This window comes from Varanus komodoensis, unplaced genomic scaffold, assembly GCF_004798865.1.
Source record: "Varanus komodoensis strain SLA01 unplaced genomic scaffold, ASM479886v1 scaffold10, whole genome shotgun sequence".
NCBI classification, from domain to species: Eukaryota; Metazoa; Chordata; class Lepidosauria; order Squamata; family Varanidae; genus Varanus; species Varanus komodoensis.
Genome location: NW_025335269.1, coordinates 28,865,354 through 29,009,532, shown reverse-complemented (window position 1 = coordinate 29,009,532; position 144,179 = coordinate 28,865,354).

Genomic DNA, 144,179 nt, shown 5'->3' with positions numbered 1-144,179 from the left:
GAGTTTCCACCCACCCAATTATACAGATTCTTAACTTGATAACCAAACTCTATGTGGCAGCTACATCTATGCATTAGGGACCAGGTACACATGATCCATTATGGGGAGAAGATTTTAAGCTGCTGAAACATATGCTTCAGCTCTGATCTGTTGCCTAGAAGGTGCATTAAATGGTTCTTTCCCTGCTGATTAGGACAATAGAAATGGAGCCCCCCAATTCCAGGATATAAATAACATCTTGAACATCACAGCACAACGTCTCTTCAATTTGTCCTTTCTTGTTAATGGCTTGAACCATCCTGGACTCACACAGTTCCACAGCATGATCATCTTTCTAAGAGCGGAGGAAAAAATGCAATTCATCTGCCAAAGCACATTTCTATGTGTTGATAAATAATGTGAGAGTCATCAGTATAGTCATTTCCAAATAGGCTTAAGAAGCAAATTCATTATTAAGACACCATAAAGAGCTGATGAATGGCTGAACCCACAATTAATCACTTATACTCCAAAGCTAGGGGTATTAAAGCTACAAAGCAGGAGCAAAACTAATTAATTGCATAAATTATATTCACAGCAACAGTCACATTACCATTTCTGCAACTTCTTAAGATATGCTACGAGACACAATTGACTTGCTGGTTGATAGCCCTAGGCACCTGTGAATTCCTTGCTGCCAAGGGTGAAATGTTTTGGTGCAAACAACAACAGTCCTACACTGGACTTTAAATCATCACATCCAATATTGCATCCATCTCATATGAATAGGGAGCTTCAGCAGGGTTGCTATGGGAATGTCATCATTCCCTTAGCAACAGCGTTCTCCAGCTCCATCACACTCCAGGTTTGTCCAACATGATTGGATTTAGAGTTGCCTTTGCATGCACAACTATTTCTGTTCCGCGGAATAAAAGAGATGGCAAAGAGCAGCTTGTTAAATTTGGAGCCACATTGGAAAGCGAACCATGAACTGCTAATAATATTTAAACACAGAAAGGACATTCAAATAGCATTTCAAATGAGAGTTGTTTTGTTGCTGTGATATAAAAAGTGGCAGATAAAGAGAAGGTCTACAGATACATCAGTGTGATCAGGAAATAATCAGCAGGGTGCCTTCATTAGACTGATGTACAGAAGCGCCCATGAACTGCCCTATTGGCACATAATGAACACTATCCATGGGTACATACAGGCCAGACACCTTGATTGACCATAATTCAGCTCCTACCCAAGAATGCATAATAGGCAGGGATTAACTTTTTCATGCAAGCAGTCCACACAGCTTGTTTGCGCGCGCGCTCTCTCTCTCTCTCTCTCTCTCTCTCTCTCTCTCAATCTCAATCTCAATCTCAATCTCAATCTCAATCTCAATCTCAATCTCAATCTCAATCTCTCGCACTCTCAATCTCTTTCTCTCAATCTCAGGGCAAGTCAAGTTTTGGTGCAGTGCATTTAAGCAAAAGGATGCAGCACTCACATCTAGCAGAAGGGGATGCACACAAAGTCATGTTGACAGAGACAAGCAACAGCTCCACAGCCAGTCCTTAACCAACCACATAATTCCAGCACATACGGGCCAATAATAACACTTCAAGAACATGCAATCCCATAACAAGCAAAAGAGAACTGTGTCTTTTTGGAGCGTATCTTGGAACTTAGCAGGAAAACCACAAGGGAGATTCCTGGCTGGCATGGTTGGATATCCCTGAGAGATATCCATGATCCCAGATCGTTCTTTTTCTTTTTTTCCAGTATGTTCCAGTCCTTACTGAATGGTGGTAAGGACTGTAAGTGGTGGCATAGGACTGTCACTCTCATGAATGCTGGGATAGGAAACCAGTGTGGATGGTGCAGGTATATATGCAGATGGAGTGTCATACACCACAACAGATCTAGTCTTGAAATGAGACCTAATCTTTAAGCCAGTCTTGAATTGATCTAGACTCAAAGCTCATCAATGAATCCATGACAATGGGCCTAGCTGTCTTAAGATCCTCCTCATGGATCACATTGGATCTAATGCCAACTTCCCAACTTAAACCTCACAATTTCCACGGCACATGGTCCTTTTAAAGAGCCACTGTTTGTGCTCAATATGCCTCTTTGACCCCAGTGTCAGTGTGATGGAGTCCTAGACAGGAGTCTGGAGCAAGAATTGATACTCGCTGTCGCTGACCTCCTTTCTGCAGTGAGCACTCTTAACAATCCCAGTCAGGGGCACTCTGGAATGTCTCCCCAGCAGTTCCATGCCATTTCCAACCCCACCAAGGAGAAGGCTCTTCCTCTTTGCTTGCAGCCAACCACCGCATGCATTTCCCCCGACCTATCATATATGTGACATCACAAAGCGCATGACAGTGAGAAGCTGTCAAAGGGTGGCTTGGAGGCACTCCGCTACAGGATCGCATGGCGCTGCCGAGTTGTGCCTTCTGGGAGCCCTGGGAGCCAGGCCGCAGGAGTGTGCAACCCACTGATGGCGCAGTCCAATGACTGTGCAGAGACAGGCTGCGGCGTGCCAGAAGAGGGGAGCTCCCTGCCCAGGGACTGGCACGTGTGAATAGTTGCAGATCTCCTCAGCACATACCTAGACCATGGCAGCACTGTTGAAACACCTAGAAGTTGTAGGGAAAGCGTTCTAGTTGTACTTTTTGTTTCTCCCTCTCTCAGGATACTCAAGCTAATTCAATGAAGCAGATGGGCAGGATCCACAACAGAAAAAAAAAGAAAGAAAATACTTCTGCACAGAATGCAATATTAAGCTATGGATTCTCTACCACAAGATGTAGTGATGACCACCCATCGGAACAGTTTTTAGAAGGGATTGAGCAAATTCATGGACAAGCCCATTTGTGGGCTTTTAGTTGCGAAGGCGGCACACTCCCTCCGGGAACAGAGGTAGGACATTTCTTGTCACCCATTGCTGGCCCACGTGCATGGAAGAGCGCTGCTCTGCTTGCTTCTGCTTGTGGGGCCCTGTAGACCTTTGGCCCGTTGCAGCCGGGCCCTCCTTACATTCTTTACCGGCTACCTTAACCATGGTGAATGTTCAGCAGTGATAGGGATGAAAGGAAGATTTGAAACAAGGAAACGGGAAGAGTAAAAATGTAACATAGAACATTCCTTAGCTGTAGGAGGACCGGGCTGGGATCAGAGAGCAGGAGGGAATTGGCATGTAGACAAGATAGCAGGACCCTTGCTCAATGACCTCATGACTATTAAGGAACACACCCTGTTTGGAAATAAGCTCATTATAATTCATCTGGGAGGGACAAAGTGGGAGGGAAGAACAGATACTGGAGCATCACGGAACAGGCGGACGGAAAAGATTGTAACCCCCCAGTACCCTGGCCAATGAGGGGAAAAGAGGGAAGAATGGCCGGGGAAAGGACATAAATACAGGATGTGAACATGTGCTCGGTGAGTTGGCAAGGGGAAGGAAACCCTTCTGACTCCCTTTATCGCAATAAAGTTTAAAAAAGAACTCTCTGCTGCCTGGTGCATTTGCTCTTCCGGGGGAAAGGAAAGAGTGTTACTAACTGCAGGGAAAAGGTTGCCCTGCAAGGGGGGCCTTGCTGTGCTGGACAAGTGGGGCCTTGCTGTGCCCATAGAAGCAAGAACAGAGCTGTGCACATCTGTTGGCCAAAGGTGGGAGAGACAGAAATGACCTTGAAAAGAGGGGTGCACTCCAGTTTGTTATATGACTGAGTTGGGCCATGCTAAATTTATATAAGGTAGGGGCAGGTGGGAAAAAAATTAAAGGGCAGCATGGATGGGTGGATAAAGACCGAACCTCTCTCCCTGCACATCCTTTTCCCAGGCATGTTTTTCTCCTGGAGCAGATTTTGTTACAACAAAGCAAGTTTGGGGAATGAATATGTGGGGTGGCTCAGCTCCTCCCTCACTTGTGGAATATTTTGCCACACTTATCGGTGCACATGCACATACAGCCTGCTTTATAATATAGCATTTATATGCATTTCCAAGTCCTACAAAGCTTAATGTCACCGCAGATCCCTCCATTGTGATCTAGTGCAGCCTTACCCAACCTTGTGCCTCCTAGGCATGCTTGGACTGCAACACCCAGAATTCCCAGTCAATGGCCCTGCTGGTTAGGAATTCTGGGAGTTACCGTCCAAATGCCTCTGAAGGCCACCAGGTTGGGGAAGGCTGACCTAATGTGACTCCATTATGCAAGCTCTGGTGACTTGCCCCAGTCCACAAATAAGCATTTTCACTCATTTCCAGCTGCCCTGGAATCATTCACTCTGCCTTTCTCAGGTCATGGGTCCCACCTTTAGGCAGGAGCTGCTGGGCTGTAAGGGAATTGAAAGCAGCAGTGCAGCCTTACTGGATTCTGGAGAGGCCATTCATTCAAAATTTTAGCTGCAATCCAAGATAAAATGTTCTTAAACACAGTGATGCCAATTCAACAGAACAGAATGTGGTTACTTTAAGATTGGAATGTGGCCATTTTTTTCTTCATAGTCCTTTATAACCACCAGTACAATAACAGAAGCTGCTTTTCTAAGTAATGAAGAGCCATTACTGAACAACAACAAACCCCCTTCATATTTTTATGCACATCAGTTATCATTTCTGTATAGCATGAGCAAAAACCACAGAAACACCACACATTTACAGTTGGAGAAACTGGCCGAAGACCTTAGTGGCATTCTCTGACCATTGCAGAGTCTCCATCTGATTGGCCTGAAGTTCTGTCTTCCAAGTGCCATGGCCCATGCCGCCTTCTTGTTGTATTTCATGCCAGTTTTATGAGTTGGTATCCTTCCAAATAATCCATTGCATGCATCGTCCATAAATGCAATGAATCCATTGCATTCATCACTTCTTGACATAAACAGTCTCCTTAAAAAGAAATCATTGTGTATTTTAGAGCCAGGTTTTTAGCCACTTCAGGATATAATTTGGTGCTTTATAGAAGAAAAATCACACCTTAAAAACACAACTTCTGTTGTACTAAATGTGCTTTTAGAATTTGAAGACCTTCTTTCCCTAGCGAGTCTGCTTGGAGAGCTCCATTTCCTAATATTTCTCAGAAAAGCCATAATCTTGTCACTGCCTTGCTGAACCATTTCTTTCCCAGAGGCTTTTTGTAACCACTTTCTAAATGATTTGAATGCCATTTTTCACACATTAATATTAATACTTGCTGTGTGAACATCAAACTCCTTAATTGTTAACCACCCAGAGGGCTTCATCCATGGGCAGTATAGGAATGAAATAATAATAATTAATTGCTTTCAAAGTGCTTGCTTGATGTACCTGAGTAAACATTCCTTACTTAGACAGGTTATAGTTTCATTACTACCGATCATTACCGTACACTCCACCAATACAGTCTTCATTTAATAACAGTTATTTGGCTAGAGATGTGCACTAAAAAATTCTTGTGGAGACATAGGAAGAACAGCTAATCACAGGGGAAACTGGAAGATGCAAATGAAGCAAGTACAATATCAGACTTGGAAAAAGAAATTGTTTGTGTAATATAATCCAAATCCTCTGTGAAAAAGCTTTCTCCTCTCCTCTCCTCAACTTTCTTTTCTCACTCACATCTTCCTTGCTTACAGTCCTGGCAATGATATATCCGAAATGTCTCTACAGTTCTTTCTTTCTAGGAAGCTAGTGTGCAGTTCAGAAACTCACAGTAAGATACTGGCTTCCCCATTTTCTCTGGGCCACTGTGGCCAAAATGCTTTGTTAGAAATAATTCTGTAAGAAAATTTGCTCAACATGCAGCTAATCTCCTCAGTGTCCCATAGGAGAATCTCTGAATCGATATCCAGACATACAATTGTGCAAATATTCAGTGGCCAACATTCAGACCTTGCCAGGCCTGCAAATATCTCATTTGCTGAAATCTTCAATGCCGCTTTTTAAATCTCAGAACATATATGTGATGTCACATATCTCCCTTCCTTCAAGCACCTCCTCAGAAGCCAGGTTTCCTGTCTGCCTTTGGCTTGCCCTCCAGACAGCACCCAAGTGCCCTGTTTTACAACAGATTCTCCTCTATGTGTAGAACTTCCACAGGACTATTGCTTGAGGGCATCCCCTGCCTGAAGGCCTGCACAGTCCAAGTCCAGTTTAATGATAAAGAACACTCCGAAGGAAGAGCTGGGCCCTGCACTGCCTGCCAAAGGCTCACAGCTGGGCGACAGCCTGCACAAGGCACCCAGGTCACCTAGTCACAGTCTTCCACGCTATCGTGAGGTGAAATGTATTTCTAGTAAAATAATAATGTCTACATATATATACACACACACAATAGCACAAGCAAATCAGTGTCTTTCTTTGTCCTGTTTCTTGGTGGTACATGTCCCCTTTCTGGGGTGATTCAGAAAAGGCCACCCTCCCTCTTCACACTCAATCTCAGTGAAACTAAGCTCCAAGCGTACTCTAAGTAGTCTCCAGTTCCAGCATTTGCCTGCTTTCTGCCGTCCTTGTTGCTTGTGCAGAAGCATCTAGCCCCGACCTGCCCCGGGAGCCTGGGCAAGGGCTGGGGCCAGAGGTGCCTTTGCCACCTAATAATGCCACCTATTCCAGGGGTGACATTAGCTGCATCAAGTAATGCAGTGTGCACAACTTGCAACTGCCTTGAAAATTCTCATTGGTCCAGAAGGTTGCAAGGGACTGGCTTCTGGGGATCCTGCGGCTTCCATACGAGTGCACTGCTTTCTGATGTGTTTGTAAGCCTAATTCAAAAAGTATCATGATGACCTTTAAGGTTCTTTATGACTTGAGACCAGGACACCTGAAGGACTGCCTTCGCTAGAATAAATCTGTCAAGACTCAAAAGTCATAATCAAAGGCTCTGTTAGTCTTTCATCCATTCCTGCAGTCCTTCGAGCAAGAATAAGGAAAAATGCCTTTTCAGAAACCATTCCTGCGCTGTGCATCTACCTCCTAAACAGGCCATTTCATTCATGACTTGCCTTTGTACTGGAAAAGAAAACTGGCAAACTCTTTTGGGTAATGTTGATTTTTATTTTCAGATGGCCATTCTCAGTTGGCCTGAAGAACTGGCTGGCTTGCCCATCAGTGGCGCCCCCTGCAGCCAGGCTCCTCCAGAAGAGTGGGCTTCTATAGCAGCACAATTGGCTAGGGAAGGGGGCTGAGCTGGCAATGGGCCCCCACGGTTGCTAAGGGCCTGCCACTTCCCATGCTCGGCAATGCAATGGCCAACACCCAGCATTGCACCATGGGAAATGAACATGGTTCCAGTGGAGATGAGCTTCCAGTTTTCCAATTAAGCCACTGCAGATACAGCAGAAACCTATGTGGAGAAGGTGGAGGAAGAGGAGGACGTGGGTGGTCACATGACCATTGTGCTGGTATCGTCTCCAGCCATTGTCGGCCAAGGGCAGTGCCAAGACCACTAGGAAAGACCCACCAGCAATAACTTTCTACCCAAGCAGGGTGCCAGCCCTGCCCGTAAGCATTCCTCAGGCGCAGAGGTATCTCTAGCCATTAGCTGTAACAGTAACAGGGTCAGTGTCATAGCACCAGAACCAGAAAACCTGGGCAGCTGAAACATGACATGCATACCAAGGGGACCCTGGGAGTGTGCAGTTTGTGATTATTTTGTTATTTAAAAAGAATTGATTTTAGTTTACTGCAATGCATCCACAGGACTGCAGCCTGCTACCACATTTTCAGCCAGTCGGGACAGATTTCCCCGACCAGCTTTGCTATCCATATGGTTTGAAACCAAGGAAGATACATAGTTGAAGCCTCAGAGCCACATTCCTGGCCCTTCCTGCTGCCATGGGACAGTCCCCACTTGGAAATGGAATGGGCTGACCCTTCCCTCAGGGGCTATAGGGATGCACCATGGCACAGGCTATGCTTAGGGGGCGGCAGGTGCGTATACCTTCACTCAAACAGGACAGGCACAATGTGTCTGACTCAGGAGCGTTTTCTGTCCTTCTAAAACTCACATCTCTAGATCTCTCAGCACAGACTCTTTTAGTGATGGGTCTAGATCGGGCAATAGCAATTACTAAATGGAGTGTTAGATACCGAGCAGCAACATGACATCAGGAGAGGTCCAGATTTTCTGGCACCGGAGAACACCAGATACATTGCCTCCACAGCACCCTATGCATCGCTCTTGGAGTCTCCACTCTTCAAAGGGCCTTCTCTCTAGCAAGATGGCGAGTCCTCCACTCTGTGGTCTTGGAGGGCAAATACTGTAAGACGCCAATGGTGGAAAGGGCTTGCCCTTGTGGTGCTGGAGAGCCTGAAACAATTGAACGTGTTATTTCTTTACTGTCAGTTTGATCAAGAAATATGGGCCAAGTTTATTTCCCCTTTCTTTAGATGGTGGACAGGCATCTCTGACCCTGAGGTGGCCAGGAAGCATCTTATACACACCAATGCCCAGCTCACAGTTAGTTGTGCTAGGCTTTTCACAGCTGCCTGCAAGATCTGCGAAAATATTGTATGCAATGTTTTAAAATTTTAATTAGAATTTTTACAGGCAGTTTTAATCAATTTGATATCATTTGTTTACTGCTATTTTGCCTTTTAATACTTGGAATATTTTAACCTATGGTCTTACTTTGTAAATTGTTTTTTAATGGACAATCTGGTCACTGACCATCATAAACTCCTTCTGCTGCTTCTGCACGCTGCGTCTGCATGTGTCCAACTCTGACAGCTACATAAAGGTGCTTGGAAGCTTTCCTGCATCCACCTAAGAGCTATTCTCCCCCATGCCACCCTGGATCCCTAACCCTAAGGTATAAACACGTAACCCCAAGAGCTCTTAAAATACCTTGTGCTTGGACAAGCAGTTTGCTATGGACCTGCATGCCTGGTTATTACAAGAGATTATTTTTATTTTTTACATTTGAACCTTGAAAATCTCAATAGTAGAGTTTTCAACCTTTGCATCATGGACTTCCTGTGTTGACGCAAGACTGTTCGCCCTTTTGGCTGGGATGAGGCGGTGGGGGAGGGATCCTTAGCCCTACCGCAAGGATGGGAAACATGGAGCCCCTCCATAGATGTTATTGGACTGCAAGTCCCATCAACACCAATCAGCATAGCCATGGGCAATGGCAAGGGTGGACGGGAGTCACAGTGTAACGCAGGACGACCCTCCTGTGAGGTTGGGCAAACCTGGCCTGCCCCAGGCAACAGCGGGGCGAGTGGGAAACAGTGGCACCCCAGTCGGCCAGAGGGCCTGCAGCTGCCCCCGACATGCGCTCCAGGCACCTTCCCGCTCCGCCATGTGCCTTTCCCACGCTGGGTCTGAGGAATGCCTCCCTCGGAGCCAGGCATGTAGGCTCGGTGGGCCCTCTTGGAGCATGCCAGTCGCAGCCTTAGGCCACAGGGAGAAGGGAAAGCAGCTTGGGTACTGGGAAGGGAGTGCGATGTGAGAAGGGTCGGGGAAGCAGGGAGGGGCTGTCCTGTGGGAATGGAGCGGGGTGTCATGTGATGCAGGAAGGGGCCTGGTTATACGGGACCATGTGATGCAGGAAGGGGCCTGGTGTTGCGGTGGCACGTGCCCTGTCGCCCTGCAGGCAGCAGGGGAGCACGCTCTGGAGCCATCACAGCAACATCTGGAGGGCCGCACAGCCCCCCTCTCCTGCAGATGTTGGGCGCGATGAGCTGTGAGAGCAGTTATAACTTCTTTGTTCTTTGGAATGGGTAGAAAGCAGACTGGCGACCGTAAGTGACTTATTCACAGTTCTGAGCTGGCATCTGTCTCCCATCCAGGCTATTTGGAGGGCAACTCAGCAGCTCCTTGCATGTAACAAATCATTTACATGCCTGAACAACCCAGGGCTTAATTAGAATCCCAAAGTCTGTGAAAGGGAACAGAGCTGGGTCTCGTTTAACTCACGTCACGTCTAAATCAAAGCATGTGCTTTCGTTCCTAGTGACACCATTTGGCGATTTACGCTGCAACCAATGCCAGAACGGGACCATTTTAAGCAACAAAATATTATGGCTAAATGTAAGCAATGCAAAAATATTTCTGTGTATGCACTATGGGAAGATTAATTTCCATATTCAAAATTCTGAATATGGTACGAGGAAGCTGGAAAACCTGCCCTGAGATTACAACTTTGACTGATGTTCAAATTAAGTGGCTATTTGGTGTGCAGGCCCGTTATGAATTGGGAAGCTAACACTGGCTGTCATTGAGATATATGCTTTTTATTCAGGAAAATATCAATAAAATATAGTCTTCTGTCCCTTTAGCCCTTTTAAATGTTAGCATTTGTAAAAATGAGACTTTCCAGCTCATTAAATTGCAGCTTGCAGGGCAATCCACCAAACTAGTTAATCTCTATAAATGGGTGTTCTGTTTGAGCTTTGTCATCGGCTTTTATGGTATCAGCATCAAACACTGAGCTAGATTTTCCAATGCAAGCTGGCTGCGCAGTTTGCAGTGGCAAATGCCTTTGACAGCCTCAAAACAACAACAGCATCAACAACAACAACTAGAACCGAGTGTTATGAAATATGCAGTTGCTGAGAAACAGGCAAGGACTACAGTGCTGCTTTGTGTAGATGGAGAGGAACTCAGTACGGCAGCATTTAAATCTGGAGATTCCCTTTAAAAGCCCAAGTGCAAAAAATATTGCACAGACGACGTGCGTTTGCGTTCTGTTTCTTGTGATCGGCTAACACAGGGAGCTGCAGTACGGTATTGCAAAGGATCTCCTCCCACTGGAAGGCGTAGTCCTTTTCAGGGCTGCAGGTTCTTTGGAAGGTCCTTTTCAGAAGTTTTCAAAGGGAAGAGGTATGTTCCAGCATATGTATCCCCAACCCTGACTGCCAGGAGCAGCCCAAAGTGGTGCCCCCTCTCATTTCATTTACAAAACTGCCTGTCTTTCTAGTTTCATTAGAACTCCTCCCTGCCCAACAGGCTCAACTGCCATCTGCCCAGGTCACTTTCATCCGTTGTCACTCATAATTGCATCCCATCTCCTTTCTATTGTAATTGGAATACACACACACTCACATTTAAGTAGATATGGTAGAACTATATTCTCCAAATTTTTTAAACACATTTTTACACATGGCTTGGACTGAAAACTTTGCTCCAACACCAAAGAGCAAAATGTGAATGGATAATTAAATTCACGGATCCACACTTGAATCTGAGAGGTGTTGGTCATGTCAGTTGACATCTGGATTTGTGAAGACTGAATTTCGCCAGCCGCCTTGACAGAAGACATCATTCAGCATCTGTGTGGATGCTGAAGCCCCTTTAAGGAAGTGTCTGCACAAGCATTTGAACCAAAGACAGGGCAGCTTAAGTCACATGTGAGCTCTCCCCGTGCTGTCCATGCATAGAGTATGGATGCTTGCAAAAAGAAGGCTTGCAGAAATACAGGAGTGTGCACAGCTGCCAGGAGGCGGAGTCCTGTGTGTGGGAGGAGCCACAAATTCCCGAGGGGGGTATCCCATGCGATCATGTGATCGCTGCCTTGAATGCTGGGACAGGCCACAGTAGTGATGCCACATCGTGGGGTACAACGGTTATTGCAGCTTTAGCACTTAGGGCCAGTTCGCAGGTTATGCCAAAAGGCAGACCCAGCTTCATAACTGACCACGTGCTAAGCAGGTGTTGCAGCAGCTGATCTCCCCATTAAGTGAACTAGTATGATACACAGGTCTACACATACAGACCTGTTGTATGCAGACTGTATTGGCCAGTAAAAAAAAAAATCTTAGCCTCAAAAAATGCAATGGCAAGTTAAAGTGGCACTCATATTAGAAGTGTCATGGATACCATAGAGACCGCAGACGCTTACAGCACTTCAGGTCTCTGTGCGATCTCACCCAGTGCCTCAAACCACACATCAAAGAATTACAGAGCAGCAGCTCCTGTGTGTGTCCACTGGAAGGAAAGTCCCTTCAGGTGGTCATCAAAGCCCCCTAGCTCTGCAATGTCCCTATCCCTGGATTTCACTATTATTTTCTTTTTTATTATGCAAGCATTTGCTCAAGCAATTACAAATAGAAAACCACAGAGCCAGAAAGGCTGCAGTAAAATATAATACAAGCAAACTCAACAGTGTCCAATGTTTCTCTCTCAGAAAAACTGTATGCCAACCATTTGGGAAATGCCTTCCCAAACAAATATATCTCACTATCTCCATAAAAGCTTGGAAGGGTGTATGCACTCATTTTAACTTTTCTAAGAAGGTGTTTGGGGTCACTGTATCCAAGGCCCTGCTCCTTCGATCCCTACTCCTTAATGATGCAGTACGGGGGCCAGGAAGACATCACCAAAAAAGAGGACCAAAGAGGATCCTGATGTACGTAACATTTGCATACACTAGTTGATACAGAGGCAAATCTAAAAAAGAAACACTGTAACTTAAATGCACACTTTAATAGAGGAGAAGACAGTGGCTGTGTGATCTATGTGCCTGCCTGCCCAGTTCAGAGCCCTGCTTTCTTGATTGCTTAGGGCTCCTTGCCTTTCTACCAGGCTTTGACTGAACAGCCCTACAAACACAAGATAAGCAGCCCTTGAAACAAGGATTGTCTTTTGCAAAGGCCAGCAAAAGCACCCAACGCAGGGCCCTTGGCAATCTTAAAAGAATGGGAGGAATGCTATCGAGGGTCTCTGTTGACATGATGAGTCTGGATTAGTGACAGGAGAAACAGGGACATGAGCTTGCCTTAATTCTCCAAAAATGGCTTTGAAGCTCCTCTTAGCTCAATATAATTCCCATTATATTCTCAGCCTGTTTTCAGCTTACATGAATGGGAAAAGTGCACACTTTGAATGAGAAGGATGAACACTTCTGTATACATTTTTCAAGGTGTACAATTTACGCAAATGACTAAAGCACAAATCTGACTTTAAAAATGTGCGTTTCAAAGTGCACTTTTTGGAAAAAAAACAGTTTTCAAACGCAAGCACAAGTGAAGGAATGCATGAACATTCCTCAAGAAAAAGCACGCTTCCTCACATTCAGGATTGTAAAGAGGGTATGTTTGCTGGATCTGTGAACAGAAATGAAACATTCACACACCCCTGGTCAATATATTAAACTGAATTTGCACATTCCCATGGAAATCTGTTCAATGTACTAGAAGTTCAGCTCCCAGGACTTCTCTGCAGTGCTGCTAATGTCCTTGAAGAACTTTAAACAACAGCTGCCTACTGAACCATCCAGATGTCACACTCTTTGGTTCTGTAGCAAAAGCAGAACAGTTGGATGCGCATGGACTGTCCGAATGGATGCAAACATTAGCGGCACGGTCAGGCAAGCGGCAGGTAGACTCTGCCAGGCCTGGCTGGCTGGTCCAGCAGCAGAAGAGCGGCCTCTGAAGAAGCATCAGCTTGATCAGGATCACTCATCAGGCCACTGCCCTGAGATTCTCCACCGGATGAAAATGAGCACTGTAAGCAAATGCCTCCATGGTGAAGAAAATTACTGTGCAGAGGTGGCACTGGCATGCAAAATACAGGGTGTGTGGGGAGGTAATCACCACCTTGGAACAATCGATACAGAAATCTTTTGTGTCTCACTGCACAGATGCCTCTAGCCTCGAAGCTTTCCTTCCAGCAACCTGGGAAAGAGCAGCAGATGCCAGCGTGTGGTAGGAGTGAGGCTAATTGGCTCGAAGGAGCTAAGTGCGCCGTTCAAGGCTGTGATCACGCCATCCATGAGGTCATCACGCAGCTGCTAGAATTGGGTGGAGGAATAACACCACTGGACACATGGAATGGAAATTAAATCAGAAGTTTCCGTTCCAAGATCCACACCTTTTTGAAGTAGGAGTAAATTTGCAAAAATCTTCACTACCTTCAACTGAAGGATTTCTATTTCAATGTGTGTGTGTGATATTTATACTCCACATTTGTTTTCCTTCTAAGGAACTCAAGGCAGCTTACATACTTCTCCTGCTCTCAGTCTTATCCTCAGGACAACAACCGTGTGAGGTAGGTTGGGCTGAGTCTATGACTGCCCAAAGTCACTCAGGGAGCTGCATGGCTGAGCAGGGATTAGAACCCAGATGGCCTGAATCCCAGGCCCAGACTTTTAATCATTTCCCTATGATTGCTACCTCAGCTGACATTCCTACAGAAATTGCTTCCAACAAATAGTGAGAAGCAGCTGAATAAGGAAGATGATAGAATCATTGGAGCTTCAAATGTAAAACTGCACTAATTTAAAATAAGGACTCACCTGATCCAGATTTAATGTTCATGAAATTATATTCCACAGGATGCAGGGGTGACCTATGCAGTGCATGTCCTTTGTGTATCAATGACTAGAAATCACACTTGCTCATGAAGTAAATTATGTGATGCTAATGTCCAATTACTTTACGTTAAAAAGCAGTTATTAGGAGTAGAATGTTGTAAAATGGAACGTCTATGAGGAGGAATACAGCAGAAATCAGGCAGACAGTGTCAAGACTGGGTTGGCTGGAAGCACTAAAAGCCTTTACGTGGCAAAGCACAGTAGCTGCAACTGGGTGAAACCATGTGGGGCAGAAAGAGCCTAGCTTGGGATAGAAGAGCTGAGGATGTTCAGTTTGCCAAAAGTATCCCAATTTCCCTTTCAGACTTGCTTTGGCTCACTCCAGTTTTCATTTGCAATCCGAGTTTTAGCTCTTTTGAGCAGGGACCATGTGTCCTTAAACAGGAAAAGGACATGTTTTGGTGTGCTTTTTTCAAACACACACATTGACTAAAGCATGAAAATGAGGTGTTGGTATGTGCCTTTAAGTTGACATTTCCAAATGTGCATTTTCAAATTCCATTGAAAGTTCAGCAAAGTGTTTCCCTCGCCCCCAAAAGCATTCCCATTCATGTCCGGAATTGCAAATGGGGCAAGACAACTTCAGACGCTTTGTGAACTGAAACAAAATTCACCTACTCTCCCTCCTCATTGCTCAGGAACATTCTGTGTGCAGGAAGTGCTTGGTTCGGTCTCCAGCACCTCCAGCTGAAAAGGCATGGAGAGCAGTGATAGGAAGGATCTCCTGCCCGGGAACCTGGAGTGATTCTTCCAGACCACGCAGAAATACTCAGCTAGATGAATTCAAGGCAACCTGACAGAAAGAAACCTGATCTAAGTGAGCTGTGCAGCAATGGGGACGGCATAGAAAAACTTTAAATAAATAAATAAATAAATAAATCTAAGGTTGCTTCCTTGGGTCCTATTGAAAAGTGACGTATGAGTCAGTGAGACCATGAAACGTCCAGGCAGTGATTTGTGTGAGCGCCGAGAAACATTCTTTGTTCATTGCACTCATATGGATCCTTCAGCCCCGCACAAGGAAGTCTGGTGTGTATTAGCCACTCCATAATCTATGCCGATGAAGTAAAATGAGAACAACTCTGGTTCTGCAAACAGTTGTAGCAACAACACTGGGGCCCAGCTATAACTATAATAACTATACTGAAGGATCTAACAGTTACACAATTAATAGGAATAAGAGCATTGTCAGAATTCTAAAGAAACTTGTTCGCTTATTATTGATATTATATTGCATTCATATCCTGCCTGTTTTCCTCTTGTGAAGAACCCAAGGTGGCTTAGGTGGTTCCATTTTATCCTCACAACAACCCCCTGAGGTAGCGTAGGATGAGAGTTTGACCCAGGATGCTTCATGGCCCAGTGGGGACTAGAACTCAGGACCCCCTGGTCTCCAGGCCCACAATTTAACCATCACACTATAGTGGCTTGCATGCGGGTGGAAGGAGAAATATAACCCTTGGGAAAAGCCATAAACAGAAAAATAGCATGGCTCTAATTTTATGAGAAACTGAGCAGTCTTACAGTAGTCTTGAGAACATCAGCTTGGCAACCAAGTGCAGATTGGTCCAAGTGATCATTTTTCCTATAGCAAACTATGGTTGTGAAAGTTGGACAAGGAAAAAGTTAGATGAGAGGGAAATTGACTCATTTGAACTGTGGTGCTGGCAGAGGCTCCTGCACATTCCATGGACGGCGAGGTGGAGCATATTAAATCAGAGATGTCCCTGGTTGGCAAGCTAACGAAGCTGAGACTCACGTATTTTGACCACATTATGCAATCAAGCTCATTAGAAGACGATATAATGCTTGAAATGCTCAGAGGCAAGAGAAAACTGGGCCGACAAAGAGCGCGATGGTTAGACTCCATCAAAGAGGATGCGGGCCAGAGCATAGTTCAGCTGAAAGAGGTGGCACAGGATCGGAAGGTGTGGCGAGATTTGGCCCATGGGATCGCTTATAGTCAGACACGACTGAACAGCTGGACAACAATTGAGCGCTCTTATAATTTCTTTAACCAATTGTTTCTTGCTTTCCCCTGTTTTCACCTATTGCTTTGCTATCCACTATGTTCTGTACTAAAATGTTCAACGTCTCAGCAGAAAATTCTTCAGTGCACAAACCTGGGCATGTTTAGAAGAAAAAGGCCTAGAATTCTCAGAATTCCCCAGCCTGTAGCGGCTGCCTAGACATGCTTAGAATCTTGCAGCACTTTATGCAGCCTACTTCATACAATCTTTTTAAATTAAAAAAGTAACATAGTCAGTGTAATTTGTTCTTTCTGTCCCCCACCCCTCTATCTGTAATTTCACACAGCGGAGGTATTTCATGAAATCACCTTATGGCAAATAATGGTTTTACTGCGTGGGAGTGTATTTCCATGACCGCTTAGCCACAAGAAACTTATTGGAGAAAATAATTTCATGCTGCCTATACCATAGTTGTTATTTTTAAAGAATATGTCAGGTTCCACTCAAATAAACCAATTAATCCTATGCATGCCTACTCAGAAGTAAAACCTACTATATTTAATATTATTTATTCCAGGTAAGTGTGCATAATATCTGTAGCCTCAATGACATATGATACCGTTGTATTATTCAGAAAAATAGGATGCAATGAAAGCCCACTCAGTACCATCTGGGAGGCCATAGGGTGATTCTTCAGAGTTCCAGCTCTAAGATCCTACCATCTGCAGCCATGAAGGTCTGGGGGAGCTAAGTTACACCAGGTCCGATCAGTGCCCCAGCCTCCTTTCCTCCCCAGCACCAAGTCCCGATGGCTGAGAACAGCCGGTTCGAGAAAATGCAGTGTGCAAGATGCCGTGGCGGCTGAGATCTCCCCCTGCTCCCCCCACCAGATACTTAGAAGTCTTACAGACATCTGCCACAGATCTGCCAGAATGTGCACTTAATCACAAAATATTCTGAAGAATAAAAATGCCTATACCCTCAGTTCCAGAGGCTCCTTCAGCGAGCAAGGAGGAAATTGAATGTGCATTCAACTCCCAGATGTTTCGCAGAAGCAAGAACAATGCATGCTTTGGGTGCCGGAAGAATCTGACCTGGTGCAGGCTAAGCATTGCATCTGCAGAGCTCGTAAAGTGAGTCATGACATGTTTGAGAAGGACTATACCCCACCTTGCTGCTGGCTTGTGGGAGGGACCAGTGGCTCATCGTCTCGTTCCACCAGCAGTAGAAGAGCAAGGCTCCCATGTGGGAGCAGATGTCTCCCAGGGCAATGGCTTTGACCTGCCAGAAGGTCCTGCCAGGCTGGGCTTCATGGCAGTGCTGTGCTGTTGACCATAGCCTGCCATCCCTGGCGGGGAGCTTCAGGGAGGCCTGGTGGGCTCAAAGCTGAGCATGGCCTGGCTCCTGGCATTCTTCCTTGGCAAAGGCATGCTGCTGCAGGATCTGCCTGGAGGAGGTTCTCCTGAGCAGATCAGCTAAGAGGGATTTCACACAGGGACGCTTCTTCTCAGGAGGAGGCTGCGTTGGGATCTGTAAGGCTGTGGTGAGAGAACGCCTGCATCCCACTTCCCAGATGGGCCACTCACATGAACTGACACGAAGGGAAGTCAGCGGCCAGCGTCAACAATTGTTCCACGTATTCTACTGTGGCAAATCTTCATTTAAGGCCATCCCTAGTTTGCCCTTTCCTCTATGTCTCTTCTCTTTAATTCAGGTGTGTCAACACTAAAGATCTTTCTCATGATGTGATCACTCCCCAGCTGAAAATAAAATGCTTATGCACTGGATTCAGAGAAAAGCACACATAACAAGACTGGAGGAAGGTGACTCCAGGTAGCCCCAGCGCGTGTTTTGGCCTTGAGCAGGGTTCCTATCCCCAAATATTCAGAGTGAGAAATGATCAGATTGGTTCATTTACATACAAAGACCTCCTGTATCCCAATGTATCTGGCAGAAGACATAGTTTGGATATTAACTGCAGGGATAACATGCTTGCTTAGATTTAGATGATTTTATATTCAGTTATTCTTCAAGGGAAGTTTAGCATTAAAGTTGTTGTTTTTAATTAATCCGATTTGCAATTGTTCTAATCATCTATGTTTATTCATTGCTGCTTCCATCTCCTGCAAGAAGGAAGGAAAGAAGGAAACACCTCAGCTGAACATGGATAATAAGCTCATTTTTAAGGATAAGACTCCAGGCTAAAACTATTAACCAAAATTACATAATTGCATAATAATGCTTTTCCCATGCATACCCACACCCCAGCAGAAACTGGTTAAGCAGGAAATCAAATAGAAATCCAATCAGTGGGAAACACTGAAAAATACCATTGTGTGAGCACTTAAATCTGCTTCCTCAACACACCAGAAGGGATGGCAATGTGTCCTGACACACTCGCGGGGTTTTGTTGTTGGTGTTTTAATTTTATTAATCCTGTGATGAGCATTATCATGCCTTACAACCCGGCAAGAAAACAACAGCCTGAAGCAAACCGAGATGTTGCGCTTTGCGAACATGGCCTGATGTAGGTTTAGTCTGTGCAGTCGCAAAAGGGCTTCTGCTCTAGCAAACACATGCCAGGAACGGGGGTGAGTCTCCACACAGCACCCACCCCAGTCCGCAGGGACAGTGCTCACGCTGTGTGTGCCCATCGCACAGACTGAAAGCAGACCCAGGAGCTGCGGAACATGGCAGTCACCACGGCATGATTCTTACCTGCTTTGCACTATCGTAGCATTATTCCATTCTGTTGCCAAATGTCCTTTCTGGAGAAGTGCATGAGCATCATACACATTCAATGTTACTCACACCGAAGGGGCCTGTGAACTTGGGTCATGGCATGTCTTAAGCAGGGTGACCCAATACTACAGACAAAGATGTCTTTTGGGGTTTAACTAAACATGCAGGAATTGTATGTATGTATGTATGTATGTATGTATGTATGTGCCTAGTGGTAGTGATTGCCCTTTCGAATGAACTTGCTTTCCTTCTTTTCTGCTCAGAAGGAAGTACAGGTATGAGAGGTGATTCAGACTGGGAGCCCATCAGGGACAAACAACTCAGCTTCCAAACACCTTCGCTAGAGCCCCAAACTGGATTTGTCTCCAGCACATACTTTAGAGCAGGTGTGCAGAACTTCTATCAGTCTGAGGGTCAAATTGTTGGGAGCAAACCAGATGCCCACCACACCAGTTTTGCTGATTCAGATCCTGAATATTTTGATGGGATGCAAGAACAGGACTTTGCTCAAGGTGCTGGGATACTTCAGGCAGTGGAGACCCCAGAGATTAGTTCAAGGGTAGATGAGGGGGCAGAGGTGCCAACTGACTCTGGGAACACTATGCAGAGACTGGATGCAGGAGGGGCGGTTGAGACTGGGTGATCTTCAAACAGAGATCAGCTGCTCCCCTCAGAGCTAGCCCCTTGGCAAGGCATCAGCAGCCATGGAAGCCCAGTTGGTTGATAAGCATGTGGAAAAAAGACATGCAGGTTTTCACAGCACTCTCCCCCAAGGATTGACCCAGAGGTGCATTTATGCGGAGAGTTTTGGGGAATAATCACCAGGTTGGGGTCAACAAACTGCTCTGTGTATGCTCAGAGACTTTAGTGGAAGATATACGTGTAGAACCAATACGGAGAGTTTTGCTGACAACTCAAAGCTGGCGTTTGTCAGAGGGAGAAATACAGCTCACAAAATTTCAGAGGTTAAACCCCAGGGCCAGAGAGAAAAGCCATAGATACTCCGTACAAGCTCTTATGGCCAGCAGCTAGGCCTTAGGACAGAATTGCAGCCACTTAGAACATGGACTGTGCAAGCCCAGAAATTCACCCAAGAGCCAGTGACTGGGGGAAAGGGGTCGATCCGGGGGAAGAGGGAAAGGTTTCCTAGGGCCCCGGAAGGGTCAAATTTGTCTCCAAGACCTGAGGTTCTACACCCCTGTTTTAGCTTTAAGGTGGTGGTGATGTGGGGGGGAGGGGTAGTGTAGCTGCTAACTACATCCTTAAAGCAAAGTGCAAGTTTGGGCCCTTCGCATTCAGGATATTCTTCTTGTGTTCTATTTTCAGTCCAAGGGTTAACTCAAAATCCATTAGTGTTGTACATAACTGAAATGGTTCAGTCCGTATCATTGTCTGTATACTGCCTTGCCACAATAAAGAAATGGTTTTTAAAAGGAACATCTGGATTGTTCCTGTTATGAAAATCTTCACTGGGACAGAAATGAATGCTCTTCCTGTAATTTCAACCAAAGGAAACAGTATATAACGTATGAATAATAAACCCAGAAAGAGAGAGAGAGATGAACTAAGCCAAGCCGAGCCGAGCCAAGCCCAATGCTTAGTATTTGCTCCTGAACTAGTTTGTAGATCTTTTGAGAGAACATAGAATTTAATGCACAGTATAAAATCCCATCTTTGTTATTTTTTTCCTCAGTCACTGGCTGAATAAAAATGAATTCCTGTGAAATAAGCCTCATGATATTTCTTCTCAATACCAGAGATCAATTTGACTTGTTGATAACATAGAATCTGAGCAAAACAGATACAGCTCTTTGCATTTAAGATCAATAACTTTCAGGAACCTGCGAAATATTTAAAAAGACCACTGAATCCTGAAATACATTTATTTCTTTGAAATAAGATGACTTAATTCCCAGACAATGTGCACATGTATTCTCCTTCTCAAACAAACTAAACATACTATTGTCCTGGAAGGGCTGCTGCATTTCTTTAGCTTTCAGCAGACTCCCAAGATCTGCTTCCCACCAAGGTGTGAGAGAAAAGGAGCATAGGAATCTAAAATTTCATAGTCCTTGGTGCAGAGATGCACAACAGACACAACTAATTATTAAGAATTCCTATGAGAAATCTGGTGATCTGGTTCAGTATTCCAAATAGATCCATCATTTCAGCATGGCAGAAACAATACCAATATTTCTCCAAATTAAATGGTGATTGATTAACATGGCTTTTTTCATCCTCAAGAATGGAAATAAAAGATGACTTCTTTCTCTGAGCACTTTTAAGAGCACATAAAATCTGAGGCACACTGAAGCAGATGTGACATTTATGACATATGGAAGTGCTGCATGCCCATGTGCTGAATCCATATAGGCATGGGACATCAGGCAGTGTGCAATGTCTGTGCATGGCCAGGGAAGCTTAAGGGAGTACAAGTATGTACACAATTGCTCCCTGTGTCAGCATCAATATGCAGATGTCGAAGGTTAAGGCCAGTGTCACCACAGTGAGACCACATGGTCACGCCCTTGCCTTGCTTCAGATTGTGATTGGCGATGTCTGCTTGCTCACAAATGAGTGAGCGTGTCTGGTATGAAGCCCTGGTTGTCAGCACAAGCCTGCTGAAAATATTTGCAAATTGTTGAATGCATTTATCTCTTTCCCAGATCCTTGTTTAATTTGAGCAGATTCCTACATTGACCAAAGTGGTTCCCATACAAAATAGAGACTGTGCAAATTCGAGGAGTTTTGCAACATTGCTGGAAATGTGTGCAAATCTCCCCTTTGATCGCCATGCAAAGGATCAGTCAGTGTAAGCTTCCGATTGTGCAAAGTGAAAAGCGCATGTGAATGTGAATGGGAATGGAACAAGGGACAAACAGCACTGCAATATGCAAAGAATCCTAGTGGTCATAGAATAGAATCAGAGAATGGTAGAGTTGGAAGGGGCCAGAGGGCCACTGGGTCCAACCCCTGCTGCTGCAGGACGCCAAGTTCAACCATCCCTCTCAGATGGTGGCCCAGCCGCGTCTTGAATGCCTCCAGCATGGGAGAGCCCACCACCTCCCTGGGCAACTGGTTCCATTGTCTTGAACACTGATCTTGAACATTGCCCATCCCAATGCCTGCATAAATTTGGGCTCCCCTAACTGTGGACCCTGGAATTGTCTCTTTAGCATGCACCATGCACACAGCCCGCCCCTCCACCATGCCCCACAGGGACCATTATGGGAAGAATGTAGCAGGGGAACCCAAGGGCTGGGACCTGTGCCCACTGTTGGCCAATGCTGTGACCAGTCCCATGGAGGGGTCTGCCTGGGGGGAAATGGTTCCCCATCAAGAGTGCAATCAGTTGAGGGGGAGGGCTGCTTGTGCATACACGGGGGCGGCGGGGGGGGGGGGACTCAGTCAGTGGTCTCCCTCTGGTGGAAAAGCTGTACACGCATACATCCAGACATGCCTAAGAGTCCCTTCCTCATGCCAGCCGGATGAGCATACAGAGGGAAACCATTTCCAGGGACTGCTACTTGCTGGCGGTAGAGGAGATGCCCTGTAAGAAGGGCTTACGGGGCATTCTTTCGATATTCCTTTGTTATTCATGTGGAGGTCGGTCATTCGGACTTCCCTTGCAGCAGCTCTGCACTTAGGCAAGGTGATACAGGCCATGCCATTCTCAGCTCATGTGTAGTGTTTCCTTGGTCCAATGTGGTTTTGCTGCAGCGGCTGCCAAGCGCCAACAGAACTGCCACCTGGGCAGAATTGTCTTGGTCCGACACATATTTCATTCCCTTGCCTGGGACTTCTGAGTGAAAAGCTGATAGCGACTCACCTGTTTTTGTGTACTGGCACTTTAGATGTTAAGACATTTGCCAAAGCAGAAGAAAAAAGCCATCTACATATCCATCAAACACCAACTTTGCTCCTGGTAGAGATTTAAAAGCCCATTAAACATTTGCTCTTATTTTCTTTGTTCAGACATCAAATACATTCCCTAATGAACATTACGCTGGCAAAGAAAGATCTGTCAGCATCCAAAGTGGGGGTGATAATCATCAAAGGCACTGAACTTGTATTTTGAGGGCTCAAACGTGTTTTCCTTAATTCTGGAGCACAAACTACATAACCATGAATAATGGTCAACCATGTAGATGCCACAAGATCTCTCCTAGAGCGTCTAAGTCCTGGAGTCTGGAGCATTATCACCTCCCCATAAGGGATTCTAAAATCACCTGGGCAAATCTTGATTGAGCAAGAAATACTGTGTGTGCTTAGTTACACTTAATGCAAGCAACTCTTTTCCAAATTCAGTTTTGAAATTCTTTAGAAAAGAGAAATATGGTGACCCCTATAATATTTGTTTATATTGCTATACCTTTCAAAGAGCCTATACCTTTCAAAGATCCAGTGTGATGTAGTAAGAGAACAGGACTGAGACTCAGAAGATCTAAATTCTAGTCTGTGCTCAGCCATGAAGCCAACTGGGTAACTTGGGTGAGTCACAGACTCTCAGTCCAGTCTACCTCACAGGGTTGTTGTTGTGGGGATAAGATTGAGAGCAGCAGGAGCAGAATGATGTGGCCCCTCAGATGTCATGCCACCATCCATGACATTTGACTATATTGCCTAAAGCTGATGGGAGTTGTAGGCTATGAACTAACCGATCACATTGGAAGAAAGAGCCATGAAGATGTATATATCTTTGCTGTTCAGTGTCATCCAGTTGCCTCTGATTTATGGTGACCTCATGTATGAAGGCCTCCAAATAGCTCCACTCAGATCTCTAAGTTCAAGGCTGTGGCTTCCTTCATGGAATTTATCCATCTCATATTTCTTCTTTTTTCTGCCTTCAACTTTCCCTAGCATGATTGTCTTCTTTCTCATGTTGTGTCTGAAGTATGACAACCTCAGTTTTGTCATTTTTGCTTCTAGGGAAAGCTCTGGCTTGATTTGCTCTAGCACCCACTTGTTCGTCTTTCTTTAAGTCTGGGGTATATGCAAAGCTCTCCTCCAGCACCATGTTTCAAATGCGTCCATTTTCTTCCTGCCAGCTTTCTTCACTGCCCAGCTTCCACACCCATAAATTGTAATTGGGAAAACAATAGTGCGACTGATCCTGGCCTTGGTCTCCAGTGAATTGTCCTTGTACTTGATCATCTTTTCTAGTTCCTTCATTGTTGCCTTCCAAGTCTCAGCCATCTTCCGATTTCTTGGCCTTTGAATTGATGACTGAGCTGAGGTATATAAAATCTTTCACAATTTCAATTTCATTGTTAACAGTAAAGTCCTCTCACTCTTCTGTGGTCATAATGATATAATTGTTTACCTCTGATTAAACTGTGCTCCCTCACTTGTGGCTGGGCATTATTTCTTCTCCAGGTTGTAGATTTGTGTCTGATATTTCTCTTGATCAGTAAACATTAAAAAAACCCAAAAACCTAAAGGCCCCTTTTGGGTGCAAGTCAATGTTATGGTCTGGGTGCTGCATGACACTGGGAAAAATATAGAGCAATCCATGTTTTCTCCATGATCAGCTCCTTCCTGTACTTTTACATTGTACTCATACACATGGGCTTCCAATGATGTGCACTCTAGAGCAATGGTAAGAAAATGCTGCTGCATTAAACCAACAGCTTATCTACGCCAGCGTCCCATAGCATTCAAATAAATGCCTTTAATGAAAAGCTAAAGTGAAATTATCCCATATAGTTATTTACTGCAAACAGGACTTTGTAAAAATAAATTAAAAATCCCTTCGGCATTTAAGGGTCACAGCAACCAACATCTGAGCGTGTGCAAAGAGGGCAAAGTCTCGCAACTCAGATATGCCAATCTAGAGAATGCACAGGGGCAGTTTGTTTAATTCAGTCTGGATTTGTATTACAAAAAAAAAGTTTGTTGAATAGATGTTGGGGCTCATCACACATTCAAAAATTACAAATATACTAGATTCAACTTATGGACCAACTAATTACAGTGTTGGTGGCATTGCTAAAAAAAAATGGAATGAAGATAACATAGAAGTCACTAAGTGGATCGAGTCATTCCAGAGCTGTTTTCTGCTGCTAGCAGCATTTCAGCGAAGCAAATGTTCAGTATTTGACAGGATGCCACAGGAGAATGAAAGGATGGGTTTGCTGGACTCCAATGCGAGCTGTGAACAAAGAACGAATCAAAGTGAACCTGCAAAGCCCAATAACTGCCTAGCTTTTCCTCTCTGAGCAATGTCAACTTAATTTAAATGCATGCCAAGTGATTTTGAATGGCTTATGAGCCACAGGAAGAAGAGGAAGTAAACAGAATAATTTGCAAAGACTTAAGACCGACAAAAGCTGCTGTCGAGTAAATGAAACATGTTGATAACACCATTAAATGCAGTTTACACATTCATCTGTGTCATAAAACGAGTGTAGCTGGCAGCATCCCAGGAGTGAGCAGGGTGGGCAGCCTGCCAGAATGCCTCCCCACCCCCCAAGAAGGAAAACTTCTGGGCATACTGAAGTAACCCTTGTCATTTGTACTGTAAAGGTCACAACCTGGAAAATCATCTACTGACGTGGAGCTCATGTCAATGATGCGTCTAACAAGTAACCGTGACAGGCAGGCCTCCTCTGGCTTGATTTGTAACGGGTTCGTCTCTCAGAGTGCTCTCCATGTCTGGACTGCTGGTACCTGCACACAGGTGGCACCTCATGCAGGCAATGCTCTTTGTCCATAGAAAACAGTATTATTTCGGAAAGAAACAGTCTGTGGGAGTTTCAACAACTATGAGAATTTCATAGAGAGTAAAGGATTAACAAAACAGTTATGCTCATGAACAAATAGAATGTGGCTGCTTCTGGGTTCCAGATCTGCAGAACAGTACAGAGAACGTGCTACATAGCTAGACGTACGATTCTTTTATTTATCTGAAAGAATTTTAACTGGCTTAAAGAATGGGATTCTCCAAAGGTGATGGGATAAAAACCACACAAAGTGAGTGCTATGAAAATCAGTGAGCACATATTCAATTAAGAAAATAAACAGGTTTATCAATAAAAGTCAATAAAATGACTCACAAGGACCTCTCACTACACTTTTAAGAAACACAGATCTGTAACATGGCACCGTGCAGAGATGGAACGGTTGAACAGCTCCGTACCAGTGTGTGTTTAATGGCATGGCCCCATTCTGCCTGATGCAGAAGCCCCTTTCTGCTGAAAGATTGACTGGGCCATGTAGCCATTGCTGGACACGTGCATCTTGGATAAGGGTTTCTCTGCTGGTTCCAGACCACTTTTCCTTATGCTCAGGGACATCTTTCCACACATTGATCTTCAAATTATTTCGAGGGGCATTTCTTTTATAGCAGGGGTGGGCAGGCAGGTCTCTCTCTCTCTCTCTCTCTCTCTCTCATTCTCTCTCTCTCTCTCTCTCTCTCTCTCTCCAGATGTTGGTGGATGGTAGTTCCCAACAAGCCTTGCCTGCAGAACCAGTGCCAAGGGCTGGCAGCATCTGCAGTCCACCAACTTTTGGATGCCTTCAGCTTCCTTCCAGTCGGTGTACAGTCACGGATGTAAATGCAAATGAGGGGAAAGTCTGATAATCAGTGCTTTCTCCCCTTTATTCCTCATGTGCATTTTCCCAGGAAACATCTCCTAAGATAGTGATCTTAATTACACTGGTCTTTAAGTAATGCTATTAGGATATAATAATGATGAGGCAATGAATCATCATGAACAGAGAGCTTAAATTAAAGCTGACTGGTGCACTTTTAACAGACAGACTGGGCTCTCCAAAGTATTTGATCTATGGAAACTTTAGAAAGAGCATAATACCAACTTTCCAACCATTTCTCCTCCATACCCATTATTAATATGGCTCAGCGGATGTGTGTATCATATCAGTTAAATCAGGGGTGCACAATCTGCATTATCCCCAGTACCACCCCTCCTGGGTGCCTTGACACAGGCACCCCACTTCCGAGCTCCTTTCCCCCTGTGATCCGGACAGCGATCCCTCTTTCCTTGCTGGTCATGACAACAAGGAAAGAGATGGCAACATCACTGGGAAATGTGTTTGTAATGCACATGTGTGCAGGGGGTGGGAGAGAGAGAGAGAGAGAGAGAGAGAGCGAGCACACATATGGCCCTGACTTCCAAGGAGCACCTGTGGCCCTTGGATTGAAGGGGTGCTGTACCCCAAGTTAAACTAAGAGCAGTTTGCTGCTGGGGTGGGGGACTCACCACAAAGGCCCCACCTTCCTTGATTCTGTGTCATGCATAGCAAGCCAATCCTCTGCTTGACCTAAAGGGGACTTCTATTCGGTCTTGAGTCTCTTTCAACACAGGGCAGCAAAAATCCATTCAAAATGATATTTGGGGAAGGATAATCAGGTCACACGCCTTGGTCAGTAGGAGGGCTTGTGGTCTATGGGATGATGCAGTGCTGACCAGTGCAGGAGACTCCAGCTGGGTGGTGCGGCAGGAGCGTGAGAACTGGCCAGTGGTGGATCTGAGGGTCCCCGCTGTGACATTTGGGCTGTCCTCTTTCCCTCAGCCACCAAGACATGGACCCTTAATGCTGGGGCTATCTGCCCTGCCCTGCCGGAGTCCATGTCCGGAGCTGGGCTTGCATCAGCCGAAAGGCTCCAGTCTGCTCTTGACAGGGCAGATGCTTCTCCCAAAACTCCAGCTGAAGGCTCCTTAAGGGTTTATACCCTGCTGCATAACCAGCTGAGTTCCAGGAAAAGAACTGTGCTTCAAAGGTCTCATTTTGAGTTTGATCAAGAGAAGGAAAGATGGAAGTGAGCAGCTTGTGACAAGTTGCACGCATCTGGGGAAGGACGTTGTGTTTAGGTGTTCCAGGCAAATGGTAAAAGCCTCAGAGCCGCATTAAGAGAGCTGCAGTGCCTGCTTTTTAAGAGTCTAAACATAGTGAGCATGGAGGAAAAGGGAGAACATTGGATACAGTCATTTCTTGATCAAAACTGTATAGGATGGACAGAAAAGGAAGTACTGGAGAAGGTATATCAAAGAGGGCATGGAGTCAAGCAGGTTTGATGTTCTAAGGTGTGCAGTCTCTTCCATGGAAGCCCTCTGGGTGGCAGAATGAACTTAATCAAAGGAACATGCTATCATCTTCCAGATCAGATTGTTCTGGGAGATCTTGACCCAGAGAATGAAATCAGGCAGGGCTCAGACAAAGAAAGCGCTGTAATAATGGGGGATTTCAGCTGCCCACATTCAATGTATGTTCCAGCTCTGACCAAGAGGTAAGTAAAGCTCCTCTGTGAGTTCTTGGCCATGGAACCAGCCAGAGGGGAGGCAATACAAGGTCAATCCTAAATGGCTTTGCCCAGCTAGCACATTGTATAGGATATAATTGTTGTTGAACCAGTGGAAACAGTGACCACAGCACTATCAGCACAGTTAGGTAGAAGATTGCTGAAGAGGTCTAAAGCAGTCGCACTTGACTTCAGAAGAGGAAACTTCTTTAAAATGAGGGAACTGGTAAAAAAAAGCTGAAGAGGGGAGTTGCTTAAATCACTTCCAAATTCTTGGAGGTTTCTCAAAACCACAATAATGGAGACACAGATAATATGCACGCCACGAGTTAGAGAAGGTAGGATGAAATCCCAGAGGTCACCAGCATGGTTAACAAGTAGAGTCAAGAAACCTATTAGAGGGAAGAAGGGTGTCTTCAAGAAATCGACATCTTGTCCAAATCATGAAAACAAAAGAGAGTGCAAACTTATGCTGGTGAGATACAAGCTGAAATTAAAGAAGCAAGCAAACATTTTGAGAAGCATGTTGCTAACACCCTCAAGGCCAAATACAGCATTCTTTAACCAAATCAGAAGAAAGACACCAGCTAGGGAGGCAGTTGGAGCATTGAATAATAATGTGATTAAAGGAGTAATAAAGGAAAATAAGGAGATTCCAGAGAAGATGAATGAATTCTTTTCATCTGTCTTCACAGCTGAGGATACAGAACAGATTCCTGTTTCCAATATTCACATTCAGAAAGGAAGTCTGAGGAATTAAGGCAGATAGTGGTGACAAAAGCTGAAATTCTCAATATTACTGAACAAATGAATCTTAATAAATCACCAGATAGCATCCATCCCAGAATTCTTAAAGAACTCATTTATGAAGCTGCTGACCTTCTTATAAAAATATGCAATATATCCCTAAGATCAGCTCTGAACCAGAGGGCTGGAAAAGGGCCAGTGTAAAACCAACTCCTATGCAAGGAATGGTTACAGGTGGATTTGAACAGCTTAGAGAAACAGGTAAGTAATAGGAAACATGACAGAGGTGTTTAAAAAAATGCATGATTTTTTTTATTTTTTTTGGATTTATCTCCTGCCTTTTTCCCACAAAGGGCTCAAGGCAGCTTACATCATTCTCCTCCTCCATCTTATCCCCACAACAACCACCCTGTGAGGTAGGTTGGGCTGAGAGTCTGTGACTGGCCCAAAGTCACCCAGCTGGCTCCATGGCCAAGCGGGGAATAGAACCCAGATCGCCTGAGTCCCAGTCCCATGCTCTTAACCACTACACCACACTGGCTCTGTGTGCTGAAAAAGATTCTAGATTCCCATAAGGTTAGGAGCTGGGGTCATCACAAGCGGATTGGTAGGAAATCTGAGAGATGCAAAAGGAAGTACTTCTTCACACAGCACATTAAACTATGGAATTCTCTGCCACAGGAAATGGTGATGGTTGCCAATTTGGAAGGCTTTAAAGGGATATTGGACAAATGCATGCAGAAGGTGATCAATGGCTACTATTCTTGTTGGCCACGTGCATCCTCCTTTACCAGAGGTGACATGCCTGAACACACCAGTTGCTGAGGAGCTTGGGCAGGAGCACGTCTTGTACCCATCCTGCCTAAGGGATCCTTGGGCAGCTGGTTTGCCACCATGTAAATAAAATACTGGTCTGGATGAACCATTGCTCTGGTCCAGCATGACTTTTCCTTATGCTCTTATGTTCTTCTGGTGAACATTGGATATAAACCATAGTGCACAGTGGGCCTCTGTGGCTTGCTCCATCTGCTGTCCAGGTACCGTTTATGGGAACTGCAAGGTCCAGCTCTTCCTTCTGCTGGTTCCTTATCATTAAACCAGACTTGGACTGGACAGACCCTCAAACAGAAGATGCCTTCCAGAGGAGAGTGTTCTGGCAGCCCTTCCAACAGAGGCCTGCTCTCTGCCAAAGAGAGCACATGGTCACTGCAGGCCTCTTTAGAGAAGCTGAAAATAAGTAGAAAGTATTCTTTAGGTATGTGAAGGAAAAGGTGGGAATGGGGTCAGGCTGTCATTGCTCAAAATAAACCTCCAGCATGATTGATTTTGGCCCAGATATATGGAACTTAATCAAGCCACTCGGGCTGACATGTTAAGACAATAAACACACACACACACATTCCTTCCTGCTGCCTGACTTCCATTGCTAGATTCTCTCCACATGAACAAAACGCATTCTATACGCAAGTCGTGGTGGCATATTGTTCTCCCATGGGCTTCAACGTGCACTTTCTGTGAATTCGAGTCCTTTTTTCCTGATGAAGAGAAAAGCTGTTTCCCGAGGCCTGAAAGGTGGCAGGGGAGGAAGCTGGATAATCACGTGACAATTCTGACTGTGAGTTCTCCATCCTGAAGGTAAGCTCGTGGGTGAAGGCAGGGCTGGTTTCCAGTGACTGAGTGCCACCCGCTGGCTCTTGGATGAGATAAGAAGTGGCCACGCACTGCAGCCATTTCCCAGGGCCTTCTGGAGGGAACCTGGCCCTTCTTTCATTCCCTTCTTCATACCCTGGGAAAGTATCCACTGCTTTATCTGACAGAACAAGAAGAAAATCCATACATTATTAAAAATGTAATCACTTTGCAGAAAATACACGCAACAGTGTTCTTAATAAAAATGGGTAAATGAGAATACTTCTCCTGTAGTAAACCATGTTTTAGAAGATACGGTGATAAAATATTCATAATTTGAGCCTCCTTTTTCCAGCCGACTTTCTCGTACACACGCCATGTTTTTCCTGGCATGACAAACTTCATATTGCATTTGTGGTGGCGGGGAGAGAATGTGAAGTGGCAATAGGGAAAAACTCAAATTAAATATATAAAGGGCAAACAAGGAAATAGACAGAGAGAGAGAGAGAGAGAGGGAGAGAGATTTGGGCTAAAAATTAGGCTTCTGGGGATTTTTGAAAGGCATCACATTGTTTACACTTTTTAAGATCAAATTACAACATGAAGTAAAAGATGGGAGGGATCCAGAGCATGTTATTCTGGTACAGATGCTGGACTTTAGAGGAGGGATAAGTCCTGGGCTGGTTGAGGGCTTGGCTCTCAATCCAGGGTCTTTCCCAGAAAACAGATTCAGGGGTTCTCCACTGCTGGCATCGCTGTTGCCTCTGTGGCTTGACATTCAGCCCCTGTGACCCTCCTCTTGATCCTGCCACCAGCATTTTTAACAGAGCTCACCCTAGTACACAAGAGTAGATGTAAATAGATGTCCTATGGATTCTTTGAAAAATCTGCGAGATTGGACAAATATGGGAAAATGAAAAGCTCCTTATATCATTGCTCAAACCATTGGTGCACTGATGCCAGCCTTTAGGGTGACCCTGAGTTCTACTTCACAGAGGACTGTTTACTATTTGAAGGTGTGTTCTATTCAGAAAGCCATCAAAACAGCCCAGTTTTAAAAAGAAAGAATCGCAGGAACAGAGGATATAGAAAACATAAAGTTTCCATCAACAATTAGCACCTGGATACCAGAAGTTCACACTATGGTGATTTTTTTCCCCCAAATATCAATATTTAGGCATATAAATTAGCATATGAACATCTGTGCCCTCACTTGTCCCTCTTGAAGGTAGGCAAGTAAGCGTGTCACACAAAAATGTGTGTGGTGGCAGTTCTGGGTTAGGGTTAGGGTTCAGGAATGAGATCATGACCTAGTGCCAAGCTATGTTTTGGGTGGGGGTCAAAGACATGAAATGACACCCCCCCCCCCAACATCGCCTCTATTTCCCAGGAATAGGCCCCATTCCTGCCCCAGACAAATTCTTCTTCCTATTTCGTCCATACTACCTGTCAGATGTTTTACTACATGTGAGTGCGAGTTCCTGTTCTTCCCGTTTCTGTCCTTCCATCAGGCATCAAGAGGTTAAATACCTGATGACATACATCCCATTCTTACTGCACTTGCATAAACAAGGAGGAATCATATGAGGGCTGTAATCAGGGTCGCACTATAGGGTGCTGCTCTTTCAAATCCTGCAGCCATTGCTGAGGTTCATCCCGAACTACTGGTAGCATCTTCCAGGACAATTCACTTGTCCTAGTTACATTTTCAGAACCAGAACAAATGCCATTTAGATTTAATTCAGTGCAGGGCTGATCCTTGTGGAATCAATGAACAGACCATAACCCAATTGATGAAGGGTCATTAGTAGTATGTAGTACATTCTTCCTCACATTAGGTGGTCTCCAGATACCTAGGACTACAACTTCTAGAACCTGCAACAATCATGGCCATTGCTGGGCATTGTAGTACAAACATCTGGTTAGCACCAGGTTGGAGAAGGCTGGTGCAACAGATAAGGCAGGGCTTGCAGTGACAAATGTCACAAGTGTACACATGTGTCCACATTCGTTCATCTGTGTTATGGAGAATTTTATTTATTTATTTATTTTCTGATTTATATCCTGCCTTTTTCCTACAAAGGGCTGAAGGCAGCGTACATCATTCTCCTCCTCCATCTTATCCCCACAACAACAACCCTGTGAGGCAGGTTGGGCTGAGAGTCTGTGGCTGGCCCAAAGTCACCCAGTTGGCTCCATGGCTGAGCGGGGACTAGAACCCAGATTGTCTGAGTCCCAGTCCCAGGCTCTTAACCACTACACCACACTGGCTCTGAAGGGGATACCATTCTGAAGAAATGAAGGGGATACCATGTGCTCCTTGAGTCAACCTTATTTTGAGCTTCCAACTGCCTGCTATATATAGAGAGAGCTCTGTTTTTTCTGTGAATTGGTGGATGTTGATGTGTTTGCTACAAGGCCTTTCAAGCCTCAGTCTCAATGACTCTTTGTCTTCCTGCTAAAATTACACTAAAATTTGGGACTAAAATCTGACCTTCACATTTGAAATTCTTCATTCCGGCCTTAACCAAACATGTATTGAATTGCCTAATGTGATAAATTGTTTGCTTTCAAGTACTGTTAAATGACAAACATGTGTGCGTAAGCTATTGAGTGATTAAAAAAACCAGAGTTCTGAATCAAAATCAAAATCAATTCAAAGTTCAAATTCAAAGCAAATGTAAGATGATTTCCAAAAATTAAATGCTTCATACAAACATTTGTGAAGATTTTGAGGAGGAGCTAATGGAGGTGACCATCAATTCTACTTTATGCTTAAATGGAAGTCAGTATTTAAGCTGGTTCCTAACTGCCTATTTCCTATTTCCTACCTGCCTCCAGAAACAACAGGAAGAAGTTGCAGTGTTATCTAGGAATCTTGTGAGCATGCAGTATATCTCACACCTCTTACAGAGGTCACCTGGAGGGTCAGGTAGACCCCAATTCTATATGGACAAGCTCCAGACCACTGGTAAAACAGTGAGAAATCAGGAGAGAACATCTCCAACCCAAACCACTCAGGATAGAAAAGGTGCAAGGACTGACATCATTCAGGGCAGTCTTTGCTTCAAGGCAGATTGGGTGGCCCAGAGCTTCCAAGGCTTGAATTCCATAGTATCAAAGGGTAACCAAAGGAGTGACTCTCATGCATGCATGCATCCTTAGTCCGAGTGCAGTCAGGAAGGTCAACTTAAGGAAGGTCAGAATTCACAGGTCCCGGCAATGACTTTTCAGACACCACTGTGGCTAAAGTGACTAGATACAGATGTAGTGTAGTGACTAGATACAGATGTAAAGGAACCACTGTTTTCCAGGGCTAAAACAGTGGTTCCTTTACATCTGTATCTAGTCACTACATCTTTGTCATTTTTAGTCTAGAGCAGTTGCAGGGGGCCTAGCTGTTGTAAATTGCCCGGAGAACTTTGGCTGTGGGACCACATAGACATGGTGATGGTGATGATGGACCTACTGCAGGGTAGAGGGTTTATAAGACCCAGATCAGCTCCCCACTGTCCCTATTGCTTAGCAATCTTTTCCAACCTGGTGCCTTCCAGCCATTTTAGACAACTCCCATCAGCCCCAGCCAACATGGCAAAATATCAGACATACTGGGCATTGTAGTCCAAAGCATCAAGAGAATATCCTCAGCTGGGGAAAGAAGTCAAAATCCAAAGCATCCCCTGGGAAATGCTGCTGTAAAAAGGTTTTTTTTAATGATGCTACTGCTAGATAAGGATTTAAAGTGTTTCCCCTGCAAGTATTTATATCCAGTCATCTGGCATCAGCAGTAACTCTGTCTATGTCCTCACACGCAATGGCCAGGCCTGACCTTGCCTTTCGGTCAGCAACATGCCAAAGGGCTGAAGTCAAATTGCGAAGTCATGAGCCCATGACTTACATGCAGCCCATGTATATGGATTGCATAGTCCTCGCACCAAACGCTACAAACATTTACCACTGAGATGCAAATTAATTCTTTGATGACTGAATGACAAGGCTAGGGAAAGGAAATACGTTTGATTTGGCTTTTTGAAGTACACAAGCAGCTAAAGCATGCAAGAAAAATTCATTATCAGAACAGATTTCTAAAAAACTATTAAATCACTATAACACATTAACATTTAGGAGGTTCCACTGAAAATATAATTCCATCTAAAGTATCAGAAGGGATACAGAACTTGTTTGTATGCCATCCATGGCTCTTCCAAGTAGCTACCTAATGATACAATCACACTGTAGCTTAAAAGAGAAACATGCAAAATATTATACACACATTTGAATCTTTGCATTCTAACACAAAATAATATTTTTATGATTACCTATTTCATTTGCATTGCTAACATGTTGGCAAAATCTTGCCTAAAAAAGAGGCAACTTTTAATAATTGAATGACAATTTCATTTTGTAAGTAAGATATTATCTTTTTAAAAGAACAGCATGCATCCAAATACTTTTTTAAAGTACAAGAGAAATAAAGAATCCCCCCCCACACACACACACACACACCCTGCCAGTCTGTCTTTGGCAAAGCAGAATAAGACACAGTTGGAATCCTGAGTGCTGATTTTCAATACCTGCTATTTACCAAATGTTTAAAGTTCCATCTCTCTCTTGATCCATAATGGCATTTTAGTAGACCAAAGCTCTGCAAAACACATTCCCTTTCCAGCTCTCTGAAAAATAAGGCTGCAGTTTATGATAGATCAGTTACCACACACTATTAATTTCTGACAATTTATCACAGGGTATTAATTAATACAGTATTGTTATCCCTTGAATGCATACTGCTTAGGTCAGCAGCAGCATTTGCCAAGATTTCCTAAAGGATATGCTGAAACCTTCGAGCTTTATGAAGCAAGCAAAAGTTAAATAAGGGCCTGGCCCGTCATCAATCATAGAGTTGTGGGCCTGTAAAGGGCACTGGTGCGTCAGCCCCAGGTATGCAAAAGGAGGGGAGGCTTATACCTCATTTCCTGATGGGGACATTGTGTCATAATAGAGAAGGGCTCTGGCTTCCACCAAGGCAGGACGCAGCTTTTATGAAGGATATTCGAAATGTGTATTTTAGGATAAGCTTAAACTTTTGAGAACTCTCTGCAAGAACTTGGAAGGCCAGAATCTCTTCTCGGTCATCCCAGAGTGCAGGACACGGAATAATGGGCTCAAGCTACAGAAAGCCAGATACTGGCTGGACATCAGGAAGAACTTCTTGACAGTTTATTTGTTTATTTATTTAAAAAATGCCATCCCAATACTAAAAGCCTCTGGATGGCTTACAAAAAAGAGAAAAAAACAAAAACAAAGCAATCATAACTATGACAACAGACAGCATACTGCATCCAATAGATAATAATAAAAGCAAGGATAAAACTAACTGTTAAAATATTGGGAGAATAAAAAGGTCCTTACCAGATGCCGAAAAGAATAAAGCGACGGCACCAGGCGAACCTCCCTGGAGATCATGTTCCACAGTCAGGGTGCCACTGCTGAAAAGGCCCTTCTCTGAGTAGCTACCCTCCTGATTTCCTTCAAAGTGGGCTCCCAGAGAAGGACCTCTGCCTCAAATCTCAAGGGGTGAGCTGGCACATAGGGAAGAAGGTGCTCCTTCAAGTTTGCTGAGCAGTACGACAGTGGAAGCAATTGCCTAGGAAGGCGGTGGGGTCTCCCACGCTGGAGGCATCCAAGGTGCAGCTGAAAGCCATCTCAGGGGGATCATTTAACTTGAAGTCCTGCACTGAGCAGGGGGCTGGACCCGATGGCCTTCTTGGCCCCTTCCAGCACTACTGTCCTATGGTGCTATGGTTCCACTACACTCAGGCAAACAGCCATCTCAGCAGCATCAGCATCAAATGACAATCAGACACATCTTTCCACGCTGCCAGACAGACAGCCCGATTTCAAGTTCCCTGTTCACATATATAACTTCACCAGCTTGCTCTTGTTTTCTCTCTTGTCTCTACTTTAAACATCTCTGTATACAGAAAGGACTGGTGCAATCAGTCATAAATGTGTATTTTCCAAGCTATTTTATTCATGCATTTTTTTCAATAGCAGCTTTGAAGGTAAAGCCTTCTTCTGGAAGTTCACACAGCCAAGTCATGAAAGAGTTTGCTTAAATACGGATACACACACAGACAGCAAGCAAGTGCTCATCATCATACCCCTCTAGCCACACCCCCAGGGAGATTCCTAAAATTGTGGGCAGCTATATTGATCTACAGCAATAAATCACTTCTATCAGTTTTCGTCTGACAGGGTAGTTCTTTTGTAAAGTTAATGGGTCTTAATTGCCAATTTAAAACCAGACCGCCCCAAAAGAATGGCGTATCCTTGCTGGAAATACCTTCCTTAAGCTCAAGGGGAAGAGCGAAGTTGGGGGAGGGAAATGGAGGGGAGGGGAGAGAAGGGGGCTGACGATTCCAGAACCCCTCCTGATTAGAAAGGGGGTCACTGCTGTGTCCCTGAGAGCTCTGGCTCCAGTATTCTGCTAAAGAAAATGGTAAGTGAAGGCATGCGAGGAGGAGGAACAGCAGATGGGAGAGGGAGGAGAAGAGCCATCGCTCCACAGCAAAACCCCTGCTCGGCAAGCAAAGCATCCCAGGTTCAGTCCTTGGCCTCTCAAAGTAGGCCTGGGCAAGACTCCTGCCTAAAAATAGCCAGTGGCCATCCAGAGCTAAATAAATGAATGGACTGACTTGGCTTACTCCATTTCCTATGAGAGAACGGAATTGGAAACGCAAGCGCCGTAGACAGATGGGTCTGAAGCAGCAAATGCAGGCAGGAAGCTAGCCTTCCACTGGGCCGGCCATCCTGCTGAAGGGGTCCTCTGCTCAGTGGGGTGGCTGATGGGACTCGAGGAACCCAAAAGAAAGGGCAGCAGCAGAAGCCGGGAACCTTCCCTGTCGGGAGTTGGCACCACCTATCCATTACAATACAATCTTGTATTGCTTTAATTATTTTGAAAGTTGTATTTTAATTTGTGATTTTAATTAGTATTTTAAATATGGTTTAAATATTTATATGTAAACTAGTGATTTTATTATACATAACAGTATATAAATGCTACAAATAAATCGTGCAACAAATGCACATGGCAATAGCTTAGAATCTAAATGGTGTACTGATCTTGCAAATGTCGATTAGAGCACATAAGCACAGAATGAAGTGAAATTGTATGGGAATCTCTTGTTTTTGGTCTGAAGCTTATACAACGCAAGAAGAATTGTCATTTTGCTGTTCTGAGAACGTCATTGAACCTAACATTAATAAATGGTCTGAACTGTCAAAAAACCGAAGAGCACCAGGGCCACAGGCTGAACGGGCCGCAAGCAGGTCTCCTGGCCAAGCTTCCACTGTAGGTGCAAAGATGCATCACCCTTCCATTGAATGAGTTCTAGTCTCAGCATAAGCATTTATGATGTAAATTAGCATATGCAAATTGGCCTCCTCTTGTCTGCCAAAGGGGGAGCTGCTCACTTCTCAGACTTCCACCAGGTCCACCGATCAGCCTCCCCTGGCAGAGGCCAAGGCACCGTGGCACCGACACAGCTCACTGCCACCTTCCCCACTCTCCCGGCTCACTCACTCCATCACCCACCTCTTGCACAGGGAGCCTCTGCCTGAACCTGGCCGCCCTGCTGGAGAAGCCAGGTGGCCACGCAGGTGATGCCAGGGGCTGATGCTGCCGTGCGCTCAGCTGCTCACCCACCACCTTTGTTAGGGGACAAGGAGCAAGAGGAGATGGTGCATGAGGAGCGGTGCCCGCTGCTGAAGTCTTACCTGAGCCCTCCCCTGAGAGACACCCTGGGCACCTCATCTCTCCATGGCTCTGCGACAGCAGTGATACCCTCTTTGCCACTTCTTTGGTGCACCACTCCTTGGGCACGCCTGCTCTCCACCTGTGGCACACCACCACTGGTATCTGTCCCACTGGCAGGCAGGCAGGCAGGCAGCTTTGGATAGAACCCCGAAATACAAAAGCATGTGCATTTTGGAGCTGGGAACGGGAACTTTCAGATCCATCAATCCTTTGGTGGTTTCTGCATGTGCGTGCCTTTGCTTATTTCTGTTTCCATGCCTTTGTTATTAATTAGATCAAACCAAATCTCCACAGAGACTGTAAGAGTGGATCCGGTCTGTCAAGCCCCTGTGAAGACTACATTTGATTTCTGTAGGCTCAGTGCCTCTTCCCAAAGACCCTTGTTATGTAAAGTGTGTTGTTTTGATCAAAGTCTTCCTTGTGCTGGGTACAGATTTCAACAAATGCACTGCTGTGGCACACGAACACCATCGGTGGGCCCAGTTCCCGGTTGCAGAGCGCTAGCACGGCGCTATGGCACGGGTCCCTGCGTTCTAGCCAGCAATATGTGCTGCTCCTGGGAGCGGTGAGCGTTCCAGTTGGGTGTCCCTGGAACTGTACCAGCTGCTCACAGAGTTTGACTTTCCCTTGCAGACTATTCAGTAAATGATGCCCGATGAGGGTGGTGGGTGGGAATCACCGATGCAAATTTGAAGCACGGACTCTGCAAGGGGGTGTTTGCGCATTGGCGGTGGATGCCAGGCGCTTTCCCTCCTTTCTTGCTGCAGGCTGGTTGATGGTGTTTCCACCAGTTGCAGTGGGGCGTAGGGAGGAAGCATAGTTTACACATGAGAACAAGTGGACTCTCAAAGCATGGCCCTTCATGCTTCTTGGGGTGTAATGCCAAGGCCTGTATCGAGCATGGGAGGCATGGCTGGGCACCTGCCGAGGGCCTGGACTTGGCCCACAGACGGGAACCTCTGGACTTCTCGCCTTTGCAGCTTGCTCATTCCCCTGCCCTGTGCCTTGCCTGGTGATGAGGAGGAGCAGCATGGCCCAGCCTCCTTGCTCACTGGCTCTTTGCCTGTCGAGCAAGCCCACGGCAGTCATGATGAGAAAGCGAATGAGGAGCTGGAAAGCATGGCTGTGCGCAGGTGGACTCATGGGGGGACCAGGGAGCGCATGGAGAGCCTTGTGCTCAAGGGCCTCCAAGCCAGCACCGGGGCAGGTGCAGACATCTTGCCTAGGGAACTCCGAATTCTAATCAGTCTCAGAACATTTGTGTTTTCGTGCCCCTGCTTTTCTCAGAGCATGCCCAGGGCTCCCTTGGCTTCATCTTGGCCTGGCTCAGTGCATGCTGGGCAGGAGTCTCTACAGCAAACCTAGCCCCCTGTGTGGACTGACTGCTTCCAAGTTGGTATCACTAGTTTGGCCCAATTTCCCCTCCCATCTGGCACTGTCCCCAGGGACATGGTGCACATTCCTGCTGCTTTGCACTGCTTCCGGCTTTTCTCCTTGTTTCTCCCTCCTCAGTCTATCATGCATTGGATGTGACAGACCTTCCTTTGCCCTGTCAGGTGCGTATCTCCAGTCTCAAGGGACGGCGCTGATGTAAGTGGGGCACAGAGAGACTCTGGGCTGACGGAGATGGCAGGCATACCTGGAGCCACCTTGGTGCATGCCCAGTCCCCTGGGTGAAGAAAGCAAAACCAAAAGGGGACAAGGTATTTCCATGCACCACCACTGCTGGGGTGCCGTCTGGGAAACCTCTGTCTGCTTTTACTTGATTTGCATCGTGCTTTTCTGCCCAAAAGGACATGCAGGGGGACGGCAAATGTCAGGCCTGTGTTGCATGACCGGCCTGGCCCTAACTGCCAGACTGAAGCCTACCTGATCTTGCCTTTCCATATGGTGACATATAAAGCCCTAAGCGGCTTAGTCCCCGGTTATCTTAGGGAGCGCCTGCACCCGTATGGGCCTACCCTGCCTTGGAGATCTACACAGGGCCCTCCTGTGTGAGCCATCCCTTAAGGAGGTGAGAGGGATGGCCGCTAGGAGGAGGGCCTTTTCTGCAGCTGCTCCCCATATCTGGAATGCTCTCCCCATGGAGATTTGCCTGGTGCCTGCCTGCCTGCCTGCCTGCCTTCCTGCCTTCCTTCCTTCCTTCCTTCCTTCCTTCCTTCCTTCCTTTTGGTGCCAGGCAAAGACCTTCCTTTTAAAAATATTTTAATAACTAAAGCCATAAGACCTTTGTTTGGTATTTTCTGCTTGTTTTTTATTTTTATTTTATTTTCGTGTGTTATTATGTTTTTGTGTTTTTATCTTGTGGTTGTGAGCTGCCCAGAGGTGCTATAGCACAATTGGGCGGCATACAAATGTTTTATATAAATGAATACTTTGTCCAACCCCAAAGCCACAAGTGTCTGGAGGCCAGGCTGGCTGAAGGAGCCTTCCCTCCTTTATAAACCTACCTAGAACTGAAGGTCAACTTCTGACAGTGCTCGGTATGAGGATGGGGAGACAGGCCTTTTTTCAGCAGTGATCCCCTGGTGGTGGAGTGCCTGCCCCAGAGTGGCAGGCCTACCTCTGTTTGTCTTTCCAGCACCAGGCGAAAATCCTTTTACTCCCTCACGTCCAAAGATGCATTGATATTTTTAGATACCGCTGCTGGTTTTATTCTGCAGCCTTGTCCATTTTTGTTTTTATGTTGCTCTTGCATTTTATGGTTTTATCTCTATTTTTGTGAACAGTGTGTATGGAAAAGCAGTAAATAAAAATAAAACATTGAGGCGCTTGGCAGTTGTTCTGTGGATTCTGGTGCTCTGAATCTAGCCAGAGAACAGACTAAATGAGCACATTAATACTTCTTCCCTGCCTCCATTAACAAATAATGAGCTCTTGCAAAAGGGCAAGCACATGAGCCTTTCGTACCAAGCTTCCAAACACAGGCACACCTCCTTTCTGCTTAACAGATGGAATGTTACATCCCCATGCAATTTTATTTAATGCTTTCACACATCTGTATATTGTGATCACAGGCAAGTCACACATCTGTATATTGTGATCGCAGGCAAGTCACCTGCATTCATCAGAAATTCAGTGTCAGCCAAACAAGCGGATACGTATCCAGGAGAAATACATGGAAATGTTAAGGAAAATAACACACAGTCATTCACCACTAAGTACATTCTTAAGCAACATCTTCAGATGTGTTATTGGCTTAAACAAACCTTTTCCAAGCAGCAGATGTTTCATAATACAATGTTTAACCTTTGCCATGTGATATATTAGCAGAAAAACTGTAGCCCACGTTCTCGTCTCTGCCAATTTACAGCTGCTATTTTCATTGGCATGGGATCTGTTTTATTACCCCTCCAGTGTTCGTTTGTTCAGAAAAGAAGGAGGGCAAGATTCCACTGAATGAACCATCCACTGCGCATGGTAATTGGGATACCTTTTATTATGGAGAATGTATAGCCGATGTACACATAGGTGAATGTATACTTGGGAGATTCTGATGAACTACAGCATAAGCTGTAGTTGGTAATCCATCATGCTAGGACTGGAAAGAGTCAATAACACAGATACATGTATTCCAGGGCTTTTTAAAAGATCTAGTACATACTGGCAGGCTGGGGAAATCAATCCTGATCCACCAAGAAATTCAGGAAGACTATCCTGATGTAAATAGATAGACCTTTAAAGATGGCCACACATTTACCTCAAAGAGAGAGAGAAAGTGATGAGGGACATAAATATCTAATCTAAGAGCATTTACTTGTAACTAATCACAAGATCTCTGTTTGCATTTATGTTTTATGTTTCACTTTCTCTGTGTCTCAGTTCACCAGTCTTTAAATGAGGCCCACTGGGACTTGAGAGAATATTTTATGGGTGGAGAGACATTGAAGTAGCATGGGAAACAGAAATGATCACTGAGTGTGTGTACTATATTTGACCTTAGGATAATTTTTTCCCAATTAAGTGGCAACAAGCACCCAACTGGATCTGTGCACAGACCATCACCTTTCTCTTAAAACCTTTAACATGAGGGCATCGAAGAGTTCCCATTGCATGCTATAGGACTGTGTGACTGATCATACGTTCCCATCAGCCAATACTCCCATCCAAAAGCATTTGCAAACAAAGGATTCCCATTCTTCATCTGCACCCATCCTCTCAAACCCTCTTCCTGTCCTAGAGATAGCTTTGTGATCCTCTTGTGAGTCAAGCTATGCTGATTTTCAAAATTATCTAGCTAGTGCTGCTGCCATTTATTGCGACTGGAGCCACAATCCCAAACACACTCACTGGGGAATAAGTTCCACTGAACAGAGACTTGCATTGGATTGTACTAGAACCAATACGATTGGCTGATCTCCCGGTCGCAGAATCCAGAACCCAGAAAGAATTCTATAGTATAGCTCTCACTTAGTGAGGAATGTGTGGTCTGTTAGACTGCAACTCCCACAATCTCTGACCATTGGCCATGATGGCCGGGGCTGACAGGAGCTGGATTCCAACAATATCAGAAGGGGCATGTAGTTCTCACTCCTTAATTAGAGTGATGAAGCTAGAAAAGTTAGCATATGAATAGCAGCCTGGAGAGGCAGGAACCCAGAGGACTTGGTCTCGCTCTTCTGTGCCAACAGTCCTCTGACCATGCTACCATGGTAAGCTATATCTCTATGTAATTATAATAAAAATGTCAACATTTGCATCTATATATATAAAGTAGGAAAATCACATTTTATGCAAAACAGTGCCCTCTTTTGGTGATACATTTCCTGCTTTTGCCTAATTGATAAGTGACCACCCTACTCGCTTATCACTGAAGACCAGTTACACTGAGCTAAATCTCCCTGTGCTTTGTATGAGCAGAAAAAAGGAACAAATGTAAACACCATGCTATGTACTAAAGGCTCTGCTTACTTCAGTTCCTATTCTCAGGTCTTTGCAGCCACGGGTAAAGATCTTTTCATTTTCCCATGCCTTTTAAATGATTCAACAAACATAAAACCTGCTGTTTCACATGGACTTAAAGAGTAGGTTTTTTTTACTTTTTGGAACTGTACAAAAGTAAGTTGGATGATTTAGTTGGCCAACAATGGAATCAAAAAAACTGGAAATAACATGTAATATATAGGCCCTTTAAAAAAAGAAAATAAAATTTTTATTCATCTATTTCTTCATTCTCTACTGTGCAGCATTTTTGATGCACTCAGTTCATTGATTCAGCCCTGAGCCAAGAAAAAAGCCAAGAATGTTACATACTAAAGAAAACTCTATACAGGGGTGTGTGTGTGTGTGTGTGTGTGTGTTCTTTTCTGGAGGGAGGGAGGAATCTGAATCCATCAATGAGCAGAAAATGGAGCAAAACTCATCTGACAATCTGTGATACATATGAGCCTGGAATTGCGTTCGGTCCATAAAGTACCATGCTAAAATATGCGTGTGTGTGTGTGAATGACAACACGAAGCACAGGAGAAGGTCTCTAAAGTCTTTGTTGACTCAGCTAGGGAGAAGATCTCATGCTGGGCTTCCCATTACAGAAAGCAGCAAGCCTGCAAGTGTTTGCCCCAATCCATCAAAGGGCAATACGTACTCCAGGAGACCAGCAAGCGATGCTGACCTTTCGGTGTGCTGCATGCACACGGCCCGATCGTTCCATATTCCACTTGCTGGCCCCCTGTTCCAATCCTTAAATAGCAGCAGACATAGAGGCCAAAAGACCTAAGAAAAAACTCTTTCAGAAAACCATTTCCTTGATTTTAGTTTATTTTCTTTCTTTTCCTTTCTTTTCCTTTTTTTGACTTGGCTTTGCTGGTGATGGATCAGGCTGACTCTGGGGAGCAATGAGGCACCCCCATTTCAGTGGTTATGGGTGGGGGGGGTATGACTTTGAGGGATTAACCTGCCAGCGAAGGAGAAGGGGATCAGAAGCCTAACTGCTGCTCCCTCTCCTGGTTTTTTCCTCAGCCTGACGATAACAGGTCACTGTATCAACCTGCCTTCAGGCTTGGCGGTACAGCTTGTAATTGCCAGGTCAGTTCCAAACAACATCTCCATCTTCCACAGTGTGATTATGGATGAGAGGTCTGACCTGGCTTGTGCTATGGAGACCTGGGTTGGGGAGTCAGGAGACATCCTTCTCCCCCAGATGTGCCCACCTGGGTATTCAGTGTGGCAGCAACCCTGTCTTGGGGCTGGGAGGGGGAGCGGCTGTAATCTCTAGGAACAGTCTTTCTCTCTCCAGCCTCCCTACACACTTGGAGGCAGGCCTTGAATCTTTGTATTCAGCGCTGAGCAATCAAAACAGGCTGGGATTATTGCTAGTGTGCCAGCACCAGCACCACCCCTTCTGGCCTACAGGCTCCCTGCCTGTGCTGGTGGAGGTGGTCTCAGATCTGGAGCTGAGAACCCCCAGGATGATAGTCCCTGCCCTTGGCTGATCATCCAAGCCAGGGTGGGGTTGATTCCCTGGATCCAGGGGACTGTGAACACCTTCCTGAGAGAGAGACCCATCCCAGCTCCCTTAAAGAGGCTGTGGTTAGATCCTTACTGAAGAAGGCGAACCTGGAGCAATGGGTAGCAGCAACTATCGGCTGGTTGCCAGCACCCCCTTTTTGGACAAGCTGCTCAAGCAGGTGGCGGCTTCCACATGAAACCACCAGGTGAGGTCATCCAGAGGTTTGGCTTGAGACGTCCCCAGAACGCTCAGCTCTACCTATCCTTTCTATCTTATCCGGATGAGGCAGTGACAAGTGTGAATGAGTGCCTGACTGAGGTAGTGGCCTGGATCAGGGCCAATAAACTGAAGCTTAATCCAGACAGGTTGGAGGTGCTATTGAAAGATGGCTTCCCTGTCCAGATGGTTGAAGTCTAACCTGTCCTGAACGGGGTTGCGCTCCTTCTAAAAGGCAGGATTTGAAGTTTGGGGCTGCTTCTGGACCCAGAGATATCCCTGGAAGACCAGGTGGGCTCTGTAGCCGGAAGCAGCTTCCATCAGCTTCGGTTGATTTACCAATTTTGTTCCCATGTAGGCAGGCAGAATCCGGCAACAGTAATCCATGCCCTGGTCATCTCTCGGCTTAATTATTGTAACATGCAATTGGTACACAATAGAACAGCACATCTGCTTACACTCTTCACTGGTTACTAATTGCAGTCGAAAACTGCTCCAAGGTGCTTGTATTAATATATAAAGCTCTAAACAGCTTCAGACCTGATTATCTGAGGGACTGTCTCCATCCATAGGTGCCTACCCATAGCTTAAGAACATCTTCAGAGCTCCTTCTCGAGGAGCTGCCTTTAAAGGATGTGAAAAGGTGACTACTTGGAGAAGGGCCTTTTTGGTGCTGGCACCTCAGTTATGGAATTTGCTGTCCAGAGAAGTATGCACTGGCACTTGCGTTGTACATGTTCCGGCACCAGGCAAAAACTTTTTTTACTCACTTAGCATTTTAATGTTTAAGTGCTATGTTATTAATATGTACAGCCAGGTCTCATTTTATTTCCTCTTCTGCTTTTTGTTTTTATTTGTTTTAATTCAGATTTTGAACTTACTAATTTGTTTATGCTGTAATTTGTTTTGTTTAGTATTACTTATTGTTTAATTGGAATGTTTTATTGATTGTTAATCTGCTTTAACATATTGTATTATGGCTGCATTTTACTGCGTGTAAACCATTCAGACAGACAGCATGACTGAATGAACAGCATACATACATTTTTTAAACAAATAAATAAAAATAAATAAAATCTTAGAAGGGGCAGCTGAATCAAGCCCCACAAAGAGATCTTTCCAAGTTCTTGACCATCATGTATCTAGTCGCTTGCTCTCAAAAAACTCTAATTTAAATTGGAGTTTATTCTCTTCGATAACATACTTTGCCAGTTGATGTGTATGTAACACACCAAGATGCAGCCCAGTGAACTTAATAATGCTTGTGCTCCCCCGATTCTGGCGGCCCAAAAGGAAAGTGTGTCCACAATGCATCACTTGTTCAAAGCTGTTCTCTGAGCTTCTTGCACCGGTGTATGGGAAGAGCACAGCTTCACCCATCTGCAGAGAACCATGGGACTGCCTAACCCAAGCAGCCTGAGCATCGTAGCTTTTGCTGTTTATAAGTAAGGCAGGTTTCTAGCCCCTGTAGAGGTAAGGAGAGATGCTTGAAAGTACCTAGCAATGCTTTGTTTAAAACAGCAGCGCAAGCAGAGAAGGAGGCAAAGGAAGCTGAATTTTCCAAGAGCAGGGGGCAGAATGCCATGGCTATGAGTAGCCCTCTCGGTATGTGCAGAGGTCACACTTTCCCTTGCACAGGGTCTGGGTTAGCGCAACCCTGAGAGCAGGTCCTTCCTTCCTTGCTTCCTTGCTTCCTTCCTTGCTTCCTTCCTTCCTTCCTTCCTTCCTTCCTTCCTTCCTTCCTTCCTTTCCTCCCCTCCTTTCTTTCCTACATGGGACACTCAAGGTTCAGGCTATGGGCCCTCGCCATGCAGTGGGTAGGGCATCACTACAATCCCCCAGCGCCAACTGTTCCCCCATGTGCACGCAAAGGGCACACTGCTCTGCTTTCTCCTACACAATGAATAAGTGCGCACAGCTGGAGCACTGGAGGCACATACATGGATGCACTACAGAAGTAAAGGGATGCAGGAAAATAGGAAGTGGCTCTCCATCCTGTCAGACCATTGCTTCCTCTAGCTCAGTACTTCCTAGGGTGACCATGTGCCTTGCTCTAGAGCAGACATTCCTCTCCTTGAAGGCATCCGCTGTTGGAAGGGCTGTCCAGTCCAAGGCCAGTTCAAAGGTTTAAAAAAGGTAAATGAAAGGATACCAGAAGCCCCGGAGTTGCTCCTTCACTCTCAGCAACTCTGCCGCAGGCTGGCTAGGCACCCACGGCTGCTTGGTGCAGTCCTCCTGCTAGGTTGAGACGTGCTGCATTTCTACTTATATTATAGCGATGTGATGTAAGCCGCCCCGAGGCTTCGGTGAATGGGGCGGCATAAAAATGTTTTAATAAATAAATAAAATAAATAAATAGCAGATATTTCTAAATTCGGATCTCTATATCAAAATAATAATAGGCACATCTATGTACTCTTTTGACCTTCTTTTAGCACCATCCATACATGGTCACCCCTCCGCTGACAGGCGGCCCATTTCAAGGATTTCACACAGGGGATGCTCCCAGCTCTACGGCTTGGAGAGCCGGCGTGCAAAGCACGGGCTCTGTCACTGGGCGGTGGCCCTTGGTCTGATCTGGGGGAAACTCCAATCTACTCGCTAATGAGTACCCAGTACAGTTGCCTGATCTGTTACCATTCCATGCCACACGCAGAGAAACTATAACGAGAAGGCAGAGCTGCTTAATTAAGACCAACCAATAACATTTTCCAAAATATTCTCTCCCTCTCTCTCTCTTCCTCTCATTCATTTTTTGAAGTACCCCCTCCCCAAAAGAAAAGATAAGAAATGAGAAAATAAGGAATGCATTGAATGGCAGCAACTGCTAGATGAAAAGAAATTGAAAATGTGGCTTTGGCACAGCCTCGTCTGCAATAGCATGATGAATCTGGGCACCGCATTAACAGAGGAAATTGGTGTGTTAGAAGAAATTCAGAAAAATACAACAAATTATCCAAAAGGCCAGGCTGACTGACATAAAAAGCCAAGATGAATGCAAGATGAATATCACGGCCGTAAGACAGTCAAATCGAGGGCAGCGGGTACTCCAGGATGACAGCGATTCGGATCTCTTTCCCCCCAGATGCATTTGCACAGTAATATTATTTTTGAACCAAGTGTTGTGTTGCGGATGACTCCACTGCAGCCTTCCCCAACCCGGGGCTGGCCAGATGTGTTGGACAGTATCCTGGAAGGCTCCCGCTCAGGTGATGGGTGCTGTAGCACAATGCATTGGGAAGGCGTTGGATCAGGGAGGCTGTCCTAACCTGGCATCCTTTTCATGCTCAGGCACAAGTGATTGATCCTGAAGGCAGCATGCAACTCCTCTGGACTCCTTGTAACCCACAGGATCAGAGCTTTGTCTGTTGGACAGTGTGGAATGGAAATAAGCCTTCATGCGCAGATGCTCTTAACAACAGCAGGAGGGGCTTTTGCCCCCACCCCCCTGCACTTCCCATAGGCAGCTGGCTGGCCGCTCTGGGAAACAAGATGCTGGTCTCAGTGGGTCTTTGCTCGGACCCAGCACAGTACTTCTTGGGAGGTGGTGGAGGCTCCATCGGTGCGGGTGTTCAAAGATAGGCTGGACATGCACATGGTGGGCATGTCGTGAGTGGAGCCGGCTGCAGCCGGGGGTCGGACTAGATGGCCCAGGAGGCCCCTTCTGACTCGCTCTGTTTCTATGTTTCTTGTGTTCTTAATAAGATACTTTTACATGACTGAGAAGCATGTTTCCAAACCTCACTGGGTGCAGACAGACAGCCTCACAGCAGTATCCTCTAGAAAGCTGAAATCTGGCAATAGATAATGCAGAACATCCTGACTCCTAACATGGGGAGAATGCAACTTCTACACAACTCTCTAAAAACAGCACATTCAATTTGTATCTCACCCACCCCCAGTGATACTTGGACACCACACACACCAAACTTGAAAGCTGCTACACATGAAGCTCAAAACATGCTGATCGGTGGAAAACTAACTCTCTTTAATCTCTGGAACTCTTAAGAGCTAATACTGGGGGCAGGGGTAGAGCGGCATACACTTGCTCAGCCCCCCACGCCCCTGTGTCTGCCAGACACACTCCCCCGCCCCAGTGCCCACCCTCTCACAGGCTCTGGTGGGGCACTGTGCATGTGTTTGCTTGAGCTCAGGTAGAGCTCACCACTGCCATGAAGCCTTCTACTCACATGCAAATGAACCGAGGAACCCAGGCTCCGTTTGGATGCCAGGAAGCACTTCCTGACAGTCAGGACCCCGAGGGTGTGGAAAGGGCTTCTGCGGGAGGTCGTTGAGGCCCCATCGGTGCGGGTGTTCAAGGATAGGCTGGACTTGCACGTGGTGGGCATGTCGTAAGCGGAGCCGGCTGGAGCCGGGGGTCAAACTAGATGGCCCAGGAGGCCCCTTCTGACTCGCTCGGTTTCTATGTTTCTAATGTAAGCAGAACTCCTCTGCAGACTTTGCCATTTCCCAGGGGCTGAGTGGGCAGGTCCAACGGGGACATATGAGTGAGGCCAGTGCACACAGCAACATCCTTGTCCCCAGTGCTAACCTTCTGAAAATGGCAGATTTGTCCACTGTCCTTCCAAAGGGGAGTATGAAATATCACCGAATAGTTGAAGTCATTTCTTACTGCTCAGAAAGCTGAAATGTGCCCATGCAACCCAAGACATGCTGGTTACTAAGAAATAGTGGGAAAGGATTTGATGTCAGCTACTACCGAAAACTCAGCATAAGAAGATTGCCTCAGGACCGAAGGTGGCATAGCAATGGAAAGCAAGGATCGCTGTGCATTGTTCATTCCAGGTTGTCTGTGCTGCTGCACCTCGCAGACTCATGGACTGTGCTCTGCTGCTCACTGTAATAGGGAGACCCGTATCACATAAATAACCGCCAACCTCTTTGGAGCACCTGCTGCTCCCTGATGCAATCCCTCCACTGAGATTTTCTAAAATAGCAGACGCCAAAAGAGAAATTTCCCAATTATGGAACTACCAAAAATAAAAAGTGCCCCAGAAAACTTTCAGAGAAATACTTACTTAACCCGAAAAGCTTACAAAAGGTAAGAAAGATGCAGAGAAGCTGGAGAGGGTTCAGAGGAGGGCAACAAGGATGAACTGGAGACTGGAAACAAAACCCTGTGAGGAGGGGTGGAAGGAACTGGATGTGTTTAGCCTTGCGAAGAGACAGTGCTCTTCAAGTACTTGAAAGTTCTTGCAGAGAAGGCCAGGATCTCTTCTCAAGCATCCCAGAGTGCAGGACACAGAATAATGGGCTTAAGGTACAGAAAGCCAGATTCTGGCAGAACATCAGGAATAACTTCCTGATGCAGGAAATTTGAGCAGTACGACAGTGGAACCAATTGCCTAGGGAGGTGGTGGGGTCTCCCACACGGGAGGCATTCAAGATGTAGCCAGCCAGCCATCTGAGAAGGATACTTTAGCTTGAAGTCCTGAACTGAGCAGAAGACTGGACCTGATGGCCTTCTTGGGCCCTTCCAACTCTACTATTCCATAATTCTACTTAGGAGAAAGAGGGTAAACTGGCAAAAAGGATATTCACGCAGGTCTGGGAACCTGGGATTACTGGAGAAGGTTAAGTACTTCTTTGCCACTTGTGTCTCTGATCTCTCTCTTCTGCTATGCATAAACTGCTATGTTGATCCAGATGGGGGATCTGGGAACCTTGGAGTGTCAGAAGCTGACTCATATTGATTCAGACCACAGGGCTAAGATTGTCAACACTGACTGGCAGCAGGTGCTCTTGAAGGTGTCAGGCAGGAGTCTTCCAGCCTCACCTGAAGACAGAAGGAACTGTGCAATCTTCAGGAGTGGAGTGTGGAGGCCCAGTCATGACACATCTCTGTCCCAGCATCAAAATATCAGCACACAAGTGACTTAAGCCACCCTAACTGCATTGCACTGCTCCTCACCTCTCTTTCTCTCTCCCCCACTCCATATATATATATATATATATATATATATATATAATATGGAGTAAATTCATTGCTCCATATATAATCATCTAAAACTCATATATTATCAGCTGAAGCCCAAAAAAAGAGTACAGCAAAGAGATCACAATCCCAGAAGAAGAACCCTTTACAAACTAGTAGTTAGGAACCAAATCCAAGCAGAGAAATGCAGCGGGAATTGGAAGCTCCTGCAGACTCGCTCAAACACAGTCCTTATCCAAACTAAACCCAAACGGACAAAAGAAACGAAAAGCCATGCATGGCTCTCCTGACAGGAGCTGCTGTGCAGGCCTAGCTACTGGAAGTGCCTGCTTCTTAAAAGGTGATGGCAGGTTTCATAGAGGGGAAGACTGTATCCTGGCCACAGTGACAGAGGTGGTGCACCTATGCACACGCATTGCTGGGATTCTCAGGCATGAGGGTGATGTTGTCAAGAAACCAGCCATGGCCAAGAGCACAGCTTTCCTGGGGGAAGGGGAGGGTTCCAAAAGAAAGCCCCAAGCAGCAGGCAAGGACTGAATGCAGATAAGCAGAAAGATACAAAAGGCAGCTGGAAAGCAGAGCCAAGCATGGATTCAGGAACACAGAGGTGCAACTGCAAGGGGAGTCCAGGAGTGCAAGGCACTGAGTTTGGAGACTGACCCTGCCCCAGCAACCAGGAAGCTCTGGCTGGAAGCTGACATAGCCGGAGCTCAGCTGCAGCTCCTCTCAGCCTCTCCGGCAACAGTTGGAGAGTGCTTTCCTGTCAAGAAATCTCTGCCTCTTGAGGAGACTTCCTTTGTAGTTGAGCACTCTGCCTTGAAGATGTCCTAGTGGCCTTCCCTCTAAGGCAAGGGGCCTCCTGGGGACAATGGAGTCACTCCATCTCTTCCTCAGAGGTGACATCTACCACCTCTTGGAGGAAGGATAGACCTGCAGCCATCTCCCTGAGGCTCATCCTGGCCTTCTGAAATGGGCTGTTCTGTAATGTTCTTAACCTCTAGGAACCACAGTGGGCTTGTGACAATTTTTGGGTATCACAGTTTTCACTGGCAGCATCTGCCTGTCACTCTTAGCACTAAAGTATAACTTTTGAACACACATTCATGCTTTCCTCAGTGAGGCTGCAGATCCCAGAAACGGGTCCACTTAACCACACTGGACCGACCAAAGTATCTCCAATATGCTGGTGTCATCAGAGCAGCCACTAATGAGCAAAAAAGAAAACCAGAGCTCCAAATTCATTCTTTCTTCATTCAGTCTTTCTTTCATTCTTTATGATGAAAGAGATCTCTGCATTGTACAGCACCTGGCCATCACTTGCATAGCGATGCTAAAAGCAGCCTGCTTGCGTTACAAGCTTTCATAGATTTCTGAAAGCAAAACGCAGGTGTTCTGCTCTGTGTCCTATTAAATGTCAGTGTGAATCCAAGCAACAAGCCTCCAGTCTCTGCTCTGATAATTAAAGAGTGTGTGTGCTCACTGACTTTAACTGGGCAAACCATGTTATATAATGCAGTGATGCGCTCCACAATTGGTTTTGGCAGCCTTTGCTACACCGAGGGGCACTGAAAGGTTAAATAATTGGGTGTTAAATGATGGGCTTGACAAAATTTGAACACAGGTCAACAATTAAAAACAAGTGGCTTTATTCAGTTACAGAAACGGTTGCTGAACTTCTTGATGTCAGTGTCAAGTGCGGGCCATTAGAAGCAGGTGGACACTGTCTGTCATTTGACTCTGTGCTACCTGAATACCCTGAAGAATGCAGAATGAAGAAAATATATTGTTTAAAAGTCAAGTGCAGAACCGCTGCAGGCTTCTTGACTCCCTCCAGAAGCGGGTCATTAGGGTGGGTTAGCCAGAGGGTCAGAGCCCAGGACTGCTGCCGTTGAATTGAAGAGAAGGCCAAGAAGCAAGTGTTGGTATCACGTTACATTGGTACTCTGCCTTTTTGAAACTTACCAGAAACCCAAGGCAACTTACTCAGCCCTCTTCTCCATTTTATCCTCACAACAGCCCTGTGAGGTAGATTAGGCTGAAAGTCTGTGACTAGCCCAGTGAGCTTCATGGCCAAACGGGGATGAGAACCCAGATCCCACCAAGTCCCAGTCCAACACCTGAACCACCACATCGCACTGGCTCTCACACTGGTAGAGCAAAATACTGCTCGAATTAGGGAAGCCTGGGAACATCAGAAACCCTAATACAGAAGGACGGGTACCCACCTCTCACTCTTGCAACCCTTGGCCGACTCCTCTTAAGAGAATATGTCTTATTGTTGATTCACAGTTGCTGTTTCATCTCCAAACTTCCCATCCATCTGCACAGAATTCTTTAGCCTGTGCTAATCTAATGGAAAACAAGTGATTAACAAACTTGCTGGCAGCCTAACTGGAGCCTAAGCAGGACATGAGAAATAAGAGGAAGGTATCAGCATACTTAGGGAAACGTGGAGGTTTTTACAGAATTATCACAAATCCTTTTAAAAAAATAAGCTGAGGGAATTTTAAAAGCCGCCAATGTGCTGAGTATCACTAGGGAAAGATGAAATGGAAAAGTGTGGGGGCGGCAGAAACCCTTCTGGAGTTTCTTACTGTATCCTGCAGTAAGTCAGAGCCATCTGGTATCCTAAACAGGAGCACCACTACTGGGAGATTACACACTGCCCAATTTTATCACACATGCTCCTTGTGTTAGAATGAAAGCCAAATGCAATTGCTTTGGCTCACTAGCTCCCTCTGAGATCACACAGAGTCATATGGAAGCTTGTGTGTTTGCTGGCTGAGCTGAACCGTGGTGCACAATCAGGTGGCAAAAAGCCCTAATCCAGAGCCCTGGTTCAGAGTGGACTTGCAAGCTGTGCCCCATGCCGTGGAGGCTTGGCCTGCTGCCAGAACTGGCATTCGCTGCAGGTGATCCACCCGCTGCTGGAGGCATCATGGAGTCATAGCAGAACTGACGGAGCGGAGGATGGAAAGCAGCTCCAACCTGTGGCAGAGCTATTACATGTGCTTTAAAACATGTTTACCTCATCCTGAGATATAAAACCCCCAAGGTGGCTTACAGCATCATGTAAAAACAACTCACATATGCAACGGGCAATGAAAAGAGGCTGCACGGCAGCAATTCAAAGCAGCAGTAGAACATCAAAGGCCATTACAAACCATAAATGCATCGAATGCTCACAAAAACAAAGGAAAGTTTCCCCCCCCCCCCCCCCACTTCTTGGTGCCTTGAAGCCAGTAAGTTCAGCCTCAGGGGAACAGTTAAGAAAATGCTGCTGCTGTAACTGTGCAACCTCTGTGGGCCAGTCTGGGCCAGCGCTGGCCTCCAGAGATGCTCCTAATAGCCTGGTAGGCACACCTGGAAGCTGGCAATCCTTCTGGTAAGAACCAAAAAGACTAAGGGCTCATCCAGTCCAGCATTTTCTTCACACAGTAACCTTGGCAAACCCAGAAGTGAGTACAGTGGCTCCCTCCTGCTCCACATTCAAGATCGAGGCACCATAAGTATCTTTGCATTAAAAAGTAGCTTAGAACTTGCAAAAATATAAGGGCCCCGACCAAGCATTCTGTATCTGAATACAATTTATTTATTTATTTATTTATTTATTTATTTATTAAAACATTTTTATGCTGCCCCATTTGCCGAAGCCTCGGGGTGGCTTACAACAATAAAAAAACCCACATAAGTTAAAATATACATATAAAATACTCATAAATAGTCTTCCCATAAATAGTCTTCCCATAAATGTGGGAAGAAGACCCCATAGTCATGAGTAGTGTAGTGCTTACGAGCGCAGGACTGGGACTCGGGCAATCTGGATTCTAGTCTCTGCTCAGCCATGGAGCCAACGGGGTGGCTTTGGGCCAGTCACAGCCTCTCAGCCCAGCCTACCTCACAAGTCTGTTGTTACAGGATCAGACTGAGAAGAGTGATGTAAGCATTGAAGCTCTTTGTAAGGAAAAAGGTGGGATATACATCTAATTCATAAATAAATAAATAGATGCTAAATAAATACATAGCTTACATATATAGAAGCATAAAGGAGGTCCTCTTTGTGTCAAGAGGGTCCGCTTGCTCATTTGTTGGGGGAGCATCTTGTTGAACAGTGTCAGAACCTGCCCTGAACAAGCTTCCTTCTTGCTCAAAGGTGAGAGCAGAGCAGAAGAGAGCGCAGGAGGAAGTGGGTGAGACAAAAGACAGGCAGAGGTCTTGCATCCCATTGAGTTTCCAATTCACTATCTGTTTTTACTCTTCTCCTTCCTGAAAGTTTGCATGCAGAGTTAGACTATCTCCAACAGCATTTAGGGCTTTAAATGTGATGCTTTGAAGTATTCCTGGAAACAAACTGGTAGCCACTGGCCAGTGCAGTCTTTTGAGCGTTCATGAAATGTGTCCATCTATATATTGTCCAGGTAGGATCTGTATTCTAAACCAAAGGAAATTTCTGAACAGTCTTTATATGCAGCCCCACAAATAGTAATCTAAGCTAGAGATGACCAGGGCATGGAAAACAATAGGCCACATCATGGTTTACCAAGAGGGGTCACAATTGGTAGTGGCAGAAGGTGGCTTACACTTGGATTGCATTTATCCACAGAGTTGGATCATAGACTCATACAGTCATACAGTTGGAAGGGGCCTAGCAGGCCATCAGGTCCAGCTACCTGCTCATACAGGACTCAGCTCTCCCATTTTGAATCCAACCAGGCCTGACCCTGCTTAGCATCCAACATTAGGCAGGATCAGGCACTTCAGGCTATAGGATCCATCAGCACTTCTCAGCTGCAGACCAGATCCTTTAAAAGGAATGCTCCGCAATCGCATCAAAATCAGGCTGCAACCTCACCTCCTGAGCTCTCTTGTCACTAACCAATAGTTCTCCAGTCATAACCTGATTGAGCTCTGGCTTGATCAACCCTCATCCATCCTGCTGAATCCATACAGAATCCATAGAGCTGTTCAGAACAACCAGAGCCTCATCTGGATTCAGTGAAAAGGGAGGAAAGCTCAGTGTAACATCAGTGTTACCAGGCACCGATGTTACATTCCTCCAATTCCTCCTTGTGTGTTTAGTTTTTCTTTGTTTTGTAGAACTGAACAGCATGAACCACGAAGCAGAAATGTTACGGTGCAGAACAATTGCCTTCTATCACTACATTCTAAAAACAATCAGGTGGGGTAGAAACACTCCAGAAGAATACCATGCCTCATGGTATCAAAAGCCATCGAGATATTACGGAGAACAAAAAAGGTCACACAACCACACTTCCCTTGTCTGCATCCCATAAAACATTTCCTAGGATGTGCAAAGGTGGGATGGAAAAAACAAGGATGTACTGTGATTCTCAAACTCACTGTGATTCTGAAGCTGACAGCAATTCTGAAACTGTGATTCTCCAAACTCCAGAGCTTGATTTGCCTTATTCCCCGTTTTGTTTGTGACCTGTTTCCTTTTTTAACAGGGAAAGTGCACATTTTGACCTCATCCTAGAACGATGTTAGCGCCTTGGTACTGCAAAGAGCTGAGGGTGAAGAAACAACTGTGTCCACAGAGCACAAGTGGTGAGAGATCCATTATGAATATGAACAGCGCAGCTGGGTAGCTCTCTGCTCCCTCGAAGGAACTCAAGCATCTTTGCAGATAAGGACACCTTTTCTGCTATATTTTCAAGAGGTTCAACACTCTCCAGTTTGCATTCTCCAGGAATAGGTCATTCGGATCCAAGGAAAGATAAAAGGTTCTTAGAAATCCCGCTATGGCTCTATCCTCCAGCCTCTCTTTCTCTGCTTTTTAAGTGTGCTCAGGCGTGCACAAATGAAAATAAATTTGATCTAATCCTTCACTGTTTGGCGCCTCGGCAATTGGTCATGTCTTCTCTGGCTTGGCTAGTGCAAAGCATTGCAACTGAGTCTCCCTTGCGATAACCAAAGAGCTTGTGGCCCTACAGTCAGTCCACTCTTCCAGAAGACTAGTTGACTGTGAAATTCCACAGTTAAGGGGACCAACGCCTGGACAAGCTCAAGCAAGCAAGAGGCAAGCACACAAAATGCTTTGACTGTGTGTGAGGATGCCAGCTCTGGGTGGATGGATGCCCTTCTGTACCCTTATGAAGTGCTGTGAGGCACATTTAGTCAGATCACAGCCCCTTCCCAGCTTTTCCTCCAAGTTCACTGTGCCCTCAGTGCTTACCCACCCTCATATCCCCTGGTCTTCCCCTGTCCCAGTGAGTGTGAGGGACTCCACATGGCCAAATCCATGCCTCCTTATGCCGCCATCCCAATCTACCTACAAAGCAGGCAGCTTCATGCTTATCCACAGCCTTGTTTTGGGTTACAGGATTAGCACTGTTAAGACCATCGTTAATTTCTCCATGATAGAATAAAATGCAGTTCTGATGGGAGGTTTCTGTGTTCATCATTAGTTTCAACGTGTTTCTGGAAAATTTGCATCCACAACTAAAGCAGGGTTGCATGTTGCTTTTATTGATTTTCAATCTGCTTTTGACTTAGTTCCCAGAAACAAGTTGTGGGAAAAACTTGATGCTACTAACATCAATAGGAAACTGTTTCTTCTTATGCAGAGTCTCAATGAAAACACTTATTTGAAGGCGAGATGCAGTCATATCGTCCATTGGGGAAGATTAACACCTACTTATAATGGAATCAGACAAGGGTGTACTTTGGCCCCCAGTTTGTTTCATTTTTATTTTAATTCTTTGGTCCAGACTTTGAAAAGGGTAAATTCACACACTCCCAAACTGGCAAATAGACCCTGCAAATTCTCTTACATGCTGATAAGGCCACATCATTCTCAAGCCCAGATTTGAGAGCACCTTAGCTTTTTATGCTAAAGATGAACTTCTCACAAATTATTGTAAAAATAATAACCCTAATGTTTAACTGCTGTGCTGCTGGGCTGGTTGATGAAAAGGTCACCAGTTCGAATCTGTCCCAGCTCCTGCCAACTTTGCAGTTCGAAAGCACGCAAATGCAAGTAGATAAAAAGGTACCACTGCGGTGGGCAGGTAACAGCGTTCTGTGCACTTCGGTGTTTAGTCATGCCGGCCACGTGACCACGGAGACTGTCTGCAGACGAACGCTGGCTCCCTCGGCCAGGAAACGGAGCTGAGCACCGCCCCCTGGAGTCAGACTTGACTGAACTTAATGTCAAGGGGAAACCTTTACCTTTACTTTAATGTTTAATAGCAAGAGGACCAAGCACTGTTGGAAGAATAATGGACATCAAATCAAAAGGTAGTTTCCTACAAATATCTTGATACAACCTTTGAATGACCAGGCTTGTGAAAGAGCCAAATCAAGTATACTACTGAAAATGCTTCTAGGAGCACTGGAGTTCTTCTATCCTTTTTGGTACTAAGGGTGGCCAATATATTCCTGCAGTCTTACAGGTTTTTCCTGCTAAAATTATTATTATTATTATTATTATTATTATTATTATTATTATTAAACATTTCTATGCTGCCCCTTGCCGAAGCCTCGGGACGGCTTACAATAAAATACATTGAAATACAATAGAACATAATAAATTACCATTAAATACAAAAATACAAAAAATACACTGAGTTACAAACATAATAATATAAAATTAAAATTATCAGTATAAAATAAGTAAATAAATAATATAGGAGGAGAAAAGAGAAGGAAGAAGAAAGTTGCCCTGGCCAGATCATATATTTTAACAATTAAAATGATGTTTAAATAAAAAGGTCTTTACCTGGCGCCGAAAAACCAGTAACGACGGTGCCAGGCGGACTTCTTTGGGGAGTGAATTCCATAGGTTGGGCGCCACCGCAGAGAAAGCCCTCCTCCGAGTACTTACTCTCCTAATTTCTTTCATGGAGGGTTCCCGGAGAAGGGACTCTCCCACAGATCTCAAGGGGCGGTCGGGCATATACGGACGTAAGCACTCGTTCAGGTAGCCAGGACCCAAGCCGGTTAGGGCTTTATAGGTCATAATCAACACCTTGAATTGGGCCCGGACTTCAATGGGGAGCCAGTGAAGCTGATGGAAGACTGGAGTCATGTGAGCATAACACCCCGTCCCCGTCAGCAACCTGGCAGCTCTATTTTGCACCAATTGAAGTGTTCGGACCGTCTTCAGGGGAAGCCCCACGTAAAGCCTCACCTGGCTGTCTGATAAACATGATCAAGGAGCACACCCCTTTTGTGGTGCGAACAAAATTTCTAAGGGCAAGATCCCACTAATACATTTGTATAGTTAGAGGCTGGACAAATCACTATAGATACATAAGATGCTGATGCATGTGTATATGCTGATACACAAGATGAATGTTTGATTAAAGTTGATATATGTTCCTTTTGGCCTTGCCCCATTGATTTTGACTGATTCATTTCAATCAAAATGGAAAAGGTCATCGATGGTAAAAGTACAGTACTTGGGTTTTTCATCAATGCCTTACAGATGTTGGAGCATACAAAAGCTAAACAAATCGTTATGCGGCGTACTGGGGATATTGAATTTCAAAATCATTTGCGATTGATTGACCGCTATTTGAAATGCTGCATTACATGGCAGCATGTAAAATGTCAAATTACATGTAAATTTTGCTAATTCTTATGTACAGGAAAGCTTTTGTGCTAGTTCGAGTAAATGTTTTGCTCTTCTGCACTTTTAGAAGGCCGTTATACTAAAATCCCATGCCCATGTGCCATGGGAGGTGTCGAAAGGGAAGCTCATGCATGATTTCATTGTCCTTTTTACTGTGATTTACAAAGAGATTATATTACTCCTATTTTGAAAAAGACGAGCAAGTGAGAGAGAAAGAAACCAGGAAGATTTGAAGCATTCTATTTAAAATATTTACTATCACACTAGAATTCCCTAGTTATTTACAAGGTAAAGGTGGAGGACACTTTTGTGCCTCTGCTATCAATTGCAGGAAGATGACGAGATACATTAAGGACAGCAAATTTTAGCAAATATTATATTATTTCTGTGTTTACCATGCTTATAGTAGTATGAGTTTTAGATACATGGCCTTGGTTTGTTTGGGTGTGTGTGTATATTGCAATTTGCATTTTATTTATTTATTGTATTATTGTATTCTATTATTTATGCATTGTATTATTGTATTTTATTTACTGCTGTCACTGCCAGCTTGTTTTAACTTATTTTAAGTGTCATTTTAATTGTGGTCATAGGAACATATCTGTTACTATGTTGGCCCACATTGGCTTACGCTGGTCTATTACAGTAGTAAATTGAACTTCATTGAATTGATTCATGCTTGTGTTTAGAAAGGATTTCACTAGCAAGTAAAATTGTTGTTGATGTTGTTTTCATTATTATTATATTTTTACACTGTCCATAGGCAAAGTTATCTGGGCAGTTTACAACAAGAATCATAGAATCATACACTCAAGACACCCATCCCAATTTTGGCCAGGTCTGACCTTACTTAGCTTTCAAGATTAGACAGGATTGGGCAGTTCAGGCTACATGGAAGCTTTTGACATCCACTTGTTAAATCCATGTTTGTAGTCTGTAAATACACTGTGCCTTTCCCCTTAATTAATTTAATTTCGATTTATATCCTGCCTTTTTCCTACAAAGGGCTCAAGGCAGCTTATATCTCCTCCTCCATCTTATCCCCACAACAACAACCCTGTGAGGTAGGCTGGGCTGAGAGTCCGTGACCTGCCCAAAGTCACCCACACGCTGGCTCTTAAACCTTGTGCCTATTGACCCTTTGCTGGAGCTGTGCCTTGGCCGCAGATGCTAAGGTCACATAGGACCTTTGTCTCAAGATCCTTGGATTTTAGCCAATGTTTGCCTGTGAAAGTGAGGGCAAAGGGATTCATGTGTCTACACAGAAGGTGGCATATTGAGGAACAATCTCCCAGCTAGATATAATGAGCTAGACAGACAATGGTCAAGCAAACAGCTACACTCTCCAGTGCCCTGATCAGGCAGAAACTGAAGCTCATCTAAGCAGAAGGAACTGAGTTGGTTCTTGGGAACAGCTCCAGTAGATAGCTTTGCACAGGTGCAATACTGGCGGTGAAATAATCATCAGCATTCTCACTACAGACTAGACTGGGCTCCAGCCCGGTATCAGTTGTGCTCATTCTAGGTTGCCCCAATGTTGGGGGAGGACATCAAATGCCACCCACTTCTCCATTTCTGAAGAAGGCAAAAGATTCCAAGTTAACTCACAAATGCATTATCACTAACTTCACAGAATCCACTCAGTAAGTAAATAAAGAAAAGAAAATGGGGGTTCAGAGTTCCTTCTTTGTTGTCATTGAGACTGACAAGCATGTAAACATGAAAGCTGCAAAGAAAGCTGGTTTCCTGTTTGATCGTTAGTGAGTTCCTTTCCAGCTTCTCCTTCCTTTGGGCTTCACTGCCCAAGTTCTGGGAGAGTCCTTGAGCTAATCCCTACCAATGCAAGTAGGAAGTATAGCCAAGGCAGTAGGAAGTTTAGCAGGGCAGGTTTAGGCTGGACAGGGGATGTCTAAAACACATCTGTTTCTTGGCAGCACACCCCTTTAATCTCTTCTTGAGACCCATAATTGAGTTACTAGACCTAGAATCGGTATTCTGTAACGCGCTCTACGTGGGGCTACCCTTGAAGACAGTCCGGATACTTCAATTGGTTCAAAATAGAGCTGCCAGGCTGCTGACAGGGACTGGGTGTTATGTTCACATGACTTCAGTCCTCTGTCAGCTTCACTGGCTTCCCACTGAAGTCCGGGCCCAATTCAAGGTGTTGGTGATGACCTATAAAGCCCTAAACAGCTTGGGTCCTGGTTACCTGAAGGAGCGCTTACGTCCATATATGCCCGCCCACCCCCTGAGATCTGCAGGAGAGGCCCTTCTCCGGGAACTCTCCGTGAAGGAAATTAGAGGGTGAGTACTCGGAGGAGGGCTTTCTCTGTGGTCGCGCCCAATCTATGGGATGAGCTCCCCAGAGAGGTCCGCCTGACGCCGTCGTTATTTGTTTTTCAGCACCAGGTGAAGACCTTTTTATTCAAATGTCATTTTAACTGTTAATAGTATTTATTTATTTTATTCTTTGGCCAGGGCGACTTAATTTATACTGTTAATTTATATTATTTTAACGAAGTTTATTTATGTCTGTGAGCCACCCTGAGGCTTCGGCGAATGGGGCAGCATAGAAGTTTACTAAATAAATTAATAAATATATTGGCTTGGGACCTGGCTGCCACTTCCCAGCATCTGCTGCTTGAGGTAACTGCCTAATTTCACCTAAGGGCAGGATCGGCATTGTAAAATCCATTATTTACCACAATCCACAGTCCATAGTCCACTACTTCCCAGTGAAACCTAATCTTCCTGTAAGCCTAATCAAGAATATATGAATTTTTGGAGGGGATATGGGTATAAGTGAAGTATACTTTATATTGTTAATTGTTATATTGTATGAAGTGAAGTGGAGATATAAACTGGTCTCCTGGGGAGCGGGCACACAATTTTTTTTGTGTAGTGTTTTTTTTTAGTTCTCAGTTGGGTTGTAGATGCTAATATTATTGATATATTTTGATAAGTATTGTATTTCAACTGTTTGCATTTATGTTCTGTTTTTTAAAACAGAAAAAAAAATCAAAAGGGGGGAAAAAAGAAAAAAAAGAAACCTAATCTTCAAATCAATGTGTGAAACAAAATGCAATTATGCCTCGATATTTCCAGTTCATCAATCAAAAATACATACCAAATGTGTGTATTAAGGAAAGCTGCACACTAAAATGTTTATATTAGCGACAATAATGGATAAAATGTATAATATTAAGGAAAGCTGTTTGCCATGAAGCACGCATTAAGAAAAACTGCATACAAAATGTGTTAATGAGAAGACATGCAACAAAAATTCGTAGAAAGGTTCATATAGACTTAAAAGGAAAAGCAAACTGATGGGAAACAGAACAGACCAAGTGTAAGAGAGCAGCGAGAAAGCAGCCTTAAGAGATGTGGCCAGACATTCCACAGAGCTTTCGCAAAGATTCATTTCTTCTCCGGCCTGTGAGATCACTTGGCACGTGGTGAGCAGGGTGAGATGGTGCCATGTACATGGAGCTCTTCAAATGTACATGGAGCTGTATATGTGGACTCTAAAGCTAAATGCAGAGAAAGCACAATATGCTCTCCCCATGTTCTACAGAATTTATTACCAACCGTGCCATCCTGCATACTTGATATACTAAGCCCCCCGACTGCTTAGCTTCTAAAGTCATGATTAGGCTTTGAAGCTGCCAGGCAGTGACGGATTCATTGCCAAAAGCAAAGCAATCCTAATGTAAGCCATACAAAGTCCCCAACAGATATTTTGAGATGGAACAATGGAGACTTTCATTACAGTTTCTATAGCTGGTTCTCTCAGACAGCGTATATGGGCTATATTCTAAAATGCCAGCCATGGAGTAGAAATATTCCATACAATGTCTTTAAAAGCGATCAGGTAAGAGTTCAAAATAATGCAAGCAAAAATGAAAAAGAAAAACCATATACAATATTGCTGGCGTACTGTTTTTAAATTGTCTTGCAGGCATGCCATTAAATCCCGTAGCTTCTCTTTTGAGAGATGTAGGCAATGCAGAACATTTTAAAAATATGCTGTGTTCACAAAGGTAAGAAATTAGTTGCTCTCTGTGTCAAAAAGAAATGTTTCCCATAACAGATGAAAAGCAAAGTAAAGACTGCCAAGAGATAATAATACATGTTTTATTGTAAGAATGCAGGGGAGGAATTTCTAAAAGCAGCAGTACTCTTCTGATACTTGGATATATTTTATTATATCCAAAGCAGCCAAACTAAATGGCCAATTAATAGCTAAAGAAAAGGCTTGGACCATGAGATAAGGGAACACAAGGATATTTATGGAAGGAAAGTTTTTCTTCCCTTCCTCCCTCTGGCCCTCCAAAAAAATCTCCAGAAGGTTAGGGACCCTCCTTGATACCTTCTAATGGAGGGGAGGAATCAGCCCAAATCAGGGGATTTCTGATTATCTGATTTATGGTAAGTCGTCCCCTCCCCAGCAGACTATTGCAGTCTATCCCGCATTAGCAGGCAAGGTCCCTGACCTCTGGAAATAGGAATATGCAACTCAGCTCCATGAATGGATTCACAGTATCTCCAAAGCATCAGCCAAAAACATCCTGAATCTCAGGGATGGGCGGTTCAGCTTCTGCAAAATTCCTCAAAATCTTTGCACAAATTTGGAGTCAATAACTGTTTAGCAAAATTTGCACAAATCACAATTTACTTAAATCAGGGCCAGAGTATTAGTTCTGAATCCCTGTTATTCCTACTGTAGCATTTATCATTCAAGATATGAAAGCATCCTCTTCTCACTGGCTATGCACACAGCCCCCCTTGGTTGCCTTGAATTTTCTACAGTTCATTCAAGATTTGTGCAAAATTCAGGTCACTGCTTCACAATTTGCGCAAATTTACCCTAAGTGTAGAGCAGAAGCCCAAATTCTGCTCATGTTCCCTTGACTTTAAAAAATGCAAATCACGGCCCATTTTAAAAGAGGAAGCCTGTGTGCAAGCTCACCTTGAGACTGAGATGCACCAGCACAGGCCTGGCAGAACAGAAGCCAGGGGGCAGAGTCCTGTTCCTCAAGAGTCTTTGTGCATCCCTACCTGGAGAGGCTATAGATGTGGTGTTGAAGGTTAAAGAGGCATGATGCAACAAGACATGGCCTCCCTTAAGCTTCCTTCTGTTCACATATCCTATGTTCCAAACATATTTTCACATGAACAACACAGTGTAGGATACAGAACTTCCAGGTAGGTTACTATTTATTATAGCACTGAAGCATGGTTTAAGAAAGATTCCCAAGGAGATCCATAAAATTGTTAGCTTCCTAGTTGAGGCAGGGAAGGTGAGAACCATTCTCCTTAATTAGGATGTTCACTTTTTCTGTGTGTGAAATAGGCTGTTCCAGGCATCGCATTTGATATGCACACTAATTCTTAAGAAGCAGATGGATTTTAATTGGGAAAGAAAACAGGCTGGGGAAACGACATGCATTAATAATTAGTTTCATCTCTGAGAATTAACCTTTTTACAAGGAAGTAGCTTCACATCGTCACCCTTTTCATTTGTTAAGAGATATTCTCAGAGCATATTTAACAATCATTTAAAAAATGAAATACTAATCTAAATAAAATGAATACAGTGGATTAGATTTAGAGTTTAGGAAGCTATATTTGAGGAAATTTCATTCTAGTTTAATCCTGCTAAACATAGGACAATATCCTCATGTCCACCAGTGAGGGACAATTTAAAGCAACTGGAAGTGTCCTATCAAATCAAGACAGGCGTTTCCTTGGATGCAAAACTGCTGCTATTGAAGTTGCTGTACTTTAGGCACATCACGGGAAAGCAAGGCTCACAGGAGGAGACAATAATGGTGCGAAGAAGAAGAAGAAGAAGAAGAAGAGGAAGACCAAATACGTGGTGGTTGATCCCACAGGGAAAGCACAGACTTGCATTTACAAGAGTTGAGCAAGACTGTTAAGATCGGGATGGTTTTGGAGGTCATTCGTTCATGGGCTCACCATAAGTCATAAGGGCCAGTGCGGTGTGGTGGCTAGGAGCAAGCTTGGCCACAGAGCCAGCTGGGTGGCTGTCAGTCCAACCTACCTCACAGGGTTGTTCCCATTGGATAAGACGGACAGCAGCAGGAGGAGAATGTAAGATGTAAGCTGCCTTGAGTTCTTTAAAAAAGAAAAAGGGGGGATATAAAGCTGGTGATAAATCAGTCCAGCCTTCCCCCAACCGGGTGCTTTCTGCATGTGTTTTGATGGCAACTTGCAGCATCCTCTCCTGGCTGGCAGAGGGAAGCTGGCATCTGGGATGTGGGGGGACCAGGTTAGGGCTGATCTGGCCCACTGGATGTTCTGCACATCCCTGCATCTGGCCTGTGGATCCCGGCCTATCTATACAGACTTACAGGCAGCATGGCGTAGTTCTTAGGAGAAGGACAAATGCAGGCGTTCGGCGACTCTGGACTCACACAGACGAGCACCGTAATGTGTGGGCCGTTACATAAGAATCGCCTATGCCACTGCTGTGGTGTCAGGCATCTGCCCGAAATCAGGCGGCTCTGCTGCCAATCGTGGTGGCAGCAGTGCAGGTCGCTGTTCATGCCCTGCAGCCTCACGGGTCATTTTGCTGTGACCGTTCTCTTCCCCAGTTCCATGCCAAAGAGGGCCACTTCATGGCCCCAGGAAACCTGCCGTTATTTCACTCCTTTTAAATGTGCCAGGCTTCCTCTTTGGTGGTAACCTTTCTGTATCGGTCGTGCTCAATATTACAGTATCCTGCCGACTTTAAAAGCAGCCCAGCCACGCAATCAGCTGCTAAGGGAAGTTTAAAACTCTTTAGCTATTTTCGAGAGTCATTAGAATAGAAAGCTGAAAACTCAACTAGTCAGTTCAAACCAGACCAAGCTGCTGATTGTGCTTGAGTTCTACTGTGCACCACTGGGGGACATGTGAAGCAAAGGCTTCGGATTACGTGCGGTTAGATGTGTGTAGCTCAGTTCTTCCTTCTAAAGGAAGAAGAGCAGGGTGTCATATAAATTGCAAGTACGAGCATACGACTGGATCAAACATTACCAGGACTGTATGAGTCAGTCTTACAACTCTACCATTTGCCAGCTGAGCAGACTAAACACCTACATCCTGGAAAATGATCGTTATCATAGCTCAGTTTTGTGCTTGGTGCATATGCCTAGTAGAAATATCCAGGACTACCTTGCTGGCCATGGCCTTGGATGAACGCCTTGAGCACCCTGGATTGCTCATTATTGGCCAGACCTCCGTGGGAACCTGGCTACTCATTTGGAAGAGGCAGATTTGGATTTCCTTTACTTGCATGTTGAATTATCCAAACCAAAGTCCTATAACTGTCCAGTCTTTGTTTACTCAAATATATGCAGGAGTTAAATGGTGCTTGATGATCAGGACTTCACCATCTCCTAGTTGAACAACGTAACAATAAACATAGCCAATCATTATTTTAATCAATATTAGCAATGAATTACAATACTAATCTGAAGGTAGTTAGAACAATACCCAATTTTTAATTTGTTACTAACACTAGTAGCAAAGTAATACATTTTAAAGAATCTAGAACAATGCTGCCTAATGTTATTCAAGAATCATTAAAATTTACTTCTTTCTGTTATAGATTTTTTTTTTTTTTTGGTCTTGTAATCTTCTGATTACATTTGCAAAAAACGGAAATTACTTTTGTCAGTGTCTGAAATTTGGTGCTGTCATTTCACTTTCCATTTACAGCTTTACTCTCATGTCTGCACTTTATTTCCTTCATTTTTTCATAATTTCAATAGTGATTACCATTCCAATTATCATTTATCAGCTTTAGCAAGCCAGACAAAACTTGCTGCTTGCCTTTAAAAGGTATTTTCTGGACAAGCTCCTGACTATTTTTTTTTTTTTTTTTAAGATACTTAAGGCTGCTACAAAGGTGACATGCTGAAAAGTTGGGAAGAGAACAATTATCTTGACACCAAATACAAGCGGGAGAAGAATTGCGAGAGCTCCCCCAGTGTGACAAGGTGCTTCAACAGTACTGAAAAGGATGACTGCATTAATATTGGCCGCCTGTTCGAGATTTCTCAGAAGAATACCAATTGTTTGCAAAAGTTTCTTTGTCACATGCCTTTTGAAGTCATGACACCTGCCTACTTGAAAGTGGATCGAAATGGCCAATCAGTTTATATAGCCATGGAATAGACATTCATCAAAGCTTTGTGTCTTCCAGTCACTTTCATGGCTTGTTTATCCTGTTAGTCCAAAAATGCAGAAGAATCCTTTCTCTCTCACCTGGGCCAGTAACCCAGCCTGCATAGAGATGCTCAAGTCCCTGAAGCAAGGTGAGCAAGGTGGCCTGTGAGCTGCATGCCATGGAGGCCGGGAATGGGCAGATTTAGCTTGTCTCCCTTTCCTGCCCTCCCCCACTTTCTTTTTGAGGCAATAGCAGGAGTGCAGCCTATGGCAGTTTTGGGGGGCACTGATACCTAAATCGCCCTAACCCCCCCCCCAGATGATTGGATACAACCGGTCCCTCCTGGCTAACTTGATGCTACTGCCCATCCAAGGGTAGCCTGATAGAGGAGGGGGTGGTTCATGGGAGCAGTGACATCAAGGCACTCCAGATGGACTGGGGCCACCCTTGAGGGAAATTGGTTGGTGTGCGGACGCAGGAAGAGGGACAATGCTCGGGATATGTGAACAGGACAAGCTCGGGGGCTGCGTGCTGGTAGGAGCTGCAGTCCCATTCATGGCTGGCAACCAGCTTCCAGCGTGCGTGTTTGGAGCCAATTCAGTCCCCAGGCTGAGAAGGGTTCTTCAGCCCTGTTTAGAAAACAAGCCAGAGCCCTTCTATTTGTGGGTGAAGCACTCTGAATCTAGCCCAGAGCTCTGTATATTGATATGCTTTTCCTGATTTGGGGGCAGAAAGGGAGGGGGATAACAAATGCTACTTCTTCCTATCAACTTTTATCAACAAACATCTTCACTTTTAATATCCTCATTCAAGGAATGACTTCAAGTCTCCTCTCTAATGAGGAAATTGCCAAGATTGCACAAATCTGCCACTCCCAAGGACATTGATTAGGACAAAATAACACCCAGCTGCATTCTAGGTTATCTGTCATGATCTATGGTAAGTTGCCTTGGGAATGGTACAAAATGTGGCTTTCCACAATCAAGTAGCAGTCACTCAGAAAATTACATTTCCCCAGATTGCTTGTATTTGGTTTGCTACCCAAGCAGCTCACTGGGCATCTGAGTGGCGAAGGAGAGAGACTTTGCTCTGTCCCTCTCTTCCCTTACTGCCAAAACAACCATGAAGGCAACTGGGGAGACTGGGAGCCAGAACAGGAGTTGGGGAGAACAGGAAGAGTGTATGTCCGCTCTCCTCCGGCTCAGAGTAGCAGTCAAGTCAGAGAAGACAATCAATGCCTACACCGCTCACCACATGTTTGGGTTCCAAAGTCAGGGGCAATTTGGAAATACAAATTTCAGGCGCATCGCTAGTGAAGAGGTCATGAGCAATGGCTGGAGAAAGTCCTAGGAGCTAGGCGACCAACTCTTCTTGTGCTCCCTTCTATTTAGTCTTGATCTCACAATGCCTGCAGAATGTCATAATGTACAACCTCGTGCCTTGGTAATTATGACCAGCACCAAATCAATCCTGAAGGAGGCGATCAGGATCCAAAGGTAGCGTCTGATGCTGCGTAAAAGGCTGCCGCTGGAAGACAGACATGACAAAGTTCGGTGTGTTCTTGTTTATTAAATCATCCTAGGATATCAGGACAGGGTATGAGAGGCGTAAAAACCAAATTAACCCTCTTTATAATATAATAGCGTGATAAACCGTTCCAAGGAAAGGCACATCAGAAACACAAAACATAAAACCATCAGCACAGCTAAACAGGCACTCAGCCTCCATCCATCCTACCCAAAAGACTTATTTGTTAGGGCTGCTGTCCTGTTAGTTCCAGTTCCTGATTCGTGGCAATTCTACATGCAGAAGTCACAATAATTTTGAAGTCATCTCTTTTCCAGCACACAAATACTAGTCGGGACAATGATCTTTAAAAGCAGGATCGATACGGCTGTAACTATGCGGTGATTAAAATAATATGGCATAGAGCTCATATAATTAGAGAGAAAACTTTTCTCTAATTGTGTTATAACTCAGAGTACGATCCATCAATGCTAGGAATTAAAGTCTTAAATGACATTTACAGAATTCACTGCCAGAAAATGAAAGGGGATAATCACACTGTGCTGTCCAGATATATTTGGGCATGATTTGGATCTTATATTTCCCCCACAAAGCACCTGGGTGTACTCATGCACTCCCTGATGTTTCAGATCAAATACGGTTATTCCTCAGGGGCATCAGACCAAGTTCATTGGGTCTACCCATTAATTAGTAACTATTTAGGGCACAAGCCACCCCTGCATCAACCTTCACTTTCAATTTCCTGGCTTGGTGGAGCTTGAGCCAACATGTGGGTAGTCTTAACTCAGGTCTTAAACTGGCGCGTTTCCAAACCATTCCTTGTGGATCCTGACTTCAAAAGGCTGCAACGTGTGTGTGTGGTAAGATGCCATTCAGCCTCTGCTGCTGGTTGAAGTGGCTTCAGGGTGGAAGGTACAATCCCCTCGAAGGCTCAGTAGCTCATGTTTTAGAAATGTGACCTGCCTGTACTGCTTTGTCTGAAAGAACAACCTATGAAAAGAGAGTGAAGCAAAATGACATGGCTGTTCCCATGATGAGCAGAACCACAAAAGGTATGGAAAGAACAAGCAGAAGAACAAAATAAGGAAATTGTAAAATATGCAGGCTTCAGCCTTGAAAGTGGAGAGAACAAGGATATGTTATGCCTAGCAGTAAAGTTTCTTTACAAAGTGTGTACTAGAGAAAACCATCTCTTCTTTCTTTTCTTCTCAGGAGACTACACCGGTGCCTGCTCATTATGGAGTGTGAGCAACTCTAGGGAAGTGGCATCAGGTCAAGGCAAATATGAGCATACTGGGGATGTGATTTAAACACCCAGTAGTCCCCCAGCCATGTGAATGTAATTTAAAGAACCAGAGAGATAAAGAAGCAGGCAGTTTAGTGCACCTAAAAGGCCTCTCATAACTCATTCAGTGTGCTTGGGACTGGACTGGGAGTCACCTCATTACTGAGTACAACAGAACTAGAATGTACGTGGGCTTTGCCGCTGTAGATAAGTGACCTAATTAAAATGGTAGAGTAGATAAATTTGATGCTTATTATTTTATTGCAAGAATGGGAGGAAAGAATTGGGAGAGCCCTACACACACCTTTGATGATGAGGATGCCAAGGTTTGCTGAGACCACCGAGTCATGGAATTCTTTTTATTACCACTGAAGTGGCCTCTGTACACGATTAACTAAATTAGACCTACAGAGCTTCTCCAAGGGTTTGTGATTCATTCTGGGACATGAAACTAAAAATCTGTAAGATGACAGATACCAGATGAAGAAAGACTTGCAATATTCCAAGTGGTAATTGGTGTGCTAATTCCAGATAGGAATGGGGTGCTAAACTGGAGTAGCGGTGTCTTTCTTTAAAGAAACCCAGAGACATAGTAGCCAGTTTAAAACACTTTTAAAAAGCATGAGAATGTGAGTTTCCTTTCGATAGTCATAACAGGAATCTATATCAGAGCTGTGCATATATGGAGCCGAGTCTCCTGGGGCCTCCCAACAGAGCTCAAGGAAAACTGCTTCAATTATTTGTACATGAGCTTCTCTCCTTCGGCTGTGAAAGGGCAGCACGCCTGTATCACTCACATCCACACAGACAGGCAGTGCGATATACAAAGACAGGGGCATGACGCAGCGTACTCGGTAAATAATAAGAAAAGGGGCTTATAGGTTTTCTGGGTCTCATCTCACACACATTGAAGAGGACCCACATTCATCTGACAAAGCAGGCTCAGACCCCAGAAAGTTTTTACCACTATATATCTTGCAGTCTTTAAGATGCAACAGGGCTCTTCACTGTGGCTTTTGCTGGAACAGATAACACTACCCTCTGAAATTCCCAAAGATGCCATCGTATAAAAAAGTCCTACACATTGTACAAGGGACTTGTGTTTGTCCGTCTCAAGCGTGAGGCCTGGTGAAGCGACTCTCATGCCACACGTCAGATGCGGTGGGTATTCCCGCAATATCACATGTCTCGCAACTGTTGGTGCAAGTACAGCCCCTTCCATTACATTCACGGGGTGGTTCCTGAAAACAAAGCTCTGCTTATCATTCCCTTCAACCCATAGTGATAGATTAGTTTCGATCCAGCAGAGGGACTGTCTTTACATATCAAAAATGGCGTGATCCTCCAAGGCAGCCCCAGGACAAGTGCAGGAGCTCAAGCTGGTGTGCATCACTTCCATCACACACACACAGCGATTTTGATTTGAGGAAGGCTGTGCCCCTCTCATGCGCACGCATTGCGATGGGGGAGCAGCAGCCACACGGTGCACTCTCACACACAGGGCGTATGAGGACAGGGCAGCACATGGGCGGATCCCGTTCCAACGAACGCTCCCTCTCCCATCGATTTTGTGTAAGGGAGAGCAAGCCTGCCTAAAAGAACACAATATTCATACACATGACACGGCCGGCTGTGAACAATTGCCTGGGGGAGTGACTCTGGGTGTGCGAGGGCTGTTCCACCTCTAACAGCTTCTGCAGATGAAAAATGGGGGCACGTGAGATAGGAAGGATAGGACTCTGGCGCCAAGTCAAGTCTTTTTTATTTAGTATTTGTTTCTGGATTGGACTTGGTTTGATGCTGGCTTATTGTGTTATTGTTTTAGGGCTTGTTCTTATTGGTTTATTTCCTCCTGTTCTATGTATTTGTTGAATTTATATTGTATTTTAATCCTATTTGTTTATGGTTTTTGCTTCACTATTGTTATTTATGTTTATTTGTACTTTATATTGCACTGTGAGCTGCCCAGAGAACCTTTGGCTACGGGTCGGCATACAAATGTGAGAAATAAATTAATTAATAAGTAGGAAGTACATATTGCAGCGGCATGGTGCCTAGTCCTGCCCGCTCCCTCGCCCACCCGTCCACCTGACTCACACAGGGGAGTATTCTGAGCTAGCTAGGATTCCCCTTTGCATGGAGAAGTGCTCTGTAGGTATGATGCTGCACACACAAAGATCCTTATGGCCACCTGCCATTGATAGTTCTGCATTTAAAACAGCTGCCCAGTTAATGAGCACTCACTCTTAATTCAGCTTTCTATCAGTCTAACAAATGATGGAAGTTGAACCACCTAAGAATGCATCAAAGCAATGCTCTTGACGTGTTTTACCCAACCACCAGGGACCTTGAGAGCAAATCACTGGACAGTGAAGAAATTCAATATTTTACGCAGGGCAATTTAGGCTGCAATCCTAGGAGAAGCCCATTACCAGCAGCCAAGTGGTGGGAAACACCGAAACACCTTTCCATGGTCAAGTGTGCTTCAGTGCAGGCTCATTCTCCCTAGTAATTATCCATTCTTCCAGCTCCACAGCCTCTATAAATGGATGCCTTTGTGTTCCCCTTTTGTTTTCCCCTGTATCATAGTTGGGATTCAGCATGTGACAAAGCAGACCAGAGGTTCAGGTCATTAAAAAGATACAGTTAAGTATAGATTTATCACTAAAAAGGACTCTGTTCTATTAAATATAAAGTGTACAATGTGGTTAAGATTCACTTATTTTCCATAGTTTACTCTTCCTCTTTAAGTGATCACCAGCTGTAACAATAAACCTGCTACCACAGATTTAAGAAGCTATGTTCCACCTCTAACCAACATTTAGTCAGTTATCCAATCTAGTTAACTCACTAGCTGATTATGAGAACATCTGCCTATTCTGTCAAAACTTCTTCTGTAGACTCCAGCCCTCAAATACTCTTACCTCAGATTCACTGCATCCCCTTGATGGCCTTTATGGCTCGTCCTTGAAGGCTTCCTCAGGAAATCGAGACGTTCTGTAGGGGACAGGATAGAAAAGCTTTCAATAAATAAATAAATCTCCTCAGTAGACTAATGTCCCTTCCGAAAGCTACCTTGCCTCTGGTCCTGCTACCCCTTTGCTCCCCGGCCTTTCCTTGGCTTCTGTTCCTGCCACACCCTCCGGATCTGCTCTTGCTTGTTCCTGACCTTGCACATGACCTCCATCCACCTCCATTATCCCTGCTCCTGGTGCTCCAGTTGTGGGCCTCTGTTGCTGACACCCCAGAATGGCTCCAGAGTCTTGGGTCTTTCTTGTCCTCTGCTGAAGCTGACCAGCCAATCCATTGCTTAGTGAGTAGAATCCCACCCTGAAAGGAGCAGTCCCCAAACCCAGAATGACTCCAGTCTACCTTGTGATTCTGCTTATCTGGCAGGAACCGTCTCCTCACATAGTGAATTGCTTGCTTACAGTAAGCGACAAACTATCAGTCTGGCCTTTAAACTTTATAATACAGTTTTCCCTAACCTGGTGCCCTTCAGAGATATTGGACTACATCTCCCACAGGCCTGTTGCAGTGCTTCTGACACCAACAAAAGATACAGCCTCACCCACTTTACAATTTTACAGAAAAAAATAATGTTTACATTTTCTTGCAGATAATAACAAGCCTACAGAACAGAATCAGACTTATGTCAGAGAAGGAACATATAGGATTGCATGCTTAGTTATGCATTTACTTATTTATTTGCCATGCTTTTATCCCACTCCCAAAGCTGTGAGTCTCTTTTCACGTCCTTGCAGTTGATAATGGAATTCTCCATGGTTACTGAAGTGGAAATCACATCTGGATTGCCACATGTGGCGTGGAGGTGAGGTGCTTCCAAGGTGAGATCTATCTGGGGCAGGCCCCCGTAGAGGAAGACTCCCTGTGCAAGAGCTCTGCAGGATTGTTGCCAGCAGACAAAGGCATTTATTTCAAAGTTTTTCCCTGTGCACCGAAAGACTGTTATTGACCATCCATTTAATGTGTGGAATTTCAATTGTGTTGTTTCTGTTTTAGTTCATTTAGGAATTCTATTTTATCTTAATTGCACTGTTCATATTGATTACATTTTATACTATTTTTACTCTTCTAGATCAGTCTGAGTACATTTCTACAGAAGAATGATTATAAATATGGGATAACAACAACAATGTCTTTATTTAGTTTGGCTAATATAATTCCAGAAACACTGTAATTGCATTAGTAATTAAAACAGGATATCTGTTGCCTCTGCCACATGTGACCGCCTCTCCCTGTAATTTATACACACAGAATGTTATAAGAATATTGGGTGGCACCTTCTACCCCTGAAGCCAGATTGACAGAAGGCATCTACCACTACAACAGATATCCTGCACCTCCTTTAAGTCACCTACATCCCATGAAATTTGTTCCAGGGGGACCTCTAATTTTCTGTTGTAATTGAGGGGGAGGTGGGGTTGTAGGGAAGAGGAAGAATTACCAAAATCCCCACCACCACCACCACATTCCATTATGGATATTGTCCATCTGTTCCATTCAAGCTATTTGGATAATATGAAACTCATCTTGCACTAACTCTGAATTTCATTTCTATTTTTCCACTTCTAAATCCGTGTTAACATAAACTAGGAACAGTAAAGTTAGCAATGAAGAGTGTTACAAGCAAAATGCTATTGCAGGCATTTAAGCAAGAGATGAGATTAAACTTGTTAGACTGAAAGAAATGAAAACTTTGGAAAGCAGCACAGTACTTTAAAAAACAAAACAAAACTCAAATATTGGAACCCCTTTAAAAAGTTATTTTGCTTTGTACTAAATAAATCTACTGGAACATGTTTCAAGGAGTTCTTTGTGGTAGAGAAATTGACAGAAAGCAAAGAAGCTTTATCTGTCTTCAGTAGTCATGTTCACACAGAGAAGAAAAAGAGATACTGAATTATATAGGCCTTTAAAACACTGCATTAAATACCTAACTACTTTTAGCAGACTAAAGCATGAATAACTTTGTGCTAGATGATTAGACACCGTATTCCAAAATAGCACAAGTGTAGCTGAAGCAACTTCTCTAAGACAATTCACTAAGTCTCTGAGACCTGGGAGGAGAGAGTTTAGTTCACATTGGCTTGATTGTTCCATTGCTTAATTCAAATAAGCACAGATACACTGACTGGGCAGAAAGAGGGGCGCTGGGCACCCATGACAGGGAAGGAGAGTTCTTCTCAGTACACATGGGTATTATGACACTTAAGCACACAAGCAGGTTGCTAACCTGATCTTCCAGACCTGGTATGCTGTTGTATCCAGCTCATCTTCTGGATATAAGAACAGAAGAGCCATGCCGGATCGGACAAAGAGTCTATCTAGGCCAGCGTTCTTTTCCCACAGTGGCCAAGCAGTTGCCCACAGGAACCCAGAAGCTGGACACAAGTGCAAGAGCAGCCTCCCACCCATGATCCCCAGCTATGGGCACACTGCCATACATAGGCATGCCGCCTCTGAAACCAGAGGTAGAATGCAGCCACCGATAGCTTCCTACTCCATTGATCTATTCAATCCCCTTTTAGAGCCCTCCAAATCGGTCACCAGCACTACATCACCTGGCAGTCAATTCTAAAGTCTAGTTACGTACTGTGTTTAGTTATGATAGTTTAGTTCCTTGTCAGTCCTGAATTTCCCGCCTATGAGCTCCATGGGATGACTCTGGGTTCACATGTTATGAGAGAACATCTCCCTATGCACGTTCTCCACCCTGTGCACAATTGTCTACACCTTTGCAAAGTCTCCCCTTACTTGCCTTCTTACTATGCTGAAGAACCCCAGCTGTTGCAACCTTTCCTCACAGAGAATCGCTCCACTGTCTTTTTAGCACCCAGTTAAGACCTTTGCTTTCTCTCAGGCATCTGGCAGCCTATGAAGAGCTTTGACTAGGGACTGCCTTCTTGTGGTTGCTTAAAATGGTGTGCAATGTCTGTCTATATGTTTGTATGGAAATATGCCTTTAACACGAAGTACAATGTATTGTTAATGCTTTGTAATCTTTGTCAACTTCCCAGAAAGCTGTGGGTAAACAAAGGGATTAAATTAATGCATCTGGGACAGGCTGTCTCATGCAATGAGCCATCAAAGCAAAAGCCTGGAACGCTGCCTGACCAATGGCGCGTTTCCATGCTTCCCAGTAATCCCACCCACAAAGCCACACAAGTTTCTGATTGGCTCCCCTCACCAGGAAGAGCCAAAGAGCCTTCCTGGGCAAGCAGACACTTTTCTTGGCTCTGACTTTGGGCCCTTCCCCATCTGTGGTCTCCAGATAAGTTCTAGAAATTTCTTTTTTCTGCCATCAGCTTCCTGTCCCCACTTTCTCTGGCTTGGGGTTTGTCCCCCACTGTTTGGCGTGTTGATTTGCTTACTGGTTTCCTTGGTTTCTTTATTTAAAATGAGTTGTTAGATGTTTTTAAGGGTAGAACTCTCTCACAGTGACGGTTTACAATATCAGCCCACTAAACCAGACACATTTACACTTAGTTATCGGTACAGATTGTGACTGGAGCCCTGCTTTCACCTGAGCTCTCCAGGCACTACTGTAATATAAATCATAATGTCTCTCTCCACTCAGGTGCTGTATCTCCATCCTGGGGAGCATCACCTGGAAGGTGAAAAGGGGACGTCATGATGTCACCTGCTGATATCAATTTTGCCTCTGGCAGCCCTTACTGCAAAGGTGCCAATCATTTAAAGGCCGGTATAAAATGGAAATAGGAGAGCGGTTCTGCAAATGTCATTTCTCTGGCCTTTGAGCATCCCTGGGAAAGTTATAGTTTAAAAAGCCTTTCTAGGTAGAATTGACATATCACATAAGATGATTGTTTGAACTGAGCTACCTAGACCCCAAATGACCCATTCAAAAGCTATTAGTATGCTGCAAGCGGTGAACTTCGTCGTTTCCTCCCTGTGTTTGAAGCCAACGGATCGTCAGAAACAGCCTTTCTTTTAAAGATTTTGCCTACAGATCAGTATCATTTGTTTCTTCCTAGAGTTAATGATCCTGTACTAGAGATGAACACACTTATGATCTTCCCTTATAGCTCCAGAGGAAACAATATATCTAAGAAAACCCAAATAAATCCCATCTGGTCACCTGCCAGAACATCCAGTGATAATTCAGGCTAAGAAAAAAGTCAGATGCAGCAACAGCTTCTGCGGTATTTGCTTGGCTAAATTGCACAGCATGTGGCCCCCAAACTGCCCAATTCCGCTTACAGTGGTGTGATCAAGACGTCAGACCATGCAGGGATATACAACCATGTAGCCTTCCAATCATTGTCCTGCTGAGGGATGGGCCAGGAAGCCACCCCAGTCCCAGTCTCACGTCAGGCACTGATTCACCTGGGAGCCTGGACAAGCTGCTACCGCTCAACACTTGGTCTTGGGCATGTTTATAAGAATATTCCTCGCATGAGCTCATAGCCTGTGGTCACACACACACCCCCCATCATACACACGCACACCTTTGTGTCACAAGGATCCAGTAAAAATACATACTGTTAAAGTGATATGGCTAAAACTATGAGTACTATCTTTGAATGGTAAAGGCCTGGGGAATGTAATCAAAAGGAAACAAGCTGAATCGATGATAAATAAAGTGGATATTGCATTTGTACAAGAAGCACATTTTTAAAAGAAGGGGTTAATGAACTTAAAGTATCACGATCAAATATTTATGAAAAAGTATACAGGGACTCAAAGTAAAGGGGGTGGCAAAGAAAGCTGAATTCAAGGTAAAGAAAGTAAAGAAACATGAAAGAGCTAGATTTTGGATATTACAAGGTAAAATGAGAGGAGTAAATTATGCATTGGTTCAGGTTAAATCACCAAACACAACCAAGTGGCTTTTTTAAAAAGGTGTTTAAGGAGTTAGAGGCAATAAAGAAGGATTCATAATAATGGCCTGAGATTTTAACATGGTATTGAATAAAAGGAAAGATAAATTAAACCCTATTAAAGATGAAAAATATATAGTATTACAATATTGAACAAAATGATAAATAAAAATGATTTGAAAGATGTATGTAGAGAACTAAGTAGAGATGAAAAAGGTTTATTTTTTATTCTTCAGTTCATAAAGCCTATTCTAGGATATATTACATATTTGTGTCTAATGACTTGTTCCCTAGAGTGTATAAATCAGATATTGGCTTGATAAAAGTGGCAGATCATGCTTTGGTAAATATGGATTTTTGACCTAATATGATTATAAAGAAGCCAAAAGATGGAGGATGGGTACTAGTATTTTGCAATATAAATATACAATAGATAAGATGGTGAAGTATTGAAAGAAATTTGGGAACTTAATGATAGAGAAGGTAGTGATGAAGTTTGGGATACAATGAAGGTCATTGCAAAGGGAATAAGTATTAAGGAGGCATATAATCTAAAAAGAAAGGATTAAACATGTGGAAAATTTGGAAAGAGAAATAAGAGAACTGGAGAAGAAATATATAGAAAAGAGGGACATAAAATTTTAGCAGAAATACAAGCTAAAAGAAAATATTTGCAAAATATAGAGGTTGAGAAAATACAGAGGAATTTAATATATTTGAAGAGGAAATATTTTGAATTTAGTAATAGGAACTCAAGATTGTTGGCCAGGATCAAACAAAAGCAATTTGAGGAGGAAATTTGTAAAAAAAAGCAATTTAACAAAAGACAAACTGGAAATATTTTATAGGTTTTTTCATTAGCTGTATACAAGTGAAAAAAAATATCATTGGAGGAAGTTAAATTATATAGAGAGGAAAATGTTGGGAATAAATTACAGCAAATGGATAGAGATTAAATAGAACAATTAAAGAGGAAGAGATAGAAGAGATTAAGTTAAAAGTACAGAAAACTCCCAGTATAGATGGACTAGAACCAGAGCACTATAAAGTTTTTTAAAAGATGCTGATTCCAAAATCAAAATCTTTGTTTAATAAAATATTAGAATGAGGAAAGATGCCAGCGTCTTGAAAATACTCTTTAATAGTTTTAAGTCCTAAACCTAATAATGATTTGACAGATCTAGGGGCTTATAGACCTACATATTTGATAAATCAAGACGCAAAGAATTTCACAGGAATATTTACACACAGAATAAATACATTTATTGATAAATATATTAACTGGCTTTATAGTAGGGAGACAGATGACAGATTTGACTAAAAGAGTATTAAATATAATAGATGGTATATTATATATAAGAAAAACTTAAAAGCTGGCATAATAGCATTGCATATTTTTAAAGCTTTTGATTGTGTGGAATGGCCAACAATAAAGATTTTAATAGAATTATTAAGATTTGGAATATAAAGGTATAATAAATCAATTATATTCAGGAAATATTGCAACCATGATAGGGAATAAAACATAATGGACCAATTATCTCTAGGCCAAGGTACTTTAGTTTAGTTATAGAATTATTAGCACATAGTATTAGGAATGATATTACAATATGAGGTATAGGTTTTGAGAATGAAACTAAGATGATCCTATTTGCTGATGATACAATAAAGATACAAAAATGTACCTTGTTAACAATAAAGGAACCATGTACAGTTATGGACCAGGTTAAAATGCATTTAGAAGAATTTGGAGAGATGAGGAGTTTACAGAGAAATTGGGATAAATATTTTTGAGATTATATTTAACTGTGAAAAAGAAGAGGAGGAAAAGATCAGGAGTAAATTTGAACTTAAAATATGTAGAATTATTAAGTACGTAGGTATAAATATTACAAAAGAAACTTACATTTAAAAAATATTTTTGTTAAACTGAAACATAAAAGAAAAGAGAAAATGAATGAATTTAGGAAGATTGGATTATCATGGTTTGATAGACTAGCAGTATTCAAAATGAAAACCTTACATGGACCGTTCAGGTGCATGGTACCAAAGGCTGGCCAAGCTATTCTGGCACCTGGCAGAGGATCCCATAAGCACAACTCCCCCTTTATGGCTCTAGAAATGCATCTATAACACAGGAAGGGCCCACTCTCATAGCCTCCTAACGTTGACTGGAGGTGAGGAAATAGGATGATTGGAGTCCTATCCTACCTTATCCCACCGCGCACTGGCTGCCTCCAAGGGCAGAAAAGGGGGCACACCTAGGGAGACGGGGGGAGGGGGAGGCTGGGGGTTTGGGGGTACGCTGGTTCATATTGGCATCCCAGCTTCCTCATCTCCCCAGTGCTTTAGCTAGATGGCCACAAATGGTGGTGCAGATAAAGATCCGGACATCAGCACCACACTGTCAGAGATCCTCACCTCCTTCAAGGGACAGGATACACCCAAGTCTCTAAGTTCAGATTTGAACAGTTCTACATCTCCATCAGCTGGCCAGAGCCAGAATAGCTGCAGCAGTGAGGGCAGGAGGATGACCTTGTCTCTGCCGGAGCTCCCAGACCCTGGTGAGCACCAGCTGTGAAGCCTGGAGAAAGAGCTAGATAACAGCAGGCTCTTTTCTCCAGCCTTTGCCTGGGCAACAAGGGTCTTCCTGACTTGCTGAGGTGCTTCGTGTTGCTGGCTTGCTGCCTAGAATCCTGCTTTGCATGATCCTGCCCTGCCTTGCCCTGCCCTGCCCTGCCCTGCCCTGCCCTGCCCTTGGAGCCAGCCTGCCTTCCCTCATCCAGGTACCCACTCTTACCCAGGCCACCTCATGTTCCTTCATCCTTTCCTGATGTTGTCTTCCTGCTATTTGAGTTGCGGACCGCCACATCGGTGCTTCTGCTCCCTTACTGGAATCCAGGCTGTTCTTGGGCAATGCCTTGGCCCTTCTGCCAGACTGTGCCTTGTCTTGGGCCCTGATGCCCTGTCCTGGTTCCTGCAAGCCCTGGCACGTGTATTGCGGGCAGGGTAACAGGTCTGTACCTTTAATAACTAACTACTTTCAGACATCCAAAATCAGCTGCCAGAAGAGAGCGCTTTACTCTGCCTAAAAGCAGAGCTGGACTTAAAAGCAGTAGCAACCATATTTTCTCAGCAGAAGATAATGATCAAGACAATGCACCTAATCTAAATTGCAATCGATTCATTTAACACCCCTCACTTTTAAAACATCAGTCCAGAGTGCCTTCCCTGAACAATATCTGATCAGTTTCTTCAGAGAATCTGGAAAGATGGAAGTAAAACAATAAAATGGGAAAGAGATGTTAGCATAACCACATAACTGTCAATGTGGAAAAGTAACTAAATTGCTAATGAATGGCAGATATTTTCCTCTCAGCTACGCATTTCGGTAGTGCAGGTGTGCATTTTAGATATAACAATTTGTAGCTCTTGAAGTAATTGAAGCATTTCTTCAAAAGCTAGACTTTTGTGCAATTGAGTTACAAAATAATGAGGACCAAGGTAAAAATGATCCTTTTTCAGGAGCTCCAATTCTGTCTTGCAAAACTCAGGTTTGTCTCAGTTCAGAAAAAAGAGCCACTTTTAATTCCTCTGACACAAAGATATGGATTGGAAGATCCCATTATCATCCCTCTACTAATATTTTTGCCAATATATTGAATGGCCCATTACATCCAGACAGGCCTGAGACAGAATACATTTATTGTCAAAAGTAAGTTGGAGGGCTTTTTAAAGTATTCTGATATAGTGAATCCTTGACTTTAGAAGATCCAGTATATAAAATACACCACCAAGAACAATACATCAAATTTATGAAACAATACAAACTCTCTTAGAGATAAGAAACTACATATAATATTTCTGACTTTTTCACTATTATATTTTCTGCATTCTGTGGAATTTTATTGCCCTGAGCAAACATTGAATTTGTATTGTTATTCTACAGAACCTAGCCTATTCCTTCGCCAAACTGCACCTTTTGCTCATACCATCTGTCAGAATTTATTGTGTTCCTTTTGAGCAAACCCAAAATTTAGAAAATGCCCCAGAGGAAGCACCTTGTTTCCACCATTCTTCATGTGATGTTCTTAAAACAGGATTAACTGTAATAAACTTATGAGAAATAAATTGTCCATACAGATGGCCAAAGTGCCTTGATGTAAGGTCTTTGATGCTGGTGTAGCTTGGCCACCCATCAACTTAATAAGCAGTAAAAGGAGGTGTAAACAGTAAAATGCAGTAAAATGCTACTCTGTGTTGCCTTTTTGGTACCAACATGGACTCAACATGTGGTAGAACGCTTGCTAACCTGGTGGTCCAAGACAATAGGAAGGAAGGAAGGAAGGAAGGAAGGAAGGAAGGAAGGACGGACGGAACGGCTTTCCAAAACTATGTGGCATCTCTCATGTAGGCCTGTGATAAACCTCATTGATGTTTAACTTTCTCTGCCTTTGTAACAGCACACTTGGACCTAGCTAAGCAAAGATGTGTTAGAGTGGTGGGATGATGTATATACACAAATGTGTGTACACTTGCACAACATAGTACATGCAAAGCTCCATTTCAAAATGCAGCTGTGGCAAGATAAACCACCCAGTACAGATAGAAGTCAGAATAATGAGAAATCAGCAACAATTCTAATATAAATGATGACTATAAATGATAAAAGCACAGTACCTTTGAACTCTATTTCCTGGGTTCTGTGGCTTTATTTTATTTTATTTTGGCCTTGAGAAAAAATACTGTGCTTAACCTGTTCATATTATAAAATCTATCCATCCTATCCTCAGTAACAACTCTTACTTATTATAAGAGTATAACAGCTATTTGTCTTCTAATGTTTACTGTGTTGAGAGCTCAATTTTCTTTCCCATTCATTACCTACTTATTGGGGAGAAACTGATTTTAACATGAGACACCATCAAGACTGTCCATTAAAATATTAAGTAATAAATTATAAGTATTGCTGTAAATTCCATTTTTATACTGCCCCATAGTCAAAGCTCTCTGGATAGTTTACAACAATTCATAAAAACAAGACAATAAAATACAATAAAACATAAAATCAAAAAGATTGAGAATCAAAGCAGCTGAAACACACAGCAAAGAACAAGCTTGTAACAACCTATAAATGAAGTATAGTTTCCAGGGACAATAGCATCAATTGATAGGATTCATAAATAGGAAGCCAAAAAAAAAAAAAAAACCCTTCTGCAAAAATATAAATTACAAGGCACGTAACACTGACAAAGTTTTGGGAAATCAGGGAAATAGTGAGGCACATACCGCATTCATTGTCCTTTACCCAAACGCTTCTCCTTTTCTCTGGTGAGCATTTAGCTACTCATCTGTGGTCTTATAAAATTGTGCATGAGGGCAGAAGTTTTACTAGAGCTGAAAGGCCAGAAAAATAAAGACGCTGAGGTCATTAGCAATCGGTTTTCAGTTAAGGTGTCTCAGCTCTGATTTATATTTGATTGGAAAGCAGCATGCCCCCCCCCCAAAAAAAAGAGGGGCAGATACAGTGCTGCAGACCAGAAGGCTGAGGCTGCAGTATCCTGGCCCTTCCCGGGCTCTTCCTGGACTTCCCTAAGCACTGGAGGCAGATCAAGAGGAAATTTCCCCTATGGCAGAGAGGACAACAGGTCCAGTTCACAAACTCCATGGTCTTCCTGTTCCCTCCACTAAGCTTCTCCCTCTTCTGTAATTTCTAGCCCAAGTGCTAGCTTCTAATTTATTACAACCTCCTAGATGACTCAAGGATTTTTGGTTGTTGTGGCAGAAAATCCAATTGGCAGTCATGGGATCAGGAAAATCCTCTACCCAATCATTGTGTCTGGAAAAACATACAAGGCAGAATCGAACACTGTACAAACATCGGTCGTACATTAAGATACTATTCTTCTCCCCATCCACGCCATATCAGTTCCTGTTTCTGCTGCCAGAACGTCTCTCAGTAGAAGGGTTTCATCATAATCCACCAAAATAAGCCAAATAAACAGAAATTAGCAGCTCTGGAACCATGTCCAATAATATGCCATAACAGTTCATGGTGTAGTCAACTCTTGCTCACCCTCGCTCAAGCCTTTTCCTCTACCCCTGTTTGTGCCGTACAGTATGTACATTGGCTTCTCTGCTAGATGAGCTTTATAGAGATTGTTATCTGCCCCAAGCTCTTTGTGAAGCAGGATGGGCTGAAACTCAAATAAACAAACTCTCATGGGGTTTTGTTCAGTTTACATTTCTAGAGATGGGCATTTTGTGGACTGATGCACAGACTGGAATGTAGTTGGGCTTCGTTTTTCACAGTTCAATATAGTTCTTAGCTAAAATAAAAAAACCATCCTGAATGTGTACAAATATGAACACTTTAGATTAGAATGCATACAAAAATGGATATTGGGAAATTTTCCAAAACTGGGAAATCCTTTAAAATAACAAAATATCTGTGGTTTCAATAAAAGCAATTTGCACAGTGGGACAGAACAAAGCATGTGTTTCTCAAGGACCAGAATTAGACTGGTCCATCCATCCATCTCTAGTACTTGTGTGTGTGTGTGTGTGTGTGTGTGTGCGCGCGTGAGAGAGAGAGAGAGAGAGAGAGAGAGAGAGAGAGAGAGAGAGAGAGAGATCAATTGTACACTCGATGTAACATTGCATTGACCCATCACCACTAAACAGAATACTGTATTGTGCTGTTGAATTAAGATTTCTGGATAGTGTGTTTATTTATTTGAGATAATACCTGGTGCACATATAAATATGTTTTTAAAAATCACATCGAAAATATACTCTTGGGGAAAAAAAAAGAATCCCACACATGGCTGGCAGAATGGAATAAAGCAGAGAATGAGCATCTCTCCCCAGTGTGCCACAGAAAGGGGGGCACAGTCTGCTTCTCATCACCAAAGAATAAAACAAATGGCTGTCTTACTGCTTCACGTTACTCATTATTCACTGGCTAAACACACTCACTCATTCCCATTCTCAGAGAGAGAGTGAGAGAGAGAGAATCCGTCTTACTCAACTGAAAAAGGAAAGTCGAGAGCCTGGAGAAAGAGGCCAGAATGAAGATGAAGATGAATTTCTTTTTGTGAGGTCCCAGGTAGTACCAGCAAAGCCACGGAAAGATGCTCTTATCTTATGATGCCCCCATGTTTTTCTCTTTCAAAACAAACACATCTGTTGGTTTTGTAGGATTTGCATGCTATTGTCGTAAGATCCATTGTCCAGCTCCCCTGAAACAAACTCGTGATAGATCTTAGCTGCTTTAACTTACATTTTAAGCAATGACAAGTGACCGCATTGGAGACTTTGAAGAAAGGCCCACAGCTCATTAGTACGGCATATTTTTTGTATTCAGACAGTCCAGGTCCAATCCCCAGCATCCTGCGGTGGGGCTAGGAACGGATCCTGTGTGAAACCCTGAAGGCCTGCTGCCAGACAGTGTCGATTCAGACAAGGCACATCTTGCAAGAATTTCTGGATTGGTCCTAATCCTACTGCTCCATTAGGCTGCAAAACCCATAAACTCGAAATATGCCAATATTTACTCATAGCAGCCTGACCAGGGAGACTTTTCCAAGAGTGATGATCAGTGCCCCCTTTAGCACGCCAGGAAGTAATCTTCCTCTGCCCCGCCTAAGGGTTTCTACTCAGCCCAGCTGTTGACCATCTATTTCACTTAGGTTCCTCAGAGTTCACTGGCTGTGCTAGGCAAGGGTCAAGGGAACAGGTGGTGGATCTGAACTGCTCCACAAAGCCAGTAGCACTCCTTCAGGAAAGAAGAGCTGAAAAAGTCACCCTAAGAACTGGAAAATGCTCATTATCCCAAAAGTCACTCGTGTTGTGCAGAGCCAGTGTGTGATTGCGTTAGGCCATCTCAGCATGCTGATACGTAATGTAACTAATCTCCCCAGCTCCTATGAGCTTGAGCTGAAATTTTATATTCTCATCAGTCCATGTATCAGGCTTTACTCTCATTATAGCTGAAAGACATTTCAATTTCTTTGGAACATCACTTGACTTTGCTTTGCCTGATTTTCGTGAGGAGACATAATATAGACGTCTCTTCCACAGAGATGTGTTCACCTTCTAATTGGTTGAGAGGTTACTTTCTCTTCCATTCCTTTATTTTTATTTATTTTATCTTATTCCAGTGTAGGTAAAATATTTCATTTATTCACCTGAGTCCCATGCCCTGGTGATTCTATTCTAATTGGGGTTTGGGAACTGAAAGATACATTGATTTCTGGCAGACTTTTGCTACAAACATTCTGCAGGGTAGTTTAAACCCAGAGTAAAATTCGGTCTGAATGGGCTATTTTTTTCTGTACCTAACTCTCACGGGGGTAAGTGTCAGGGCCAGGGTTAGCCCAGCACAGGCCAGTTTGTTTGTGAACATTGATGCTGATGATAATAATGACAATAATAGTTATTGCAATAATAGAGTGCCTGGAATGGATTGAACGAATGAGCAGCGACAATGGTCGACAGCAAGTTATTGCGACATCATTGCAAAACCATTCAACTTGTGCCAGATTCATTTCTGGAAATGGGACCAGGTGGCTTCCTCGAACAGCCAAGCCCCTTGGGGCTCTGTGAGCATGGAGGGAAGGCCCTGCCTTGAGGTTGCACAGCTTATGCCCCCACATGCTGACCCACAGAACTTCTGGCTACCAGCCGCTCGGCAAACACTGTGGGAGAGTTTCTTCAGAGGCACCGCTAAGTAAGTCGAGAGCCTGAACTGATGTCCTGAACTACGGGAAGCTCTTGAAATGCTCTTCAATGGCTAAGTACGCGACTTGTATTCTTCCTCCCTCCCCTCTCACCCAAGTGTCATTTCGAGCTTTTCAAGTCCTTCTTCGTTCCCCATATTGGGGTGGGGGGAGGTACCCAAAGAATGTGCATGCTTGCATTTTCAATTCACCTAAATCACAGTATCGTGACTGCAAGGACTAAAAGGGGCCCAGGGATGGTTCCTCTATCAGGGGGCTCCCCAGCTCCACTGAGAAAGAGCAGCATGGATCCTGCAGTTGCTGGAGGGAGTGCGATGGAGTTGGGAGGGGGGAATAAGGAGCCCTCTATGTCACGTTGGAGGGAGGGAGAGGAGGCCTCCCAGCTGATTCTTGCCCCACCCATGTTTGTGCAAGAGCAGCTTCCCTCCAGCAGACTCAGAAGGGCAGGGGGATCAGTGGAGAAAAGCTGCTCCTTTCACAGCACGGCCTGGCTGATTCCTGCCCCTGCTGTTAGCTCCCCTGTGCGGGCAGGACGCTTCCCTCTAGCTCCTGTGGAAAGGGTGGCACAAGGGGAATCCACGGAGACATGCAGCCCCCAATGGACTCCCTGATCTCCCCCCTCCTGCTTCCATGTGAGAGGCAGCCGGGAATCTGCTGAGCAGTTCTGCTCTTGTGCTGACCAGCAAATCGCCTGCTCTGGCCCCAAAGAAGACCGGTCAGTGGTGCTCTCTGGTTGTCAAAGTAGCCTGTGGCTCCATGCTCTGGCCTCAGCACATGATGAGCCCTGGTCCCAAGAAGCCGCAAACAGACCATTTCTGTTCTGGCCTCTGAAAAGCAAAGAAACCATGTTGAGGTGCCATGACAGGTTTCAGATGAGACAACAGACTGGCTAGCATAAAACAAGAACGTTGCTTGTTGTGTCATGCAAACCCATGCAACGCACTTGATGGGAATTACAGACACGTCTGTCTGTGCAGTAGTATGCCCTGCTTTAATCAGTGGAACTTGATTCTGAGAAAATACCTGTTGAATTTCACTGGCACCTGTTGTGAAATACGGAGCACCCAATGGTCTGCCCTTATTCAGTTTCTCCTTAAAGGTACCACCATCTAAAATGGTAGTAAAGTTGAGTGAAGATCTAATTTTCATAAAATCAGAACAATTTCATCCATCTTTTTGAAATTCATAGATTTCAGAGTTGCTTTTACATATCCTGAAAATTCCAAAAATATTGGTGAATGTTTGAGGAAGAATGATCCATTTAAAGATAGAAAATAGGAAGGGGAAACCCTCTCCCTCTGTCTAAAAGGACTTCTAGAAATAGGTTGGTGACCATTGTTTAGTCAGTTTCTGGAAGAAAAATGGAAGTGGATTCTCCTAAAACATGGTGGCTCTCTATTCCTCCTGTTCTGAAGCTAGTGGGAAATTATTTAAATCTTAATTCCATTAGAGTTAGCATCTTAATTCCATTAGAGTAGCTTCTTGAAAGCACCGAGAGTCAAAGGAGATCATTATTAAGTCTTCATAGATGCAGAACCTGTTTTAGAATATTAAGGAGGAAAACCCCCTGCAGCCTTTCCAGGCTTTGCTTTTATTTCACTGCGGTGGCCGCTTGCGTGACCCATCATGCCACCTCTTTTAGGGAGGAACAAAATGTCCACCACCATAACAACAGGCAGCCTCGTTTGCTAATGACATCGCCTGGGGAAATCGCCAGCTGGGAGGGAATTTTAGTGGGTATGCACCATGCAAGCAAAGGACACAGAAGTTGACTGGAATGTTGTAAAAAAAAATTAAAAAGTAAATGCATCCAAGGAATTCTGGAGGTGTGTGAGTTTCCCTGCTTCTTCTGTTCTATATGGATTGCAAAATGATTTTAACATCTGGTTTCAATTGAGTTGTTTTCCACCTTGCCCCAAAATTTTCTTAAATGAATTCTCTTTCAGCTTTGCAAAGATATGTTACTGAATATCAGCTACAGAGATTTCAGTGTCTCATGCTAGCAGAGGGATTATAGATGAACGGGGCACTGCTATGCTGGTTGTCGTAGAATTTCTGCTTCACTCCTAGCCACACGAGTGTGGGATCACAGCCTTAATCCCAGTGAAGAAACTTGCTGGTTTAGGAGGAAATGCAAGGGAAAGGGGAGCACAACATTCATTTCTGTTCAGACCCAGCATACCTCATGAGTGCAAAAGCACAAAAGGGAAAGAGGAAATGCATGTGGCATATACTTAAAAAAAAGTAAACAGAGCATCTCACTAAGATCCAGATGGTGTTCGTTCAAAATCAGTAACAGAGGCAGGGGAAAATGGAAATGGTAAGGCCATAGATTCAAGTTTCAATCAGATATACAGTTACCTAGGAATATGTCCTGTTTAAAACTGTGGAATTTACTGCTGAGTAGACAAGGCTAGGATGGCACTATTTAATCCTCAGCCAAGAGATGTGGTAAATTAAAAGAGGGGAAAGGATTGAAAAATATTGAGAAAGGCACTAGGAGTATATGCCAGAACTTACTTTTTTCTTTCATCGCTCTCTGTCTAACAGGGAGAGAATCACAGTACCAAGACATACTAGGTCAATCTATGGAATGGTGGCAAGGAGCGTTGCTATTTTTCAGTTATCCATGTACCAGTTTAGTTGATCAGGGTTTGACAGAGCATACGAGAGTAAGGCCTGAAGCCAGGCTACTGTGCCCATCATGGGTACCAGGAATCAGAGAGAATCCCATGGCAGAAGCAGCAGAAAGCCCTTGCCAGTCTGGCAAGTTTGCCTGGGCCACTGCCAGCCCCCAACAAGACACCAAAGAGTGTTGTGGGGTGACCAGCACTCTCTCCGTGCACCCACACACGATCACTAGCCTCTTTTGCCCCTCTAGCTATTGCTTTGCATATTGCAAGAATCGATATCCAGTTTGACAGTTAGTGACAGCATCTTCAGTAAGTGGCACATTGGAAGGGCTTTGACTGGCTTGGCACCCCTTTTCCAAAAAAAAAAAAAAAAAAAAAATTACATTGCACTGTAAATCTGCACAGTCCTTCTCCTTTTTCTCACCTGTGCACTTTCAGAAGTCAGAGATCGCCTGCCTCGCCTTGGGGGTGGGGGGGGGTCTCTACTGTCCAAGACCAGCAGGCACCCCTCATGGGTACTGATTCAGAGAAGCTCCCCGTGGATTTTTGGCAGGCATAAATGCATGTATCTCACTGAGAAAACCAGGAGGATCCCTGTCCAAAAGAGGGGAAATAAAGAACAGCTCCTGTAAAAAGGAGGTTGCTCACACGTTTCCACCTTCCCTACTATCTAGAATATGGGAATGGGTGAGAAATTCAGAGGAGCCTCAGAGGAGCCTCAGAGGAGCCAAGTCTTCCCCCTGCCCCCAAATCTTGAAGATCTCTCTGGCTGGTCTGCAAGCAAAGATCACTCACAGCATTGGTTTTTCTTAAAAGCTCTCCTTTTGACAGCTGTCAAGACAAACCAAGGCCAAATTAAAGTCAGATTATTTTGAGGTTCTTATTTGTGCAAATGTCATTAGTGAAAATAGCCAAAGTACAGGTCATTCTAGAGGCAGATAGCCACAAGCTGGCTCAACTTGCACTACAGCAAGTCAGCCCCAGTTAATGAACTGGGATCCAGGATTTAAAAAGCAAGTGAGAAAGCTGGAGGAGGGCTCATGTCCTGTTCTACCCATCCTGCCAGCCACTGCATCAGCTCACAGGGGAAGTTCCCCCGGAGTTCCTCTGGCAACATGGTAAGCCTCAGATGCAGCGTCAGGCAGTGCAAGAGCAGGCCAGCAGGGGGCAGGTTGCCGGGCCCAGAAACAGCATCTCCTCCACATCTGGACCTGAGCCTGAGAGGACACGGAAAAGTGTGGCGATGGCGGTTGAGTGGAAAGCAAGCGCCATATCTAGCATTCCTGCTCTTGTTAAGGGGTTAGCCTTGCTCCCGTTTCCAGGCCGTGGGGCATTTGACCCAACATGAGCTACTCTTTTAAGCCAGCAGGAGTTTGGATAATGGAAAAGATGGGATGGATGTATTGAGGCAGACAGAGCCCAAGCCCTATCGGTAAAAAAAAACAGCACCCTGGTTTTCCCTGGAAGGTGCCAAGTGGTGTCCACGTCACCTGATCGTGTGTGCCACAATCCCGAGCAACCAGGGAAGCACTCTGGCAGTCTTGTAAAGCTGCAAAGGCTGCAAAGAGGAGGGGAAGGTAATTTTTTATAAGTGACAACGTGATTTTTCAGGATGCATTATAGAGCATTTAACGTTCAGATAGCACAGTAGGCAAAAGGATCCTTAATTTTCCTCTGCTGAAGCACTCATTTGAAGCCAAGTTGAGTTGACCATTACCTGTAATAACCTTTCAAGGGCTGTGTGTGCAAGCACACACGCACATACACATATTGTATGGAACGTGTAATGGAAATCAATTTGTCTTCAAAGATGCTAATTCTTCTCCAGTTTTACAGAGAAAAATAGAGCGGATAAAACGCCTGAGATGAAGAAGGCAAATTGTGTTGAAAATCAGATGTGCAAATCTGTTGTGATTCCAGGAGCAGACCAAGTGTTTAATCAGGCCACTTTGGTACTGAGCTCCAGAACTGCTCCTATTTCATGTGGGGAGTATGAGCAGGGCCAATTGCACTTATTTAATAGATTTATTAAATCTATATTTAATCGATTTATATAGTAGTATATATATTTATATACTACTCTAAGCACTTTACAGGAAAGTTAACATTAATACACATTATGATATACATTCAAAACAATAAAATTGCATAACATTTAATAAAACATTTAAATATAACATTGATAAACATTAAAACCAATAAAATACCACAATTCCAAATAAATTCACGTTTATTATCATTACGTGGCATTGCGGTTGTACACCAGGGCTGGGCAGACCTCAGCCTTCTTTTCACTGGAGTCCCAGCAGCTGGAGAGAGGGGCAAAATAATATTCAGGAAGGGGGACATATGCACACTCCCAGAATTGGAGAGCTTTGGTTGGTACCAGAACCAGAGTGCTCACATGCTCCATCCTCTATTCCCATCTCTTCGTGCCTCCACGATTTGACTTCCCGAAATTGCTCTGCCATTTATTGTCCAAACCCTGGATGCCAGAACTCCTTCCTGAATTAACTGCAGAGCTGTTGGAGAGAGACCAGTGGATCCCAGTCAGCCTTCTGCTTCTCCTGTGCCCTTGCAAAATGCCCCTCTCCACAGACCCATCTGGTCCCCAGTTGACTACCCGACAGAGACAAACAACATTTTCAGCCCCGAGGGCAAAGTCTGGCATTGGCCGGGAGGCCCGGTGCCATACATGTGAGCACACACATGGGGGTCAGGATGCCTCTGGGTAGGGATGCGCAAGAGAGCAAGGTCTGAGATCACCAGGATTCCACAATGCCATCATGTGGCTTGTCTCCTGCCCCCTTCCCATTGCAGCTCATTCTTTACAAATAGGAAGCCTGTACAAGTTGAGCTGTGAGCGCATGAGAAATCTGCACAGGCTTCCGAATTTGCAGTTTTCCTCCATAGACTAAATTGGGGCCGTTCTGTTTATGGGGGAAATGTTCAGAAATGGAACCATTTGCAAATATCTCCAGTGGGCATGAGTCCGAGGCTCATGCTCACATGTTTTGTGAGGAAACAGCAACATCATCTACAGCCCTGCCTCTGGGTCACCTGGAGAGGAAGGAAGGCCAGGTTATCAGGACTGCAGTTGGATTGCTGGGCTGCAGACAAAAGCGAGGGGAAATTTGGCAGCTAGGAGGCCTCCACAGAACAGCCCACAGGCTGCAGCTCGGGCATCCCTGCTCTGTGACATTCAGATTGTCTAGAGAAGCACCAAGAGTACATGCATGCAGGAGTCATTTTTAGTGAAGAGTGAGCCCTCGCCCGCAACATCAGGGTTTTGTGCAAAACATATAAAAATGAATATATATATGTGTATCAATGTTGAAATAGTGCCTTGCTTTTGCCTTCATTAAAGATGGGTTTGACATGTTTGACAGACATTTAAAAATATGAGCTCTGAATCAGTGCATGGTAAGGATGCTCCAGAATGGTCCATTTGACATGTTTGCCATTTTGGTGCATCTGGATTGCCCCTCTAAGCAAGACAGCAAGGACACGCCTCAACTCAGGCAAGACTGATTTTTATCCTCTTGATTGGTTGCAAGGGATTTCATGGGCTACAGTAAAGCATCGTCAACAGGTGACGATCGCAGTTCCATACCTGCTTGTTTTGGACTTTGGGGGTCCAAAGATACTCAGTCAACAGCCCTGCATTACTTTCCTACAGAAAAATGCTCATAATGCACAGTTTTAGGCCTTATTCATTTCCTTCTTTGTGGAAGAAAAATATATCTTATTTCTCTTTCAACAACATTAATATTCCATTTCTCCTTTGAAATAAATCCCAGATTTGGCTAGAGATCAATAAAAATGCAACCAAACAAGCAAAATAGAACATATACACAGAGGCAAAAGTACTCTGAGGCAGTTACAAAGATAGTTCATGGTTGGGAAAAAACCAAAGCAGAGAGAGATGTTTTTAATGAACACCTGAAACACACCAGCGTTGAGGCCTGGCATTCTGGAGGGAGGAGCCCAGGCACATGGCAGGCAACCTGGCAGAGAAGAACTTTCTCCATATTGTCCTCAAATGGAAAGCCATAGGCTGTGGGTTCAGGACTAGCTGTTTAAGTAATTTGCAAAACAGTTGGAAATGGCTGGCGGAGCTGATGAGCACATTGATTTGATGACTGTCTTGCTTGCTTGCACACTGACAAGTGCAGAGGTGATACAGCACATGAGCAAATTACTAAAAAGCAAATATTGTCTAAATATGTCATTACATACCCAGAGCAGTGCAGTGGTAGCCAAGGTAGTACCAAGAAAGGCAAACTGTTCAGGTACTTCTGTCACAGCCAAATAGAGAATAAATTACTGGCAGGTAATGTGTTCGAATAACATTTCTCTGTCAGGGAGGAATATACCTGTAAACACAGAAAAAGGTCTTACAAAAGAGGGAGAGCAGGGGGAGATGAGATGGGAAACTGAGCTGCTGCATCAGCCATGCAGCAAGGCCAGACCCATCAGCTTTCTTCTCTCCCAGAAATTACCCTAAGAGTTGAAAATGTTGTAGAGTCAATTAATATAACATTGAATTCCATAATTATTTATCGCTGAAGGATTAATGTGATCTCTTTTTTCTCTCCATCTGGAAACCCACACAGAGCATGGATTGATTAATGGATCTCATAAAAGTGGTCTCTGAGGGAACCGGCAATTCATCTAATATTTCAACAGAAGACTCCTACAATATGCCTGTAAAAGATAGTGAGCCGAGGTATTAGTAGAACTGAGGAGGTCTGATGCAGCCATCACATACCTGTTGGAAGACCATCCTTCTGCACTGGCATGCTTCTGGCTCTTAGTGATGTTGATGGACCTCATAATCAGAGCAAGTCACAACCATTCTTTCCTACCTAAGGGGGGTGGGGGGGAGAGAGAGAGAGAGAAGGGGGGGCACAAAACACTTCTGCTTTATCCAAAAACCTCTCTGGAAAGTCAGGCTCCTAGAATATTGTCTTGCAGGTCTAAAAGGCACGGTTTGACTTTGAACCTGCCTACATTTGGCTGTCTAAGAGCGATCCATAAATATTAGTATCGGGACAAATGTTTTCGAAGTAGCAGTGAGGTTTTATTTCTCAACTTGCTGTTTCATTTCTCTGTTTAGGAGCCAATATCATGAACTTTGGCTATATCCTTAGGTGCTTTCCATCCTTTTCGTTTGTCTTTATTGTGCTGCTTCTTTTTTCCTCTGGTATATTGATTGCATGCCCACTTGAACAGAATATTGATTGGTATCTCAGATCCCTGAGAATGGTGTGCTTTTTTCCTCCTAGAGTTCAGCTTCTGAGAAATTTAAGGGGGAAAGCAAGTTTAGTGGAACACCAGACACTACACTTATTGCCACCTACTTGCTGGGCATACATCCAGGTACAAATTCCTTGGATTTGTATCATTCTGCAACTCCATGTCTTTGCATTGACTTTCATTAAAGGATTAGTTAATGCACGTGCCATTATACATAAAAGTAACCCGAGAACATCCTGCTCATTTTCAAGTCAGGTCCAACCAGTTCTGGCTGAGCCAGGACCTTAGCTCTCTGTCACAGCCCACACCGGATCTGACACTCACACATATTATACTTTCCAGGTGCTCCAAGCAGCAGTAGGTGGCTGAGTCTGAGAGCAATGCCTTTACTTTCCCACAATTCCCCAAGGCCACAGTACTTCAGGGAGAGTAGCCATGTGTCCTCTTTTGCAGAGGTCACTCTTCTCTTTGAGGGGCTTCCAGGGGGCTTTCCTCTATTTTGAAAGTGCCCCTAATCTGAATGGCTCTCCAGTCCAAGCCTGGCTTAAGGACCCTGGAAGGAAGCGCTGGTCCTCTGAGCCTCCCATCAACTGCCCTTGGGCAGCAGGCTGAGCAAGACACAGAGACGACTTGGTCACAGTCTTCCATACTGTGGGTTTCTATTTCAATTATAATTGATTCTTACAAACTAGTATAGGCATACTTTATGCAAATATGCATGCTTTTCAGTGACATGTGCCTGTTTTCTAGACAATTCTCAGGATGCCATCATCATCATTGGGTTTATATCCCACCTTTTTCTTCTTCCAAGAAGCCCAAGGCAGCGTGCATAGTCATCCACCACCCCATTTTATCCTCACAGCAACCCAGTCAAGTATGTTATACTACAAGAGGGTGACTCCCCCAAAGTCACCCAGTGAGCTTCATGGGCAAGTGGGGACTACAGCTTGGCTCTCCCAGGTCCCCAGTCCAACACTGTACTTGCTCTGCCGCAATGGCTCTCAAAATGGCCTTGTGGGAAATTTAAATGGTGGCCTCCACCTGCCTGGTACTGACCAGAGAGTATCCACCACCATCAGCTGAGGAGTCACATGCCAGAAGGGGTCCCAGGAAAGGGGTTTATTCCAAAGTTCCCTCCCGCACCGAGAGCAAACGCTTGCTCTGGATGTCTTCCAAACCTCTCTTCTAGACCTTTTCCATTCCTTCCTGCTGAACAATCTCAATTGCTGAAAGGCTGTCCTGATCTTGTGCACACAGTGTTGGCAGTCGCTAGCAGCAGCAGAAAACCCGACTTTCCCACTGCTTCCCACAGGGTGAGCAAGAGAGAGTCGCGATGCCCTTGGCAATGGTTCTGGCATGTTGCCCCCTTTGTGTGTAAGCCCATCTCATCTCTTGGTCTACCAAAACTCTTCATCCAGAGCATCCAGGATGCTTTTGGACACCCACATTTGGATTTGATGTTTGCATCAGCATCACTTTGTCGAATCTTTCTGTTCTGGGAAAGGCTGCATAGGCACAAAGCAACAAGAACTTGGAAGTAATACCTGCCTGTTGGCAAATTGTATCTCATGATTTGTACTTTCTGCCATAACTAAGAGAATTTCTTATTCTGACATTTGCAAAACTTTGGGAACCTAAATAAATACAAACACCTTCCTGACTACCAAGCCACTACCACAGGATACCTTTAAACTGGCCAGTCCAAATGCTTGCCAGGAAACATGGTCCATGCCTGAAATACCCTCACCTCAAGACAGAGCACTAATGTCAGTGTCCTTTTGTGCCGAGTCCTTCCACCCAAGCATTTTCAGAAGCCCGACTTTTGCAATAATCAGTGAGCTTTAATTTGGTCAGGCAAGAATCCAAAGCAAATACTCCTTTCACACCTGAAGTCTAGTACGGATCCCTTTGTTCTGCCTCGACCTGAATCGTTGCCTCTGTGCTCCCAACCTGAAGTCCACACCTGGGGAATCAGCCACCCATTGTGCCTGGGGCTCACTTGGCTCACAGCCCCTTGGTTCCCATCCTTCCCAGTTACCCTCTCTACTGCTCTTGGTGCCAAGCCACAATTTCAGCCATAGAGTCATCCCCTTGCTTGAATCAACTCCCTGCCTTGTATATCCAAACAGGGCTTCATGAAGCATCCACTATCATTTCCAAGATAATCCTGACAAGATTTCAAGAGGAAGAAGCAGGAATAGAGCAGATTCAGCCACTGGAACGCTGGAGTCTCAGTTCTTCCTTCCCCCTTAAAATCTGCCCTGTGTAGCTGAGAAGAGCATGTGAGGCTGGGCAGGAACTAGATGATGGAAAATTAGCAGAAACTGCCTCCCCTCTGCTTCTGCTCATGGAAAACTGCACTGGTTCCTTCTATTCAGAGACAGTTGATGCTTAACATTGGATCCAGCCATCTCACTTCTAAAAGTACCCTCTACAAAGTGCAGAGGGGAGGAATTTCAAAGCAATGAAACTTTCTGTGACTTTTTAATACGTACCTGTTGGTCAGTTACAATGGCAACTTCACAAGCAACTGTTCCCTGCCTTCCAATCAGTTGAAAATAACACTGCATTTAGAATATCAGTGTTTGATGAAATGGTAACGATGCTGTTAAGAAATCAAACTATGACTGCATTTAACCTGGAATAATTTGTGGCAATTTGGTGCAGCATTATTGGTAGCTGCTGAAATGCCTATGTTTTGTTTTAAGAAAGACATAATTATTAAAGCAATTACACTTTATTGATGGAGGGTGATACCCAGTGTGGCTGCCCATAAGCCTCTGAACTGGGAGGATTACAGGCACAGAAGGTGAGAGGAGCCGGAAGGCTCAGGTTGTGTCTGCAGTCCCCTTGCCCTCCAAAACATTTAGCGAGCTGGTTTCAGCCCTCTCAAAGCTTTCCCCTGCCTTGTGAGGAGTAGAGATTGAGGCACCACCAGGATTGCTCAGAGGGAGACGGTGCCTGGAATGCCCTGTCGGCACCACTTCTGAAGGTATTCGCTCATCTTGGAAGCCTTGCAGCGGGGTGATGGGAGGCCCGAACCTCGGGAGCTATTTCTGGGGTTGGAGCTGGGACTTTGACCTATTTTATGCCAATGCTGGGAGGCCATAGGATTGTGTCCTAAGACAATCAATGCATAAGATGCAATGAAAGAAACATTAAGCTTCCTGTGGCATTCAATGTATGCAGGGGAAAAAGCTACAAGCTTCCAAAAACACACACTTCACAGCCATTCAGCTTTGTGAATTCTGCTTTACTGAAGTGTAACTCAACTGTGAATCAAAATCTGGCACAGGCACGCTTCACCCTTCAACAGATCTAGTGCAGAGGCAGTGCACAAACAGGGAAGAAACAGACTAGCGTATTAGTGATGCGCGGTTGCACATGAAGTCCTATTTCCAAGAGCTCCACTGGCTGAATATACCACAGAAGTGGAGACCACCAGATGTGGGTATTACGCAACCTTCCTTATGCTACCCATTTTCTTTATTTATTTGGCCTTCGGGTGTTGGAGGCATTATTTATTTATTTATTTATTTACGCTCCGCTTTCCTGTACCAAGCAAGAGCTGAAGCTTTCTCAGCTTCACAAGGGAGAGGCTAACACCATAAAGCACAAAGGCATCCAATCTGAAACCATTTAAACCATAATAAAGCATCCAATCTGAAACCATTTAAACCATAATAAAGCATCCAATCTGAAACCATTTAAAATAGCCACAGAATAAACCCAACAGCACAGGACAGCAGCAGCAGAGTTACGGACACTGTTTCATGTCCATAAAGAGCTTGCTGCTGCCTCTGCTGGTGTCGCTTTCGAGGTTTCCGCCAGGCACCAAAACGTAAGCATCAAAATGATGCCTCCATCATGTTGGTTTGCAGCAAGCCTTTCCGGGGAGAACATTCTGTAAATGGGGTACCACCACTGAAAAGGCCTTGTCTTTAGTAGCCAGCCACTCTCTTCACCTCCTTTAGCAGGAGCTGCCATCCTGATTTACGTGGTACTATTGTAGCAATGTGAATGGGATAAAATAAGGGAACTAGGAACTAGGAAAGGAAAGAAACAGGCTGAATTCACACATAACAACGAGCCAGGCAGGAAATTGCTGGCTGTTGTGTGAAGAGCAGTTTGTGAAGTGCGATTCGTTGGGTTCCCTTGAATCCCCGCCCCTCAGAGAACCAACGGTCTTTTCAAAGGCTTCAGAGCTTCAGCTTTGCTTGGCATTATGTGTGACCCCAGGCACAATATTTTTGCACAGCTTCCCTACACCAGTGAGCTTAGCTGCAGCGGATGCTCCAGAGGCCATTTTGGACTGGACTGGACTGGCCTGGCCTGCCTAGCAGCTGTTTGGCTGCCAGCAGCAGGGTGCCCACAGGCTGCCTCCATGCTCCCCATCTTCCCTGCCACCCTGTCACTCCGATGCCCAGCTACCATGAAGCCCTGCTGCAACAATGGGACCTTACCATGCGTGGCCACCCACTTGGTTGGCTCCTGGGAAGCACGCTGGCCTTTCCCTGCCCAGGGCAGCCTGCTCTCCTGCCAGGGAAGCTGCTCTGCTCCTGAGGAGCACAGGAGCACCATGCAGGGCAAGCAACCCAAGGATTCCTGCCTCTAATGATCATGTCTCTAGTAAGGGAGTTGCTGGTTGAGAGCCAGTGTGGTGTAGTGGTTAAGAGCCTGGGACTGCGACTCAGACGATCTGGGTTCAGGTCCCCGCTCAGCCATGGAGCCAACTGGGTGACTTTGGGCCAGTCACAGCCTCTCAGCCCAACCTGCCTCACAGGGTTGTTGTTGTGGGGATAAGATGGAGGAGGAGAGATGATGTCAGCTGCCTTGAGCCCTTTGCAGGAAAAAGGCAGGATATAAATCGCAATATCAATAAATAAATAATCCAGCTAATTGCTGGAGCTGCAATGCAGCTAATGCTATTTTCAGACATCTGTTTTGGCAATATCCTGTAGTTGCTTGTGTGTGTGTGCAGGGGTTTGTGGGGAGGTTAGTACATAGGTTTTATTCTAGAAGTCTATATTATTCACTCTCATAACTGCTCTTTTAAATCATTTACTTGCTTCATGGACACTGATATTATCAGCAACAGGCTGATGACCTTACCACCCTTTCAGTATATAAATGGGTGGTATAGAGACCCTGCATTCAAATGGATACTTATTTGAATATTTGCTCTGCATTTGTTGAAGCCTCTGTATAATTGCTAGAAAGTTGCATATTTGTCGTAAGAATCCATGTGCATTTATTTAATGGGAATTGTTTAAAATGTGTGGACGCTCACCAGGTTGAGCATTCCTTTGTGGGCCCCGTTGGAGATGCCCACAGATGCTACAGCACTTATGGGTCCACGGTTGGGGAATTCTGACCTAGAACCACTGTCTAGACACAATAAAGGTTGCCTTGGTGTCACACAATGTTGGATGACTAAAGACACATTCCTTAACATCCCCATCCAACAATTAGATTTTTTGTTACCCACTGACACTGTAATTCCTTGGATTGGCTGTTTCATGGGGGCAGGTTTAGCTCATTTATTGTTCCAGTTTTATCAAATTAATGGCTTAATTAACAAGTTAAAATTAATTGAAGTTACAGTACCTTAGCAAAAAATGATATCTTAAGGTTAATTAAGGTTGCTCCCCTTAGCTTACTATTGGAGGAAGTCTGCAAAAGAAGGAATTGTTTTAATGGTTGTTTCTTGACTAGAGGAAAGAAAACCTTTATAAGTGTGCAACATTTGTCTGTGTGCATGGAGGGGGGTGGGGAGAGTAGAACAATGGGGTATAGGCAGACATAATGTTTTGCATAATGTTTCGCCTCTTCGTTAAAGGCCTGAAAAGCGTTTTGCCAAGCCTAGGGTAGAAAATGGTCCCATGGAGAAGATTCATGGATTCTGCACTGCATCCTGAGCTGGTTTCTCTCTCTTTTCTAACCTCTCTCTTCCCAGCAGGTCACAATTAGATGTTTCTGACTTTAACATAAAGTCAGACAGAACAACAGAAACATAACATAAAGTCAGTTGTCTCTGAGTTTAACATAATAAAGACTTAATAAACGGTCTTTATTATGTTAAAGTTGGCTAGCCACGACTGACTACAAAGAGAGTAATATAACAGTCATTAGCAGGAGGCATCTGTCAAGTTAAGTCCAACTAACCATGAAGTTAATTCTTGCCCATTCTAGGAGTTGATTCCACACTCATTTCCCGATGACCAAATGGAGGTGTCTTAGGGAGATTCACACTGCTTGTGGGACAGACAGCATGAACCCCAGACATTACTTAATCAATCTGACTGGATGTCAAGCCACTGGACTGAGAAAGTCACACCTCACCCCTTCTGAGCCGTCCTTTCCCACAGTCTCTCCCCCTCACCACCGCCATTAGGACTGTCCCTAGTTTCTCTTTGGGGGGTGGGGAGTACTTTGTTCCTATGCCAGGATGAGGTGCTAGCCTGCCTTTTCTTAGGGTTCAGCTCTTCCCACAGGAACTAAGATGTGCCTCTTCTCTATTGCCCATAGATGTGAAGGGCTGTACCAGGACACTAAGCCAGAATGATGCTTGCAGACTACCATTTCACAGCTGCTGAGAGGTATCTTGAACTGTTGGACAGAAGTGGAGGGTAATTCCATTTGGCTCTTGAACAAAATTGTTCTTGAACAAGATCTTGAACAAAAATGTCTCAATGGCTTTATGTCCAAGGGAGTGCCTTCTTCCTTAGCAGTCTGTGTCATGCCCCCTGACCCTGGAAGAAACCTCTTCCTGGAAGAACTAGGTGCCTTGTCAGGTGCCTGGAGGAGGCTGGGCCCTCACAGGATGATGACCTCAAGCCTGTCCCACAGGAGTGGGGCTGTGCCCCTGAGCAGCATCTATCCACCTATTCCTCCAGACAGACCGAAAAGACTCCTTTAAGAAGGAATGCTCAGTTTAAAGGAGGACTCCTCAAGAGGAAATCATCTCTTGCAAGCAAGGCCTTCCACACAGAGTGGACTTTGCAAGGGGGCCTGCGATGAGCTGCAGCGGGGCTCTGGAAGCTCCAGCCGGAGGGTGCGGATGGTTGGAGCAATGCTATTCCGCTTGCATTGCTACTGACTCTGGACTTCTGTTTCACTTTGCAATTTGGACAGTATGTCTACTTGACTGCTTACCTGTCGTGTCTCAGACCTCACTTCTAGAAGCCACCTACTTGCCTGGTAATACTGTGATTTCCCATTACCTGCACCTTGGCTGCTCCTGCCTTAAGCAGATCCCATACTGGACTGATATCATCATTCGTCTGCCTAGCTGAGTTGCCTGTTGAATTTACTTCTGCATTGAGTCTGGCCCAGCTTCAGCAAGACAGCTGTGCCCTGGCCACTGAGCTCCGCAGCTGAGGAGCAGCTAGTTTGACTCTCTTGCTACCTTTTAATGTTCACCAATTTGGAATCTTGTTTGATAAAGAGCATTGTAGAAATCTTGTATTTATCTTGTATACTTCATGTAAAAGACAGGATCAAGCCTACAGCAATTCAAATTGCCATGGGGTTGGACAGTAATCTTTGCCATGAGAATAAATTTTAAAATATTTTTATTGTGAATATCATCAAATCAAATGCAATAAAATAAAAAATAGTTTTCTTACATTAAATTGGAATGGATGATCATACATATCAAATTTATATCCTTATATATTTTATATAAAGCAAGAATACTATTGTGCATAAGTATATTTATGCATAGACTTCAAAAGAGAGACAGCAATTATCCATGTATTTATCCTTTGGTAAATTACATCTAAAGACCATCTGTGTAATAGTTGAAAGTGTCATTAAATCCTCAATCAATTCTGTTATTGGAGGTGATTGTTTGTCCTTCCAATATAGTAATATCAGTGTTTAGCTGTCAGAGGAGCATGGAAAATCAATTGATGCTGAGCTCGTGTTTCAAGAAGCAGGTAGGTAATTAACCAAGAGCGTGTGCATAGTGAATATTAAAGAGCTTTCCAACACAAAGTTTATCCATATTATTACCTCCTTCCAAAAAGAGTCAGTGATTGGGCACTGTCAAAACATGAATTTTTTTAAAAAGCCTGAGCTGCATTACATCTCCAACAGCAAGCCAATGTAGAGATGCGCTTACAATAAAGATGTTGTGGCATTCAGTATCTGACATAGCAAAAGAAGCACTTTGATCAGTCCCAGGTGGCAAATCATTTAATTATCCCATAATGTCTTGGATCAGTAGCACAAGAATTGTGGCTCAGAGATTCCCACTGGAAGCTGCCATTTTAATTTAGTTTGAATTGATCCATTAAAATGAGTACATATGAAACTACACATAAAATTACGCATTAATTTCCCACAGTATTCTAAAATGAAACTTCGCTGAGGAGCTTGTGGGCAACCTGGATTGCGACTTGTAGATCAGTGTCACTGATAGACCCTGGCAGAGAACTGTGGCTCCAGGGTCTGCCCAAGAGCCACTGGGTCCCTGTAAAGTCTGCCATGTCAGGCAACTATTGAGAGCCAGTGTGGCATAGTGGTTAAGAGCATGGGACTGGAACTCAGGCGATCTGGGTTTGAGTCCCTGCTCGGCCATGAAGCCAACTGGGTGACTTTGGGGCAGTCACAGACTCTCAGCCCAACCTACCTCACAGGGTTGTTGTTGTGGGGATAAGATGGAGGAGGAGAATGATGTAAGCTGCCTTGAGCCCTTTGTAGGAAAAAGGCAGGATATAAATTGGAAAAAAACAAAAACAAAACAACTATTGCAGAAAAGCAATTCATGTATTTCCTTAGAAAATCAAGACATGGAAATGCATTTTCCTGCACTCCTAATGTTTCTATTCTCCTTTATGTAGGAAAAGCTTTGTCACTAGTAAATTTAGTAATAAAGTTCACATTTCAGTTGTAGCAGAAATACACTTTCAAGTTCTCCATGTAAGTCAATTAGGAAGATGTACCTGCTCTACACATTTTCCAGAGATTTTGGGCTGTCAAAAACTAACTTCCATGGCAATAGAAAAAGATATAGGAAGCCATGTTTTCATTTTCACAAAACAGAATTTCCTTCCCTGTCGGCATTAAAATTTAATAATGCCACAAAAGAGAGCACATAACTCAGGCTTAAATAATAGCTTCAAAATGGCTTCCCTTAATACTACGGAGTAAAATATTGCTAGGAGTAATCCAATACAGCTCACTGATCCCACAGGCATAATAGCTGGGACAACCCAAACGATATTGTTCTAATCTGTTTACATTGTTCATTCTATTTTTTAACTTAAAAGTAATTGTGTCAGTCAGAGAACAACTTCATTTGTCCAAAAGCCCCTGGGTAATCCATCTAGAACAAAAGTATTAGAATTTAGTATAAAATGAGGTGTTGATTAGATAGTGTTGCATTTCCTATTTGAGCATATAATATTAATTACCATGTAACCAAATTTTATGCATATTTATTTAAAGTCCCATTGTGCCCTATGTAGGGATGTATGAATAACTTGTCCTTTGTGAATTCCCAGAGAAATAGACTGATTTATGGGCTCCAGAAACAAACACATGGATCAAAACACAGTGATGCTTCAGATTTCACACTTCCTTGAATTTTGTATTTTTCATTTATTTTTGAATAATATTTCTGCCTATTAAAAGCTCCTTGGGTGATCTATAACAGTTGTCACCATACAACACAACATCCAGATAAATACACAGTATGAAAATCTTAAAAGTTTAATGCTAAGTATAAAAACAAAGTAAGAGTAAAAAAAAACAGCAGTAGTGTTATATAAAAATAAGGTGTAATCTTATTAACGGCTGACTGGAAGAATGCTGGGTGTTGTAGGACTTTTTTCTTAAGATTGTACCTTAGTGGGATTAAAACAGCAGAAGATGGAGAACTAAAATGCCTGCAAGAATAATCAAGCTTTCACTTAGTGCTGAAAAGAATGCAGTGCCAACACCAGGCACGCTTCCTGAGGCAGGCCCTGTAAATGGTTCTCAGCTGAAAAAGTGTGCCAACATGTTTATAAAATATATGCTTTAATTTAAACATTTAGCTATGTGCACCTTGAAAGAAAATATATTTAGAAGTCAAAACACACTTAGAAATGCAGATTTGTGAGGAAGTATGCTAAAAAGGTGTATTTGAATATGCATTTTCATGGTGGTGCTGGTGCTTTTGTTTTTTCCAGAGGGAAAATTAATGCAGAATAGACTTACAAATGAATACATGAGAAATGACACAGGCCAGAAATAGATCCATCCATCCCTTATTCTATAGAACATCGAACATATTCATGTGAGCAAGACTGCAGGCTTAGTGATACCATCATAATTCTATGGACACATTGTCTGACAGAGAAGGCTGTTTTTGGATGGTATACGAAAGCTAGCAGATCGCAATAATGAGTTGTCTGTAATTAGCATAAAAAACTTGACAGTCTATATCCGTGCACAGTTTACACATAGGTAAACTGGACACATCTCCCTGCAATGAACAGGCAAGATCCCTGAACAGCGAGCCTTCCTAGGCGAGCTTCTGAACCACCTTGGTTTTTGGAAAGCCTTAACTGAAAGGCTGAAAGAGCCTTTCCCTCAATTTGCCATTTCTCCAATCGCAGCACATCAAATGTGCATTGAACAATATTCTCTCACAGCAGGCAGGATTTGCTCTAACCTGTTTAAGAAGGCATAGTGGGGAAATGGTGAATGGCCCAGGATGATTTTGGCTCATTGGCTCAGACAACAAAAACACTGAAATATTCCTTTGGCTATTGGAGATGAGAGTGACAAGATAATAAGTCTCCCGGAGACATAAATTCTCAAATTTTAAAGCTTTATTCAGTGCGGTACAGTAGAAGTAGTGAGATATCAGAGAAGGATAGCGACGCGCTTTTCTTTTCCTTGTGTCAATCTTCCTTGCCCAGACTCCTCACAAAGGCAGTTTCTTTTGGCGCCTTTGGGTATTGAGGGAATTATGAAAATAACTAATGTGAAAACTGCAGACTCACCAGAGCCAGGTACATTTCCACATAGAAATGTGGTATAGAACATATTCCAACTTTTTATATCCAAGGCTTGATCACTTGTATATCTTTATATCTGAACTGGGTTCTGCTTCACCAAGGTATGTTACTGAAATTCCTGAGCCTAGTATCACCATCTGCTTATCTATTAGATTTTTAACCTGCCTTCTTCCTGCAAACAACCCAGGCTGGCTTACAAGGTTCTCCTCCTTCCTGTCAACCTCACAGCAACTCACTGGGGTAGGGTTAGGCTGAAAGTCAGTGACAAATCCAAAGTTGCTTAGTGAGCTTCGTGGCTGAGTAAAACCCAAATCTCTCAAGTCCCTGTCCAGCAGCCCAACCTCAATGCTATACCGACTCCTACTTCGTTAATTATCGTTGCTATGAAACAATAACTGCAGTTTTGGCTCCTAGATTACAGCAAGTTATTAGTCCAACTGGGCTTTATTAAATGATCAGCTGGGCTTTATTAAAAAAAATAGGGGGCAGATCTTCAGAGTTTGGTTGTTGACCTGATTTCACTAAATTTGATCAGAACATCTGCAGGTGCTGTTGTTCTCTTTGGAAGCAGAGAAGGCATTTGACAGAATTTATTCACAATGCATTTTAGCTGCATTTAGAAGTTTTGGTTGTCCTGCAGAATTTCGGAGATGGGTTAAAATTCTCTCTTTTACACCAGGAGCTGGAGTTGGGACTGATTGCATCTTTCTTGGTTTCTTGTTACTTGAGAGAGTACCATACTTCTCCTAGTTATATTCTATCTATGTTTGGAACCCTTGGCATGGGCTATTCAACATAACACTGGTATTCATGAATTTCTGCATAACTGTAATTTAAACTTATTCGTTGTTCTGATAAACTTTTATTGATTATTCCAAGACTCCAGTCAGCAGTTCCACCTTTGAAGCAGATCATTAATGCTTTTGTTTTCTTGTCCAGCTTCTCAATTAATTGGTCAAAGTCTGAACTGATGCAATATTATATCTCATATTGTATGAGCTAAATGGTAAGTTGCCCTGCCCAGGTTTTACGATTTGTTTAGAAATACTCATTCATAGAGATTTATCTCAAATTATGAAGCTACATTTGAATGAGCTGACTAATGAGATCTTGTAGAATATTGATAGATGGGCATCTTTAAAGTTTATTGGCAGATAAATGCAATGCACTCAAGGTCAATATAATACCCAAGATTGTTAAGCTTACATGGGATTCCTCTATGCCTGTAAGGTATTTCTAAAAACATTATGCTTTGCTCTGTAAATTCTTACGGGTTTCATTCCACCATGAACATCTTTGAAAACTATGCAACCTCTGATCAAAGAAAATGGATTTAACTTCCCTGTTCTTGCCTTTTATCTGCAGGTCTTTGTTGACTTGTATTAAATGTTGATCTTTTCTGATCTCTTCCTCTCAGATTAGACTTCCTACTGGTCAGTTTTATAATCTCCCTCTGCAGTGCACTGGACTCTCACACAGGGTACCTCCATGGTTATGGTGGTAAGAGGGGTTGTGATCCATATGATCACATTGATTACAACTGGATCCATTTTTTGCATACAAAATTAAAATTACATAAGAAAACATTTGTCTGGTGGACTCGGACAGATAAGCTTATTTTTACTTTGGATCAGTTAAGGGATAGTAGTGACAGCTACTCTCCATTTTCTGTTTTGCTTGCCCAGTACATTTTGTCAGTTATGGCTGAATAGCAATACATACCATCAAAACATCTTCTGTCATCTAGGTTTGGTTCTGGCACTTTTGAAGTTGCAGAGTTGCCTCCCTTTTCAGAATGACTTAGTAAGGGTGACCTGTTTTGTAAATATCTATTATTCATGAAGAAATATGATCCATAGGTGAATAGGATAGTCCTATGTTACACAATCCATGGTTGGCTGTGCCATGGACGTTCTTTCCTGCTTTCTCCCAAGCAGACCAGGACAAAGGCCTTCCAATTAAAAGATCATATTATGTTGATTCTGACTAGCTAGGCTAGCCTAAAGTAGAAATGAAGAGTATAGCAGAAGTCAACAACAAATTAGAATACCAGTCATTAGAGAAAAGCAGCTTAAGGATAAGAAATTGATCAAACTATACAGCTCTCCTGCCTTACAAAAGGAAATTAGCAAGCCACACCTTCAAGGTGTTTCATCCTGCTTAAGGGTCAATCACTTAGTGCACGTGATGCTTCACAGCATCGGACGCCCTCTTTACCTGACACCATGTCCTGGGATTAAGGATGCTAGGTCTGCCCATTTCCATATAGCATGCTCACCAAAAGTTCCCACAGTATTTGGAACTGTCTAACTATCAGCACCTGCCTGGCTTATCTCTGGATAACTTGACATTTCAGCTGCAGATTTTAACTCACCCTTGCCTTTGTGACAGAAAGCTCTTTAATATTTATTAATGTGGATGCCCTTAACTATCTACCTGCTTCTTGGAACTTAATGCAAGATCACTGAGAATGGGTGCTCTGAGCCCTTTTGGCATTTCCCTATGTCATCTACAATAGCACGGTGGGTTCAGGACTGAACCACACTTTCCATTTTTGAGTGGGTAGTCTTTATACAATCTGCAAATGGATTAATATATGGATATTTGGTTACCTTTGCAGATGCACATGTTTATCTATGCCTATGCATAATAGGATATTTTGCTTATATAAAATTTAAGTATCCATAGTATCCATTTCATATGCATCAGTTGTGATTGATCTATGAAAACTGCAATGTGTTATCATATTTTAGTATAGTTTTATTATTTTTTTATTTTGTTCCTGCTTTGATTTATTGAGATTCTCAAAAATTGTGCAGAAGAAAAACGCCAGGTCCAGCTAGACACTATACCCAGGAGAAAGCACGATTCATCCAGTAGATTAAGCAGTGGAAGGGATAAGCAAAGTCTGGTGTACGGGAAAGATTGTGGAATCCACACTAGGTTCATGTTTAGGCTGTTTTGCATATGACCCAAAGCCTTGGGTGTGTTGAGGTTTATTTGCCATTCTTCCCTTACATTTCACCTAAAGACAATCTTATTTATTTCATTACAATTTTATGCCACCCAGTTGTTGTTAGTCACAAAGTTGTGCCCAACCCACCACGACCCCAAGGACCACATTCCTCCAGGCTCTCCTGTCCTCCACCATCCCTCAGAGTCCACCCAAGCTCGCACCCACAGCCCCAGTGACTCCATCTAGCCACCTGATCCTCTGTCTTCCCCTTCTCCTTTTGCCGTCAATTGTTCCCATGATCAGGGGCTTCTCCAGGGAGTCCTTCCTTCTCATTAGGTGGCCAAAGTATTTGAGTTTCATCTTCAGTATCTGGACCTCTAGAGAGCAGTCAGGGTTGATTTCCTATAAGGTTGATTAGTTTGATCTCTAAACCACCCAGTGGTCATCCACAAAATAAAACTTGAAAATATACAATATGAAAACATAATAAACCACAAAGCAAGAATGTAAAAAAACAACAATGGAGTGAAAATCAGCATTAGTGCAGTCTTTTAATTACTGTTTTGGGCAAAATGTGATTTCTACCTCCATGCTGAAACCACACTGTAAAATGGATCATACTCTTAGTAGGTCAGGCTACATATAAATGATATGTTTGCAACACCTTGCTGCATTTCTTAGGCTTTTGTTGTCATTGTCCTTCCCACACACACAAAGTCTTCCAGCAGCACAGGCAGGTGTTTAAGTTAATTATGATAAAGCATACGTTCTGGAATCATCTCCTGGCAAATGAGAAATGAATTGTATGTGCCGGGCACACACAGCCCTTCCGCTCATAGCCTCGCAGGTACCAGCACAATCTGGACCTGACCCAAGGAAAAGAGAGAACTCAGCTTGGAAACAGAGATGGTCCTGCAGGACAAAGGCTGACTCTGTGGCAGAGAACTCAAACACAGAGTAGAGGGCTGCAGAAAACTCACCTGCGCGTAGCTAGCCATTTTGCTGAAGTGTAGTTTTTAAACCCCTCTCCCTCCTAACGCATGTCCTTTTGCACTAAGGAGCAGACTCACACTGGCAGGCCTCAGTCTCCCCTTCGGCTCCAGTATGGGGAGCAGCAGCAGCATAGATAGTGCCAGATGACAAGTCTACGAGGCCTATGCTGAGCCCCTGAATCCTGCTTTGCTGCCTTTGCATGCAGTGAATGACCCCAGCCTGCCCGTATCACCAATGTTGAAGGAAGCGTCCAGGGCCAGGCCAGCCCGACAGAAAAATGTCTTTGTCTTTGACACCGGCTGTGAGCCTCCTTCCCACTAAACAGCTGGACAGGATAACACCTAGACATTTTGCCTGCTGCTGTTGCTGCGACTGTTGTTGCATTTATATCCTGCTTTTTTCCTTTTGTGAGGAACCCAAGGCTGCTTAGCTCCATTTTCTCCTCACAACAATAACTCTCTGAGGTAGGTTGGACTGAGAGTCAGTGACTGCCACAAAACCACCCAGTTGGCTTCATGGCTAAGCAGGACTAGAACCGGGATCTCCCAGCTTCCCAGGCCAACACACCACACTGGCTCATGTCTCTGGTTCTGTAAGGGTTAAGTACTCCTTTCAGGGAGCAGGAAAGAGTAAACAGAGAAGCTAGGCCAGCTAATGATGCGAGGTAACACTGGATGGCATGGCTAGCAACTACTTATAGAAAAATCTATAATAGCCTTTGAGTCTTTGACTCAAAATTGATTATGCGAACAGCTGTACAGCTGTTTTCTCCCAAGGCTTGGGAGCATCACTGGGCTTACCTGCCAGCCTCCAGACTTTAGGGAGCATAGGGACTGGAGCTTTACAAATCCATTTGCAGGATTTTGTCTTTGGTCTATATGAGCAGCAGTTACAGCTAAAGGACAGATTATGGCTAAAAATCTCAGGCTGACCTGATCCTTAGTGCTGTGAGAAGCAAACATGAGATAAATGAATAGCAGTGGATACCTAAGCAGGCATTCCAAATTCATTCATGATTAAAAGAACGGGCCCCATTAATTATGTTGGTTTTCTTTGATACCACTGAATGCACCCTTCCCCAGTTAGGAGTACCTGGTGGACGAAAAACTGAGAAGGGCTGTTGCAGTCAAGGCCACCTCGTGGGCCTCGTCAGAGATCTTCTAGGTGGCCACTGTGGGAACCACAGATGCTCAATGAGATTGACCCTTGCTCTGATCCAAAAGACTGCTGTTCCGCTACGCTCCCAAAAGCACTCGCTGTTGCAGCAGTATCTCAACTGCGTTGAACTGCAGTTTGCAAGGGTGGTACGACAGCGTATGGTGTGGCGGGACCATCACCGAATCTTATTAGCTAGTACATTAATCCTTGGGGGTACATCCATAAGTGGGCTGGAGACAAGCCTTTCAAATGTAAGAGGCTGACATTTCAGCTCTTTTGCAGCTCCCCAAGGCCACCCAGAACTATGTGAATCTTAATGCAGAGCAAATTAAATGATAGTCCAGAACTCACGAGTGGGTGCGCATGTGGCAATATGAATGATTCTTGTTCACCGCTGTAATCTGTCTTCTCTGTCTCTAGAGGGGAAATGGGAAATTACATCACGTTTTGTGTTTATAAATGGAGGCACGATTTATCTCTACTCTGTATTTATCAGGGATACCCTGTGGTTTGTGATTTTTCCCCTCGGGCAGTCAGTCATGTATCATTAACTCAAGGATTCACTTTGGAGTCTGGAATGAATGGCCAGTAATATTTTCTTGCAAAACTCTCTGCTTCATATATCATCAAAACAGGCTTTTTAACATGGCCAACACTGAAAACAGTGGGAAGAGCCTTAGTCCATTGGCTAGGGTATTTTAGGTGAAGAACTTGCATTGGGTTTGGTTACAGTTTACTTGCCAAGGGGCCTGTCCCTGAGATTATTTGTGTACTATTTTCCATGACCATAACCGAACACCATTTCCTCATCAGTGAGAAATAATATTAAGTACTGGCTTTCTTGCTGGCATAGTACACAGCATTCATATTTGCCTTGTCTGTCTGCTCTTTCTACTAATCTGTGCTATCCACTTCCCTGAAGAGGTCTTTTTTTCAGTCCAATCCTCAAGTTCTGAGCTCCTCAGGTGGCTGATACCAGAAGAAGTGAGACCAGAAATCCACTGAAATTAGGCAGCTTCACACACTGTGGCATAACCATAACTTTACAATCGAGAAAAAACTGGTTGCAGAATGCCCGAGAGGCCAGTGGAGAAAGATGCTGCAGGTTGTCTCTAACCCATATGTGAACTTCAGTTTTCAGTAAGCCTGTTTTTATTTTGAAAACTAGAAGGTTTCTTGAGCCTTATTTCCAGCCCGTGAGGCTTCTCTTGTGGTTTAGTGAGCTGTTCCCACTGCTCTTACCATTGTTAAGCCTTTTTCCCTCATGGGAAACTGGTGGGAGGGCTGCTGAGCAAGAGGGGAGGCCGCCTTGAGAAAGGACCATCTCAGAAGCATTCAGGTCTAATTCAAAATGGGAATGGACTTATCAGATAGCAAGTTTCCCTTTCTCACCTTAATGACCTCTAGATATTTGGACCACAACTCTCATTGGTCATAATCCAAAGGATAGGCTGGATGTGCACATGGTGGGCATGTCGTGAGCAGAGCCGGCTGGTGCCGGAGGTCAGACTAGATGGCCCGGGAGGCCCCTTCTGACTCGCTCTGTTTCTGTGCTTCTATCTGAAGAGTACCAGGTTTGGAAAGGTTGCATTACATCTTCTCTTGTCAAGTTTTGACCTTATCTGCCCACCCAAAGTATCTGCTCTCTTTGCACCAACACTGCCCCTACTGAATATTTTAAATTGTGTGTTTTCCAGTGCAAATTTTGGAATGCAAAGTTAGTTTTCTCAAACAGCAACAAGAATTCTCCCTCAGTTATTAACAAACATTTACATATTTGTTTTTACCTTTTCATCACCTTGGCCCAATTGGCATTAATTCTGTAGATACTGAGCAAAGGTACTGCTCAGTTTCAGGCAAAGAGAATGGAGAAGACGAGGGGCACATCCGTCCAGCATTCTGGTTATGCACTGGCCAGCCAGAGCCTGTGAGAGGGAGGGCATGGGTGCAAGAGGACCTGCCAGATATTGTCCTCTGACAAGTGGTATGCCTACCAGCCTGCCTTTGACACTGGAGGTGGCGAACAGCCATCACAACTCGTGGCCACTGATAGCCTTATTCTCCATAAACTGTTCTATACATTCAGAAAAATTGTGCATGGCACAGTTGTGTTGGATGCAATGCCCATAGATCAGATATTGTGCTCAATACTAAACAGTGAGGTCAGAGTCGTTAGCATTCCAACCTGGGTTTAAAAAAATTATATTGCTTCTGGGGGTGACTTTATACCCCCAGGAGAAAATACCTCAGGCTATAAAAATCCAAAAATCCTTCAAATATTTGTTCTTTTCCCTCATTGGATTGAAAGCAGCAGAAGAATGTCTTTGGCTATGAGCAAGCATAGGTAATTTATGCTTTAATTCTTCCTGAGGTTATACAAACCAAGAAAATCTACATAACAATAGGAAGTCCATTGACTTTTCTCTGCATGACAATGATGTGGCCTACTAACTTTTAAAAAAGCATAGCAGGCTTCTCTCTCGATTAATTTTCATTTTCTTTGCTGGAATTGTTAGGTTATAATCTTAGTTTTAAAGTAAGAACAGGATAATCTGAACCTTGCTTTGTGCCCCTTTTTTTGGTGAAGGGCTTTGTTTGGGGTTATCGCATTGCCGTTTTATTACCTTCTTTCTAAGCAATTTGTACTTCCAGCTCCTTCTGATCCTGGGCATTTAAGGTATCAGCTCCCTTATGAACCACTTCAGCTTCAGTGCCCGTCATTCGCATCTACAAATTGCTCTCCCTAGTAATATTGCCACTGCCTCTGCTTCAGTGATGTGACATCGTAATGATTGGCAAACGGAGCTCATTCTCGGGGACAGTTATGCTTCCTGAGTAGCCATTATATTCCTTAATTATTTACCATGTTAACATCAGGTTTTTATTTCACTTTTTCCAGCTCTTATCTGGAAGCCTGAAAAAGTGTGGGTTTTACTGTTCTGCTGGGGAACGGCATCTTGGCACAGCTTTTCAAGTCTTTGAATTGCCATATCCTGACGTTATAGAGGGCACATTTTGAATGCTGGCAGCAAATCTTATATAACAGTTAAGCTATCCTGTGATCAATGGTACTTACCCCAAGGTGAATGCATGCAGGAGAAAGGGGGTATTCTAAGTAAACTTTATTACAGGGTCTCAAACTCGTGGCCCGCGGGCCAATTGCTGGGACGGGCGGGGCATGGGAGAGGGGCCCTGCGGCCTTCAAAGCACCAGTGGCACCCGGGCCGGCCTCCGGATGAGTGGCCCACCACCACTGCAGTGGTGGGATACTTGATGCAGCCCAGCCTCACCCAGACTCTACTTCCAGCAGCCCCCAGGTAAGTTGAGTTTGAGACCCCTGCTTTATTAAATCATGGTGTGGAATTTATAAGGTAGTGTGTTGTATGATACAGTAGTGCTATATTTCTAAAGGTTACTTGGAGAGGCTAAAATGTTAACTCTGTGTCTTCTCCAAACGTATGACAATTCTATGAATAAACGCCCTTCAAGATGCCCTGTCCTTCACAGCCCTGCTCAGCTCTTGGAAACTCAAGACAGTGGCTTCCCTTATGGAACCGATTCATCTCTTTGTTGGTCTTCTTCGGCCTTTGACTTTCCCAAGCATAACGTCTTTTCCAGGGAGTCTTGTCTTTTCCTGATGTGCCAGAAGTACAGTATTCACAGTGAATCCTGTCAGCTTATATCATAAAAAAATGAGCGAACATCAGCTCGGGCTAAGCCAAGTTAGCAAAGATTCTGGTCAGTCTCATTGGCGCCTTCATTACCACTGGAATTTTGGAGTTACTGCATTTTATTTTGTTCATATTATTCTGCAAAGAAGGTTAATTGTTTTATTCCTAGTACCTCCTGATGGTGTGGCTCACTACTTCTTAAACAGTGAACAAGCAAGTATCAAACAAATCTACCTACTAAGTAATTGGAATCTGACAATTTGCTAAGAAACGCATATCTGATTTTTGTGGTGTTTGTATTCTTCTTCTGAAGGAAATATGGTAAGAATGATGTTCAAGCATCACAATTCTAAATTGAAATGGCATATAGAATGAGACACCTGACACCAATTATTATTATTATTATTATTATTATTATTATTATTATTATTATTATTATTATTAGAACATTTCTATGCCGCCCCTTGCCGAAGCCTCGGGGAGGCTTACAACACAATAAAATACAATACAATACAAAAATAACAATATAAAATTAAAATTAATAATATAAAATAAATAATACACACACACACACACACACACACACACACACGATATAAAAGAAAAGAAGAAAAGGAAAGGAAAGGAAAGAAGTCGCCCTGGCCAGATCATCCTGGTAAAATAAAACAAAGTCAATGTGGGATTGAGTAAAATAACTACTTACTCGTCGTATGCACTTGACCTTGCAAAAGAGAGAAATAAAGTCCAGTAGCTGGCTGCAGAAGCACAACTTAAAACAATCACATCAGTGACTTAGGCGCTTCTCTTCGATTTAAAAGCTACTTTTTGTCACTTCCTACCGTGTGTCTCTTGACTGCAAAATATTAGGTAGCTTCTGGAGCTTAGTCTAACAGAGTCTGTATCCTTCCCAGCCTTGCTCCAGCCCTGGGGAGACTTTCACCACACAAGCATAGCAATGGGCTTAGTAGCATTCACACCAGTACGTAATTCAGGAGTAGGTGTATATTTAAATATAGGCAGAAACTGATACAGAGAACCAGGGTGGCGTCATGGTTAGCATGACAAACTAGGACTCAGAAGATGAGTTCAGGTCCTCAGTTAGTCAAGAGCTCACTGGGTGTCTTTGAGGCACTCATCCAGTGCTAATGCGAGAGACTGGTCCAGGGACCTTTTGCACACAAATACTGTCACTGAGCCATATTTTTCCCCTGACTCTTAATGCCCTCTAGTGGTCACAAGGTGGCAGTTTCCTCAACTCTTCCTAAATTAATCTTTAATTAAACTTCAGTTGCAATTGCTGTGGTTTTGTTATTTTATGTTAATTGCTTGTTGTTTCTGTGTTTTTAACTGTGGTTAACCAGCCAGAGATCCTCAGCTCTTCAGCAGTATAAAAATGAAATAAATTAATACATTCTGAGTAAGAGGATCCATACGAGGTTTACTGAGTGAGTCGGAGCCTGTCTCCTCCCAGTCTTTCCTCTTTCGCCCCTGCAAGTCATCTATACAGGCTTGGGGAGTGGATATTGCAATGGAAGAGAGAATTTCCACCAAGTCAGGAATGATGCTGGATTCTTCCACTCAATGTTGTGTGATTTCCATCCCTCATCTCCGTCCATAAGTCACGGCATACAGTGCTCCATAGTCTCCCCAGCCTCTGGAAGGGATTGGTGGCTGGGGTGGAGAAGAACAGAAGTGGGCTTCAGCTGAGAAGAAGGGAAGAGGAAAAGCCTTTATGTGAGGTATCCTTCTCATGCAGTTCCAGACATTGAGTTTCCCTTGTTTTTACATAGGAGCAAAACAAAACCATTACCAGTGAGACTTACAAGATCTGGATAGTGACCAGATGTGAGTGCTGCCTTCTCCCCTCTTCCTCCTTTCCAAAGAGGCCATTAATTTATCCTTAGAGTAGAAGAGCAGAATCAGCAATGAGAGCAGCAAGTCTTCTGCCAGAGATGGGACCAGGACCAGCACTACCAGAATCTCCCATGGAAAAGTGACCACATTCCAATAATTGTCATGAGGCAGAAGGCCATCTGAATGTTTTTTCAAACCATTTCCCCTGTTACAGGTGCCTATGCTGCAATGCAGTAAGTCACTCAAACTGATTATACAAGAATGAAAGTTAAAGCAAATTATGTGGGTCAGCCAGTGGCTTTCAGTGTGATTAGCACTGGGTGTGTGTTTTTGAAGAAACATTAATAATTTCAGAGAAGCTGAAAGTTCAGATAAATAAGTGTGCTATTTACATAGAGCTGAACTGGCATGGGGCCACATCAGAAGCTCAGCAAATCAAATGCTGCATGAACCATGTTGAGAGTCACTGTGGGAACAGCAACGATTCAATATGGACTTGTACAACACCACTTTCTTTAAGCCAAAGAAAGCTGATGAGACAAACTCTCTGTTAAATATCCAATAGTGAAATCAACTATCCTCATATGAAATGTCAAAAGTAATATAGGAAGTTTCAAATATTTTCAGAATAGTCAAGTAGCCAGTGGATGTTTTGTAAATATTCCAAAATGTATCAGAGATCATTTGATGGGAAATATTCATTTTAACATTTGCAGAGAAAAAAAACCTGAAAGCAAACTTTGCTACATGCCTTTGCTAAAGTCTGTCTTACATTCATAAGCCGGGGTAGGCAACTCTACAACAATGACGAGCCATGACCATTGACCATGCTGGCTGGGGCTGATGGGAGTTGATCTGGAGGGGACTAGGTTGGGAAACACTGAGTGAAGCAGTTTTATTCAGTCCTTATCTCCCAACTTCTGACAGCATACATCAAAGTTTCTAATCGCTCTAAGTATGGGCAGTGGTCAGCTGTGTCATTCTACTACATAGCAAACCCAGCTTCCAAACTGTGGGCAAGAAGGAAGTCCACTTAAAGTTATATTTGAAGAAATGCACTTGTAAAACCAGCAGTACAAATGGTGGCCATTGTGCAAGAGAAAGATTTGGCAGAGTGCTATTTGTGTCTGCAAAATGTCCAACGTGATGCATTAGATCGTGATGGCAGCCACAGCGACAAGGCAAATGAAGATATCCTCGAAGTGTCAGTCAGTGACTCTTTACATATAGTGGTGCTTCCTCATTCATGCTTCTTGCCTCCCCCAGTAGCTTTAACTTCTTGCTTCTCACCCTGCCCACTGTGCACACGTGCGCACACACAGAAGATACCCACACTTCATAAAACCATATTCAAGGTGGTTGCATTTTAGGTAACTTGAGAAGAGAATCCATGTAGCTATGCCAGATATTCAAGAAGCAAGATGCAGATTTTTTTTAAAAAAATCATTTGGCCTGTAATCCCAAACACCTGTTAAGGAGGATGCCACATTTAAACATAGTCTGAATAATAATGCATAGGGCTACATCATTAAAGTAAGGATTACTTAATTCTGGTGGTGATGGTGGTGGTGAAAAAACAGAATCCTTCCTAGGAATAACCCTTTCTTCAGCAGTTCAGCTAGCAAACGAATTCTAGCGATGATGAGCAAATAATGTGTTTTTCTTTCTCCTTCTAATTTTCCCCCTGGATGATGTCTTGTGATGAGGCGATGCCTTAAGTATAATGCAGCATACATGAAAGACAGTTGCATTACTCCATGGTTCCCCATAGTCTTAGCAAAGGCCTGTAATGTCAGCTTTCATTTTAATCTTCTTCTTCCAGTTTGGAGGTGTAGTTTCAGTTTAGTTCTTCCTCTTTCCTTCCTTTCAGGCAAGACTGGCAAAGTAACTGCCAACTTATTCAGTAAGAATGAAAGAACTAGAGAGCCGGGCATAATAAACATACAGCAGTGCAAGTGCAGAGCATGAACAGCGTACACAAATTTTCTTATCAAACAAAATATTAAGTAGTATCATTATAACAGCTCATCAACAGCCACTGTGAATTCAGAAATATGCTAATGCAATTTGAAAATTGTGTTTTACAGACTTACTCCAGGATCAAATAGGCTGGCTAAATATTGGTTGGAAAGAAAGACTGCAGTAATTTAAGACCACTTTTCCCCTCAATACATGAGGGCTGAGAGCCGGCATAGTTAGTGTCCTTGTCATGGACTGCGGTGGGAGGTGGAGTACAAAAACAGGACGGGAAAAGTGGCTTCCTCAACCATTTTCCTCGAGTCTAGCAAACGTGTGGGATTTAAGGGGTCTTGGTAGCTCCACTAGCAAGGAATAGGATATCCCTGCTGAGCTGCAATCGTATCTTCATTTACCTTCAAGGAGACTGGTCTGAGTAGACATACATAGCCATGCGCTGTTACTTGGCTACAATCTGTGTTGATAGAAATTGTTAATGACAAAATCCTTAACATCTGAACACAGTAGCTGGACATCCAAAACACCTGGAGGCAGCAAGTTAGAGATAGCTGTTATATATGTTATTTCAGATAAGAATGCTTTTGTAATGTACTGGGTGCTCCATATTCACTGTGATCTTCCTGATTAATGTACTTAGTATTGGTCCAACTTTTGAAATGTAAGGACTGGTTTGATTTGGTGTCCATTTATGGGCACCACACTTTAAGGGGCATGTAGACAAGCTGGAGGAGTTCAGAAAAGAGTAAGAAGGATAATCAGGGGTCTAGAAACAAAGCCCTGTGAGGAGAGAGTGAAAGAACTGGGCATGTTTAGGCTGGGGGAGACTGAGGAGGGATATGATAGTATTCTTTGGATATCTGAAGGCTGTCACACAGAGGAGGCTAGGATTTCTTCTCAGCCATTCCAGAATGCAGGGCATGGAATAGTGGCTTCAAGTTACAGCAAACCAGATTCCATGTGGGCATCAGGAAAAACTTCCTGACTGTTAGAGTAAAATGGTAAGGGAGCCACTAATCTATGGAGCTTGTGTGCTCTCCCACACTGGAGGCCTTCAGGAAGTAGTTGGAAAGTCATCTGTCAGGGATGTTGTAACTTGAGTCCTGTACTAAATCAGGACTCAATGGCCTTGTAGGCCTTTTCTAACTGTAATATTCTATAATTCTGTGTTTTAAAAATTCATGCAATTTAGACTGTTAGTTTTATTTTCAAATATAAAATGAAAAGCAGTAATAGCATAACACAAAGTTAGATGAAAAACAAAACACAGAAACATATGTCCTAATTAAATATAATATCCAGTACATTTTAATGATGTTTACTTACAACTACCAAATCCAATCTGTACTTTTTAAAAATTAATTCTACCAGCAATTTCATATCTTTACCTTCCTCCCATTTTTCAAAGACAAAAATCTTACAGGCATTGCCACCTTTTTGGGACAGGAACTGTATCTTTTTAAAACCCCGTCCACTATGGCACTATGCTTCAGATATGGAATTAGTTCTCAGTTTCCTATTATATAGAAACCTTCATTGGAAATTGTCACAAACACACACACATCCAACAATCTCTTATTTTGTTAAACAACAGTCTTACTTAATCAATTACGCAGAGAAAGACCTGGAATATTCACTACTGTCTCTTAATAAAGTAACTGAAACGAATGCGATTCAGACTCATTTTGTGTAACGTTACTTTCACTTAGCACTGTCAGATCAGCATTTGTTGGAAGGTTCATTTTAAGAAGAGACGAAACACAGAAAGGATCTGCTTTTTACCCCGAATGTCAGTGGATAGTTCGTGGATTGTGTTCGCATGTCAATGGTCATGCATCAAAGAAATGCCTCTTTCCATGATTACGTTAATGAGTCTGCAGCCACTTTCCCTTTTTGCACAAAATACTATTAGGTTCAGGTTTATACTGTAGGCAAACCATTGCACTGTGTCAGTCAAGCAAACAGCAAAGAACAACTGAAAGGTTCACAGTATTAAATGCAAGGAAATTGGGCACATTTTTATTCTTTCCTCTGAACTTCAGCAGGGCTAAATTGACTGCCAAGCATATTAAGTTCAAGAAAAGGTCATAAAACAAAATAATAGCAGAATGCCAGCTTTATCATTAAATTACTGATGAGATAATTATTTTGTTGTTATTCATAATTATTTGCCTTCAGCAGCAGCCTTGTATGGGGGCCATGGATCCTCTTTAGGAGTATTGCTGCCCTCTGTAGTCAGAGGACCTTCAGTAACACATAGCATGCCTCTCTCTGAAAGGCTGTCCTGCCCACTTTGGAATAAAAGAGAAAGAACCGTAAGGACCGTTGCCCATCAGCCACCAACTGTGAGCCCCTACCTGAAGGGCAGCCTGAACAGGGAGGCCCCCAGCTCACCTGGTCACAGTCTTTCATACCGCAGCAAGATGTGCCGTATTTCTGTTTGAATGATCACACCTATTTCTAAGTTTGCATGTAGACCTCTCACATAGACGAAGGACAAGATCTCTTCTCGTTTTTTCCAGAGTGCAAGACACAGAATAATGGACTAAAGTTAAAAGAAACCAGATTGAGACTAGATACCAGGAAGAACTTCCTGACTGTCAGAGCACTAGGACCATGGAACCTATTACTTTGGGAAGTTGTGGGCTCTCCCTCACTAGAGACATTCAAAAAGCATCTGGACAGTCATCGAATGGGATGGTGTAATTTAGTGTCCTGCAACAGCGTCGGGTTGGACTCGATGGCCTTCTACTATTCTGTGATTCTTCTACAAATTAGCATATGTAAATTATATGCAAACCATATAACAATTCCTATTCTGGTGATTCATAAGCATCCAGCCTAGGCAGCCAGCTGGTCTTTTTGCATCTCTGTGTGATTCACCGTCCTTGACAGGTCCCCTCCCAGAAAGGAAGTGCACCCAGAAGACTGCCACAGACATTCAAAGTGAGGGTGAGCTCTCTTGAAAGCAGACAGCTTTTATCTGCAATCAAGCTAAAACTGAGCATTTCTGATGTGAAAAAAATGAAGCCAGCCCCCTATTTTAATGCAGGAATTAAATATCCCTCAGCTATCAGTAGTTTGGGAAACAACCTCATAGATCAGAAGCAAAGCCTTATAAATTATTTCGACAATGTGCTTTATCAGCATGACTGTGTTATTAAACCACCCCTGTTTCATTCTCTCGGGAGTGAGCTGATGCTTGTCCTGTGAATGGTTCTTCACTCTGGCATTTATCTTTGCATCTCCCAACATCACTCACGACTCAAGAATGACTGATCTGCAAAGCTGAAATATCAAGTCTCGCATATCACAGGTGGGGAGAAGGATTTGCCATGGGGGGGAATGAACAATTGATTCACAAAGACTAGGACTTGCAAGGTTACTACTTCTTGTTGTGATTGTCCTCAGCAAATAGTCTGTTCAAAAAGTTCAGACTGCTACCTACTATCATTGCATGTCAGAATGCAGAATGGAGGTGATTCAGAATCCATCGCTGCAAATAAGACTTTCACAAACCAATCGTTAAAATCCTTCAAAATCATTTTAACTATGTCAACAAATTTTGTCTTCTTACAGCAAGAGATGTTACCAAACAAACAAACAAACAAACCCCTTTTTGGAACTCAGATACATTTATTGCAGCTACATTGGATAAAGCACCATAATTGTGGTGTATGTTTGTTTCTGAATAATCTCATGATCAACAGATGAAATGCATCAGTCACAGTCTGGTGCATTTTTCCCATTAAGTGATAGCCAGCTGCACACTTGGGCCCATTCTTAGATTCATCTGTACAATTCTTATGCCCCCAGTTGTTCAAGGACCCAAGAGGCTTGCCAAAATAGGCAGCCATTCCATTTCCTTCTATCAGGTTCCAAAGGCATGCATGCTTGGGGTGTTTAAGAAAATCAGTGGAATTCAGAATATCCTCAATTACAAACTGTTATATTCAATGCAATGACAACTAAGTGAATTATTATTAATGATAATTATTACATTTACATCCCACCTTTTTTTCTTTTTCAAGGAATCCAAGAAGGTTCTCCCCCTCTCCCTTTTATCTTCATAACAGCCCAGGGTGGTGGGACCCAAACATACCCTAAAAATACCCTAACAGTAAGTTTCATGGGCAAGTGGGGACTGGAACCTGGATCTCACAAGTCCCAGTCCAACACTATAGCCACTACACTATATTGTCTTTCATTTAAACATTGTTTGGAAAGGAGAAAAACATATTTGGTGGTAACCAACTGGAGACTTGCACTGCACCAGCTTAAGGAGCCCCTGACACAAAGTCCATATTGTTAGCTGGCTTGACAGGTTTTCTGGGTAATCCCATCATACCAGGGGAAACTCATCACCCCTATTGGCACTACAGGTCCTTCTGCTAGTCCAACATGATTTACTGTAGTGCTCATATTCAGTTAGGTAGTGTTCAATGGGCTACATCCAGTGGTGGTCTTCTGCCAAAAGAAGGGATGCTGCTGATAGAACAAAGTCCTCTTTACCCTTGCAGTCCCCAAAATCTGCTCCAGAAATCTACACAAGGTGGAGCTGAGGTAGAATTTATCTAAGGAGTTCTATTTGACTCAGATTTTAAATTCGGGGTGCACAACCTATATCCTCCCAATACCTTAGTTGTAGCCCCAAGGGTTCCCTGAGCCTCTGGTGATGGGCCACCCTGGTTTCCTTCCAACTGCACTGTGACCACCACCACAAGTTGGATCAAACCAAGCCAGAGCTTTCCCTAGAAGCACAAATAACAAAGCTGAGCCTGTCATGTTTTGGGCATTTTATGAGAAGGCCAAACTCCCTAGAGAATATAATCATGCAGGACAAATTGAAGGAAGAAGTGAAAAAGGAAGACCAAACATGAGATGGATTGAATCTATAAAGGATGCTGCAGCCTTGAATTTACAAGAGCTGAGCTGGGCTGTTGTGGATAGGACATTTTGGAGAGCTCTCATTCATAGAAGTCACAAGCAACTGGATGACACATTACAACAACAAATTCTGGATTCACACCAGCTGGATAATGTGATGGCAAAACAGAGATACACCATTGTAGTGAAGCCAGAACATTAAGAGTGTCATCCTACACAACCCAGCAGTTACTTCCAGTGAGCGCAATGGGGCTTAAATGCATGCGGAATTGCACACCTGCCACATACCTATGGTGTGCAATCACAGAAACACGAAGGAGATAAAATGGGTAGACTGGTGGGGAAGAACTAGGAGATCAGTTTACTTGGGATCCTGTCCTGCCTATAGGCTAAACCCCACCTTGCCTGACACTATAAAGTTATAGAATCAAAACAGCTGTCCTAAGTGCTTTTCAACAGGACGTGAGCGAGCACCCAAGATTACCTCCAGCCAGCCTCCCTATTCACTACCCCTTCAGCCACAGTGAAGGACCGAATTCTGACCAACGCTGTCAGGCAGCAGTGACAAAGGAGCCAGGAAACAGGAGGCAGACTCTTCCAAGAGAGCCAATAACAGGAGGAAGTCAGTAGTCAAGATCAGAAAGGAAGTCAGGATGGAGGAACAACCCAGAGATACAGTAGCACTGCAGCACTCAGGAAGACTGTGGCCAGCCTGGGTGCCCGTGAAGAGCTCGCGAGAGCGCCGATGGGTTGCCAGCCTGCCTCTGCACACAGTCCCAAGTCTGCAAGCTTGAGTCCCAGCATGTCCTGCCAGGAGCCAGTCACGACTCACCTGCAGAATTCTCGAGGCCTCAGCAGTCCTCCTTTCTCCAGGCGCGCCACAAGGGATGTTCTGATATCATCTGTGTTTATGCCGCCAGGAAACATGAACCTGCTGGAGGAAAGCCCTGCAGATATAGGCCGCAACCCTCTTCAAACCACTTGCCTCTTGCAAGAGGAAGCTTTCTTGGCAGCATTCAGCTGCCTTGTATCAAGGAGGAACTAAGCGGACATCGGTCTGTACTGACAGGTACCGTTTTCATTTTTAAAAATATTTTTATTTTCTTAACATAAGCAAGTACATAAGAAGAAATATGAAACAAAGCAAACTAACATAACAAAGCAAATAAATGATGTTGCCATGGGAATTCTAAACAAATACAACCTATACATTCAAAGCCCCAAATTTATCCATCTTTCTCTCTTTTAACACTCTGTGAGAGTTTATTTAAAAAAAGATATTGATAATCTATACAACAAATATTCCAATCATCTCAAATCCTCTACTGCTTTTTTCTTTTTTGAAATTCCCCTCAAATCCCATTAGTCATGCTGATCATAGTAAAATTTCCATTTATCATTAAATTCTTCTAATGATCTTCTGTTTACAGTTAGCTAACTATGTAACCGTGTTCATTTTTATGCGATGCACAAGGGGCCCAAGGGGCCCATGAGAGACATTAAAATCCCCTTAGTGCAGGGTCCCCATCTGCACTGGGGCCTCTGCAGCTAGGAAGAAAAAGGGAAAGGCCATCTGCTAGATGCAGGAAGGCCTGTCTTGGCCCTTCCATCAGCATAAGTGGACTAATGCAGCAGGGCCTGGTGGCTCCAGTGTCAGTGAAGCTGAGCATCCATGCCAGGGTTTAATCTGAACTCAAAAGGACCTATCCATGGTGCTGAGTCAAGCTTGGGGAAGGGGTCACCATCCCAGAGGGCTTCTTGAAAGTTCAGCGTAAAACCCAGAGTGGATCTGCTGCCCCACTGACACTGGAGTCTCCATTGAAAGGTGCCACTAGGCCAGGGTATGACTAATGTGGGGGCAAGCCCAGGAATGATGCTGCGATGGGTGGTGGTGATGGTGAGGAGCAGCTATGTGGAAGCAGCTGCTGTTGCTCTCTTGCCTCCTCTCCTTTCCCCACTACTGCTCCTACGGGGGCTTCTGACATTGTCTTTAGGACAGTGTAAGATCTCAAGAAGTGATTGACGGCTCTGGAACTCTAGTATGGAGTAGCCATCTGGGATTGCCTCATCTGTCCCACTAGCTAATTTAAACCCACCATTTTTGGTTTAATGTTCCTAATAAAAAGCACTGGTCATTCAGCTTGCAAGTCCTTTGAACAGGAACAAATGAAGACAAATCAATGGCCATGTGGGAAGAAACCATGTTTAGACCACCTTCTCACATTCCGATCAGTGTAATTTGGGGTGGAAACAAATTTAACCAGGGCTGGTGGACCGTAAACAAATAGTCCTCTGGAGAGTATCTGGAGAATATGAAGTGGAATGAATTACTAGAAAATTGTAGGAACTTCTTACCTGGACTTCCTATCTAAGCTAAAACAGGGATTGGCAAGTTGATGCCTACCAAATATTCTGAATTACAACTGGCCCTGCCAAGTGGGGTTGTGGAGAATTGCAATCTAAAGTGTCTGGACAGCACCCTGATTTACAAAATAACTCCATTCAGTTGTCTTTGGTGGATTGTGAAGGAAATATTTATTATTTTAGTTATAGCATTTTTATGCCGCCCCCATTGCAGAAAACCTCGGGGCGGCTTACAAGTCACTGCTATCGTAGGAGGGACTGAAAGCTGCCAAAAGTCACAGCACTGAAAAGCTGTCAATCCAGAGTCACATTCATGCAGATAAGCCTACAAGCTGCAAGGTACCAGCCAGCAGGGATGGGGCGTAACGCAGTCAAAGAGCAGATGTGTTGCAGGCAGGCCCTGGTGTCTCCCATTAAAGGATTAGGCAAGAGCGGATGGAAAGACTGCTGCCAGAAACCTGGAAAGCTGCTGCACATCAGGGTGAACACTACTGGACTAGTATTGGATGTATATGCTGACTTGGTATGAGGCATTTCCTGGTATTCCTAAAGAAAGACAAAAGTCCTGGCTATAAGTTAATTCATTTCCATATCTCCTGGGTGCCAAGCCGGCGGAGATGTGGGGAAATGGTTTCTAGTCAATGTGATAGTGGTGGACATAGGAAGTTTTCTTCGCTCACCCCAAGCACAGCAAACTAGGAAGACTAGGTCTAGGTCCATTTCCCCCATAAATTCCCCAAAATTTGACAATATACATTTTATCACAGTTTGCATAGCTGGGTAGTAAATTCCCTATGTGTAATGTGCCAACTATTGCAAACAAGCAAAGGGAAAACTGGGTTTGAGGCTGTACAAGAAATGAATTGGGTACAAGTCTGTTCCACCCTCTGTCTCATGTCTTTTTTGAATGTCTTGAAAGGGGTGCAAGGAAGACAAGAACAATGACAAATAGTGCTTTTCTACACAAGTCTTTCATCATGTGATTACCATTTTCTACTCACAGCTGTTTACAAGTTCATTAGATACCCTCATAACCCTTTATTGTGTCTCACCAGCACCTTCAGTAATGCTTAGTACAACAGGGAAAATGTGGCATTTAATTATAGAAGTGAAAGAAAGCAGAATTTCCTGTGCGGTATTTGTGTTATTTTGCTATACCACAGTGCCACCCACAGGTTTTGTAGCAGAAAAGCAGGAAAAGAAAGACTTCTCATTCAGTTTTCAGATCTCAGTTATGTGAGGAAACCAAAAGTAAACAACCTAACAGCCTCATATAAAATGCTTGCAGTCCTTAGACTTGGAAATAAAAATAAGAGTTTATCTCTCATTTTAAATTAAAAGAAAGGTTTCAGATTTCAAAAAGATGACAGAGGGAACACAGAACTCTTGTTTTGGAACAGCTATATTAGCATTTCAGGGCTACAAAAACTGTTAAAATGAGCTTGGGCAGGAAGTCTTGATGACAAATTAAGTAATGGGGGCACATTATGTTGCTTTCATCTTTTCAGGCTGCAATTTTATAGGTCAGAAAATGAGCCTGCTTGTCAATTTGTGAGCATGGCATGATGCCCTGGCAAAAGGAAACAGGCAGCTGGAAAAGTAAAACAATATCATTATGATAATCTGGGTATTCTTTTAATGTCCTGCTTTAAAGACTTTGGTTGGAAAGTATAATGGAGCAATTATCTTCATACATTACAAATGGCACACCATTGCTAAAACTGTGAGCAAAAATTCAAAGGTATGGATTTCTGCCCCCTGTGTTTCCTGAAAAGATATCAACTATCTTCCGGAACAATCTGCCAAACACATTGAACTAATATAAGTCATTGAGATGCTACAAATGTGCATTTATCATATTTGTAGTCAAGTTACACGCTGCATCCGCAGCCCCCAAATCGGAATTCCAAGGTTTGCCTGTGACTCTCCAACTGCAGTCAAGCAATGTCACTATTTGGCATTCCACCACATCAGGAATCTGGGCAGGTTACAGCAAGCAAACAATAAAATAAAAATACGCTATGATACACAAGAAAAGGAGACTGAATGGAAGCCTGGTCAAGCAGCAAAACCTGTTTGATTCTCCAGACTAAGGGCAAGGGGCACCAACAAACACCACTTACTGTCTCCCATAGAAGTGAAAGGCCACTGTTTGCTTTTTTTTACTGCACTACCTACTAATTCCTACACCTCTGAAACCTACTTATGTTTACAGGGAATAGTGTACCTTGTTATTAATTACTTTTTTCCTTTATGCTGCTTAAAAACTTTTAAACAATTAAAAATAAATTAATGGGATTTATAATATGTTTAGTTTTGGCTGGACCCTGCCCATACAATTTGTGAACAAGACAAAATTAATGGTTTGTCTCTAGAAGAGGAGGAGTCTGCACAGTGTAAATTAATTATGTGTGAGAAATGTCAAATGCACCATATCTTGAGCAAAGACAGAAACATTTGTATAGTTCAGGGCAAAATTGACTAACTCATCATTTACTCCATGGAAAGGGATTCATTGGTTTCCACTTCCTCCTGCAATGTTGTTTTTCTCCTGGATGTTTTGCTACATCCAGGAAAAATACCAGGGTGGGGAAGCAGAGCACAGTTTGGTGGGGGCAGGGGACAGAATTTCTTAGGCATCTTAGCCAGGTAGATTCCATTTTTTCCCAGTGACATTCCCGAATGGACCTAAACTCCCAGTTAATGATTACTGCTGCTGAACAACAACAATATATACTTACTTCTTGTCTCTAAGAGAAAGAAAGAGGGGTCGAACATTTTGCCTAGAAAATATTTGGGATATCTCCAAGGATCTGGTTGTTGCCTTAAAATTGCAAATAGTCGTTCACAGCACTAACAAGATTATAAAGCACAGAATCGGTCATTGGGTAAAGTTTCTAATTCCCAAAAGTGGAAGAGGAGGAATTCATCTATGGGCACATTATTGTTGTGGTTGTTATTACACTGCATTTACCTCTCACCCTTTTTCCTCTTGTGAGAAATCCAGGGCAGTTTACATAGCTCTATTTCATCCTCACAACAATCTTGTGAGGTAGGTTGAGCTGAGAGTCGGTGACTGGCCCAAAGTCACCCAGTGAGCTTAATGGCCAAGTGGATCTCCCAGGTCCCGCATCCAGCACTCTAAGCACCACACCACACTGGCTTCCATATAGTGAAACATAATAGCCAATCAAAGAGGCATAAGTACCTAAACAAAAGATTCAGGTTCCTTCTTCCAGGAACATCTGGGGAAGGACACCATCCATAGGTGTTTCTGTGTGAATTCTAGAAGCTTCCAAGACAACACAAGAAATGTAGCATTCCTGGTTTTAAAGGAGAACCTAGATTCAGTGGGAATTGTGGAAATCTGGAGGGACGGAGAGAATCATTGGCACCTGTGCTGAAGAAGGTGTCCCCCTGAACGTCAGCACAGTGTCCAACAGACTGAACACCTGAAAAGCTCAGTCTCTTCTACCTCAGTGCTGCAGGGGTAACAATTCCAGGCTCCAAAATTAACCAGGGCTAGGAATATGCCATTGTCCCCCAGACTAGAACACTCAGGGTGACCTTGGGATGGAAAACAAAATCAGGCAAGCCTCAAAATGAGGAGGGGTTATAATCCTGAGTGATTTATTGCCTAAGGCCTAATGAGAGATGTAAATGTCATGTAGCTATAGGTTTAGATGAAACAATGCCCATTGCTAATTCCTTGTGGAACTTCTCACATTTGGTTTCATGAGCTATTTTGGTATGTAGTTCCTTGGTAACTTTTTCTTTTGATGCTTTTGTTCTTCCTTCAGTTTCTTATTCTTCACAAATATTAAATAAAATAAGAAAAAAATTCTTGGAGATTGCTCAAAGCCGCAATCATAGAAGCTCAGTTAGAAGGTATGCCAAAACTTAGGGAATGTAGCATGAAGTTCCAAGAGACCTCCAACATTGTGAATGAGCAGTGTCAGAAAAGCTAGAAGAGGAAAGAAGTCTTCCTTCAGAAAATGGAAGCCCTGTGCAAATGAGGAAAACAAAAGGGAGCACAAGCTTGCACAAGGGAGATACAAACTAAGGATAAGACGTGCAAAACAATATTTTGAAGACCCTATTGCTCACAACATCAACAAAAAATTGTTAAATATATCACAAGCCAAAAAAAAAAAAAAAAAAAGCTATGGAAGCAGTTGGATTGCTGGATGATAATGGAGTTAAAGGAGATTATAGAAAAGCTGAATAAATTATTTTCAACTGACTTCACTGCAGAAAATATAGAACAGATATTGGTGTGTGAGCTGGTGTTTTCAAGAAGGTTACCTGAGGAATGGCGAGAAACAGGCACAATTTACAATAATGCAATGTGGCTCTCCTGAGCTACCATTCCAAGGGAACCAGCCACCCCAGCACTTATCACGATTTGTAATCGGGGGGTGGGGGGGGGGAGGTGGCACCCGGTCTGAGAATTCTCATGTCATGTTGTAAGGATGTGCAGAGAAGTTACTTAAAACAGCTTTCTTCAACCTGGTGCCCTCCAATTGTACCAAACTACAGCTCCCATAATTTACAACTCCTGGCCATGCTGGCTGTGAACGATGGGGGTCACACTGCAACATATCTGGAGGACCCCAGCTTGGGGAACACTGCTTTACCAGAATTAAGCCAGGCCAGAAAAAAAGAGGTGTGTTTGGCTTTTATTGCAGATGAGTGCTACACCAGATTCCAAAGGGCTGAACATGAACATGCACGCAGGACATACTTGAAACTAAGTTAATTATATTATCTAGGAAAAAAACAGATCTGTCTAGTCTCATCTAACTTCTGCTCTGTTCTCTTGAGTTTCTTAATTTCATACAGTATTTTTCCCATCCTTCATTTTTTAATATCTTCATTTTATGCTCTATCTCTTGCTGCTCCAGTGAAGCAGTAAAAACTTTTAAGTCAGGAGATAAAAGTAGCCATACTAAATTCAAGTGCACAGATAATATTAACATAATGTTATTTCCACTGTACAAGACTCTATGGTGCGGAGCACTGGGGCTAGACTGGACTATGAAAGATAGGAGACGGGAGGCACTTTCATCGTGGTTACATTGTGTTTGTGTGCGTGTGAGAAAGAGACAAACTAGTGAAGTAGAAACACTTGCTAATTAACACTCAACAAAGCTTCTTCTGAAAGTGGAGCAATTTCAATGGGAGCGGAAATTCCTTCTTGATGGAAGCATGACAGTAACTGATTTGGGCTGGCTCAAGAATTGGATTTAGACTGACTCCAGCGGCCTCCAGATTAGAGATGTGGCAAACTTCCAAAAGGGAGGTTGAAAAGGGTGTGAGCTACCCTTCCGCAATGGCACAGTGGAGTCACAGCTCACAGGAAACTGGCACAGACAATTTTTAATTGAGAGAGACTCTGGCCTGGTTTACATGTATCAAGAAGCCATCATGGCTGAATTTCCCTGTGGGCTTCTTGTCATGGCAGCAATCGCTATTTTGAACTTTTGGGATATGGTGGGGTGCACCATACTTTCTTGCAAAATGTGAACCTGGCAAAGGTGGGTTTTGGGGGAGGGGGTGACAATCCACCCAGAGCCAAAAGGCTGGCTTAGGGGTGAAAATGTTTGTCCACCACCACAGCAACCCTTCCTCAGTGCATCTGTACATAACAAGATGCTTCAGGGTGCTCTGTCACATTCCAGGTATCCGAAACGACAGCCTCCGTCCAGATGAGAAAGGCCACAGACCCATTTACCCCTGGTGGCTTCCTCCTATGGGCAAACTGGGCCAACAACACCACCTGCCAGCCACTCCAGATGTCCCTGTTCTTTCTGAGCTTGCCTGTGTTGGGAAAATTTGGATAAATCCTGTCTGAAAAGCATTACTTCTGTGTGCTTTTTTGCACTGTGGGATCAAATCCTGTACTCTTTGCTGTCACTGTTTAAAATGGCATTCATCCCCCGCTCCTTTCTCTCACCTTTAGCTGTGGGCTACAGTAGACAAGCCATTTAGTCCAAATTTACATTGTATACCTTCACAATGATTAAATAGTCATTGTTGGAATTCAGTTTTACAAGGAAGCATCTTCCTAGCCCAGGGCTTCATATGCCCTGGTCACTCAGAATGTTTAGAGTCTAGATAAGAGTCTGAGCTTATCATGAATAGTTTCTCAGTAGCTTGAATTTACATGTCTAAGCAGACCTGGAGATGGATTCAAGCTACTGAACTAAAGTGTCAATACACGGCAATCAGAAATATTGTAATCTCATTGTCTCTGTATGATTGACTGACATTCCTTCATCTGTTCTGTATGTGATGATCTCAGAATCTTATTGTAATGTCTGCATTCTGTCATCAATTGCCCTATACCTGTATGTGACTGGGAATGTATAAAAACTCTTTAGTTGTATTGAAGCTTTGCAGCAGAGTTTACCTCTGCCTGCACGGTAATGCATTATCGTGATTTGGACCTGCGGGGAACCTGGGTAATATAATAAAGCCTAGATGGTCTGGACGCTTGATCTTTCCCACAAACCCGAGTTTTATTTCCTCTTCTCAAATTGAGATTCTGGGATTCTGACACCTGCAATCCCAGCAAGATACATGGGCACATGGAGGGGTCTCCAAGCTCCATATATTGTTCCCCTTTGCAATGCAAAGTAATAAGGGGTTTGAATGGGCACTTAAAGCTTTATAAAAGTTCTGCTCCTGGTGGAGATGAAAACCCCCCAATATGCAAAATGGGGCTTGCTTTCCTCCCCAACTTCACAGGATACAGGAAGGGGAACTAAGATTCCAGGCAAGGCACTCGGTTTCTGAAGTGACATCTCATGTTCAGCAACTAGGCAGGCAGAATGGATGCCTCCTAAACTAGTGTCTTCCAAACCACCAGGCGTCCCAAATATCCCCGTCACCAGGCACACACACTGCAAGAAGGGGAAAGGGGCTTGTGCTCCTCTCCCCTCGTAGCTTGCCAAGCTGGGGAAATGCAATCCGGCATTTTGAGCAATGCTTTTCATTGTTTGTAAAAGCCTTCAAGGGTTTTTAGTGCTCAAAGGGGCTACTTGCAACTATCTGTTCATTTTTAATGTAAATAGAGGCACGTTTGTCCATCTATACTTAGTTCTTCCTTGAGCAAAGGAAGATATTTGCATGACCATCCAAAGAAGCTTGCTTGAATAATACACAGACTGCCATTCTGTCTCTAATACCACACATGATTTATGTTGAAAATGCATTGTGGAAAGTAGGAAATAGACCTGCTAAAACTGAAATGTGCATTATTCAATAGCAGATGCAGCTGAATAAAGCAAGCTGAATGCAGAAAGCAAAGGGCTTGGCAAACAGAGAGTCCCCCGGCGAAGAAGACAGAAGTATGGAACAACAGAGCAAATCAGGCCAGGGTTCTAACACTGAAACCACAACCAGTACAGAACATGGTTCTATATACAAGGGATCCAGGCTTAATAGAAACTTACTTAGCTCTGCCTGACTGCTGGGCAATATCTTACTTGTGTTTACACTCAAGGGTTTTTTGATGCACCTACTGTTATATTCAGCTTCAGTCCTATGTGACCCTCAATATTGCATCTACTAACTGCTTTAAAACTACAGATAAAAGAGCTTGTTAGGGTGCATCCATGCCAACAAGGATCACCTGTAAAAATGCCCCCATTCAAATATATACATTAGCATGTCTTCCTGCACCCTGGGGCTCTGTCTGAGTATTAAAGGAAATGTTCTAACCCTTCTGGGAAGAGACATGAATTACATATTGCAGGAATCTGGTTCATTCAAGTCAACATGTGAAACCTCTCTCTTCCCCTCTCATTTTTGCTGTCCGTGCACCCTTAGATCTCCAGCCCTCAAGGCTGCAGTGACAGAAGAAGTCACCTTGGTTTGATTTTCACTGCCAGGATATCCAGACCATGCAACACAGCACCCCCGTTCCCATGCCTTGTGTTCATCCCTTCTCTTACATGCTAATAGTTCAGAGCCTCTCCGGTCCTAGGCTTTGTGCTGCTGCTGTCCTTCCCCCCACCCACTCCTCCTCCTCCTCCTTTTTTCAGCTTCTATGTTCCACCACTCATCCCTCCCCCCACTCCTAGCTCAGTGGGCCCTGTTTTTTCTAGCCATGTTCTGGACTGCCACCCATCACATATAGCTCCTCCTGAACTGGCATACCGTCACAGTTCCTTGGAGCCCCTTCTCAGCTCAGCCTTGTGTTTCTGCAGCCCAGAGGAAGGCCAAGTTCTCTTTAGGCATTGGCTGCACCCTGGTGTTACCCACAAGGTCGCCCATTTGCTCCACTACATCTTTGACCTCCAGACCGAAAGGGGAGCTGGTGATTCATACAAGGGCCTCTCCATGCAATGGAGGCCTTTGATCACACAAAGTTCAGCCAGATGTCCCCTCAGACCTTTATCCAATGTGTGCAGATTAGGAGGCAGAAGCAACTGAGTCTGTGACCGAGAGGTGTGGGCTTAAATGAAACTTGCATTTCCAGGCCCAGGCTATAAGAGCTGGGAGGCCTGAAAAGGGACAACTACCTGAGCAAAATGTATTATCCACTTAGCATTTTGTCATGAGCATGTTTCACCCCTCCCCAACTTTCTGGCAAGGAATGCAGTATGCGAGAAAGCCAGGCCACTTCCCCGCACCTTTAGCATCATCAGGGTGGCACTGCAAAACAAAGACTAGGTTCACAAGGCACAAAGGTAATTAATAAGCCATGGTGTCTAGTTTGCATTTGCATGTGCTGGCTCATTTCCCTAACTACCATTGTGATGTGCAAATGCTGTAACATTCAAAGCCAGCAATGGATTAATAAACCACCCCAAACCCAAGGTCTGTCATAGGTTTGTTAGGTCGCTTGTGAACCACTCTAGCCAGCCACCCCCAGCAGTTCTGGCATCACAACAATCTACTCTTGATGAGAGTAATTAGGAAAATCAGCTAGCATACAAGGGGCTATTAACAAGCCAGCATATCTTATTAACTGGCCTTGTTCCATGCAAACTGTCTCTGTCTCACCTCAGAATCTTCAGATTCATCATACACTCACAGGAGGGCTTGATCACAACGTGGACCATAGGTCAGCACAAAGAAATAGCTTCAGAAATGCATGCAGTTAGCCGCAACAGCAGTTACAAGCACAACCAACAGCTTTATTATAGATGCAGGAACTTCAAATTAAGTGAGGGATGGGAATAACCAGCCAATCAGCAGGTTATACATTGCTGTCTTCTCTTTGGCCCAAAATCCCATTGTGGTGAGTTTCGCCATCTTGATTGCAGCAAATTGACTCTCACTGTAGGTTTGTCCGAAGTGTTTTCTGTTGAGGCAAGAACAGGCTTGGAATGTAAAATCTTTTCAAAGCCTTTTCTTCTGTTAAAAAGTTTAAGTGCAATGCTGGGAGCATGACTAATGTGGGAGGGAAAGAAATAAACAAAGGCAGCAATTTTAAGTGTAAGCTGGCAAAGTTTACATGAATTCTTGCTGAACAGGTATGTTCCCACACCAATGGTGACTTTAGCATGTGAATTCATGTGAATACTGTTGAAGGAAAATGGGTTTTGTCATTTAGCAGTTAAAGTGCTTTGACACAGCATGGCATGATGACACTGGATCCATTTTTAAAAGGGTTGTTTTTAAGTAGGCCCCGGCACTAAGTAACAAAGCACAGCTTGTGGTAGCCATTCCCTTCCCACCTGGCATACTCCCAACGTCTCTGTGCCCCATCCCTCAATGGGAACTATGTTGGCATCCAGAGGCATTTTGAGGAAATGAAGATGGCTACCACATTACCAAATGCCTGCAGTTTCAGCTGTACCACCACCCAATCAAACTGCTGCCCACCAGTGCTACACGGGCACCCCCAGGTATTTTGGAGAAGGTAGCAAAGTGACCCTTGTGCGGGTCTGGAGAAACCAGTTTGCCCAGGGCTACAAGCAGTCCTTCTATATTTCAGGAACTGTGACTCAGCTGACCTAGATTATTTAAAGATAGCCATACAGATAGTCCAAGGACCTGCCCTTTGCCGTAGTGAACGTAGGCCATCCTATCCAGAGGGAAAGGGAAGTTTGAGAGAGTCCCCGGACTGATTCTCACACATGTATACGCATTAGCCTCATTCCTTTATTATTCAACACCACTGCTGAGCCAATGATTTGCAGTTGAGCATATAAACTGCCTCCACTGAAGAGTGCTGTGTTTGTAGAGGCACAGAAGGTAATAGGAAAATGTTGTATGCAGTTGCTAGGTGTGTGATGATTCAGTTCATATACATCCAACATAACACTTGACATTCCACAAAAATTGACCTTTATTTATTTGTGGCCTTTCTCCCAGGAAAATGGCACATGATGTAATCATGAGCTGAACACATGCAGATATGAGCCAGCCTCTTGTGACAGAATGCAGCCTGGGTAAAAGCAACTTCCAAAATACCGGTCTGATTAGCAGTTGTTTGGAAGTGACAAAAGAATATCTTCTAACACCATGTGGAAATCTTCAGCTATCATGCACATTAAGTTTGAATGAACTTATTTGTTGGGAATATTTTTAGCACTATTAGAAAAAGGAGGCATGCTTGGGCATTCTGGGGCACATATTAAGGAAGTATGAAAGCCCTTGTAGGTGTTCAAATAAAATAATCATAAATATTAGAAATCAGATACCCAGAACCATAATACAGCAAAACAGTCATTCACAATCTCCAACATAATGTGCCTGATACTGAATATTTATTTATTTATTTTATCACATGCCTCCCCATAGCCAAAGGAATATGACTATACGCATCATGATTAGTACTTATTAATAGCCTTACCCTCTATGAATATGTCCCCTTTTAAAGCCCTCCAATTAGTGGCCATCACTATGCCCTCTGCTAGATAATTCCATAATTCAACCTCACCATTCAGCCTGTGAAATAACTCCTTGTTTCAGTTTGGTTGGAAATGAAGAAAACATCTCCTTATCCAATTTGTCCACACCATGTCTAATTTTAAAACTTTAATATGTCCTACTTATCTTTTAGTACAGTAAAAATCCCCAAACACAGTAACTTTTTTCATGGAAGAGCTGCTCTACAATCCTTTGGTTGTACTTTTCTTCAAATCTCTGGAAAATTTGCAGCAGATTGGCAAATTGATTAGATACAATAAAGGGAAAGGGAAAAGAAAAACAGCAGTAACATAACGCATTCCTTCCACCTCAATTAGACTGCTGAAATGAAGAAAGCACCAAGTGTGTGGAAAGAATATGAACGGCAGTTCTGACATGCAGATTCCTGAGCTCTGGAATCCTTAATTCTAAATGTATTTTTTGATATCTGGCTCCAATGGAGGATATAATTGGAGGATGTCGGGATTCTAGTCAAAAAGCAATGTAGATCCCATAAGTATGAAGTCTGCAGACTCCAGGCGTGGACACTGGATTGCTTGGCCAGGGAAAACAACTTTAGTTATTTACAAATATAAGCACGAGAGTTATTTTCCTAAGGATTTTTTTTAAACTAGTAAAATCATTCTATTCAAATCCAATTCAGGTTTGAAGTAAATCCACAGTAAAAACATACAGCAATCAGAGTATAAGCCAATTAAAAACATAATTAAAATATAAAATACAAGAAACACTAAAAATAATATAAAACCATCTAAAAGCAGATGAACCAAATGAAAATGCCATTCATTCTGAATGTGCCACTGAAGTGGGGCAGTGGCAGATGCTGTCTAGAGTAGAAGTTCCACAATGTGAGCATATTATAAAACTACAGAAAATTAAATTTCTATCAAAAATAACTTGTGCAGTAAAGGAGGAAGAAACATGAGGCAAGAAGTATCAGAGATACTCCTGCAGGAAAAGGATGCATTTTATAGGAAGAGCAGACTCCTAACAAATGCAGCAACTGTGCAAAATACACAGGAAGAACAGTAAGAGGTGGGCAATTGATCATTCCGGTAGTTTAGTTAATTTTAAAATAACTCCTGAAACAATGAAGAATATTTTTTCAGTAGCACTGGCTACATATATTTCAATATTTCAATCCATTAATTTCACAAAAAAACCCAAAATCATCTTTCTAAAGGGTTGCAATCAATGATAGTTCAACTGCCCCATGCACATCAATGCATGTAATCTGGCAGAAGTAACAATGGATACAGCTGAACGGTAAAAGGCATAGCTGAAGAATCACCCCCCCCCACACACACACACACCCAGCAACAGATTACTAACAATTTTTACTATGAGAGTAAGAGGATAATGGTTTAACAATGAAGTCATGGCCGTATTGAATATGGAATGATTGTCTCCTAAATACTTCAGCTAGTGCTTTATTCTCTACTGCAGCAGAGCAGTTAATGGCCTGCCATAAATTTACTGCTGTTTCCAGATGACAACACAAAGGCCATCTATTTACCTATCTGTCTACGTATCTGCTAATCCTGTACAAAGCACCGGCATGATTCAGTGTTAATTTGAAGTTCTTCACCAATGTATCCCCTATTCTGGAGGGGATAAGTGTTTGGCAAACGTCAGCCCTTAATGGGACTACCTAAGATCACTGCTGCTTAGCTGGCCATAGTTCTTTCTCTGTAAAAGGCATCCTCTGCTTCAGAATCTGCCTAGATATGGTGTGGTATATAAAGACTGTAAATAAAGAAATAAATAAGTAGAATGCCCTGCCCTTGGTCTTAAAACCGTTCTGGCTTTCCTGTGGCCATTTCCTTATTAAGGTGCATCATGCACATAAATTGACTTCACACACTTAGTGTTATGGCTGCTTCTCTCTTCCTTGCACTTGAGTACCTGCAAGTTGCTAGGAAAAGGTCACCTAGCTATTTCATGCGTGGTAATTGCTCCATGGCTGCTTCTGCTGCCTGGAGGGACAAGGCAAAATGAGAAGAAGGTGATAGGGGAGTAGTGGCGACCATGGCGGCATTCGGGAGTGGGAGAAGGCAAGGCCAAGGAGCTTGAGGGAATGCTCTGTCTGTCGCTTTGGCCATCTCACAGCTCTACAGAATACAGATTCACCTCCACAAAGATAAAAAATACAAATACACAATCAGCACTGTCTACACTACATCCATCACCATCCAAGGTAGTGTATCAATGAAGTGTATCAATAAGGAAAGGAGTGGCAGGCCAAGGAGCTAAATTGGAAAACGTGGACTGGAGGGAATTAAAATTATATTCTCATGAAGCTCATTAATACTGGGGCTCGCTCTCTCGCTCTCTCTCGCTCTCTCTCGCTCTCTCTCTCTGTGTGTGTGTGTGTGTGTGTGTGTGTGTGTGTGTGTGAGAGAGAGAAAGAGAGACGTTACATTTTTATACTGTAGACAATTTTAAAACAAGTAACAGTAAAATATGCAACAGACTTGGCAGAACACAGATATCCTTGTTCCCTTCCCCAGTACACACACACACACAAAGCCTTGGACCTGAACCTGCACCAAACTGGTGCCAAACAGGCAATGCCCTTTGGCACCATCCTTCGGCGGCCATTCAAGGCCACTGCCATGGGCACCAGGCCCTTGGGTAGGCCTTGCCAGGTAGAAGGCCCACCTCCTCCAGCTTGCAGGTGTTGATCAGCACCCTCCTCCCCCCACACCCCGCTGCCACCATGTTTCAGTCTTTGGCATGGATGGAACTGTGCATTTGCCGCTGACAGCAAAAGAAGAAGGGGACGGCAGAGAATGAGGGGGTTAGGTGGAGTCACTGAAGCAGTTGGTGTGAGCTTAGGTGGACTCTGGGGGATGGTGGAGGACAGGAAGGCCTGGAGGAATGTTGTCCATGGGGTCATGATGGTTGGACACGACTTTGCGACTAGCAACAACAATAACTTCTGTAATGCTTGGCATATAGATATGGAACATATTGTAATACAAGGGGGTTAGAATGCTGCACCTTTAAAGCTTTCTTTAAAAAAAGAAAAGAGTCACTCTAAGAGTCTGGAAAGCATGGCTGCCATGGCAACCAACACACATGCAGATACTTCTGAGAGCAACAGGATATGATAACACACCATCCTTCCCAGGGACACTGTACAGGAAAAGCGATGATGATGATGATGGACTCCAGTGTCTCTAGAACATTAAATCCTGTTCCTTCATTAAGTATTTCAGGACCCATTTTGAATACGCACCTTAGTGGTCAAGATGGCAGCCGGGCTTTCCAGCTGCTTGGAGCAGCTATTATTGGAAAGAGTTATAAAACATATGGGGAAAATTTGAAGGCAACCCTTGGGCTGCTGCATAATACTATAAATCTTCAACAACTACACCTCAAAATTTCAGAAATCCAATTTATAAGTACAATTCCAATCCCCACATCAGTGCAGGAGACTTGAAATACAGTTTACTCCAAAATGCAGACCAAACATATCCCTTGAATATCCATACTTATTCTGCCTTAACTTAAAAGGGTGTTGCAAGGATAAAAAGCAGAGTGCACTTAAACAAATGGTGGGAGAAAAGTATTATAAATATTCAGTCCTGAGCTCTGGGGAACTTTTGTACATAAAGAGTACCCCCTTCCCTTCTGTATCCAGGAATTCACTTCAAGTGCATTACTCTTCTTTGCACATGAACCATTCCACAGGACTGAATTGAGAAGGGAGCCTGAGAGCCTGGTAAATCTGTTCTGCAGGTTCAGGTTACACATATTTGCATGTTATCACTCACTCAATTTGTGTAAAGCTTTGTAGGTACAGAAATAAGGCTTTTTGCAATGAACCTGTTTTACAACATGATTACAAATTTACTCAGAGTGGCCCTCAACTGGGACTCCTTGATACCACTACAGCCTTGGAATTATGAATGAGATAGCCTTCCAGCTCAACTTGCCCAAAAATGATTATTTTAATCTTAAGTAGTGTGTTTTGAGATACAATTATGATGACTTAACATTCTAGAATTCCAGTTTCATGCAGTTAGATCAACCTTTTGACTGCTAATTAAAGCATAGGACTGTGCACAGCAGCTCATCCTATTGATGTGCAATTAATATGGAAACTTCAATACACACCTATAAAATAGGGCTCCTTTGACCTTCACAGTGAATCTTTCCTACAAAGGAAAGCACCTGTGAAGTGTGGAGAGAGGAAGGACAGCTTGTTAACAATGGTTCATGTGTTCCAAGCAAGGGAAAAGGAAACAATTGAGAAAGATAATATCATATACTTCTTGAAAGATATACTTTAGTGGTGAAAAATCGTCACAAATATCCTATGAGGGAGAAAATATCTTGACAGCAGTGACAATGAGGGAGAAAATAACTTGACAGCATGACTAAAATCAAAAGAGTGTTGTGTTTAAAATTACATTAAAAGAGGAAAAAATGGGTCTAAGGATAAAAAATAGTAGCAAAATGCAACCCCCCCCACACATATATATATATATACACATATATATATGGGGGGGTGAGAGAGAGAGAGAGACCCATCTATATGCCTGACACTTTAAAAAGGGATGAAGGTCACAGGCACTAGCTTCTCCATAATCTAAATTTCAGCACAGAGGAGACATGAGACGGGAGTGCAGTTACTTGTTTACTACTGATGACACCATTACCTTTGTCCAGAATAAAATGCCCAGAAATATGGCAGGCCTGCCACCCTCCCATTGCCGTCTACAGCAGATGATGCTCTGGCAAGGCACAAAGTCAGAGGTTGGATCCAGAGGTAGGTCCATGTAAGAGCACTGCAAGAAGTTGCCTTCGCCAGATATTCCTCTCCACAGCGCCCTGAAAATGCTGCATGGAGGGCTTGAAAGGCCTCTGCCTCCTAGCATTGATGGCCAGGCACACAGGGAGTTGCAGGCTTGGGGGAGCTGCAGTGTGGGAAGGCACCAAGAGCAGGGCCATGCTCCCATGGAAGGCGGCCTCTGCGTCCAGCCTGAGGACTGGAGAGGCTCTCTTTGGAAGCAGGGGAAGGAGCTCTTCACTGCATCATGGCCACACTTTCCTGGGTATTTCCTTCCTGGCATGGGACAAAGAGTTGGCTTTGTACTTGGAATGTGCACACAGGTCAGTTCCTTCTGTAATATTAAAAGAGATCTGTGGAAGAATTAAATGCCCTGCAACAACTAATTTAACAATATCCCTTTTAAATTATATATAGGTAGCATGACACCAATTAAAACTGAGAAGGATGTATTTGCATAAAAAGATAATTACTGAAGACATGGAAAACATCAGGCAAATTATTTCATATTTGCCCCAATTCTGGGAAGATGTAAAAGAGAGATTATAGCATGAGAGCACACGTTAACTTAATTAGTTATTCTTTTCTGTTATTTGAAAGATCTCTTCAGACAGGAAAATAAAGAAATAGTGGTTATCATATTGCTAAAATCAGGATGAAAATAGCATCTAAACAGAAAGCAGACATTTTCTCAAGTGAAGATTGTTTAAAAAGTGCATGGACTGTGCTGGTTCTAAGATTTACTTATTGAATAAGTTTAGGCTGCAATCCTGTTCACACTTACTTTGGAGTAAGCCTCAATAACCACAATGGGATTTATACCTGAGCAGACATGTAGGACTGTTCTGTTAAAGAAGAGAGGGGATACAGAAAAGTACTTAAATTCCAGTTCAGTTCCTGTAATTGAAATACTGAAACAAATGATTTAGGCAAACTGCAACTAGTAAGATACTGTGTTGTGGAAAGGATGCTCTTGTAGGGGTGCAATTCTACTTATTTTATTAGAGCTTTGGCTATTGGGTGGTGTAAAAATGTAATGCAAAACTTTCCTGGAAGGAAGTCTCATTGAATTCACTATGACTTAGATATGAACAGTCATGCATAAGTTTGCACTGTAACAGATTGTATTTTTTAATCTTGACTTTTTATAGATGTTTGGAAAAGGATTGATTACTTTAAATTATTTTTGTACTTCTCTCATAAAAGTGACACAAATGTTGCTATAAGGTTTTTGCGAAGTTTGCAGTGAAAGTCTGAATAGGCTGTTTCTTTGTCTGAAGCTCTTGTTGCTGCTATAATATTGAGTTGGGTCTGCAGATGGTAAACTATGTTTTGTTTACATTGGATCAGTGAGAACGGCCACAAAAGGGTTGATTTTTTGCAAGTCATGTACGCTATATCTAATCTTCTCTTGCTCCTAACTCAAAAATGAACACTTCAGTCTAAATTGACTTCCTAGAAAACTTGCATTAGACTTATATAATATATTCATGCACTGAATAATGTATCATAGCCTTTAATGATCCCTTTCTTGTTTTTAAGGATAATCTTATAAACTAGTAGTGTTACTTTTTATGCAGATTGAAAGCCATTTTCTCTATGCTTACTTTACATATTCTCCTAATTAAGGTAGACTAAAATGCATTTTTGGACCTGAAGAAAGCCATTTCTTTTCAGCAATCTGCATTTATAAAGTGAATTAGCTCATTTCAATCAAACACAACCTCTAATTTAAAACTCTTGTCAGCACAGAGTATAATCATAAAAGATCTCACAATAAGCAGCCCCAATGCAATCTAATTCTTAAGGTGACATTTCTAAGTTAAACTTCATTTTTCACTATAATCTTTTCTTTTTTTCTTTTTGGTCCCTTAAAAGAAGTGGCACTGATCGGTAGTGCAAGTGACATTTTAAAATGCAGAGCAAATTATTGGCATTAAAGCATCATTTCCATTTGAAATATGTGTAAGAAGACATCAATAATGGGAAAATTAAGTGTAGCGTCTGTGCATTCAATGGCTGAAATAACCATAAATGTGACAATGAGAGCAAATGAGGCATAGGTTAAGAACATTAGACCAGTCTTGCTGGATCAAATTGAAACTCCATCAAAGTCCACCTTCAAACGAGGGCCAGCCAGCTATCGCTGGGAAACCTGCAAGCCAAGCAAAAGGGCAATTGCCTTTTCTTGAGCGCTGTGGTGAAAATATCTCCCCCATTAGTTTAACCAGGCTCATTTTGTTTGATAGAAAATTTGCTTTGAGAAAGAAATTCACTAGTGAGGAAAATCTCAGAGAAATACTTATAGATTGGGTGTGTGTTTCTTGTGCTATACCTCACTGGCCGGCTGACCCCTGAGTGCAATTGCCCTTTAAGATTTTATTTTTATTTGTTGCACTGTATAATCATCTCTCCAGCAGGCAGCAGCTTTCTTGGTTTCCCATATTTCAAGTAAAGCCCAAGAGAAGACATAATGTGGTCAT